Source organism: Nylanderia fulva, unplaced genomic scaffold, assembly GCF_048542155.1.
Source record: "Nylanderia fulva isolate GAGA-0341 unplaced genomic scaffold, ASM4854215v1 Scaffold11, whole genome shotgun sequence".
NCBI classification, from domain to species: Eukaryota; Metazoa; Arthropoda; class Insecta; order Hymenoptera; family Formicidae; genus Nylanderia; species Nylanderia fulva.
Genome location: NW_028189302.1, coordinates 3,608,114 through 3,742,035, shown reverse-complemented (window position 1 = coordinate 3,742,035; position 133,922 = coordinate 3,608,114). Strand labels below are relative to the sequence as shown.

General features: G+C 35.2%; 12 protein-coding genes and 2 long non-coding RNA genes across 16 annotated transcripts; 8 read left to right on the top strand and 6 right to left on the bottom strand.

The window, feature by feature from the left end:
- Positions 1-12,273: 12,273 nt before the first annotated feature.
- LOC114943152 (uncharacterized) lies at positions 12,274-15,306 on the bottom strand. Of its 2 annotated transcripts, none has more exons than XM_029318728.2 (6): positions 14,523-15,306; positions 14,303-14,368; positions 13,758-13,989; positions 13,381-13,632; positions 13,084-13,238; positions 12,274-12,968 (listed from the first exon to the last, which is right to left on the bottom strand). In XM_029318728.2, exons 1-6 carry the CDS (start codon positions 14,718-14,720, stop codon positions 12,936-12,938), a joined length of 936 nt encoding a protein of 311 aa, XP_029174561.1. In that variant the 5' UTR covers positions 14,721-15,306; the 3' UTR covers positions 12,274-12,935. The 2 variants fall into 2 exon arrangements, with proteins under 2 accessions (XP_029174561.1, XP_029174560.1); XM_029318727.2 differs by having other exon boundaries at positions 13,381-13,638; positions 14,523-15,300.
- Positions 15,307-16,169: 863 nt separating this feature from the next.
- On the top strand, positions 16,170-29,653 carry LOC114943151 (uncharacterized). The gene is given in 4 exon segments (XM_029318726.2): positions 16,170-17,803; positions 17,884-17,960; positions 18,048-26,527; positions 26,529-29,653. Coding segments are annotated over 4 exon segments (9,435 nt in total). The 5' UTR covers positions 16,170-17,627; the 3' UTR covers positions 27,231-29,653.
- Positions 28,282-34,045, bottom strand: Pi3K59F (phosphatidylinositol 3-kinase 59F). 2 transcript variants are annotated; one of them, XM_029318705.2, is made up of 11 exons: positions 33,938-34,045; positions 33,689-33,835; positions 33,219-33,413; positions 32,719-33,148; positions 32,546-32,641; positions 31,823-32,428; positions 31,267-31,739; positions 31,002-31,190; positions 30,750-30,925; positions 30,605-30,679; positions 28,282-30,528 (listed from the first exon to the last, which is right to left on the bottom strand). In XM_029318705.2, the coding sequence occupies exons 2-11, from the start codon at positions 33,787-33,789 to the stop codon at positions 30,128-30,130; spliced, it is 2,742 nt and encodes a 913-aa protein (XP_029174538.1). In that variant the 5' UTR covers positions 33,790-33,835; positions 33,938-34,045; the 3' UTR covers positions 28,282-30,127. The 2 variants fall into 2 exon arrangements, with proteins under 2 accessions (XP_029174538.1, XP_029174537.1); XM_029318704.2 differs by having other exon boundaries at positions 33,689-34,045.
- Positions 34,046-34,729: 684 nt separating this feature from the next.
- On the top strand, positions 34,730-37,337 carry CCT3 (chaperonin containing TCP1 subunit 3). Its single transcript, XM_029318708.2, has 4 exons — positions 34,730-34,926; positions 35,087-35,148; positions 35,544-36,681; positions 36,776-37,337. The coding sequence occupies exons 1-4, from the start codon at positions 34,890-34,892 to the stop codon at positions 37,189-37,191; spliced, it is 1,653 nt and encodes a 550-aa protein (XP_029174541.1). The 5' UTR covers positions 34,730-34,889; the 3' UTR covers positions 37,192-37,337.
- Positions 37,328-40,283, bottom strand: Cog8 (conserved oligomeric Golgi complex subunit 8). Its single transcript, XM_029318707.2, has 10 exons — positions 39,927-40,283; positions 39,750-39,821; positions 39,512-39,636; positions 39,154-39,429; positions 38,851-39,064; positions 38,598-38,758; positions 38,259-38,534; positions 37,996-38,184; positions 37,773-37,928; positions 37,328-37,705 (listed from the first exon to the last, which is right to left on the bottom strand). Exons 1-10 carry the CDS (start codon positions 39,979-39,981, stop codon positions 37,418-37,420), a joined length of 1,812 nt encoding a protein of 603 aa, XP_029174540.1. The 5' UTR covers positions 39,982-40,283; the 3' UTR covers positions 37,328-37,417.
- mRpL48 (mitochondrial ribosomal protein L48) lies at positions 40,265-41,330 on the top strand. Its single transcript, XM_029318710.2, has 4 exons — positions 40,265-40,447; positions 40,566-40,655; positions 40,733-40,866; positions 40,931-41,330. Exons 1-4 carry the CDS (start codon positions 40,424-40,426, stop codon positions 41,214-41,216), a joined length of 534 nt encoding a protein of 177 aa, XP_029174543.1. The 5' UTR covers positions 40,265-40,423; the 3' UTR covers positions 41,217-41,330.
- Positions 40,868-47,911, bottom strand: frtz (WD repeat-containing and planar cell polarity effector protein fritz). The gene is made up of 15 exons (XM_029318700.2): positions 47,677-47,911; positions 47,444-47,573; positions 47,192-47,369; positions 46,899-47,092; positions 46,711-46,811; positions 45,714-45,828; positions 45,387-45,596; positions 45,154-45,317; positions 44,966-45,070; positions 44,681-44,889; positions 44,477-44,600; positions 44,228-44,397; positions 42,460-44,153; positions 42,183-42,312; positions 40,868-42,071 (listed from the first exon to the last, which is right to left on the bottom strand). Exons 1-15 carry the CDS (start codon positions 47,757-47,759, stop codon positions 41,986-41,988), a joined length of 3,693 nt encoding a protein of 1,230 aa, XP_029174533.2. The 5' UTR covers positions 47,760-47,911; the 3' UTR covers positions 40,868-41,985.
- Positions 45,899-46,673, top strand: LOC146724953 (protein Flattop-like). The gene is made up of 2 exons (XM_085487830.1): positions 45,899-46,240; positions 46,428-46,673. Exons 1-2 carry the CDS (start codon positions 46,046-46,048, stop codon positions 46,671-46,673), a joined length of 441 nt encoding a protein of 146 aa, XP_085343956.1. The 5' UTR covers positions 45,899-46,045.
- An 89-nt stretch (positions 47,912-48,000) lies between the features above and the next one.
- On the top strand, positions 48,001-49,705 carry LOC114943131 (uncharacterized). Its single transcript, XM_029318703.2, has 2 exons — positions 48,001-49,217; positions 49,301-49,705. Exons 1-2 carry the CDS (start codon positions 48,165-48,167, stop codon positions 49,598-49,600), a joined length of 1,353 nt encoding a protein of 450 aa, XP_029174536.1. The 5' UTR covers positions 48,001-48,164; the 3' UTR covers positions 49,601-49,705.
- LOC114943130 (coiled-coil domain-containing protein 22 homolog) lies at positions 49,692-53,027 on the bottom strand. Its single transcript, XM_029318702.2, has 8 exons — positions 52,829-53,027; positions 52,312-52,483; positions 51,917-52,217; positions 51,565-51,809; positions 51,065-51,481; positions 50,551-50,991; positions 50,279-50,467; positions 49,692-50,181 (listed from the first exon to the last, which is right to left on the bottom strand). The coding sequence occupies exons 1-7, from the start codon at positions 52,876-52,878 to the stop codon at positions 50,348-50,350; spliced, it is 1,746 nt and encodes a 581-aa protein (XP_029174535.2). The 5' UTR covers positions 52,879-53,027; the 3' UTR covers positions 49,692-50,181; positions 50,279-50,347.
- A 912-nt stretch (positions 53,028-53,939) lies between these two features.
- Positions 53,940-75,901, top strand: pns (DENN domain containing pinstripe). The gene is given in 20 exon segments (XM_085486420.1): positions 53,940-54,317; positions 62,905-63,014; positions 63,632-63,852; positions 64,591-64,785; positions 65,709-65,958; positions 65,960-66,181; positions 66,619-66,755; positions 66,840-67,027; positions 67,117-67,286; positions 67,386-67,597; positions 67,725-67,931; positions 68,300-68,474; positions 68,625-68,889; positions 69,448-69,555; positions 70,091-70,355; positions 70,696-70,963; positions 71,140-71,452; positions 71,746-71,922; positions 72,216-72,426; positions 72,549-75,901. Coding segments are annotated over 20 exon segments (4,002 nt in total). The 5' UTR covers positions 53,940-54,199; the 3' UTR covers positions 72,739-75,901.
- Positions 75,085-114,567, bottom strand: CycD (cyclin D). The gene is made up of 5 exons (XM_029318720.2): positions 113,281-114,567; positions 105,704-105,919; positions 85,744-85,906; positions 81,225-81,370; positions 75,085-80,286 (listed from the first exon to the last, which is right to left on the bottom strand). The coding sequence occupies exons 1-5, from the start codon at positions 113,476-113,478 to the stop codon at positions 80,062-80,064; spliced, it is 948 nt and encodes a 315-aa protein (XP_029174553.1). The 5' UTR covers positions 113,479-114,567; the 3' UTR covers positions 75,085-80,061.
- Positions 114,541-115,637, top strand: LOC114943144 (uncharacterized). Its single transcript, XR_003821957.2, has 2 exons — positions 114,541-114,785; positions 115,339-115,637. It is a non-coding gene; the product is annotated as an uncharacterized LOC114943144 (long non-coding RNA).
- A 4,076-nt stretch (positions 115,638-119,713) lies between these two features.
- Positions 119,714-128,705, top strand: LOC146724952 (uncharacterized). Its single transcript, XR_014925579.1, has 3 exons — positions 119,714-119,885; positions 125,317-125,947; positions 128,476-128,705. It is a non-coding gene; the product is annotated as an uncharacterized LOC146724952 (long non-coding RNA).
- The last annotated feature ends 5,217 nt before the right edge of the window (positions 128,706-133,922 follow it).

Genomic DNA, 133,922 nt, shown 5'->3' with positions numbered 1-133,922 from the left:
AAGGTACATGTAAAACCGGAAGCCATCCTAAGCCGAAAGGCAAGAATTATTATAATAAATAAAATATATATACTATTTTATACTAACTTATTCTTTTATACAAAATTTGACATATATTCAATTTTAATTGATTCATTTCTTCATTCAGTTTGCGCTTTCGATTCAGTCCTAATTTAACCATTATTTTGACGAGCAATTTATAAGCGAATAATGAGAGAGGGAGAGAGACGAACTTCGCGGTTGGGTCGGGGTGATTCGAAATTCGTTGTTCCTAAGAGAGAGAGAAGGAGAAACCGAAAATTTAAGCGAAGAAGAGAGTGCATTTCAAAGAGAGACGACCGTGAAGGACTCGCGTCCTTCGCGAGCTTGCACCCTAAATTTCAATCGACGATTCGACGGTACCAAGAGTCCTCTTCTCCGCAGAGACTCCGAGAAGACCGAAGAGATAGGGTTGAGGGAGAGGGAAACAATTTACCCGAAATTCGCCTCGTCGCGTTCGGCGACTGGATACACTCTTATTTGTCCCCGCGGCAATCTGTCGACTGCAACCCTTCTCCGACGTCGCTTTCTCTCCGTCACCACCACCACCACCACCACCACCCCATCACCGACACCCCCCTCCCCCACTTGTCACCCCGCGTTCCCTAACGTCGGCCGCCTTCTTCTTCCTCGCGATGAAGAGAACGCAAAACCGCGAAGCCTCATGGGAATTTTAAACACCGACTCGTCGTCGTCAGTGCTCTTTCCTCGGCATTCTCCCTCCACCCCCTAGCCACCCCCTAGTCGACCGGATGCCTTCCTATCGCGTTCCTCTTCATCCCTCTTTCTCTCGAACCCCCTTGTTCTTCCTTCGATATAGGCGGAATTCGAGAGCGATATAGGATACTTGGTACAATGCGGTTACAGTTGGATCTCTTCAGCATCTCTGCACCCTCCTGCCTTCCTCGTCTCTCACAATGTGCGAAAATCGAGGACACTGTCGCTCGGTGCTATCGAATAATGCTGTCTTTCAAGGACGCGAAATCTGATTATTAATTCTGAACCCTCGTTAATTGATCCTTAGCGTATCACGACTGAGTTGCAGGGTGAAATGATAATAATAATGCATATTTAACGGACATTTCTTTCGTGAATTTTTTTATCTCGATCTGGAACACTTTCATTAAATTCTCACCTAAATTTCGACGCAATGCCTAATGTTCTTCATGAATTATTAATTCTGAAACTTGTGAATCAATCCTTAATGCATCACTAATGATAATAATAATAATAATGCACATTTAACAGACATTTCTTTCGTGAACTTTTTTGTCTCCACCTGGAACACCTTCATTAAATTCTCACCTAAATTTCGACGCAATGCCTAATGTTTTTCGTGAATTATTAATTCTGAAACTTGTTAATTAATCCTTAGTGCATCACTAATAATAATAATAATAATAATAATAAAGCACATTTAACAGACATTTCTTTCGTGAATTTTTTTATCTCTACCTGGAACACCTTCATTAAATTCTCACCTAAATTTCGACGCAATGCCTAATGTTCTTCGCGAAATCTGATTATTAATTCTGAACCTTGTGAATTAATCCTTAGTGCATCACTAATAATAATAATAATAATAATAATAATGCACATTTAACAGACATTTCTTTCGTGAACTTTTTTGTCTCCACCTGGAACACCTTCATTAAATTCTCACCTAAATTTCGACGCAATGCCTAATGTTTTTCGTGAATTATTAATTCTGAAACTTGTTAATTAATCCTTAGTGCATCACTAATAATAATAATAATAATAATAATAAAGCACATTTAACTGACATTTCTTTCGTGAATTTTTTTATCTCCACCTGGAACACCTTCATTAAATGCTCACCTAAATTTCGACGCAATGTCTAATGTTCTTCGCGAAATCTGATTATTAATTCTGAACCTTGTGAATTAATCCTTAGTGCATCACTAATGATAATAATAATAATAATGCACATTTAACAAACATTTCTTTCGTGAATTTTTTTATCTCCACCTGGAACACCTTCATTAAATTCTCACCTAAATTTCGACGCAATGTCTAATGTTCTTCGCGAAATCTGATTATTAATTCTGAAACTTGTGAATTAATCCTTAGTGCATCACTAATAATAATAATAATAATAATGCATTTAACAGACATTTCTTTCGTGAATTTTTTTATCTCCACCTGGAACACCTTCATTAAATCCTCACCTAAATTTCGACGCAATGCCTAATGTTCTTCGCGACCGAAAGGTATATAAATAACCGAAGAGTATAAGAATGAGCTTAAAATAATTAGCCCAGTTAGAAATTAAAAAACCTCCCCATAAATTCTCCATAATAAATTCGTTCCGCGAATCTGACAGTCGTGGTGTCGCGATCTCAGTTTGAACGGCGAAGTCTTGGAGCACGCGCGCTTAATCGAGATTTATCCCCCGTTGTTGCGCATCTGTCGTTCCACGCGCGCGAAAGAGGCGCGATGAAGGGGGTGGATAAGGGTAGGAGGCGAGGCGGGCGGTTTAAGAGAAAAGGGCGAGAGATGAGGAATCACTCGAGTCGCGCGCTCGCAGCGAGAGCTCGCGCGGCGGGGTGCGTAATATTCCCGGGAAGTAAAGCTCCCGAGAATTTCAAACCCACCCACCCTCCGTCTATATCTGCTACTCGTCATTCTCTCCCTCTCTCTCTCTCTCTCACATCGGAGAACGACGGAGAGAGAGAGCGTCGGCCGCCCCACCGACTACGAAGGGATGCAAATAACTGGTGATAACAACAGATAGCTCTGCTATGCTGTATATACGTTGTACGTCGCTGCCTGTCGCGGCGTGTGGGTGACTATACGATGATGGTGATGGTGGTCGTCGATGGTTTGGGTTTTCACGAGGAGTGAGAGAGGCAGGGGGTGGTATAAGAGAAGCGGGCGAAAACGGGGGCAGCAAACGGGAGAGAGATGGGTGGATGAGTAGCGGGAGAATCAGACTTGAAGAGAGTAGGCCAGGGGGTGGGTTGAGGGACAGGCATACAGAGGCAGGAGAATCGTATAGAGGGTGAGAAGGGGGTGACAACAGAGAGACCGGATGGAAGGCAGAGTGGATGGAAGAGTAGTAGTCTCTCTCTTGCCTGCCGTCTCTGTCGGTTCCAATCCCAGATTCTCTTCCTTCTCCGTCCGACTGTATCCGAGTCTGGGGAGGAGACAGAAGGGTGCAAATCGGAGCGACGAGGAAGAGGACTGCTGAATCGTCGCGCGAGAGAGAAAGGAAAACGAGACGGGCAGCGAAGGTACGGGGGTGGCCGGACCCGTGGGCTCGACAAGGGTGAGGCAGAGGGTGCTGGGGGACGTCACTCGCTGTCGCATCGAGCGCGAGCGATGAGTGGCGCGCGCTCGCTCGTCTTTTGTTTGCGATACGATGCGACTGCCAGCCTGGTGACAGCGACGACGTGGCGCGACGTCGGGGGAACCGACACGGGGGCGGTTTAGGGTGGACCCGGGGGAGGGGGGATGAACGCGCGCGCGAGAGAGGAAGGGGATGAAGCACCCCTCGCGAAGGGGGTTGGAAAGTGGGTGGATGGAACGAGGCGAGAATCATAGAGCTACGCTACGCTTAACGCGACCCACGCGCACGCACGCACGCACATTCACGTACACATACATACGTACGCGTATTCGCTCGCGGGCGTAAGCTTTCTCCGGCCACGCCGCGCGTTTCCCGTATTGGGTCCTTGTTGTCGGCAGGTTGCCGGATACGATATCCTGCGGATCCGCTTTGCCCTCCGGGGCGAGAGACGCTCGATGAGTTTAAACCCGTCTGGATTCTTAAGAGTCGAAATGTGTGTATATGATTGTGTTTATTGAGTTTATCTTGTTTTTTTTATAGGAAAAAAAAAAGACAGCAACCCTCTCTTGCACTCCCTATACTATACTGTTGTACCTCGAATTATTGTCGAGGTGACGAAATTTTCAAGCTTTTGGAATCTGTTCATTTAGAAATGAGCGATAAGACTCTTATCGCAATTTCGAATAAAGAAATACAGATATACAAATAAAATTCAATATAAATTTAAATGATAGCATATTATACGCGCGGAACAAACAGTGATTTTCTGTCATCTCGTATATCGTTTATTATTGACAAATTCGATATTATTATAAAACTGATACTTCAACGTTGTAGTATTATTATAAAATCGTTTACACCTCGTCGTTTAAAAAAGAACGCACATTTTTTTTTTTTTTTTTTTTTTTTTTTTTTAATATCCAGTGAATCGAATTTGCGACTAGCGACAAGTATCGAGTTCCAAATGGTTACATGCAGACAAGCGTGTAAAAAACTCATTATTATACTGTTAATAAGAGGGATAAATATTTTTCGAGAGTATAATTTTTTTTATATATCATTTTAATAGGCAGTTCGCGTTTTAATCGACGAAATAACGCGATAATCCGGCGCGTCGCAATGCTGTTATATAAGCTTTCACAGATCTTCGCGCGATCCAACGAGCGCGGGCAACATCGTAAAACCGAGCAGAAGCTTTGTGGAGCTTTCGAGAGTGCAAAATGTTCGCTGCATGCATGCACTTGCACCCGGAGTATGCGACTGAGATTTTAAAGTGCGTCGTGTCGGAGAATATATTTTTATTTTTTTTTTTTTTTTTGCAGAAATATAAAGCACAATCGCTCGAGTGATGGATAGATAGACGCGTGAATATGTACACGATTACTAATATCATAAAGTACTCCAAATACCACGTACCTATACATGTATATGCATATATCGAGGGAAAAAAAATTGATAATGGCTCAATAAAGATCCACGAGCGTATTTGCGATTTAAATTAGATGATTCTTGAAATGTATTATCAAAATTGAACACCCCTTCCCTCCGACGATTTTTTTTTTTGTCAAATTTTCTTCTCGCGCGAATTGAAATCAGAGGATATTCGAACATGAATTTAATTTACATATACGGCGTATCGGAATAAAAATCCATACCGCTCTCCCACGGCGTATACATTCGATAATATAATTCGTGCCATTTTATGCACGGCGAGGAAAAAATAGCGACGGAATATTCGAGGGAAAGGGTGCGGGATATCATCGCGTATGAAATAACAGCCCCACGATCCCGGGCTGAAAGGAGACGAAAGGAGGTAAGTTCGAGATGACAGAGTGGGGTCACAGAGGATAACTCGGGTCTCGACCGGAGCTGCTTTTGACACGAATACGTTTACGGGATCTCGCGTGGCCTCTCGGTTCTCAGAACGCCACCCCGATCTTTTATCTCGTTCCCCGAATCCGCGATGACCCTCTCCCTCTTTGAAAAAAAAAAAAAAAAAAAAAAAAGAAACCTTTTTCCCTCGAAAAGTTTCTCCTTCCCGCGAAGCGAAAGAAGATTACTTCCAGCATCCCAGATGCGAGTGACAATAGTGTTACGAGCAATTATTATTTGCGAAACTCGGGGATGAATTTCATCCGATTCCCGTGAAAAAAAAAAAAAAAAAAAAAAGGAAAGGAGAAAAAGAAGACCGCCGAAATTGGGGAAAAATGGAATATTATATTATATTATATTTATCCCGTAATGATCTCCCGTTCGCCATTCGGGCGAAAAACGGGGAAAATTAATTGGACGACGGCATTAATAAATTTCACGTCGCCCCACGCGGTGATGCATGCGGCCCGATTGCGAGTTCCGGTGACACGATGACGAGCATAACTCAAAGGACGCATTTAATGCTGGGACAATTAAATGCGATTCCCTCCCCACGGGGGATGCGCTGCTTCCCGGACGGTAAGTTATCCCCCAAAGTTTCCAAACTTGGTCGCGCAAACAACTTTAATTAAATATCTACCCCGTCGCGGGGCGGTGCGTGTCTGTGTACGTGTGTGTATGTGTGTGTGTGAAGAGAGGGCGAATTCGCGGACCGATGGTATAATTCCCATTTGATTGTCTTTTCGGGGAGTGCGCAATGCCGCCGTCGCCGTGGCGAATATATAAACGAAAATGAATAATGAAGGGTGCGCGTTAATCGTACCGTATCGATGGGAGCGATAGAGGGCAGGAATCTGCGCTGTGTACCATTTTCTAATTGTGTCCATCGTTAAAGGCATTCGGTCCTTGTTAATTATGATTCTCCGGGACGAATTCGGCAAGCCCGCGGATCGCAACCCCCTCCCCTTCTACCCCCTCCCTACACCTATGCCCGAAACGCGCAAAAAGATCTTCGTAACGAGCGGATTTTTTTTCTAAATGATACCCGTCGAGTTTCAATAGAGAAAAACGGAACGCGAGAATCGGAGTGTGAGATCGATATTAAATTTCTCGCGTGACACTTGATGTAAAATTAACATAAATGTGTAAAGGGGTCTTTCCGCGACAGTTCCAGTCTTCTTTATAAATAATGCAAAGTTGTAGAAAAAACGATTTACGTACCTATTATACATATATTTTGTCTTTTCAAAATATTGATAAAAACAGAGTTTTGTTCCTCTCTTAAAATTCATTTTAATCAATCAATGCAAGAGTGAGTCCCTTTTCATTTGAGATTCCGAAATGTTGGAAATCGTGGCCTCGCTGGCTTCTTTATAAATAATATATCATATATATTTCGTCTTGTCAAAATCAATAGAAACAGAGTTTTGTTCTTCTCTTAAAATTATTCTTAAATTCTTTGGCTCGGCAGTAATGTGGATATTTTTCTTTTAAACAGGGTGTTTCTCTAAATAAGTTGCAAAAAATTTTAGATGCTTCTTTGTCGAAAATTAAGGGTGGTTTCTTTATATATCAACAGAAGAGTTACACTTTTCTAAATCACAAGTTTTTATTTTTTTTCCTCAAATTTTACACTGAAAAAATGACTAAATTGATCAATCTTAAAATCCATTTGAGCAATCAATGCGAAAGTCCCTTTTCAGTTGAGATTCCGAAATGTCTGAAATTGTGGCCCTGCTACATCTCTCTCTCTCTTTTTCCAGTTTTCATAGGGGAGGAAAGATCCGTAGGAGAGCGATCGCGTTCATACGGAAGGCCCGGATCAATTACATAATGGCGCGGTTGAAACGGATGCTCTCTCCAACCGCGAACGACCCCTTCGCGGCGAGAGGCAGCGCGTCGGTCCCCCTTTCCAGTAAAATGACTATAGAACAAAGGGTTGAGCCTCTCTCTTCTCCACGGGCCCGCAGTAATTATTATGCTCTTTGACGATCCCTCTGTCTGTCAACGCTAACGCCGTGGTAGAATCGATACTTCTAAAACTTTAATCGTTTCGCGTGCGCGTACATGCATACATCGAACGTCCGCGACGCGTCAGCATCGGCCCTCGGGAGGGTGTAAAAAAAAAAAAAAAAAAAATACCACCCCGATTCTCGAATTCGTGCGGTAATCTAAGTCCTCGGCGACCCAATGCGTCGCGACGCGGTCTATTTTCCACATGACGTTTTACCCGTTCCTTTACATCTTTTTTTTCTCCTCTTCTATCTCTCGCGACCTTTTTTAGTTTTTACGACACGCGGGCTTTCGTTTTATAACGAGGCGGAATCGTAAAGGCAAAAAAGTTTCCGCGCGAAATAGGCGACGCCGCGATTTTAACGCACATCATTATGATGTATAAAAGCGACACAGAGCTATATATATATATATGTATGTATACTCGTGGGATGTCGCATGATTCGAGTACTCGCTCTTTATAAAGCGAATGATGGCGACGTGAGATTAGATTTTCCGTCGGCATACGCTCGCGAAGGGGATCGGAAGCTTATGATAATAAGGTTTCACCCAATGGACCAGGGCGGAGATGTATCTAGTCTTAAGCGGCAATTTGCCGAACGGTGTACTGAATATGGATGCGATTTGATCGTGTGATACATTGTGCGAGATCTACTTGCGAAATCTTGGCGATATAATCTGACTCTGATGACATATTACAGGTATTCAAAGGTCTCTAGTATATAGTAGCCGCGACCATTATTTAACGAGATCATTATTCGTGTGACACAGTGTCCTATAATGTCGAAATATCACAGGGTGTGTCTACTAAATAAGTGCGAAAGATCAGATGATTCTTTGTCGAAAATTAAAGAGGCTTTTTTTTAGATAAACATATACTCTTATATTCCTCCCTGAGGAGTTACACTTTTCTAAGTTTTTTTTTCTCAAATTTTAGACAAATTAAAAAAATGAAACGGAAAATATCCACCAAGTTTTATTTTTAATTTGTGTGCTACTGAAAAAAGACTTATTGAGTTTTTGAATAAGTATTTATTTCAATACTGCCGTCAATGAATCATTTATTTGAAATTAATAATATTGATATGAAAAATATTTATTTCAAATAAATGATTCATTTGGCAGTATTGAAATACATATTTATCAATTTAGTCATTTTTTCAGTGTAAAATTTGAGGAAAAAAAATAAAAACTTGTGATTTAGAAAAGTGTAACTCTTCTGTTGATATATAAGAAACCACCCTTAATTTTCGACAAAGAAGCATCTAAAATTTTTCGCACTTATTTAGAGAAACACCTTGTTTAAAAGAAAAATATCCACATTACTGCCGAGCCAAAGAATTTAAGAATAATTTCTTTCACGTAGCCGAATTTGAGTGTACAATTGAAATAACGATGTTGGTCTCTTCATCCCTCCCTCGTATTCCTTCCGCTTTTGCAAAACAGATCAGACATCGGTGTCGTAAACCCGAGATTCCCCGAGCGTCTTCCTGATTGTATCAAATTATACACAAATGCCGTTTGTCGATTTATCTCTCCGGATATTATTTCGATCGAACGAGGCTCAAAGATCGCGAATCGCGGCCGCGATCTCATTATCCTCTGCGAAGAACTCCTTTCTTCGGTAAGGATCCCCCTTTGTGCGACGCGAGGAATACTTTCCTCGTTAGTCTTAATTTCGTCTTCGCCTATCGACAATATATATATATATATATATATATATATATATATATATATATGCATATACAAAGACGACGCACTCGTATTCGAGCCGCTATAATCCGCGGGAGAGCGTTAATGATACCGCGAATACGCATCGCGGATGAATAACAACGTGACAACGAGAGCCCTTCGCCGATCCGGCTCCTTAATTTTCCTGCCTAATGTTCGAATTAATTTTCCGCTCGTCTTTTTCATCCCCCGCATTCCTCGCGTATCCGATAAATAATAACCATCCCTTCCTCGTGCGAGATTGTCTTTGGCGCTTTCGCATTAATTCATCGCGCACGAATATATAATATAGTTTACAATGAGAGAGAAATAAAAGCAATTGAAAGCTTTAAAGCTCGAGGGGGATATCTTTCTTTCCGCCCTTAATTCGATCCTTACAATTATTTTATCCTAATTTCGCGAAACTAAATTGTCCAAAAATTGCCTAAACAATTTTTTTAAATATCGAATTATCGATTTTTTTTCTCAACTTTTACACAAATTAAACAAATGAAACTTGGTTAATTACTATTTTCCGTTGCATTTTTTTAATTTGTCTAAAATTTGAGAAAAGAAATAAAAATTTAGAAATATGTAATTCCTCAGGGAGAAATAGAAGAATATATGTTTATGTAAGAAAGCCTCCTTAAATATTTTATGATTTTATTAACGGATGAAGACTGGAAAAGCGAATGGCAATTATTAAATAATATCGCTATTTTAAAATTAAAATTTTAAATTTGAGATTTATAAAAAAGAAGAATTTTTAGAAGCTTGGCGCATTCAACCACAAAGAGAGAATTTTCTCTTAGAATTTACCCTGAAAATCATGGCAATCGTGGGATAATACAATATATTGGAAGAATTTTATAAGAGTTTCTCTGATTAATATTTATCACAATAAAAAATATTAATATCCATTAAATATGTTTGATTAATTTTCCTATGTAAAATTTACTATGTACATATTAATATTTTTTATGGTGGTAAATATGAATTTATAAAATTCTTCCAATATCATATTGTCCCAGGATTACCATGATTTTCAGGGTAAATTCAAAGAAAAAATTCTCTCCGTGCAATATCAGGAAAACGTCGAATTCGTATCATCCGTGGGTGGTGAATTTAAAGACGAGAGAGAGAGAGAGGGAGAGCAATGTACATCATCGTACGTAAGAGGAAATGTAGTCCTCAACTTTTCAGCAAACATGTTTTTTTGAAGATATCGCATTTCGCCACACACATATACATCTATATAGAGAGCAGTAATGCCGCGGTACTCTTGGCCCAAGCAAAATCTCAGCCCGCAGGAATGACAATAGACTGTCAGATAATGAATCCCCACTGTCACCCCCTATACCGCTACGCGTCCTAAAACCCTCAATCTACCGTGTTCCCTTTCGACGCCCCCTTTCCTTTCTCCCCTCCACTCCCTAACCACCCACACCCCTATCTCTTTCACCCTTCCCTCCTATGCTCATCTTTCTCCCTCCGCAGCGATGGATTCGAGAAAGTCGCGTTTCATCCCCCCGAAGAAACAATTTTTATATTCGCAAAAATCAAAACGCAAACATCATTAAAATTCATCTCAGACCTTGCAAAAGATCTTGTTGTCTTTCGTCGCTATTTAAAGAATTTTTTATCTAATAAATTATTAGCATCTGATAACACACACATATATAGTAATGTAGAGAAAATACATTTTTTATCTAAATTGTATTGTAAAAGATACAAAAGATGTATTCTCGTGAAAAAAAAAAAACATAATATATCGTCTAAAAATTTACGTGTAACTTATTTGATTGAAAATTCGATATTGGCTGCCACATGCACAAATTCGGTGGCAGTAGTTGTATCTGTCGCTAAACGCGTCCCTCGCACTTTCCACCCTCTGCTCTCGAGTAGCAAACAGGACTATGACCGAGTAGGCGAGGCGTCCACTTAGCGCTAATGCCCCTTTTATTGGTCAAGATTTCAGTCAGAAGATGAGTACGCTCCTGTACCTAGGTCGCTATACCGTATATCAGTCTCCGGGTGAAATTAAACCATCGTATTAATCGCCATCTCTTCAACATAATTGTTGCGATTTTCAGCATGTAGGTCTATTAAAGGGGCGACTCGTACTTCAATAAAATCGCAGAACTTGACAGCGCGAATCGTTAATTTTTTTACCTTATATTTCTTATATTAAGAATGAAAGCCTTGAATTAAATATAAAATATCTAATTACATTTCATTGTATCATTAATATTCAATTTTACACACACACACACACACACCACACACACATATATATATATATGCGGTAATTGTTAATTCTTATCATCCGCTTAGGAACTATGTTTCTTTTTTCTCGTGTAAAATATAATTTATATTTAAAGTTAACACGGAACATGGAAACTTTTTTTACGCATGTTGGAGGGAACGAATGGAGCAAAGCCGTACAAAAAAAGGAAAAAAAGAAAGAAAGAAAATGTGTAACGTATCGAACTGTATGTTGAAGTCGCCGGGAGCGAGCTCAAAAAAAATTCACGCGGAATAACTCGAGGCAGAAAAAGCGAACAAAAAAATTTCCATAAAAATGCTGCAACCGCACGTATAATCCGGATGAAGCTTAGTATCGTGCGAATGGATGTAGCGCCCACTGGAATGGTTGAAAGGACTGGATATTGGCAGATATAGAGATGATGACAATCGCATAAAGCGAAACTAAAATCCTCGAATTTGGAAATCACACAGCATTAATTTCAAATCATATATCTGTTTAAATATAAGAATCGCATTTTTCCATATATTTTTTTTTCGTAAATTATATAAATAAAATTTATTTTTATTTACATTTTACTATAACTTATATAAATTTAAATTCACGTAAAGCAGAATATATTTAGCAATATATATAAAAATATATTTATAACAAAATTAATTTTAAGAAATTATAGAATTATATTTATACAAATAAATAAAACCCGAATAACAAAATAGTAACAATTACTGAAAGACAAGATTAACAATTACTATATATATATATATATAAAATCGAAGAAAATATCTCAATGTGATTCAATGAAATATTAATTAATCTTAATTATATAATTCGAGCTTTTCATTTTCAATATAAGTATAAAGCAAAAAAATTTACAATTCGCACTGTCAAGTTCTATGATTTTATTAAAGTTTATAATTACCCTTTAATTATTAAAGTAACATGGTTTTTTTCTTATTTATTAAATTGTGTTAAATTTATTGAAAACAAATTAAATAATTATATTCTGATTGGTCATATAAAAACATGAATAAATAGAATTGATTAATGATTAAAAGTAATGTTATGTAGAAGGTATTTATTACAAAATATTTTAAGTAATATATGTGTGTGTGTGCGTGTATTCACACACTTATGTTGGTACACAGTTCGGAAGATTATACATAATAAAATATTTATTCTGGAAGTCTTGCAGATTTCGTTTAAACGTTGTGAAAATATTTCACAACATTTAATATTGCTAAATAAAAAAAACTACTTACTAACTCCTTAGCTGCAATGCACTTTAAATAAATATCTGATATATGTGAGACGAATATTATCCTATTATGTATGACTTTCAAAACTGATCAATTTTCAAAAGCACACATATACGCTGTTTGGAAATGAAAAATTACTTTTTCAGAATACACAGCTAAAGTTAAAAAAAAAAAAAAAAAAAAGCGCATGTTGCAGTCTTTTAAATGGAGACAAAAATGAAAAGTTGTTAATATGTAGGCTGTAATCTTACTTTCATAGTATACATTCGTGAAACAATCAAGCTAACAAGAGCTGTTATCTAGTTGTATCTTAATCTTACATTTAACAAGTAAATATAAAATATATTATAAGAGATCGAAATTTTTCTTTTTCTAAACGTAATGTTTCTGCAGATTGCCACTTAACCAATATGTATCATCAATTAAAATTAGATCACAATGGTACAGTTTTTTCGCAAAAAGCGAATTAGGCATTTTCATTGGCCGGCCTTTTCTTGTTCTGAAATATAACAATGCAATATTGTGCAATAATGTATTTACAAGGAAATTAGTAAAACACTACCCATATCATGTAGTTTCATATATTGAATTACATGTTATTAAACTGATCTTACAGTTTGTTTAGACGTTTTCAAGTCTGCGCTGGATGTACGAGTTTTAGATCTTTCTTGCTCCAATTGGGCATGTAAAGAAGCTACTTCGGATGTTAATTCGTCCCGTATTTCTTGTAGTTTGGCTACTTCAGCTAATACGGATGCTTTATCTTTCACTAAAAGAAAAAAGTAATTGTAAATATATATTTTCTTAATGTCAACAACATTTAATAACTTATAAAAGTACAGTATCTATATTATACAGTATCATAAAAATATAGTAATAAAAATACAATATCATGAAAAAACTATACTCACTCTCGCCATGTGATAATATTTGATATAGTTTTTTATTTCTTTCCTTAACTTGTGTTAACTCTTCTTTCAATGTGTGTACTTCGGTTCTCAACTGGCCAATTATTTCATCACGTTTTTCAATCTCTACTCTTAACTGTGCGGACGTTATATCATCATCGATTTTACTTAATCTAGCTTTCAGCATATCTTTTTCTTTCCCCTTTGTTATTTCTTCTTTTGTTTCCTTTTCCACCCTCTCAAAAAACTCTGCATCTATTTCTACCAGAATTAGAATTATTATTTATAAATACTTTTTAATTTTATTTTTTCTAATATTATTTTTTCTATGTAATTTCCAAATTATTTAACTCCTTATTCCATTATATAAATCAAATTACCTTTTGATTTATTGTCTACAGGTTCACTCGTTATTACTGTCAACACTGTTGCATTTGTTCCCATACTATTAAATTCTTCTAGAGACATAGTTGCCTTCTTCGATTTTTTACCAGATTTTTTAGTTTCTTGTTCCTTTTCATTCTTTGCTGCACTAACTAATTGTTCTTCATATGCAAGTTTTGATAATAAAATTGCTTGGTGCAATTCCTGTTCAAATGTTTCCTCGACAGCCTTAAGGAAATCATTAGACGATTTATAAGACAAAATCGTAAGTAATTATAAAATATTTTAAGTAAAGTGAAATAAAATAGATTAAGATTTATACAATTTTTCAAGTGTAATCATTTTTAACAACTTGTAAAAAAACTGATATCAACAATTTATTATCTTATTAGATAAATAATAAAGATGCTTAAGAAAGATGTCTAAAACACGCTTCAAGCATCACATTCAAGCATCACAAATTTTTGCACAACAAAATTAAGAAGTAAATAATTTGATAAATAAAAATCTTACACGATATCGTCAAAAATTCATATTTTACCATCGTATCTTTTTGCTTCCACTGTTCCCATTGCTGATCATCATTATTCATTTTTTTCTTCTTTCCCTGAAATCGAAAAAAGGAGTATTAAATTTATTAAAAAAAAAAAAAAAAAAATATTTGAAATGTTTAGATTTCCCGCCGAGACGTCACATCCGGCTGACATTTCGCCGGCTAATCAAAAACAAAAATGCAATAACAATGGACGCACGATTCATACCTTGCTCTGTTTTTTTTTGTTCGGCTGCTGCTGCTGTTGCTGCTGCTGCGGCTGTTGTTGCTTCGGCTTGTCGCCTTTACTCTTCGCGTTATTATTATTAGTCTTGCTCGTCGGCGCGCTCTTCTGCGTCTTCTTCGGCTTGAAATCGTCGTCCTCGATGCTGAGGACGGCGAATCGCGACGGCACGGCGGTCGCCATTTTTCCGTCTGACAGCAAACGAAAATGCACGTCGCGGAGTCGGACGTACCGCGACGTCGGGTTCGCGCACTTCCGGTGTCAGGCCGGAGGTGCCCTGGGGAAAATTGACAGATCGACAGCGGCGATTTTCGGCAATGACGGGCGCGTAAAAACCGGCAACGCGACCGGAAAAACTGAACGCGCGCGCCGAGCAAAATTGAACGGCGCTGTCTGTTGTTGGCGGACGTCGATGACGTATATATATATGTATACACCGGGCCGGAAGCGAACGCCGCGACGCGACCTCCGCGCCACCTTGTGGCGAGCAGCGGCACTAATTCGCCCGGCGACACAGTATGGCCAACTGATGAAAAATGTCATGCGCGATTTCGCGCCATTTTGTCAAGAATTTTGAACTTTGACCTATGCTACATAAATATAGATCAGAAGTTGTGCCACGATATTTATCGTCAAAGATCGTCATTACAAATCAAGAAGAAACTGAGGAAAACTATTTTGTTTATTATTTTATATATAAAAAAATATATATATATATATATTAAAGAAGATACACGAAAAATATATTGATTTCATATCAAAAATTTGCGGCATAAAAAATCTGAATATATTTGATTAAATTCTTGCATAATAAAAAAGTGAGAAAAAATCTCGTATCATATAGTAGGCGTGAAAAATATATAATACGTAAGATAGGAGAAATGACCTAAGAGAAAAATGTGTGTCGAGTTATAATATATATATATTATATAAATATATATATATATATATAATATAGAAAATGATATAAATAATATGGATAGTAATAGAACTTATAATATATAAAATTTAAAAAATGACAAATATGTATATATATAATCAACGTCTTATATTTTACGAATATATATATATATATATATATATATATATGTAAATGTTTTCAAGCGTATCGTAATGTGAACTTCCTAACCAAATAAGTATATTTTTAACAAACTCACGTATATATTGTACTTTGCTGTCTGATCCCCAACGAAAGTTGAACGTTCTCCTTATCGAGGCAGGGTGTATACTTTTATTTCTTTGTCACAGAAATTATGCTAATTTAATTATTGTCGTGCCCGGTCAATATATATAAATATAACACAAATGGATCTTCCGTTCTATATACCTTTGCTCCGACATCTTCGGAATTTAAAATGATGCGACGTATTAACTTTATCTAGAAAGAGAAGAAAGAAAAATATAGGAAAGTGTAGAAAGTGTAGATGAGAAACCGAGCGCAAGAGTTCATTATCATATATATATATATACATAAAAATGCGTACATATTTTTCTTTCTTCTCTTTTATATATATATATATACATAGTGTGTATATATAAATATATATATAATGGAATATTATTAAAAAATATGTATAATTCGCGACTTACTTTCCACAGAAAACGAGATCTCGTTCCTAACCAGTGTTCGCATACTTCGCTCTGAAATTAATCAAGAATTGATATTCATCGAATTTTCCGGAAGGAAATTCAGGCCGGAGGAGACAAAAAAACGAGTCGAAACTCGAAACGCGCGCGCATTATTCGCGCGCAGTTGGCAGATCTGGGCAACATACAACACGTTCGCTCGAGACAGAGAAAGAGAAGGAGGTATTCGGTCTACACTACATTCAAGGCGTACGGTCGTGTGTCGCATCTATCCACCGTGCGGGGCCCCGTTGCAAGTCGGGTAACCGAACATATACGTATGTCGTGTTGCGCGAGCGACGTAGCGCGCCTTCCGAACGTTGTTGTCGTCGAATTCGGCCTAGCCCGGTTCCGCTCAGGCCCGCTTTCTCTCGTCGCGATTGCATGCGCGCGGAGTCGCGCGTCGACGTTTCTCTGGCGGCCTCCTGGTGCTGGGTTCCGAGGTGATCGGGAGAGACCGAGCGAGGTGCCGCGAGAACGAAGTGAGTGAGAGAGAGGGAGTGGGGGAGAGATAAAGACGGATAGGGAAACGGAGAGGAGAGAGAGAGAAAGAAGAAGAAGAGCGCGCGCGCGCGCGCCTTCCACCGTCGTTGCGTTCCTGGGGAACGACGCTCCTTGCGACTCCTTCGACGCATCGTGAACACACGAATGTGTCTGTTGCGTCGTTTAGGCGGGAACGGGTCTCTCAGCGAGAATTTGTCACGAATCGCAGCGAGGGGATCCGACATCGGCAGGCGGATCTCGTCACGCGACTCGTGAGCTAACAATAAGATGCCCGACGTAGTTGCTGCCGCCTGTAGCAACATCACCACCGAGGAAGCCGGAGCACGCAATCGAGGGTGTCTCTCGTTCTTCACCAGCGCGCCGTAAGATCTACTTCAGGGTATCTGGGTATTTCTTCACACAGTTGTAGAGGAGCATGCTGAGTGTTTCAGAAGATTTGTTTGAGAGACAGTTTCAGAGAGACAGTTTTAGAGAGACAGTGCTTTACCGATGCGAGGGAATCTTGTTTCCATGGATGTACAGTAATAGTTTCTGGTGATTGTATGTGTATTTTGAAATTGCACATTCATTGACCATCTATCTACGAGTGCTTAATATGTGCTTGTTTACCTAGAAATATAACTCGGTGAAAGAAAGATAGAGAAATAATTGTGAAGGAAATAAGATAAAAAGAAGAATTTTAAAGTGAAACTGTATATGTTTTATCGAGTGTTGTAATTTTGCATTTGCTTATGTATACATATTCATATGTAGCTGTAAAGGCAACTTGTTTTTTCTTTCCAAATAAGTTATATTTTAATCATATATTAAGATCACAATGTAATAGAAACTTATTTTGTCATGTAGCATACTGATCCTGGACAATATTGCTGGTATTCCTCTAAGAATAGATTTAAGAGATTTTTTGGTATTTTACCAATGTTGATTTTATGAGAGAACTTGATCAAATATTACGCCAAGATGTGTGAGCAAACGGAAATCAATTATTTGGATGGAGATGTCGTTTGGGTTAAACTGGGAGCATGCTGGTGGCCTGGTCAAGTCACCGGATTGGATAATTTGCCAGAAGATATACAAACTGAATTTAAAAAGAAGCCATTAATTGCTGCTGTGAAATTTTTTCAAGAAGATACCTAGTAAGTTACAGGAATCTCAACTTTATTGCATAATTATACAAATTATTGAAAGCAATTACTTAAATAATTTTTTTTTTTAGTGAATTTGTAAAGAACTATCAACAGATCTACAAGTACAATTGCACACTTAAAGATGAATTTATTAAAAAAGGCTTGGGTAAGTATTTTTTATATATTAACTTTCTAAATAAATAGTCTCGATAGTCTTTTTATATATTAAACCTCGTTCAATTTTATTTAATAGATAAATACAGGACCAAAAGTAAAGATGGTACTAGTTATATGGACAAGTTCCCAGGCGATGTGGAGACAGCGGAAAAGTTAACGGGAGGTAATCCTGACATATTGAATCAAGAAAAATTTTCTCCAGAAGAGAAGCCAGATATTTCTGCTCTGTTCGGCGAGAAGAAGATTCCGAAAAAGAAGCGCGATCGCGAAGATGGACACAGGCGGAGCGATGGCTCGGACAGCATGAGAAAGATTACACACCCACGCTTTTTGCGCGGGGAGAGCGACCATGAGGTTCGCATTCGTCAACAACCCAGTAGCTTACCATCGACTCCGACTAACACAGGTTCACCGGTATATCGTTGTCATGTCTGCAATTTTACTTCCTCGCGCGTCAATGTCATTATATGTCATATAAAATGTCATCGGTCCGGCGAGGAGACGCCACCACGATCGAAGGTAAAAACGTATTCTCAATCACGTACTAGAATTTCTGATACGAGTACACCGAAACGAAAATATGTAAAGAAAGATAAGAGCCAATCGAGCAAGAAGAAGAGTGAGAGTGGCTTGGAATCAGGTAAACGAAAGCATTCAAAACAGAGTGAGAAATCTAGTAAAAAGAAGAAGACCGATCCAGAATTGCGTGAAAAATTATTGGCCGATTGGGAGGATGAATCAGACGAAGAAATTATTAATGTAAATAATTCTCTGAATAGCAGTTCGCCTATGAAGAGTCAATCAAGCGTCGACGATAAAGAATACAATGAGGAGAGTGCTGTGGAGAATAATGAAATTATAGCAGAAACAGAGAAATTACTCAAAGATACCGAAGAATTATCGTCAATGCAGATGATACAACGATTGAGTAATTTTGATAAGAAATCCGAGTCTGAAGCAGAAATTAAGAAGAGCGGTGTATCCAACGAAACATCCAATAAGTCGTCAAAAAAGGACACTTCGAGTTCGGACAATGAAAGCAAGAATGACAAAGATGACAAGAAATCACGGCTATCATGTTTCGATTTTGACGAGGATGATTTAAGCGAACCTTCGATACCACCTGTACGAAAAATTCCCAGAGTATTTGGTGAGAAAAATTTATCCTTGAAAAAAGAGATTATCAAGGAATTTGCAATGAGTCAAGCTTTGAAAAATGAAATAAAGAAAGAAGCCGAAATGTCTGAATTAGGAAGAAACATGGAATTAAAAGCTGATGAAATCATGGAAATAATACAAGGTAGTGACAATCGACAAGAGAAGAAAGAAGCCAAAGCAAATAAAAAATTTGAGGAGAATGTGCAAGATAAAACAGAAGTGAAACAACCTGAAGATAAAGAAAAAAAGACTATTCAATCAAAAAAGTCCTCCGATACTAAACCGATTGTAGAAATAGTTGAAGAAAGAGAAGATGGTAATAAAGAAGAACATTCTTTAAATGTTACAAAGCATAGTGAAAAAAAATCGAAGATTACCACAGCGGATGTACCAACAAAAAACGATGAAGAAACATTGAAGAAAGAAAGCGAAACATCGTCAGATGTTAAACATAATGATAAAGTACTTCGATCCGAGAAAACTGACTTGGAGGATGTAATCGCGGAATCTAATGATAACATATCTATGAAAGAAGCGGACGATACTTTGTCAGAACGATTCACCACGGAAACAGAGGATGAAACCGTGTCTGAATCTGCAGAAACTATGCCTGAACAAAGCGAAAATTCAGACACTGATCTATTGGACCGAGTTAAAAGCGTTGACGATGATCTCTCAGGTAATCCTATTGACCAGCCATTTATCAAAAGGGGAAGAGGACGACCACGTAAAAACGCGAAAACAACTAATAAAAATGCTAATGCAGACAAAAGCCCGAAAGTAAAAACCGGTAGGGGCAGCAAGAGATTTCGCTTGAGCGAGAGAATCGAAATCGAACGGAAGACTTCGGATTCTGATACGGATCGATCGTACAGCGGTAGAAGACGTAAACCGAACAAGAAATACTTGGAATCCGATATATATGTTCAAGATCCTGACTACAAAGCATTCAAAACAGATGATAGTCAATCTGAAAGTGAAACTAAGGTTTCCGAAAGAAATGTAAGTAAAGGCAGAAAAGGTAAAAGAGGACGTCCGAAAAATGCTGACAAGAAGAGCAGTGAACTCGTCACCCAGATGAATAAGCAAGAAATAGAAGTGTCAGATCAAACATCAACTGTTGCTGAAAACAGCGTCTCATCCATCGATATGAAACATGAAGTTTTTGATAGTCACGTTTCTAAAAAGGAAATATTTTCCAAAGGAGAAGGAAAATCTGAAGAAATAAAACGCGATGTACTCGAAGAGCGAATAAAAACTATTGTGGATGAAACAACTGTTGCAAAAATTGATGTGGATGTATCTTTGCAAGATGTAGAAATGACTGCAGTCACAAGTAAAGCGGAGGAAATAAGAATTGATTTGGACAAAACTATCAAGAAGTCCTCAGATGAGAAAGAAAAGAAAAATTCATTAAAGTTAAGTAAAAATAAAAATTTTAAAGATCAGAAAAAGCTTTCAATTCTAGAACAAGCTGAAGATAAAGTTGAAACACAGCGAGATGTTCCAAAAACAAGTGTGGATATGTTACCGCCAAAAAAATCTCAGATGAAAAAATTTGAGTCATCGCAAATAGATGTTTTTGATACGGATGTGCAGACTAATAAAACTGTCGAGGGCGAACTTGAATCTGAATGTAAAGCTATTGAATCTGAATGTAAAGCTATTGAATCTAAGGTTGAACTTAAACATCAGTCCGTATCTCAAAATGATGTTAAAGAAAAAGTAAATAAAGAGGACGAAATAGTGATAAAAACGACAGTAAGTGAGATGACAGATGAAATCGCAAAAATTTTGGACACCAAGAAAGAACAACAGGAAATTCTGAAAAATTCTGAATTACAGGAAAAATTAAATAAATCAGATGAAAAAGAGCAAGAGACGCAATCGATAAAAGTATCGCAGAATACACAAGATGTTAATCAGCTTGAATTAAAACCGCTGGAAAAATCATCCGCAGTATCAGATGACGCAGGAAATACACCAGAGAGTCCAACCAAAACGATAACCGAGCAACAATCAACTCCCAAAAAATCTCCTATGCAGACGAGATATAAAGGTAAATTTACTCCAGAAACGGGCAAAGGAAAAAAAGACAAAGATTTGTTTGCGGAAGAAAAATCAACCAATACATTTCAGGAAGCTTTCCTGAAGACTCTACATATGGATAAGAAGAAGATTGAAGGTACCGACTCACCTAAGAGTAAGAAGGAGAAGAAGACTACCAAGAAGAAAGCTGAAGAAGTTGATGTAAATATTGCAGCTATACCTGTACAAAGTCCTACAAAAATCGACGATTCGAATAAAATTTTAGGCGTTTCCGAAAATATTCTTATTGAGGGAAACGTATCGGATGTTGTGAGCAATTTGGATAATATCGAAGTGGTTATCGAGGAGAAGATAGAGATCGATAATCAAATTAAAGACGAGACAGGTACTCAGCTTGAATCATCACCCAACGAAGTTGTTACGTCTAAATCATCCGTTTCCGAAAATAATGCTAAAACTATCTCTGATGTAAAAAAATTGGACGAAATCCCGAAAACTTCTGTGTCTACATCTCTATCGTCCGATATCAGTGTCCCGGTGAAGAAGCGCGAAATGCCGCGAATAATAGAAAATGTTGCGTTGACCGAACCGATGCAAATTCTGAAATCGAACAAACTGAAAGGCACAAAGCATAAATTGGAGATGGACGTCACGAAGAAAAGCGATCAAAAGGGTGGACCGAAGGCAAAGATAATGAAGATAGAAACCCTACCTTCAAATAGTAAGGTAAAAACTGTAAAATCCAGTCCTCATATGTCTCTAACTAAGAAGCTACAAGTTTTGAAGACAGAAGAGACGGATGCGCTTCTAGAGGCGCAAAACAAGGAACAAAGCGGAACGACCACGACGCAGACCATCGTGACTACCGTACCGGTGACAGAGAAATATATACAACAGAGCTCCCAGAGTTTGGCGGACATGGAGCTGGACATTAACTCAATGCCGTTCGTCCTCAGCGAAGACGTTCTAACACCCGAGAGTATCGAGCAGATGCCAGTCGTTATATCCTCCATCATACCAGCATCAAGCTCGATTCCAGCCACGCTCTCTTTCACTCCGACTACGGGAATAATATCGCCCACTAAGCAGACTCAATTTAAGATCGCGAACGAGACCACCACCGTCACCGAAACGACATCGCCAACGAAGAAGAAGAGCGGCATGCCGGCGATATTGAAGAAGGAAAGCAAAGTGAAACCGACCATCACGAGCGTCAAGACCCTGGTGCCACCGCTCACCGGCGGTGTAAAGGGTTTGAAATTTCAGAGTGCTCAACCAATAACCGCCAAGACAGCACCGCCCCTCTTGACGCAAAAAGGTAAATACGTTGTTGTACAAACGGCGGGCACACAGCAACTACGTTATAGCGTTCAAGGCAAACCCGGTACGCAACAGAAGATCACCATTCCAACCAGCGGCAAGGCGGCGGGCAACGCGCAAGTGATTCAGCAAGGTAACAAGGTCGTCATACTTACGTCAGGTCAGTCGAAAACGGTGCCGCTGAATATTTCCAAGTCTCTAAGCGGTAAGGTACAAAGAATCATGACGAGTAAGGGCCAGTTATTATGTCCGATCAGTCCGCAGAGTAGTATAATCACTTCAAAGATCATCGCGCCGAAGACTGACACTGCTACTGTTGCCGCTTCCACTGGTTCGCCCACCACGTCAAAATTAACCACCGGTGGTCATAAGATTATTAATACGCAGGGCATAATTACGTCCAAAGGTGTACTCACTCCGATTTCAGGTACTATAACCAAAACGGCGATATTAGGTACGATATCCCAGGGAATTCTCAAGGGTGGCCTGTATACTCCGATTAATGCCTCGGCTTTGAGCGGAAAAGCCATTATCGGCTCGAAGACTACAATTACGAAAGGCAGTGCTACTCTTTTATCTCAGCAACCTCAAAATCTAGGCGGCTCGAAAGCGATCTTGACACCAGTTCCTCAAACTCTCGCTGGTAAGACTCTATTAAACACACAGGCCATCGTCAGCAGCAAAGGTACCGTCTTGACGCCGATAAGCGGACAACAGATGAAGGCTATTGCTGCTAAAAGCCCGGTGAAGGGTGGCAAAATACAATATCAGGTGCAGCAAAAGGTACAGCTGCCTACATTGCAAAAATCGCCAAAAGTCCCGATATCGGCTGCGAGCACGCAAGCGAAACAACCGTCCGGAAAATCAAGTAGCACATTGATTATACCGAATACCATCATCGGGACAGGACCTCAGAAAAGCACGTCGCACAGTAAGAAGGGCGCCAAGCAACAAGTGATGCAACCAGGAGCTACCACCATCAACATCGCTTCACCGAGCGGCGCACAGCAGACGGTAACGATGGTTGCACAGCAAGTGCAGCCAAAAGGGAAGATCACAACCGTTCAAAAGGTCATTATTCCTAAAACTGGTCGTCAGACGAAGACTCAGCAGAAGTTTGTCGTTCAGAAAGGCCAGGAATCGGTTGTATCGACGGTGCAGAATGTCCAAGCGAAGCAGACGACCACGACAACATCAGCCAATGTACCTATGACTGCCAAGACGGTCGCTCAATCGAAACAGACATCCCCTTCGAAGTCCTCCACAAAGGCCTCTTCTGCCTCGAACAAAGCGCAGAAGAATCTGCTGAATATCGCTATGAATTCGATCAGCACTGTCACAACGAACGCGAATATCGTCACGACCATGCCGTTACCTCCACTGGATCCGATCGTGCCGGAGAAGAAGGTGAAGACGGATCTTCAGGTTGCGGATACCGTTCCGCAGAAAGAGGTAGGTAAAGTCGAGAAAACTCCGAGCGAGAAAAGCAGTGGTAATGCCGGAAAAGCGGAAGAGCCGAAAGTGCAGGCCGCGCAACCACAAATCATGGCCCTGCCGACAGAAAGCGGTGATGGTACGCAAACCTACGTACTGGTCACGATTGACGAACAAGGACAGATACAGCCACTCGATAATAACACTCTTATGTCATTGGAGGGAACTACGCAGAACCCAGACGGCACGAGAACCTTGTACATAGATCCTAGTTCTCTGGGAGAGGCCGGTACCTTGGATAACATCGTTCTCCAATTTGACAACGGTGTCTTGCCGAACATTCAGACCAACGTAACAGAGGCTAGTCAAACGGCAATTATAACTGAGAGTTTTCCTACGTCGGACGTGATACAGACGTCGAATCAAGACATCCTGGCAGCCGCTCTCGCTAATACGGACTTCCAGCAGGAGATCAGCTTGCCGGAGAATCAAGCATCCGGCAGCGTCATGACCCAAACTGGTCTGACTCAGACGAGTCTGATCAATCAGACGATACTGCAATCGACCATTATACCACCCAGGGAACCGATATCATCACCGTCGGTGCTGGAGACCTCGTTGACTCTGAATCAACCGATCATGACGCCGCTCGAAGTCCCGAGCAATCTGCCAATTCAGTCGACGGACTCGACTTCTACGTCGGTGGTGTCCACTATCCCGTCATCTCTCGAGTTGCCGATCGCCATTACGAATCCTAGCATCTACATAACTGCTACGGGTGAGTCGCAGATTCAAATCCCTGGGAACTCAATGCCGGACATTGGCGAGATAATTGAGAGTCCGGCAACAGCGAGCAGCGGAGATATCGATCATACAAAGATTCCCGCGAGTACTCAATATCTGGTGATCCCAAATCTGGAAAACAACATCGCGGTGGAGACGCAAAACGTGCAGGGCGCCGAGGTCGCGATCGCACCCTCGGCCTCGTACACGGTCACCATGCCGAGCAGCAGCATAGTCCTAGAGAGTCCACAGGTACAAACCACTCCATCGATGCCGATCATCGACGATACATATACGGACAATTCGCAATTCGCCACAACGATTGTCGCCGAGCAGACGTTCGTGGACGTGCCGGTGTCGGAGATGCTGGTCTCCAAAGTGCCGACAGTCTCCGTGAAACATATACCGTTGGATGACATCGCGGACACGTCGGAGTTGATCATCTCTACGCATCAAGTACCGGCGTCTCCGCAAAAACAGATTATATCGACCGAGAAGGAGCAGAAGCCCGCGCAGGAAGTCTATTCTTCCCAAGAAGTTCCTATCACATCCGAAGAGTTGATCTTACAGCAATCAGCCAAGGAAGGTAGCGTCTCGGAGAGGAAAGGCGACGATAAGGAGGGCGACGCACCGATGACCAGTTTACCGATAATAGATGAAGCCGCCTCCGAATCTAATTCTAGGACACAACGGATGAGCTTCGAAGTGACTGATTCCAGCGAGCTCAAAACCGCCGAATCGCAGGAGACGGACGCGGTGGACAAGCAACTGAAGCAGCTAACGTTTTCCGAAGGTAAAACTAATTTAACAGATCAGCAGGTAGCAGGTACGTCGAGTCAAGCGATGGAGACTGGAGGATCGGCAGCTTCGCAAGTTCTACCAGCCGAGTCGTTGAACGCCACGAATGACGCGACCATGGAGGTGGACGAAGCTGTGGTGGAATCGGAATTGTACGCCGGCAGCACGAGCGACAAGCGAGGTACGGAAGAGGGTCAGAAGGACGAGCCGTCGTCGCAAGAGGAATCCGACAGGCGTCGTTTGCGCCGGAGCATGGAGCTGCACTTCGAGGAGGAGGAAGAGGTGGTGGCGATCGCGGAAGCTAGTCAAGAGACGCCGTCGCAGTCTCAATACGAGCAATTCAACGTATCCCTCAGCAATGACTCCGCGGATCTACCTAGTCAGTCCGCCGGCAAGCTGGAGAGCTCGTCCGGCGAGGCCACGCAATCGATCGCATACGAGTCGATGGAGACGGACGAGGAGACAGTCGTGGCGGAGCCGCCGACCCAGTCCTTCGAGCATTCGAAGATCAACGAGGCGTCCCAGTCGTACGACGAGGTTTCGACGGAGGCCAACGTCAACGCACCGACGCAATCCTTCAACGAAGTACAGAGTCAGGTGGAACGACCAAGCGCGGACGAGACGATCGATGATCAGAGCTTTCCCACGCAGAGTTACGAAGTCGATAAGGGAGAGAATCTGACAGAGGACATGGAGACCGACGCCGAGATCAGTCAGGAAGGTAATATACCGTCGCAGTCCAACGACATCGGTGCCGATGGTATCGGCACGTCGTCCGTGTCGACCAACAATTCCGGATTGAACGAGGACGAGACGGCGAGCTCGTCCTACGTCCCAGAGACGCCCGAAAATCAGGAACGCGATCAGGATCAGGAAAGCGCGATAAGCACGTCGTCTTACGAGATTCCGCCGTGCGAGGAGCTCAACATCGCCTCGTCCAGCGTGATACCCGACACGTCTGTCAGCGCGGAACACGCTAGTATCCACGACAACGGTGTCCCGGAGATCCCGACCGTCCTCGTCGTACAACTTGAATCCCGATATCACGTCGACTCATCATGTAGATTCCGTGCCTACTTCCAGTTACGAAGACCAGGTGATAGTCGAGCAGAACGTGTCGACGTCGTACGAGGTGCCCATCTCGATGCCCGGCCTGGAGGAGACCTGTTCCCAGAATTTCGTTACGGAAAGCAGCGATCATCATCGGAACGAGCCGTCCAGCTATTACGCCCATCATCAGGAAGTGACGGCAAGTTACTACGAGTCCGTGGACCAGGACGCGAACTCCCGACTGGAGGAGGATCCTCACGAGGAGCACGTGACACCTGGCGGTTACTACGAGGGCAATCCCCAGGAGGTGAGTCAGAGCTATTTCACGCCGACCGAGGAGGAGACGCCGAATTACACCAGCCATGGTATCTCGCCCGGCTACTACGATCCCAGCAGACCCGAAAGCGAGGCGAGTCAGAGTTACTACTCCACGGACGAGCTAGACGGTAAGACGGAGCAGCAGTCGTCGTCCACGTCGCCAAACATCGAGGCGTCGCAGAGCTTTTATCAGGAACGATCGGGCGAACTGAGACTGAGGCAGCAGGGCGAGGCTACACCGACCTACACCGAGGGATACCCGGTGGATTACACCCTGGAGAACTCGCCGATCGAGAGGCACGATCTCGTGGAGAGTTCGGTGCCTGCCACCAGGCCTATGGAGAGGTAATATCCTGCGGGGGATGGTAGCGAGAAGAGCAAGAGTCCCCACTTGAAATAGACTATCGGTCGTCGCTGCTTCTGCAGATGCCCTTGAACATACAGACTTTTTAGTCTATTTTCAAATGTACATATGAAACAGATTTGATTGTTAAGATAAAATTATAGTAATGTGTTAAGTAAGCGCTCTGAAAACTCTTAAGGTAAAATTTAGCTTTAGGTTTTATTGTTAGGCCCCCTACGTACAAAGAGATGCGTGTTAAAATGAAAAACAAAAAAAAGTCGCGAATATGTGTAATTTGTTTTTAGAATCCGGTACGGAGGGATTATATATACATGGTTTCATATATAATTGCATTATAATTGCGTTATAATCTTGATTTTACTGTCCTCGACGTTTGAGAAGGAAATGTATATAATCACATAAAAATTAAATTGATTATTATTTATATAGGATGTATTGTCTACGTGTCACATTTTGGAACGATAATAATAAACATCTAGCTTAGCATGTTTTAAGTAGGAATATGTCAGACTGGATTTCGTTTATATTACCATCCGAGAAAGTGACAAACATCCTGTATATAAAGAATTATATATTATTCTTTGTTTAGAGTATCGTAAAGATTTATGTCAGAGATGAGCGGTTTTCGATTTCTCCGTCAATATTTCTGTGTGTTTTACGATGGAGTAGTAGTGAGAATTACGATGGGGATTGCAGGATAAAGATTTTATTTACAAGATGATGTGAGAAATATGTCTGCGACATGATAATCAAATATGAATAATAACCGAAATGAAATATTTGTAAAATCAAGAAGGAAAGAATCCCAAGATTTTCACTGCTATTCCGTAATGTCCAGTCGTAACGTAAGCAAGTTTCATTTATAACACACTTCTAAGAAATAAAAGAGAGAGAGAGAGAGGTCATGTAATTATATATAAGAAGTACAGAACCGTAACAAATCCAATGGTGCTTCTGGCAATACACCTGACTTTTTAGTCTTTTTAAACTATCAAAATTGGTATATTCTCGTTTGTTTTGTATCCTTTTTAGTACCTTATATTCTCTGCCTGGGTTTTCCCAGTTTGCTTACACCCCCAAGTAGCAAACTCACGTCATTAAATGTAAAAATGACGTATGCTTGCTATCTGGGATCAATACAAAGAAAACAATACGTCTTATCGTATATCCATTACAATAAAACATGTATACCTTGCAATTTGGCGAAGACGCGATAATAAATAAGAACTTTCTCGTTTGAAGACTTAACTTTTTTTCGTGGATAAGTTACGCCACGCCTCGCTTTGCTCAATTGTATATGTGAACAATGTAATAATTTTTTTAAATTGTACGCGACGTTAAAATGTGCAAGGCTTTGAGCGAAACGAGGATCGTTCTCTATTAGGCTTACGTTTTAGTTCGTAGGATGAAAAGTTTATAGACAACATATATGGAAAATAAATTAAAATGTTTATTATTTCACCTATATGATGTGTCTATCTTGAGTGTTAATGAGATGATTGATGTGTAAAAGAAAAGCGCGTAGAAATTTTGTTAATAGAAAATCTGTCGTGTTTGAGATGCCTAAATTAATTCGGAATCTGTCATGTATATCTTAAATAGATTTATCTCATCAGATATAAATCCTGAAAAAGATTTCACAGTAAGTATGTAAGTAGCAGAATGTGAAGATTTTAATTACATAGAGTGGATATAATGAATGAAGATTTCTTATGTGCAATCCTCAAGCAAGACAGATTTATCAGAAAATGGCATAAGAAATATTATACTATATTCTTTATAATCTCATGTTATTTCAAAAATAAATTTGTTTTTATTTCTCGTGGCGTTTTTTTTTTTAATTATAGCCACGTATGTACATATTATACGTCGATATCGAAAGATATGATTTTTTGTGAATTATATTACACTAAATAACAGATAAAAACTCGATATAATATCGTAGAACGTAAGAAGAACCTGAGAAATCTTCAAGGATGGACTGAATTGTTAATGTTCTATAATTTTTTGATATATGTATATGCATTATATATATCAAAGTTATATTAAAATTCATATATATCTACAGTTAGCATATACTATTGTAAGATGGGAAAACATATATATATACATAACTACATTTTCTATTAAAGAAAAAATTCTGATACAAATGAGATGTGTATGTATGCTAAATATATATATATATATATATAAATATATTGCTATGTTTTGACTTCTTAAATTCATAAATGACATAAAGTGATACAGAAGAATAAACATAGTTCTCATCTGCGTTTCACATATATAACAATCTAATATTTTCAACACTAACAATATGAATCTATTTACATTTATTTCTATTGTGTGCACCACATACACGATTGTAATTAAGAATAAAATAAATATACAAGTATTTACATAACAGATTACATGTACAATGAATAAATATTGTCGTTTCTCTGCGATTAATAACCTATTACCAATTAAATTATATTTTATGAAACAAAAAGTAATAATTACAATTAAGCATACTTTTGTTAAAATTTTGAAAATAAGATAAAATACAATATTTTGTAAGTTATTTGTCTAAAATTTAATTATTTTTGCACATATTTAGGATATAATAATTATATGTATTATAAAGGAATGTTCTCTCTCTCTCTCTCTCTCTCATTAATATATCGTTATCAAACTTGATTGAAATAGTATCAGGCAATAAAAGTGATAAATTTTATCAAAGATTTATTGCCTAAAATATTTCCAAAGTACAATAAATTATATTAATATATTATAAACACGCCATGGTCGTTTTATATATAATATAGAATAATAATTCTAGCGTTTCTATGAAAAGGAACACAGTTTGCACGATTTCACTGTACATTAATGTACGTTTCGTCTCATTACTTTCTCCAATATTGCGCAAATTTATGGAGTTGCTCAACTAACACAGCCATCACCGCAGTGACAGACAGATCCAGAAGATTATGCACGTAATGCACAGCCTCTTCATCGGTTAAATCCAATCGTAATTTATCCTGGACTTTCTTCACGGCTTTATCCGGCTCCAGAGCGATATCGGGAACACTGGCATCCACCATCAACGAGAATAGATTCAATATTAAATTGGCGTGTCTGCGTAAGTGAAGGAACGCTGTGTAACATTGCTTCCGGAATTCATGATAATGTTCGGAACCGACGCCACCCATAGCTTCAACCATCTCCTTGCTGAGTTTCATCGGAGGAGGTAAAGGTTTTGGATCTCTACCTAAGATATAGCCGAAATCAATGTGAAAAAGTGTGCCTGGAAAATAACAAAAAATATTGCATAAATCGTTTAATGCATTTATCGCAAAGTTTTTTTTATTTAAAGAATATACCTGATGCCGTGAGAAGTAAATTATCCAAGTGACGATCGCCAACACCCAGTACATATGTAATTATGCAATAGCCGGCTGAAATTTTGAAATAATAATTAAATTTATTTATTATCTATTTGTTCTTTTTTAGAGTTATAATATTCACCACAACTGCGAACATAAGTGTCCATAACTTCAGGTACTACTCCGTAAGGTCCAGTTTCAGAAGGATGATGTTTTCGAAAGAAATTCAATATTGATCCCTCGTTAGCTAAAACCTCTGCGACTGTTGTGGATTCAATAAATTGCACAAAACCGTGTTTAGTACTTGTCGCAAGTACCCTGAAATAATGATTAAAAATTATGAAACAACTATTGTAACACAATATATATTACTCTTTATATAAAATTTTTTTACCTATATGGAGTCAACTTTAAATCTAAATTCTCTCTCCTTAATAATTTATCCATAAGTGCTATTGTTTGTAAAATTAGTTGATCTTGTCGTAAATCATCTCCGTGTTTAAAGATAGCTATATATTCGGTATTATCTGTTGTCAAAAATGTAAGCTTTGATGGCATAAGTGCAGATTTGAAGAGACTTGCCCTAAATAAAATTAATAAAATTTAAGTATACATAAAATATGAACATGAATAATACACCAAATAATTTGAATATGTACTTTTCTGGAATAATTCCTTTAATACAAATCTCAGGATCCAATGGGAAAGGTATTGGCTCAAAATTTGAAAAATTGATCTTGAATGCTGGATCTGGATCTGTCAATAATGCTCTCAATCTATCAGTCTTTTTCTTACGATTTCCGCTTTCTCGCGCAACAGCTTTTACCAAAGACACCAATTGATCTATAAACACCTTCTGTCGTAAGAGAAACGCTCTTCTCTTTTGCCAAATGGTGTTTCCCTGCGCTAACGTCATGGAAAACATTTTCATTACGGTGACGTACATTTCTCTAACTCGAGTATCTTGTTTGGCGCTTATCGCGGGATCAATTTGATCCTCGCACTCGATAGAAAGATACCAATAAAAATAATTAGCTAACATTGAGTTCTGACAAGCACGTGTAATTAAAAACGATGCTAAGTCCATAAGCGATTCTTGACTCGTTGATAATTGACTCTCTGATTCACTAGACTGTAAAAAAATATAATGAGAAATATGCTTTATATGAGATATGACATAAAATACATATATATTAATAGAGAAGTTTAACTCACAGTTGTAACTGGAGTAGATGTAGAATCACTACTTCTTATATCTTTATCTAATTTATCAGTTTTTTCTAATCTTTCGCTTTTTTCCAGTTTATCGGTATTCCAACTTTTTGACTCCAATTTCTCTTCCTTTTCCTTTAGCATTGCTTGATAAGCAGCCTTAATACTTTCAAAGTCTTCATATTTCAAGGCTTGCACCAATTGCAGCAAATACAACATTAAATCATCATCTGGAGCTTGATTGAGTCTGCTAATCGCGTATCTTCTAATGGCCGGATGAGTGAACGCAGGCCCTAATAGCTCTAAGGCATCCTCAGAATCAGGCGGTGCCCATAAAGCTAACATCTCCAAGGCTTGACGTTCTTCACCAGCGACTTTCCAATTTACGCATTTTACGAACTTGGTTAGTGCTTTCTTCTGGCTAGACAAATAAAATCTGTACTTCCAAATCAAATCCTGCTCTTCAGTGGAAAGTACAGTTGTCGATGGATATCCCAATATCGTATTTAAGGCGTCCCGCACAGTCGAAGTGGGTTTTAATTCACGAGTATTACCTCCGCTACGTAAACTACGTGCTAATTTATGATGTTTTGCCTCGACAAGATTCTCCTAAAAGAAAAATACATAAACTTGATCTTTTTTCTTTATTTGACGATAACTTAAAACATATATTATATGTTTCGTGTACATTACTTTATTTATATATTTTCTTTTGTAAAACCTTACTTGTAAAATCTCATAATCCGGAAGTGTTACGACATCTGGTTGTAATCTATGTTGAAAAACTTCGTCACCATCCTTTTCGTAATATACAATTGAATACTATAAAAAAAAGAAAATATAATTATATACTATTCTTTTATATATAAAAAGCATTTTTAGTTAATTATACTACATACTGGTACACCATCCATTGTTACTTCTGGAAATTCTATCATCAAATACAAATACTCTGATGCTCTTTTCTCCCTTTCATTGATTAATTCGATCTCTCTGAAAGTTAATCTATCCAGCCAATCAATTTTGTTTATTTGCCCATTTCTGTGCTTCTTAACGAGTTTTGCGAGCCTTTGCATTTGTTCTTTCCCATGATCTCTAGCTTTTCCTGGTGTAGTGGTCAAAACATTACCATCGGCTTCTACCCCGGGCCATACTCTAAGATCCAGCATGCCTTGTCGATACACTCCATGCTTGCCAAACAGTGATATAGTTGTACCACCCACTGGAAGCTGTCTGCCAGGTCCTGCACAGTCGTACAGAGTTATGCATAGCTGCGCATCACGTGGCAGATCCGTGTAGGAAATTGGTAGGTACACCCACTGGTTCCAGCTAAAGATATCATGATATAATTTAATAATAACAATAAATCATCTAAAATAAAATTAAAAATGCAACATACTTCCAGCGAGAGGTAAAGTGTTTGTAGGCTGTATGTACAGGCAGAGCCAAAGGTCTACCACCGGCCCATACTTGCAGAGACGCAGCTAGATCACCACGAATCCCACATGTCTCGTACAAACCTGAGTACTTCAGTAGAGGATCGAGAAGTAGCTCATCGTATTCAGGTCTGTGTCTCTTGCCTTCTAAGGTACCTCTATAAAATAATACAGCAATTACATGTCTGATAGACAAGTTAAACCCAAAGACGTCACATTCTGTAAAGTTACATATATAATTGGTATCAACGACGACGAGCAGATGGTCGAATACATACACATATTGTCGCCAAGTTAATTATTCTCTGATCCGATTATTTTACGCTGTGTATAATTAATCTTTGCATCACACGAAAGGAATGTTAAAGTACTTTTATCATATGATAACCTGAGGTCGGATCGAACAGTGACGTAAACAACGTCGAAAACTTACATCTTAATTTGTATCCTGGTGTCTAATGAAGAACTGTACACGTAAAAAAACTTATCGCTCGTATTCTCCATCGCGGTGACGTTAATTAAAAGACTCAACATAAATCTTCCCCATCCATCACTGTGCACCACATCCGCAGCACTGTCGCTATTTGTATTGGCATAAATGCAAGTGTGTAGATATAAATACACGCAAATGCATGCTACGTATATGTCATTCATTGAAGAGATCGCGTGTAGGACAACTTACTGAAACTGAAAATTATTTTCCAATATCGTACGAAGCTGACAATTAGTCAGCTGTTAATCGTTGACAGAACATTGCGTCCCGTGAAAATAATTATTTTAATTTCAGACGATATGCGATCTAAGGGGGGGAAGCACAATTATATTGATATTTCAACTTGCATATATTATTATTGTTTGCAATAAAATGTTTACCTATATATATATATATATATAACTCATCTGTTCTTAATTTTTTAAAACTATAAACAAAAGAAAATTAATAACTCTTTCCATGTCGAAATAATAAAATTGCTGATTATATTAATCGAAATTTAGTCAGAGTGAGTATGATTTCAAATTTTTTTATATGATATGCAAATATTTTATATATATATACATAAGATTCTTTCCATTCGAGATTCCGACAAAGATATTTTATTATCTTTAGATCTTGTTAAATATAAAATTTAAAGAATTATAATACTGATCAGATACATATTATATTTCTTTCGATGCTATAATAATAATATAATATTTTTATATATAATTTTACATGTGACACTTTTGTACTACGCGTGCCTATAGAAAAATGATTTATTACGCATAATTGGAATATTTTAGCACATGCAATTACAGAAATCGGCCAAAAATATACAGAATAAAGCTTTTTTCTTATTAGGGCGGATTCACACATTGGCAGAAAAGCAGAAGCCAATCAGAACTCGTGTTGACAGTAAGTTTACTAGCATTTTATATAAAAGTTATCCACTGCAACTTTCGCGAAATCGCAACTCTGTTCCCTCTCTACATGAAGTATATTATTCGTGATTTGTGGCCTCGCTGTGCCTTTCGTGCTTCTATTCGGAAGATACACAGTGTTTATTTCTTCCTCTTTTTTTACGAAATTACGGCTGTGTACGGCCAATAATTCCGTAGGGAAGGTCATAACAACAAAGTAAAAAGCTGCAAATACGATGTTTGGACCCGGAGCGGCGCCGATTGTGGTTCTGAGTATGTTAAAGGTTACCTTTCGTCGAACTCGCGAGCACGCATGCGTTGAAAAAAAAAATCGCACGATCTGAAATTATTCTATCGTTGTTTATATTTATTATTTGACAATTCTTGTATTCTACAAATCGCCCGATCATGTCAAATATTCTGATTATTGCAGGCCAGAACACGAAGCGGGACACTGGCAGGAAAGTGCAAAGGGAGAACATTCAGGCAGGCAAGGTGAGCGTTCAACTTTGTGAGTCAGCCAAGTATCGCCTTATAAGGCATGATTTTATTGCCGGCACATCTACAGTTCTCCAAAGTGACAAGAATCTGATCACTCGTCAATCGAGTACTAATTTATGATTATTAATCGAAATATATTTACATCGCATATTATCATTTTTAACTTGTAGGATTTTGTAATAGTAATATGCAGTTGATTCAGTGTAAATGATTTCTTTCTCTGTACACAATTTGTAACAATCATAGCTTCATTTTTAAATTCGACGAAAATAATAGTGTCATGATCTGGGCTTATTTGTCAAGATAACATTTTTTTTAAGTATGTTGCAAAAGTACAATGCAGAATATTTATATACAGTTTTTAATTTAATAAATCTTTGATTTTGAAGGCAATTGCTGATGTTATAAGAACATGTCTGGGTCCACAAGCTATGTTGAAGATGTTGATGGATCCAATGGGCGGCATTGTAATGACAAACGATGGAAATGCCATTCTACGTGAGATCACTGTGCAGCATCCTGCTGGAAAATCCATGATAGAAATTGCCAGGACTCAGGATGAGGAGGTAGGAGATGGCACTACATCAGTCATTGTTCTGTCGGGTGAGATCTTGGCCACTGCCGAACCATTTTTGGAACAGAATATGCATCCCACTGTCATCATAAGAGCATATCGTCAAGCCTTGGAAGATATAGTCACAATACTTAACGAGCAAATCAGTATTGATTTAGATTGCAATGACAAAAATAAATTAGTCCAGGTAATCAACTCCTGTATAGGCACTAAATTTATCCGACGTTGGTCCGAATTGGCGTGTCAGATTGCCTTGGATGCCGTTAATATAGTAATGCTTGAGGAAAACGGTAGAAGAGAAATTGACATTAAACGTTATGCAAAGGTAGAGAAAATACCAGGTGGTACAATAGAGGACAGTGCTGTCTTGAAGGGTGTAATGATCAATAAGGATGTGACACATCCAAAAATGAAACGTTACATAAAAAATCCGAGAATAGTGCTGCTGGATTGTCCGTTGGAATATAAGAAGGGCGAGTCTCAGACGAATATTGAGATAATGAAGGATACCGATTTCACGAAGATCTTAGAATTAGAAGAGGAACATGTAAAGAAGATCTGCGAAGATGTTATCTCTGTGAAGCCGGATGTCGTGATAACGGAGAAGGGTGTATCCGATCTCGCTCAGCATTATCTTGTCAAAGCCGGCATATCCGCGATACGTAGACTACGAAAGAGCGACATTAACAGAATCGCTCGTGCCTGCGGTGCCACTGTCGTGAATCGTACAGAAGAATTGAAAGAAGAGGACGTCGGCACGGGAGCTGGCCTTTTCGAGATCAAGAAACTCGGCGACGATTATTTCTGTTTCATCACAGAATGCAAGGATCCCAAAGCTTGTACCATCATTCTGAGAGGAGCCAGTAAGGACGTCTTGAATGAAACTGAAAGGAATTTACAGGATGCGCTGCACGTCGCGAGAAATCTTCTCATCGATCCGAAACTTGTACCAGGTACGTGTGTCATGTGCTAATATTTAATAATAAGATTGCTAATATTTTATTTTCATTAAAATTGTGTTAAATATTTTATTTTCTGTTTACCCAGGTGGTGGAGCAGTGGAGATGGCTGTATCGCGGCTGTTAACGGAGAAAGCAGCGGGTCTTGCCGGTGTGGAACAGTGGCCGTACAAAGCGATCGCACAGGCTCTAGAAATCATCCCCAGGACTCTGGCGCAGAATTGCGGTGCGAATACGATTAGAACGCTGACGGCATTACGCGCAAAACACGCGACGGAGGGAACCACCTGGGGCATTGATGGAGAAACGGGTAAATTGGTCGACATGAAGGAATATGGTATATGGGAGCCGTTGTCTGTAAAGTTACAGACGTACAAAACTGCGATCGAGACCGCTATTCTGTTACTAAGAATCGACGATATCGTCTCCGGTAGCAAAAAGAAGAAGAACGAGAACGAAACCGCGCAGCCGAGTCAAGTCACGGAGGAATCTATGAAGGAATAAATATTTTCATATCTGTCTCCGTGTTGAAGCCTAATTGCTGCTTTTCTACTTTAAGATTCAAGTATTTTGCAATCTCGCAGGTTCGTCTATTGAATTTTTATCTTCTCTGTATGCATTTTCACACATTAAAAATAAGTTGTCCGAAATTGTCAAAATTTTTTATTTACACTACAAATATATATATATATATATAGAATAGCAAGCAATTGTGTTAAAAAATGAACAATTAAATACTTTGATTTATATTGTCAACAAAATTTTGCAAATTTTGTACATTTTGCTTCGCCCCTTTTTGAATAATATCTTTCTTCTTTGCTTCTTCCATTTCAATAGTTTTTGAGGTAGAATCCACAGTTTTTGTTGGCAAAGAAAATAGTGATGCAAGGGAAGATTTCGTCTCATGTGATGTTAATGTCTGTATATTAGACACGGATAATTTTAAAGAATCTTTTCTAATAGGCAATAGTATAACCACAGGTTCTAATATACTCTTCTTATTTAAATATGTAATTTCCTACAAAATAATTTTACATTATTATATGTATCTATTTTGTACACACATATAATTTACTGATATATACCTCTTTTTGGAGTACATTGACCGATATTCCTAAATGCATCGCAATTTGGACAGGTGGAAAGGTCAAGTGTATACAATGCTGTATATAAGGAATCAATTGTTCGCTCAAACATTCCGTGAATTTGATCATATTTTCCCGTTCCGCTGCTGCAAAGGCCTGTAAGACACATTTTTCAAGAATACGTAATTTATTTGTAGTAAACAAAAATTATAAGACAACTCACTTGCTGTTCTTGCTTGTAAAATATCAACATAGCTCTCGCCACACTATGCAATGATTCCTGGAGCAATTTTGTGCATAAGGTAGAGAGTGCCACTGGTGCACAGAGTCTCAGTTCATTGAACGCTGTTATTATTCCATTGCAATATTCGGCCAGAGGATAAAATTCAACCAATTGTTCAGGCGGATTTTCCTGGTAAAAGATAGAATTGTAATTGTAGATAAATATAAATTTTTGGAAAGAGGTATGCACAATTTTACACTTACAGAGATAATGGTAGTCTCCGTTTTGATATCGAGTCGTTGTGTTTTATTGATCAATGTAAACGTTTCCATGTCTTTCTCAAACTTTCTAGTTGTTCTACGAATATCTTGTTCAAACCTTTCACCAATGACTCGCACAAATATATCCGATATTCTGCCAGTAAAATCCACACCTACTCGACCAAATGATAATCCAAAATACGTACATTGGCCTAGAATGGAATCTATGGACGTTACACCAGGTAAGTCTTGCTCCAATGTAGCGAGAAATTGCGATATCTAGAAAAAAACGATCCTAAATAACATATTTCTGTTTTTTTTTTTAATTTTTGACATATCTACCTTTTCCTCTAGCCAATGATAAAATATCGCGGATTCATTTAGCGTCAAATCACGGCCAGGGATTACTAATTCGTCATCGTTAAACATAGCTTTGTACTGAGTTATTATATTGAACAAGTGTATCCTAGATAATTCTATCGTTTTGGCTATATGAACATTAGCTGGAAGCATGAAAAAAAAATCAATGATTTTTCCAAGTATAAGTTGATAGTTCTCTGAATCGTAATTTATAATTGTAGTAAAACACTCTTACGATCTTCCTTCGGTATCGCATTTAACAAGCCTTGTAGCCAACTATCTCTTGCTTGAAGAAACTTTATGCGAAGTTCTGGTTCCGTAAATGCATCCATTGATCGTAGCAAACCTACAAGCTGAAGACATCTTGGAAGCGGCAAATCTCCTCTTAAAGATCCGACTACTTGTCCTACCATTCCTGACCAGCTGCTTTCAATCTCCGCTACTATAGACTGAAATTGATAAAAAATTAAGTCAAAGATATGCGCGACTATTAAGAAATTTTAAATTGTTATATTGAATTTTAAATTATAAGTTATACCGAAATAATAGGAATATCTCCGTGTTTTACTCCTAATTGACGAGCATATTGAGACAATTCCAATGCTTCATTATATTGATTGCTCCTCAAGCATGATTCCATTAATTGGGGCATTTCAAGAATTTCGAGCAGTTCTGCATTTCGTGTCAGCGTTAAGCTATTTAATCTTCGATGCACATTAATATCCTTTGAAGTGTCACAAAATGATTGACACTTTTCTACAAATTTCGGGATTTTTTCTACAAGTTTGTCAAGACGGTTCTCAGTCTCATTGAACTAAAAGTAAAATAATGCAATTTGCAATTAATATTATTTTAAAAATTGATGCATTCTTTAAACTTATATTTCTTGAGATTACATGATTAAGTATTTCTCGGGAACTCTCTGCTGTCTGGATAAAAGTTTTATAGTTTGCAAAAACCAATTCCTGTGTAGTTTGAAGCACTGCATTTTTCTCATCGGACAAGTGATCAGGTTCTTTACCTGCAAAATTAAAATAGAATAAAATAATCTTATACAGTGCTTGAAATAGAATAAAATTATCTTATACGGTTGCAAAGTTAAAGTTCAAAACAAACTAATAAAAGTATCCTTACTCAGCTGATCTACATCAAAGCCACCAAGTTTTGAGAGGTATTGATAAAATTCAGGATTTTCTTTCCACGATTCTAAAATGATAATTATATAAAATATAATTGAAATATAATGAAACTTATATACAATATTGAGCAAACATATCAACAATTAATTTCCAAGGAGCAAATTAGTTCTACCTGGAATATTTTCTGGAAATACCAGATTTATTACATTTTCCGTCTCGATGTCCATGATTTTCTTAGGAAGCTATTTAATATCAATATTAACATTTGTTGCAGAGTATTATTAGCACAAGTGAAACATTGACAGGTGTCAGGGTCCTTTCGACATGCTACATAATTTTAACACGGTTCTCTTTTTATAACATCATCTATTATCTTAAAGAATTATTTTTATCAATTAAGATTAAATAATCTTCTTTTACCGCAATAATATAAATTATACACGTATACAAATTTGGCAAACGCTACGTTAACTTATTTAGGACAGGATTTTCATGAAACGACACGTCACAGACAACGTCATTTAGAAACAGAGACGTAAGCGATCAGCTGATCAGCTGAAGAAAATTTACACTTTTATCAGAGAGAAACTTCTCTGCTTTTATCAAACTTTTTTGAAGATTTTTGAATTAAAAGTTTTTGAAAATTGATTTTGTTATTTTTCACAAAAAATGGTTTTAAATCTAATCAAACAGGTATATTGTTTTCTCGTGATAATTTAGTTATCTAATTTTTACTGAAAAAAACCTGTGTAAAAATGCAATTTTTATGTTATTTATGTATTACAATTGTATTTGATTGCTTTTATTTCAGATTATACCACTTAAACGACATCCTTTCATAAGGAAAACCTTAGCTGCAAAATTTTATACTGGAAGCTTGTACGAGCCTGATTATTTACAGGTTAGATTATGAATCGTAAATACTAAAATATATGTATAATATTTTGTGTCGTTTTTAATATTATTCTTTTTTTATAGACAGGAAAATCGAAAATTCCACTTCTACCTACGATAAATATACAAATTAAGGGTTACGACTATTCGGTGCTCGAATGTTACCAAGCTTTCATGAATAAATTGGCAGATATCATGCAAATTGATGTAGACAACAGGTAAATTTCCATTAATTTATTTAAATGTTGTTTCTTCAATTTTTCTAACGTCATGTTCTTTCAGTTGGGCATTACCACCTCAGGAATTCAAAATTCAGAGATATAAAACTGGAACAACGGCAATTATATCTGAATATAATCTTAAGATTTATGAAAGACATATACAATTGTCAGAGGTATCTAGTACCAAATGTTCAATATTAATTAGAGCATTGGAGGCATCCCTTCCACAAGGTGTTACTCTTAATGTAGACGTTTATGATTCTGCGTTAGAGTTGAAGCGATATGTACCAGACAAAGAATTACTTGATTTGAAATCTTCATTACATACATTAAAGACTAAAACTTAAGTATAAATTATTGATACAGAAATTTAAATGCAATAAAATGCTTTTATGTATATTAATGTATAAAGATCTTTTCTCAGCATATATAAATTTTTGCAAAAAACTATTATAAAATTAGTCGAAAAACCTTTTTCTTATTTCCTAAGATATATATTTATATAAAAAAATTATAAAAATACAAGCAATAAATACAAACATAATAAATATAAAAATACAAGTATAATAAAGTAATATGAATAATATAAAATTAATATATATAAAAGATTAATATATCTGTATTAATATTTGTAATTCTCTTTTTCTATAGCTTGAAGAAAAGAAAACTATTTTACAAAAAACATAAAAGTTTAAAACAATAATATTGTGATGTGTATTGCTTTTGAAAAGAAGTAATGTTTTTTCTTTTGCTATAAATTTTGAATTAAAAATGTGTATCTGCATACAAAAATATATTATGATATATGTTAAATTCTTTTGACAATATATAATATAAAATAGGTGTATGCATACACGACGCACATCACAATATGTAATAAAAGACTATTTCCAACAAAGAAAACTTGTGAAAAAATTACAAGAGATTAGATTTAAAAAATGAATTAGGAGAGTACTTCCTGTGACTGGATTGTCCAATTGACAGTCTCTATCTTGTTTTTGTTACTGTTTAATCTCATAACAATACACATACACATAAAATGGTATGTGCAAATACGTAATAGATATTAAAAATATTAATTCTAATAAATTCTCTTAATACTTAATACTCGTAAATTTACAGTAAACCAAAATGCACAACTTTAATCTTTGTACTGTCATCAGATTTGGGAGGTTCCTTTATTTTCTTGTCTATGTCGTCTTCTGCAAAGTAAAAAAATGTTTAATGATATATATGCAAATAAAGTGTATATTTTTTTAAATTAATGCTTCTTAACACACAAAAAAACATATGTGCTAATATAAAATACTTACTAGATAATGGTTGAAAATCTTTAAGATAATCTTCATTACCCAGGCAGAGTGGAAGACTTTCAGCTAATTCACGTTTGGGATCTGTTACATGTACTTGCGTAGCAGGTCGTTTCTGTCTGTGTACTTGAACCTGTACAGAAACATATTTCTGTACATTGCTTTGTTATATATATATATATATATATATATATATATATATATATATATATATATATATAATAAAGAATACATATTAAACATTTTTTTTACAGATGTAAAATATATTTTGTATACTCACTGTACCAGGTACTAATATATGAGTGACAGTATCCGAGAACTTTACTTTTGGCTTTTCATTAGAACTTATTGGCGCGTCGATGAAGGACGGATATGTAGAGATTATCGGATTGGCAGTAGATGTATTAATTACAGGCAGAGGTGGTACATTGGAAAGTATTCTAGTTTCTTTACTCGCATTAACGTTTTGAAAAGGCTTCGACGAATATCTATTCTCGAATAATCTGTGTTGCGCGTTGTAGTTAGAATGAAAATTTTGCGAGGGAAAATTTTTCTTGCCAGCCATCTGTGAATGCTGCAAGTCCATATCATCGCGAGTATCGTGAAACGGTACATAATCTAGATCATAATTGTATCTATAAGTTTTGAAAGACGGGGACGGAAGTTTCTGACTTTGAGATACATTAGACGACATGGAATTCGGTTTTTGCAAAACGCGCGATGGCATATAAAACTTGTGAACCGATTCGTCGATGTCCGATAAACCTGGAGCGCTCTTGGACAGAGGATAATTTTTTCTCGGTAGACCGTGAAGATAATTAGCGAGAGAACTTGTCAGAGTGGGCGGTGGTGGAATATCGACGCTCGTTTCCTTTTCTTCCACTGTTGTTTCAAATTGTTGTAATTTAATAGCTTGATCGCTGCCACTAAATCTATTGGAGAACATAATTTCGCTATTTTCAAGAGCTATATTAGTTTCGGAATAGTTAAACGAGGTGGACATCAGATTGTTACAGATATTATTTGGAAGAAGGGACTGAGATGTCGAAGAACGAGCATCGGTATCAATGAGAATTCTACTTAATAATTTATCAGTTAGCTTTGAGGACTTTGCGCTATGTAACATGGAAGACGTTGTTTCGGAATTATTCGTGGTTGTTGCATTGAAAGCATTACTATGCGAAGTGGGAATGTTTCGAGTACTGAACGACGTTGACATAATGTTACTATCAACAACACTTAACGGACTTGCCAAATAATTAGATTCAATATCTTCGGATTCATACACCGGCTTATTAAAGGGAGTTGAGATGAAGCTATCGTCCTGTGTGCAAGTTGGCATTGCATTGATAACAAAACCGTTGAAAGAATATGGTATTTCGTTAAGTAATGACTTGTCGTATGACTTCGCGTCAAAATTATCGCCGGGTTGATCATCGACCATCACTTCCGGTTCGTTGAGAGAAACACTACCGAATGACGTAGTCATCAAATCGTCCGATGCGTTATTAAACGCTGGAGAGCTGTCGATGATGTTTGAGTTGGTTGACGTGAAATTCGACTGTGCATTGTATGATTTGTTGAAAGAAGTCGATGCTAGAAATGGACTCGAAATGTGCGAAGAGTGATTAAATGAAGTTGTTGTTAAAATACTGTTATCCAAGAGCGAAGGTATTAGAGTATAGTCAGTCTTATTAATGGACGGAATATTGTTGTAGGATGTAGAGAGTGAGTTCTTGATATCGTGATGAGGATGGACAACCGGTAAAGGTGGTATTTGACTGGAGGCTTTCCTATAATGGCGCTTTTTCGATTGCTTTAAATTGGCTCGTTCTTCCTTCCTAGAATCTTCGCTCTCTTCACTGTACGTTTCTTCCTCTTCTTCTCCTTCTTCTTCATCTTCTTCCTCTTCCTCGCCTTTCTCATTGCTTGAATCAGAGCATAAAGAACACGATGCTCTCGAACATGTCGAATCTATTAAAAAAATATCATGATATATCATGTTTTATAATATTCTTTTTTTGGAATATTTTTTAAACAATTCTTACGCGAGTCATTGCAACTGTTTGATCTACTCAGAATATTTTCAGCTTTCTCTTTGGCTGCAGTTGCCAGTTCCATGTCATTTAGAACCATAGCATAGAAATGTATGTCCATGAAGAGATCGTGATCGTTTAAATCAATAGCTAGTCTGAAGGCTTTCTCAAACATTCTGTATCTACAAAGTTTATCAAAGTTTGTTAAAATAAATTTATTCAATATACTATACTTTAAATACATTAAATAACGTGTATCACCTTAATAAGTGATAGAAGAATCGTCTCGTTAAATCCCTCACTTCATCTCCGTATTCCTCTTCGACAGCCTGACTTATTGGTTTAACAGGCACATGAAAGCTACCTAGTGCATTTTGTATCAGACCTGTTTCAAATTGATAAGACTGCCATTTTTTAGCCATTCGTAATTAATCAATAGATGACGGAAATGACGAAAAATTTTACCTTCGCGTTCTGCTGTTAATGGTAACTTGAATAAATAATTTAAGATTTGATTCAGGGACTGCATACATATATGTGAATGTGTGTCCCAATTCAATGACAATAGCAAAGCAGTTGCCTGTTCTACTCGAGACTCGGACAAATACCTTTTGACTAGTTCGTCTCCGGATAGATTATCGCCTTCGATCACTCTAATAACGCCAATCGGTCCTCTGTTAATACATAAAGAAATTCTTATGTCATCCATTTATATATTGAACATATTATGAAATGATGCGTGAAACTTACCGTTCAAAAAGTAACAAGAACAAAGCATTGCTATTATTATAATAGCAAATTTGATTTGTGTCGCTTTTCCTGTTCCATTCCATATGTAACAAAGTATGCTGATTCCTGTTTCATATAATTATTTTATGAATTAAATCTTTTTTATTGCCAATACATATATTTATTATTAATTATTTTATTGTTCGTACTTGAAATATGGTGACAAGTCGAGAATATTCGCTGGTGTCGCTTCGTCGTTCAATGTCTGGCTTTTGATACATGTTAAAGTGATATCAAAATGTTGAAATTGACCTCTGTCATTACCTACGATGAATATTATACCGTCGCTATGCCAAGCAGCTAAAGTAGGTATCTGAAGAAAGAAAAATATATCAGTTTCTTTTTTTTAAATGTATGCGTTATTTAATAACATATGACTTACAAACGCAGCCTTTACATTGATAGTTGTCGATTTCGTTTGATCGTATATCATAATAGTGCCATCAATGCAACATAACAGCAGTAATTCCTGTTGAGGTGAAAATCTCACACAACTTGTATGCGTAGGCAATGGTACAGAGATCACGGCAATTCTTTTCAATTTATTCTGCCGAGAAATTTCATAGGTACGCCATTCCACAGTGACTTCTCCCTTTAAATTACATTTATATATTTGTATGTTTTAATATAGCATATGATTAAATCTGAATTAAATTAAAAGAAGAAATTATGAAAAAAATGAAAATTATGAACTATACACAACAATTACCTTCCTTGAAACTTTTTGTTCTACAGAATGAATAATATTGTCATCACATATATCAAATGTAATACACAAAGGATCAAACTCAGTACGTATGTAACACAGCAATTCTAATTTTGTTCTGAAAATATCAATCATTAGATCTACATGCATATAGTGTTTTGCATACATATACACAAGCATAACAGATTTACATGACCATAGCAACTAGCATCAAGCATAATAACATGCATAACTAACCACATGATTTGACATCTCAGAAGGAATTGTAATATTTAAGTAACAGTTCTATAAAATTGGTGTTTATTAATATTATAAAAGAAACGAATTGTATAGAAATGTCTCAATTTTGGCATGGACATTGGACAGATAATGCATTTGCACCAAAAAGATTGCGAAATTGGGAAGTTCCTAAATGGTACCCGAGTTTGCAAAGTAGACACTGTGTCACTACAAAATTTATCACAGATGACAATGGACATATATTAGATGATGTTAAAAAAGACAAGCATTCGCCGTGGGGAATATATAAAGTTTGTATAAATAGAGAAAATTACAAATGCATTAAACATTCATATATAAATATAAATTATTTTTATTTTTTGTATATTATTATTTTTATTATTTTATACTTGCATAAAAATGATGTTATCTTTCCAAGTTTTACATACTTATATAAACATGCTCATATAAAAATTGTAAATAAAAAAATGTTGTAAGGGTACATGGGAATTACCGAAAAAGATCACCAGAAGCATTGCCAAGGAATTATCAGTAACTCCTCAGTACAAGAAAGATTCATGGGAATTGTACATAAAGAAACATCAGAATTTATGTAAGAAAATAGAGGAAATAAAGAAGAAGGAAAAAGAGACAATTCTAGAATCATATAAAGATGCATCAAAAAGAGATCAAACAGACGAGCAATCTTATGTATTTGTTGAAAAGGATGAAGAAGATGATTAAAAAAGCATGACATAAAACTATATTTCTCAATTCATACCCTGTAAGCCGAAACAGATGCATGTTTGCACGATGATATTGTTTCATAGCAGGACTCCATGGATAAACTTCGTTCATTGTAGATTTCCGCCAAATTAATATCTATAAAGGTACATAATTTCCTGTAGATTAATTACCAAATATATTTTTTAATTTACAATTTTTAGAAATTGTACAGAAATTATTTACCAAGTCAGCAGATTTGTTTACTTGAATTTTCTTATCCAATCTACGTCCATTAGGTACAAATAAATCTGTCGTGATTAATTTAGGTTCTAACTTATTGATTTTATCAAAGACATGTAATTTAGGTTTTGTAAAATACACCAGTGTCACTAGATTATCATTGTATATACAAACTAAATGATTCTTGGTAATAATAACTGTGAACAGAAAAAAGTTTACAATATTATCTTTTATGTAAATAACAAATAATCTTGTTTTTTTTTTTTTTTTTTTTATATGAATAAAATAATGCTTACCATCGGACACATGTTCTGATAATTTTCCTATGAGATACTTGTCAAAATAAATTTCTTGTATGTCACCACTGAGGAGACAAACTTGTATTTGTATCAACAAACCATTGCTAAGCATTAATTGTACAATAGAATCACTATACCATTGACAATAAATTACAGAATTATCTCTGAGTTGATCCTGTATATAATGATAAAAATTCTATAGTGTATAATCTCTATAAACTTTATACTTATGACACTCAATTATTATACCTCCAAATATTTAATAGAATGTTTTAACTTGTTCCCCTTTTTGTTTTCTGGAACGTAAGTCATACCACGCTCTTGACAGTAAGATCTTTTACCTTCTTCATATGTGCCATCAATTCGTTTGTCATGGTACCTGTCAAAAAATTACAATCAAATTATTGCAATAACACGCACTTATAGCACAGGGTGAGAAATTTAAAAATAATTATTATTAATAATATGTGATGCTCCTTTACTTGAATGCGCCAAAATCCGTGTCTTCTATGCTTATGTTGTCGTCAAAGCTCCAGAAATTCACTTCTCTCAATAACGCAAACATTATAAAGTGTCTTAAGTACAGAAAATACCATGAAATGTGAACATATTCGTGTATATTCTATAAAAATATAAACAATTACAGTATAAAGTAGGTTATGTTGATACTCCAAAATTCATAGCAGAGAGAGAAACCTGTAAACGTCTACAAAAAGCATAAAATGCCAGCATCTCTCTCTCTCTCCGATTTTTCTGCGCTCGAATCATCCATCTAACTATTCATAGTTTATGCCTGGACAAAATGACGATGTTGAGGTTAGATTAGGCGTGAAATTCTACATAACCTCAATCGGTCAAAATAAAATCTAACCCTGGAAGCACGCACCTCCTAATAGGAAGTGGTAGAAAAATAAATAAAATATAATGTTATGTTATGAATAAAATATAAGAGATAATAAGAAGTGACGAGATGTTGAAGACGCTCAGATTCAGTCGCAGACTCTGCCGCGGACCTAAAATCGCGACGCAAAGGAGGTCGTTCCTCTCGGAGGCGTATCGCTGCGAGGAGGCGTGGAATCGCAGACTGGAGTCGCCGTTGTTGCGGAAGATCGAGCCGATGACGATGTTCGCCGAGCTGGAGCAGAGGTACGGGAACGTGGGGAAGGTGAGCGCCGTCGACGTCGATATCTTCGTCAACAGCCTCACCGACAACTCGTACGTCGACGAACTGATGAAGATGCTGCACAATCTCAGACAGTCCACAGAAACGTCAAACACCCTCGAGTCCACGCATCACGCCGCGATAAGGTATTTCTTGGAGCACAATTTTATTCAGGAACTGCACGAGGTGCTGAACGACAGACTCAACTACGGCATCTTCCCCGATTGCTTCGACTACAACATGCTGATGGACCAATTTGTGAAGAGGAAGGATTACGCCTCCGCCGCGAAGATAGCGAGCCTGGTGATGTTGCAGGAAGAAACTGGGCATCCCATTACAAACGCGTTCTGCATTTACGTTTGTCACAAGTATCTGGAGAATCCTGACGATTGGAAGAGACCTGAGGTGCCGCAGGATACGTCCAAGGAGGAGGTGAAGGTACGTGTGGGATACTTGAGGAATCCTTACTTCGACGATCATTTTGATCTCGTGGAGCCGAGAGATCTCGTGGGAAAGACTCTGAGTTTTCAAGGAAAGCACAGGATGGATGCCCTGGGAAGAACCTGTCAACTGAGGGGTTTAATATTATATAAGAAATATGACGATGCATTGAATTTGATAAAGGAATGGCTGGAGACCATGCAGGAGAAAATAGTTTACGAAGAAATATTTGAATTGATATCGAAGGACAACAGCAATTTGCAAGATCAAGATGTTGAGAGATTCAAACTTATGGAAGCTTCATTATCCCTCTTGAAGGAGAAACAAAATCTTAAGGAAAGTTTAATTGAAACAATGGAGAATCTTATTACAGCCAGTGTAAAGGAGGAGACTGAGAAGGATATCTCTAAGCAATGTCAGGTAATGAATATTAATGAAGAAAACTTTTTTTCAGTCTGATCAATTATTCGCTATTTAGCAAATTAATTTCAACTTTTTTTTAGACTTATTCTGACTGGGAACATGTAAGGACTTCGATATTAGAAACACAAATAAAAGCAATAGAAAGAGAAAAGAAGATAGCTAACATAGAGAAAATGAAGAAGGACTTGAAAGAGAGAGAACAACTTTTGACCTTCTTTGATAATGAGGAAGCTCATGAATTACGAATAGAGCGAATACAGGAAAAAGAACGTAAAGAGGACGAACGTATACGTTCCATGTACAATAGTGCAAAGAAATTAAGAGACTTGGTTGCCTCAGAGTCTTACATACCACCAGATATTAAAAATAGAAAAAAATAAAAATATAGAAAAAGAAAACAGAACACAATATGTACAGAGACTTTAAACATATAATGTATAAAGGATTAAAATAAAAAAACCAACAGAACTATTATCTTTCAACAATATTAATATTGCAATATTATATATGTGTGACACATATCACTTACTTTAGAAAAATAAGTTGCAAAGAGAGTATGTATAAAGTATTAAAAATTAATTTTACGATTATTTGTACATATTTTATATTTGTACATGTTCTTATTCAAAGTAATGTTTCAGTATTTATTTTACTTACAACTGAAATCAGATCTTTTATCAAGCTGCATGAAATACGAAAGTCGAACTCGATGCTAAAAAATTATTAGGCTTTGTAAGAAATGTTGACGTTCCTTTGAGCATTGATGTTCACACGTCATTATACACTTGACCTGAGGCTACAGAAGCCCAGCGCCTGACTGTTCCAGGCCAAGGCACGTTTTTCAGCAGCCAACTCAGTAGATTCGCAAAGTTCTCGCGGGCAATGTCGCATTATGTTTTGCCAGCTGTATGACTAAAAAAATGTTTGGTCTTCGATGCATTTGATCGTATTCGTTTATATTCTGTAAAAGAGCAAAATAATATCTATTTAAATTGGGCAATGTTATAGAGAAAAAATCAAATTATTTATATGAGTCTAATATCTGTGAACTTTCGTACCTGCACTAGATATATTCTTATCTGGTCCTGAATATTGCAACATGTAAAATGACACTTTATACATAACAATCACGAAGCTTTGCTCTGTAATTGTGCCGTTAACGCAGCGGTTTCTTGTTTCATCTGTTTTAAATCGGCAGTTATCCTCTCCAAATTAGCGCCAACATTCTTAGCGGATTCGGAGTCGATCTGAGTAATTGTTACAGAATATAAAGAATATAGAATTTTCACGCTACATAAATCTAGTTTTGACTTTGCTATTGTCATCTTACCTGTTCTTCTAAATCTCTGATTTCTCGTATTGTCGCACCTGTTTCCTCGACTAAACTTACGAGTTCATTGCAATCCGAGTGTAACGTCGCTAATAGTTTGTACGCTTTTCTCGAAGCTTCGTTCGTTCTCGCGTCTCTGAATATCAGTTCATCTACAACGGTGAAGGATCTCTCCAATCTGCCAGTGAGCGTATTTATTTCCTTCTGAATCTCACGAGTGTCCGCCAGTACTTTGCTTATCTCGTCCCTCTGCTTTCTAACATTATTTATTATTTCTAAAATTCGTTGAGTGTATGCAGATCTATTTACTTCCTTTGGAAGTTTTTGAACTTCCGCAACTAGCTGTGAATGCTGTTGATCCTTATTCCGACATTCCTCCTGAAGTTCTTTCTCCTTTTCTTTCAATAATTTTATTTCATCTAACTTCTTTTGGCTGGCATTCTATGAAAAATCTACGCGTTTATAAAATATATAAACGATATTTTTATTACCTTGTTAATTTTGTGTTACTTACAGCTTTTGTAGAATGCTTTTCCCTTTCTTGTCTATACTTCATGATTAAGGGTACTCTATGCTTCTCCCATTGATTTGCTAAATTAATCAATTTGTCTGTACTAATTTCGATTGCATTTTCCAATTTCTTTATGTTCTCTGGTCCATCTTGAAGTAATTCATACGCTCTTGCTTTGATCTTTTTTTGTTCCTCATTAATTTTTAATTCCTTTTCTTCATTTTGACCAGTGATCGACGCATGTGCTAATTTAGTAGTTAATTTTTTAATCTCGTTTTGCATTTCCTCTATATTTATCCTAAGATTTTCGCACTCTGCTTTCATGTTTTCTATTTCAACTTCCTGTTTTGCTTTGTTTTTTAACATTTCCTGCTCTGGAAGCACTGAATGTGTTGCAAGTTCTGCTTCTACCTGAGACTTCTGAAAATTAAAAAAAAAATCATATTGAATATGCATATTTTGCTCTGTATAATAAATGGCTATATAACAAAAGCTATACTTACTGCTGAAGCTTGTTTCTTGTTTTCTAATGAGAACTTGCTAAGCTCATTGGCAATATTATGTGCACTAGAATAAGCAATTTTTTCAGATTGTTGACTGTTAGGCCAACTTATGCGCTCCATAATATCCATTGAAGAAGCATTAAGCGCTTTTGCATTATAGGATATCATAGAAGGTAAAAAGCATGAAATATTTTGCATTTGATCAGGCACTGGTTGTAAATAGCGCAAGTAATAGTCTTTGTAATCTGCAATTAGTGATAGTAATTTATTCGTATATCAGTTATTATTTCTTGACATGCTAGCAAAAAAAAAAAAAAAAAAAAAAAAACTAATCAATTTATATTGATATTACCATCCCCCATATTTGATACTGGTACTTCAATATGTACAGATACATAAGGGGTACTCGCTCTTCCTCTGTTCCTAATTCCCTTTTTATGACAATAATGTGGTAACCATGGTATAGATAGTCCTTGTGATATCGCAGATGCTACTGATTTTTCTAGTAAAGCAACCTTACTGACAGATTCGTTTACAGTTTTCTCACTTTCCTTTGGCAGTTTTTCGATGAGAAACATGAAAACTCTTCGTAAATCTGCTTCCGAATTATATAGGAATGTTTGATAACCAATGTCACCTCTGTATCCAAGTTCCTAAAATTTTAATTAATTGATGACAAATTAATAAAATCATAACTGATCGTGCTACATCCAAATTGAGAATCTATTAAAATATATACATATTTACCGTGCATGTTTGTGCAAGAGTAGCACCCAGACGAAAACGTGCTGCCATGTTTACAGGTAGTACAGTGGACAATCCTAAACCTGGCCTTATTGCTTCCAAGCATCTCACTGTCGCTTCGACAACTAGTTCTGTGTTAAAGCCACTTAGGTTTGTTACATTCTCTTCAATGTCACTAAAAACAAGAATTATATATTATTAGTGAAAGAAAAGTGAAAATTACATAGAATTTGTAATCAGACAAATCTTGTGAAATTGTTCAGAGGCATTGACGAGAAAACAAAACATACATTTATCTCATTCTTAAGGGAAGAGATTTTTATAAAACTTTTTGCCACAATAATCCTTTTGTGCATTATGTTGGAAAATTCTTCGTTGCTGATAATATGCGGTTTGACAAATTCTAGATGAGCTCTCACGTGTACGACGTTCGATTACGAGGAACATTACAAAACACCGCCCATCGGGGAAGGACGACGTGCAACGTCCTGTCTTATGGGATCGCGAATCGGACACTCACCAGCCTATTTGTCGCAACGAATGAATTATTATATTGTCGATCTCCTCCATCCTATGTAAAAAGATGAAAATCTGTGGAGCCGCTACCGCCTCGCTGCTATCGCGTGTTTATGAGGTTCGGCTCGATTTGATCATCGAGATCTAACCTTCCGTAGCGTGACAAATACTGACAAATACCCACAAACACTTGCTTGGAATCTACTCCGCATATATATGTATATATACAAACGACTTTACTGTCAATTGTGAGATTCAAAGAATTTCTAATCAAATTTAAATAATATAATAATATAATTATGTATAATAATATAATAATTACTATTAAATTGCTAGCAGAATTATATATGATTTTTTGTGCTTTTATATTTAATAATCAGTATCTAAATATCAAAGTTTCTGCGCAAGATTTATATATACAGTACCCTCCATAAGTTTGGAAACATGTTACATTTTACAGTTAAACAATCGTATGGTAGCGATCTGTGTAGATTTTTTGTATCAATAAATCGTAAAATATTTAAGTAACATTTTTATTTATGACAGATCGCTGCCATGCGATTGCTTAACTATTAAATGTAAAGTGTTTCTAAACTTGTGAAAAGTATACTGTATGCAATAAATAACAATATGTCCATTTATAAGGCTGTTTTTTCTTATCACAATTAATAATATTTCAAATAATATACTGATAAAAAAGTTTATATTCTTGCATGTTACAAATATCTAATTAAAGAATATTTCTTTAGAGAATTTTTCTCTTAAATTAAGAGGATTCTTTTGACAGATCTGTGTAGGATTTTTTGTATAAATAAATCATAAAATAAACGTAAAATATTTAAATGACATTTTTATTTATAATAGATCGCTGCCGCATGCAATTCTTTAACTGTAAAATGTGAGGTGTTTCCAAACTTAAATTATGAAGGGTACTGTATATATCAGCATGAAAAATATATTTCTCGATCGTATACGATTTGCACGAGACGCGAAAAAATCCACGAGTGTGCCAAAATGAATTCAAATAATCGCGCCGCGCGGACGCGCGTGCGCAGTGACTCTCGGCCAACTTCAAGCGGCGCGGTAAAAGATCAATTATTCGCGGGAGACCCGCGCTCACTCTGCGCTGTACAGCGCTCGGTAGTGCATTCGCCCTGTCTCTCGTGCGCGTCGCGTGCGCTCGCTCAGCTGTTGTCTCGGCGTGACGACGACGACGACGACGACGACATGAAATGACAGTCTCGCGTCGGTGGTGCGCGATGTGGAAGTCAAGTTCGTGAAGACGACCGGGGTGTAAGGGTGCGAAGTGACGAGCTGTCGCGGGGTCGCGCAGCAGCGGCGTCGTCGCAACTTGTCGTTGCGCGTCGAAGGAAAGATGAACGGGAGCTTGGGAATCACGCGCGGCTCGGAGCAACATCCGCAACGATTCGCGGATTACTTCGTCATATGCGGCCTGGACAAGGACTCCGGCCTGGAACCCGACAAGTACTTCGGTAAGTGTCTCTCATTTGCCTTGCGCACACTGATATTCCTTTTATTTCTCGCTATATCTCGCGATTCTTTATTTTCGGTGGGCAATAAAACGCGAGAGATGGAGAGGGGTTATGTATATGTATGTGCATTTATATGTATACTTGTATATTTTATATTGAGGTAAAGTTCAATTGTTAGAAAAAACAAGCTTCTGGTAATAATAGGGAAAACATTATTTAAATAATAATAGTTTAACCATAAATATAATAAAATAACTTAGACGAGAAAAATATTAACTGTAAATTTGTAAGATAAAATCTGTAATATCCGTATACAAAGTGAAGGGCGCGACTATATTCCTACATAATAAAATAATTTAATTTTAATAAATTTTAATATTAATAATAATTAAGTCTTTCCCAATGTGATAGCATTAAGCTTTACACGATGTGAGAGCATTTAACATAAAAGTTTTAATTATTATTAAAGATCTTCATGGAATTCTCACTCGCAATTTAATTAGACGGTATTATTATTATACATGAATTAATTGCCCTACCAAATGTTATTTTCGAGCGAATTAAAGTGGATTAAAGATACGAGATATTGCGCCGAGTCGAACTCTTTATTTAAATTTTGTGAATTAATATTTTTTTTTGCAAATCATCGTAAAATTAATATTAACGAAACGGAAAGTAAGTTTCGAAAATAGAGTACATAAAATGAAAAAAAAAAAAAATAAAAAAATAAAATAAAAGTTTATTCGCGGTTTAGTTCTACTTTCTCATACTTTCTGCATTCGAAATGAAATAAAGTTGAGTTTTCGGGAAGGAAAAAGTACAGAACACAATGAATAGAGAAAGTCCAGCTTTCCTACTGTAAATAAAGAGAAGGTTTATTATTTGATTTCTTCTCGCGAGGAATAGCTGAATTCGTAGTACGCGAAATGGACCGCGCGGTCGATCCCGTTGGCTCTCTTTGTCGTTTTTATGCTACCGTATGTACGCATCGTCCGTAGTAGGGGAGCCTTACACAATGTGCGGGTGTAGCATCCTCCTGAGAGAACGTCGTCTTTCTCTCCCGTGCGCGACGGTTTTCCGCGAAAAGATCGTTTTACTGAAAAAGGTTCCCTCGAGAATCCCCACGACTAAAGGCACTTATATCTCGTGACGATGAGTTACTTGTTTTGCTGTCAGCTGTTGGCCAACATCGTCCTTAGAATTTCGGGATCCCAGCGTGAACAAATATATTATTTGCGACCTGCTTTTGGAGGTTTCAAAATCAATTAATCTTGAAAATTATTATTAGATAAATAAGAATATAAAAGAACGTTATATAATTTATTTAAAACTATTACGAAATTTTCATTGAAATCCGAGGAAATTGTTATTTTTAATACGATGTGTAACAATATGTATATAATATAATTTGATTATCTTATTTGATAATGATAAGATTGATCTTTGCATTGACAATAAGTTCTTTGCAAGATTAGTAGTCTCCAAGATCAGGAGTGTAAAAATACCCATAAAAAGAGATATAGCGTGTCCCTGAGAATAAGGTCAAAGTTTACATGTATGGGGAACAATGTTTCAATTTTATTATAGGATATTTCCGTAAAAGAATTTCCTAGAAGCGAATAATATAACAATGAATTAATTAGAAAAAATAACAGAAATTCTCTTTCGGATTTAATGAAAAATTGTCATTATACACTACATTACATATGATTGTTCACGCGAATAGAAATTTAAATCTGAAAATTTGTATTCGCGAAAAACGTTATTTTTTATGACTTCAACAAACAAACAAAAAATAAATCTAATTCTTACAATTTAAATAATAGCTTTTATTAATAGAAATCTGTTAAATTAATAAATCTATTTAATATGTGTACTATCGTTTTAGCACAATATATGATTACAGAATACATTATTTTCTCTTCCTGTTTTTTTTTAAATTAATCTACCATCTTTAATTAATCTATATGGCTGATTTCTCTTTTGACTAACTATATAAAACTTGCCGAGTTGCACATTTTCAAATATTAATATCTAGCAATTCTCAAGCATAATACTTCACCCAGTTTCTCATTTTCATTTTAAAAGGAATACAATAACTCGGTTGTCTAAGCGACTCTTTGTTAGAAGTATTATTCATCGGACGTACATAAATCGATAAACATTTCTTTGAGTTTTTTTTCTTATTTGCAACAAGTCTATTACTTGCTGCAAGATGAAATACATAAATGTAAATTTTCTGATACCGATAAGAAAAAAAGTATAGATATAATTGTTAAAATATTTAAATGTGTCGTATATTTCTGAACTGCTTTTTTTCATTATTTTAATCAATTTACTGTAATTCTTAATTATTTATTTTTATAGTTCTTAATAATAATATTTTTTTATTTATAAGCTTCTATGAACTTTTTGTCTTTTATTTTATAGAAACTAGTTTTTCACAATTTCCTTTTTTACAAAAATATAATATTAACCGTCGATATTTTTCTCATATTTAATTTCTTTCATTTAGGGCCTCACCCTTCTTTGCATATGTCCAATGATCTGTATTAGAAATTACATATAATTTACACATAATCCCTTAAATATGTAATCTATTGTAGTTGAGATATTTTAGGTACGAAATATTAAATTTAACAAACTATAAAATAATTATACAATATTTATATATTATATCGATAATTTTGATCAGTTATCGATACATTTATCGTTATAAAGTTGTAGAAATACTTCATTAAATATCACTTTATTCACGAAACGTACAATATAATAATAATTTGTGTAAATTGTGTGTGAATAAAATTGCAAGAAAAAAATAATACTTAAATAAGAAATTTTATATTTGAAAAATTTTGATTTTTGAAATATAAATATATTTAACATTTACTATACTCTTAAGATTTTGCATTTAAAATAATTTTTTTTTTGTAAAGATTGATTACTTAGGCATGAAATGAATTTTTTCTTTCTAATTATTATGAAACAGAAAGGTTTATTGTGCTTATGTGCATGTGCGACTTGGTCCTATATAATCACGTTTCCGCCTTTTAAACGCATACTTAAGTGCCAGTAGCCCCTTCATGTACAAATGACCCCACATGCGATGACATCATATATGCTCACAAGAAGGGGAGAGGCGACTTATTCGAGCAGGACGACGGGGAAGTTTCTAGATAGAACATGGGAGCAAAACCAAAAACATACAATTTGCTCTATTCTTAGATTTTTAATTAATTGCCAAAATCTAATTTGCTTTTAAAATTATATAAAATTTAGAAATACTTTTTCAATTTTGTGCGGTAAAATATTTTTGAAAGAATTGTGAAATATATCAATTGAATATCATATAATACATAAATTTAATGTAAATCACATAGGTACATGTTTGTGTGTTTTATTAATAATTAACACAAGGGAATTTAATTAAAGCCTGTTCTTTTTTAATTACATAATATAATAAAATAATTTCTATTTTATCGTGGAAATTTCGTTGGTCAGTAATAAAAATTAAAAATACATAATTTTTGTTGGATGAGAGAAATTCAAGATTGTTTTAATAAATATTCCTAAATCTTTTTTTCTTTCTATATTTTATTTAATTAATAATTTTTAAATTTGATATATTTATTCAATTATGTTTTCGCAAAAAAGAAATTTTGTATTAAAATTTCTTTGTTAAATCAAAATTTCATATACAATGTAGTTATACTGATAAGTTATACTATATGTGCAAGGGTCAATGATAATTTTTTATGACTGCAGATAAGATTCATTCAAGAATGATGCTCTTAAATATAAGCCATGAAACTTCATATAGTGCAAGTTATATATCTTTTAATATTATTAATACTTTATGAAAATTTCCTAATCTTTTAATTTTTATTTAATTTTCTATTTTACATTAAGTGTAACTTCCAAATTTCTTCACCGCGTGTTACGAATTATTTAAAGAAATTATTTTTAAAAACCTTTAAATCTTGATATTCTCAATAACTCAATAATTAAGTTGAATTGCTAATTAATTGCTAATTAATTATAAATTTTTGTTAAATATGTAAATTCTTTTATGTATAGTTCTTTTTTATTTTTATTTTCATATAGTATAACTTTTATGTATGGTTCTTTTACATTTTTACTTTATATTGAGTATACATATACAACTTCACAAAAAAGTCTGCTTCGCTTCTTTTTAACTGTCGCGTGACATCAATGCAGTTGATATATACATTTATAAGTATGCGTGGGCGAATGTGCACGTGTACGTGCCATAAGCGGATTCATAGAAAATATTCGTTTGTCCGTAGCCTCATGTGTGCACCATGCTCTCGAATCAATACTTTCCATGATGCAGAAGCATATCGTCATTTATTGCTCGTTTTGTCCCTTCTCCCTTTCTTGTTCGGACATACTCTTCTTTTTCTCTTGTCGCGCCTGGTTTGTTTCTCTTGCATCTTATATAACTACTTCGTATATGCATAATATTTGTCGTTCGTTTATTGTTTATCTTTGGGAAGCAAGTACGCGAGCTGTTCACAAACAAGATCACTAGATTTGTGAAAGAAAATTTTCACAAAAGAATTTTAATATAATTATTATAATACGATTATTATTATAATACAATTATAATTATTATGGAATAAATAAATCCATATATAAGAAAATTTTCCAACTATATTTCTGTGCAAAAAGAATTTCAAGTTATGAAATTATATTTTTGATGACAAAATGACTTTCCAAATACTTTGATACGACTCAAATAATATAAAAGAAAAAAAGTATTTGATATAAAACTTGAATAAGTTATCATAATATATTACAAGAATTTGAAAGGAGAATTTTGAACACTTTTAATAAATCTTTTGTTATAATAATAGATTTTTTATAAATTATTATTTTTGTAAAAGAGAACTTATGTTAGAGACAATTAAGAACAGCGCGTGTCTTTAGATTTCCCGTTTTATTACCGTTAGTAATCGCACACATTGTTGCACGTAAGAATATAATTACAACTATATTCGTAATAAGAAATCATCTTGGCAACGAAGCGTATACGAGAGTAGAAAGTATGAATAACCATGTGTATCCTGGATTTTTAACAAAATATTGACGTAATGAGGAGATATAGCAAAAGAATTTGTAAGTACAAATTTTACGAACGATGTAATTGCAATATATATATATATATAATATTCGTACGATAATTAAATATCTGTTGAAAGTAAGTTTTGTGTTAAGTTTTTCTCAGGTACATATACACGTGAACTTCACAAGTTTACACTACGAAATTATAAACAGATCTAAAACCTACGAGTGTTTAACTGAAGGACTGGCTAACAATTTTCTACGCTCACTTAAACACGATAACAATGGATTTGCAGACTCATTTTCAGAAGGAACATGAAATGATTTTAAAATAGATCGTAGATGAGCAGATCATAGATTTTCGTCAATTTTGAAGATTATTTAAATCTTTTTATTCTCTCAATATATAAATTTCGATTTCGATTTCTACATACAAATAAATAAAAACTAGTCTGCATCACCTGGAAAGAGCAGATATGAAAAATCTTTAATATTGACAAATTTCACTATTGACCATTTTTTTAAACAATTGCAAATTTAAACCCGTGTAACTGTATACAAACGAAACGAAAATCACTACACACAACTATACAAACGATTGTAAAAAAGACTGCACATGCAAATTTGAAATATCTCAAAGTGGATTGAGTTTTAAATTTTTTCTCTTTACAATCGATATCGATCTATCTTCGCTTAAAAACGCTCGAAATTCGAAGTTTAAAATTTCGTAATTTCGATTGCGCAGTCTTTCTTAGAATCGGTTGTAGATGTAAGAATAGGAAGCAAAAGTCTCATCTGAACTAATTTTTTAACATTTATAGTGCTACAATCACAGAAAAATATAGCTACGAATATTAATGCTAAAATTCACGTAATTTATTTAAGTTCTCACATCTCCATGCAGATAAGAGATTCTTTTATTAATATTGTAATGTCTTATTTGTAAAAAAATTAATGAGAATATTAATTGCTTGAATTATAGAATTATTAATTGCGTTATTTGCAAGTTAATATACGAAAAATTATTGAAAATAACAAATTATTTATACACTGAAAGAAAAATTTGTTAACATGACTAAACTTTTCAACTAAATTACTATTTTATTGTGAATTGAACACATAAAAATGGTTGCGAAAAATTATCTACTTCTGTTTAAATTTATTATTAATTTTTTATTGTAAATTAAAATATTTTATTAATAAATAGTAAAACGGTATGCCATAAAATTCTGGAAAATTTTCTGCATTAACATAATAATAGATAATTAAATATATATAATAATACAGGCAAATAAAAACATTAAGTTTTATATTTATAATCATAAATCAAATATTCAATATATTATATATGTATCATATACTGAAATTTATTATAGCAACAAATATCTTGTTTTAATATTTTAAAAACTTGCAGCGCAAATATATATATATATATAAAGTGAAAATATTCGCATGATTGCACTGTGCAGTTTTCTAAAAATACACAAAATAGTGGACACAAAAGACTAAAACTGGCTGAAACATTTGTGAACAGCGGTTTATTCGGAGACTTTATGTGTATAGATGGGAAATGAAAATATCGGGAAAAGGATATCGGCCTGTTAATGGAAACTGGTGATTTCGGCGATGAGACCGACTCAATCGTCCTCTACTCGATTATCACCATCGTTACTCTGTGAATGTTATTTCCAACCGGAGATTGACTGTTGATATTTACATGCTGGTTGATAACGTTTATTAAAAGATCACAGATTAAAATAAAAATTCTATATACGTATATACATATATTTATTCAGATGTATATACATATAATATACTTCATAAAGTTTATATTTTATCTCTTACACTGTCTCATGCTTTGTGTACAAAGTATTTAAAATGTTTATTAAAAATTATATAAACTAAGATTTTTGTCAGATATTTTCCATTTTCTGCAAATAATTTGTTGATATATGAAAGAACGTAATAAAATATGTTTAGACAGAATATGTGATTACTGTATTTATTAATATTTATATTAATTTATATTTAAATTAGAAATATATTACAGATATTATAGATATATTTTAATATTCATAAAATTTAAATATTTATTAATATACAAAAAATGCTAATAAAGTAATATACTTAATGTTTTATGAATTATATTATTCTTTTAACGAGCTTTAGAAAGTATAGCAAATTCAATCAGGAAACAAAAAAGATAGAACACAACTGTATTTGTTTAAAGTAAGATTCAATTACTGTAGACGGCATACGGCAAGAATTATTCTGTAGAATGGATTCTCAAATGCACATAAATTAACTCGGAATATGAACTTCAAATGTTCTATCCAGCTTTAATCCGAAGAAAGTTAGACGTTGGTATATAAAGCTTTACAATAGACTTTCACATACAAAGTAATACTTCGAATTTAATTTTCCCTAGTTCTGATTATTATTATTTTGATTATGATCTATCTTGATAGTTGAAATAAAATTTTAAACTTTAGGTATCTCTCTCTTTATCTTAAGTATCTCTCTCTATCTCTCTTAAATAGTATAAAGTTAAATAGTATCAAATCTTTAATATATAATACAGTTATTTTTCCCAAAAGAAATATATATAAAATAATATATAAATATACAACTAGTATTATATTATCTATATTATTACAATATATATAATCCGTTTAGATGAGTAATTTAAAATACGCATTTATATTATACATATTATAAATATAGATTTTTTTATAAATTATAATTACGTATTATATTTTTAGATATATTATTTAACTTATACTTTTTATATAATATCTATATTGTTTTTATTTCTCTAAATTTTATAATATAAAATTGATTCATAAAGCTCTATACTTTTTGTCGAGAATAGACTTTTCTATCTTTACTATTAAAAAAAACGAGCGCTCATTCTGGGATTTATTTAATAAAATAATTTATTCTTCATTTTTAGTTTATTCGCATCTTGCTATAGAGTAGATTCATCATTCGCCATTCTTGGGGGGCTCTTTGATCACAAACGATTAACCTTATACAATACAGAAGTACTCCTGTATTTCGAAGTAGTTGGATTGGTGCCAAGGTCTCTACGACCGTGTCTTATTTAAGTCTGGTCCGAGAGGATCGCACAGGCGTATTTGATAACAGTTTGCTGATTCTGTTGTAAGATAGTTCTCGCGAGAGAGAATTTCCAAGCGGAATTTCGCTTCACAAAGATTGAGCTCTATGTTACATTTTCTTTTCTCTCCATCACAAATCTTTTCACTACGTGTTTACGAAGAAAACTGTGTTCCAGAGAAGTTTAGCTATAATTTTTATGTCAGATTTTTATGGAGAACGAGTGCAGTTCTTCAGTCACTTCGCGTTTAAATGAGATCCAGGAAAATGATGGAAAAATATCGTTATTTGCTACATAGACTCATGTTCTTTTCGTAAGCTGCTACAAATAATACTTAATATTCAGGATCGAAGTAATATTAATATAGATCTATCGTTTTCGCAGGTGATTCATTGCAGTGCACACCTCTGGATCGAGCATACAAGAGCAAAGTATTGGGACATTATCCAGACTCGGTACCATGGAATCTCTTCGACGAACATGCTGTTTGCATGGTGCGTATATTTATTCTGGTAACTATTAACTAGCTAATTGTAATTTCATTTCGAATTTTATATATTAATATTATATATTAAATTTTATACATATATTATTCGCTATCTGGCTATTGAAATGTGCGAGGAATTTAATAGCTGAATAGACATTTTTATATTTATTAATATCTAAGTATTTGTTTATTCGACTGATTTGTTTATTCGACTTGATAAAATTAATTATTCTGTTAAAACATACATTTTATTCTATACCACATGGAGAGATATTGTAGATTCATGAGCGTCCGCAGGGGAAGGTCTCCTTGGAATCAATAAAAAAATTAAGCATTGCTCTCCTTTTGAATAAACATTGGATTTTATTTGCACTGGAATTTATTTGCAATTTAATAATTAAAAAAAAATAAAAATAAAAAAATTAAATTTAAAAAATTAAGAAAGAAGAAAAAAATAAGAAACAAAAAAATGTTAATATCATGTCCTCTCCTGGAAAATCCTGCGGATGTTCATGTGTAAATTCGAAGTGTTTTTAGCGATATTCTCTGCTGTTAATTAGAATCAGAGAACATTCGCGTCGCGCAGTCACAAGGGGAGTAACTTATCGATTACATTGATAATAGCTCTGTCTGCCAAGCGGTTTGCGCTTTCGTACTCAAAAGCATTCGGTGGAGCCGACCTTCCACTCCTTCGTCCTGACGAAAGAAGACGGTCATAGAACGTATGGGTTCAGCCTCGTTTTCTACGAGGAGTGCCGCAATCGCAAAATATGCGCCGCAATGCAAACGTTACAGGCGATGCACATCACGGAGCTCAGCAGCGGTCAGAACGGCACGCCTCCTACGTACGTTTATTTTCCGTATATATAAGTATATTTTGTAATTTTTTTCATACAAAAATCAACGCTTTCTTAACGTTCTAGAGTTCTCGATATGTTGAAAACATTTCTATTTTCTTTTTTTCCTAGATAAACATTTCAATTTTTCTCGTTTTAAATTCTAAATATATCTACAGAGAGAATTTTCTCTTAGAATTTATAATCTCTTAGAATTGATAATCGTGGGCCAATATGATAGTGGAAGAATGTTATAAGAGTTTCTCTGATTAATATTTATCACAACAAAAAATATTAATATCTACCGCACAATAAAATATAAAATATGTTTGATTAATTTTACTAGAATATATAGTAAAGTTTCAATAATTTCAAAATATATTAAAAACTATATTAAAAATTCGATTCTTTAAATGTTTTAAATAGAAATGTTAAAAAAGTGATAAACATATAAAATATTTATATAAGTTTTACAATGTAGCATAGTAATTTTCGACTTATTACCAAACATGCTAAAATTTGTAATAATTTTGCGGTAAAATGTTATAAAAAATTCTCTCCTCTTCTAATTCTCTTAGTGTAATTTTTATTGAGAGAAATTTTAAATGTGAAAATTCTGCAATTCGTGAAAGGTATAATACGTCTATTTTTCGTACATACATATATTAATTATCTATTTATTTTCTCTCAGTTACTCTTTAAATTATTGTCGGTATTGACATTTCTAAAACATGTTCGATTTTTCAGCATGAGGAGGGGCCAGGATGGACATAACACAAGATCGTTACCACGTCACTTTAAATTGTCAGCTCATTCACCTGGTGCTGCATTAGGATACTATGATTCTATCAAAGACAAGCTGCTAGTGACCAAATCAATATCCTTACTATGCCAACAGCCTTATCTCTTCGCGGCAAAGACGTTCCTTACTAATCTTTATAAGTAAGAAATCTTTTACAAATCTTTATAAATTTCTAAAACGAATAACACAGCCTTTTTGCTTTATGCAATTACGTTTTTATGCCATATATAGTGTAAAATTATTGATATGCAGTAAAAATAAATATTTAACACTGCATATCAGATTTAAAATGTTATTTTAACAATTTTAATTTAATTTACATTTTAATTAAAATTTATAATTTATAATTATTAACTTATAAATATAAGAAAACATTTCAAAAAATATTTTAAAAAATATACAATAATATGATGAAGTCTTATACAATATTAATTATATAGTTATAAAACACACATGTTAAAATAATAATTTTATATATTAAATTATCTAAATTTTGTCAACTGATGAACATAAGAATTGGATTTTTAAAGAGCATTTATTTTAAAAAAGTTATATAATTTATTTCTTTCGTTTATTTATTTATTTATTTCTTATTATCAATTTTTTAATGTCTTTTTTTGGATATTGTTTTCATATTTTCAATAATGGAAATATGAATAGCACTAACTATAATTTATCTTAACAGTCATAACACCTTCCACAAGTATTCTACAAATATTTTGTGCTGTATATCTATTATTGTTCTATGGCCATATTAAAATTCATATAGCGCGTAACGCTTTATATGGACCGCATTACTGTCGTTCTAAATGCTTATACGATTTCTTCGAAATATTTCGAGACTAACTTACAGACTAGCGAGGATATCTTGAGTTATTCTTCTTATTGTTGCTGTGTAGTTATATTTTAAAATCTGAGAATTTCTTAGAAGCGATAAAATCATTATTATATCATTGAAAAATCACGATCAACCAACAAAATGTATATGCAACAATATAATATATATTATATCATACATAACAATAATATAATATTAAGGATTAATAATCAACGAAATTTTCAGATGTGTTCCTAGACATCCTGGACCTGGTCTTAGCTTAGAATCTTACGTCTACAACCTTCTGTACAACGTACCGGTACCATTGCCCGGCAAATCGTTGAAGTTTTACGTACCTAACGATGAACCAGCGAAATCACCTTTGGAACTGGTTATTTATCAACCATCTTCGTTGCTGGAGCTACCGATGTTGGACTATCCCATCAAGGAGGTATTCACGTGGCTAGGCGCAGACTGCCTGCTCCAGTTATTCACAGTGCGTGTTGTTGGAGAATCAAGTTCTCTTGAGGAGTACTGATTTTCACAAGCTGATGGTGGTATCCGAATGCATAACGGCGCTCTTATTTCCGTTCTCCTGGCAACACGTCTACGTGCCAATATTACCCGCCAGTCTGCATCACTTCTTGGATGCACCGGTGCCCTTCATAATGGGTCTACATGCGCAAAGCGAAGGCGGCGTATTGAAGATTGCTAGCGAAGTAGGTTTTTGTAGAATTCTTTTCTGCATTTTGTTCTCGTTTATTGTATTCGAGAGAAAATAATTGTATCTAAGTAAATAATAATACATAATATTAAATTCCTTCGTGTATCATGCAATCTGCATAATTATATATTTGACAATTTTTGTTTTGACATCTTTTTTTTTATTCTAATAATAATATAGATTCAAATGTGCAGTACTTTAAATCTATAATGATTTATTCATACATTTAAAAATTGAAAAACAATTTGAATTTTTCTTACTTCCCATATCGCTTAATTAAAATATATTTTGAATAAAAAAAAGGATGTAACTCTTTTTCATTTAATAATTAATATTTTATTGATACTGAATTATATGTAGTCTGTTAATGTGAAAAATCAAGGTAATTGTTTACTGTTAACAAAGTGTAATATTAATCGTGTTTGTTCACAGGCGAACCTTTGTTATGTAGATATAGATAAGCAAAGTAGTCAATTTCCGGAAGAGTTACCTGTATTTCCTCATAAAGTGCAGTTTATTGCTGAGATTAGAGCGCTTCTGAACAAGTACAAAGTACCACATTCAGAAAAGTGAGTTATATATAATTTCTGTTTTTAATTAAAATAAAAATCAAAATATTACTTTATATTTAAACTGAATAAAAACTTTACTAGGACTGATAACATGGTCATAAATTATTACAACGGTGACATCATGACCAGTAGTCTGACGCTTCCTGGTTCTGGTTTTCATCTTCCTCGGAGAAAACATTCTCTGCACGACGTCTTAGATTGGGATCGGCCGGAATCGGAATCGCAATCGGATAATCTGCAAAGAATAGTAGATATCGTTAAGAGATCAGGTAACGCTCAAAATATTTTTGATATTTAATGTTTAGTAGATATGTTATAATAAACATTCTTTTTAAATTCTCGATTTTTCTGATTACAGTAAATGTAGATGATATTGATTCTACAGAGGATACCACGGAAAAAATACTCACGCCACAGGAGGAATATCGAGAGACTCTCATTTTCAATAATGCTATTAGAAAGATTTTTTTGAATCGTTTTGTACAAATGTTTTCTAGTTATGAACATTTTGTTATCCAACCAAGTCAGGTACGGAAAAATATGTTTCTGAAAAATAAAAAATTAAGATGTGCATATGTATAAGTAAAAAAAATTAACTTCTAATATATAAATTATTTTACGTTGAAGGACAAAGATGAATGGATAAATAATAGGGATAGTATGCACGTTTTTGACAAAGCCACGTTTTTATCTGATCAGCCTACGCAGCATCTGCCGTTTTTGTCGAGATTCCTGGAAACGCAGATGTTTGCCTCTCTCGTTGACAGCAAAGTGATGTCCACGTGGAGCGAACTCGATTGTAATATTAAAGTTTTCGACCAAAGAATCTCTGCTCTGAAGTAAGTCTTAACGAATTAATATATAATGTTTTCTATTTGAGATTTTAACGATTTTTATCTATTATATGAATAAATAGAACATCATAGATATAGAAAACTCTTTAAGTTCATCTTTTCTGTATTTCAGAAAGAAAGTCGGAGAAAGCATCATACGCTCAATGCGATATGAACCTTGCACAAATATCGCAGATACCCAACAAATACTCGAACAGAGATTAACCAATGTAGACTTTGAGACGAATCCACCTACGGAGATTCTTCCCCATAGAGCCGCGTATTTTCGTAGTTTTCCTTTACTAGATAACGTCGCACTAAATAAAGAGCCAGCTCAAAGGTTTGTATGATTATTCGCGCAATATATTTTATAATTGAATATAATATATAATCTCTTCCACTTTTAAATTTATTAATGTTTGCATCCCTATTTTATGCTTCCTGTGTAGTATACTTCGGTAAGAAACAAGTTTTACTACAAATAAAATAGAATGATGAAGCTTTTTAAGGTTCTTATAATTTGTGATTAATTTATCTAATTAACAAATTCGAGTTTTTATATTTTGAAAAAATCTTTCGAATTATATACTCGATTTATTTTTACTTCAAATCTTTTAGAAATGTACTTTAGCAAGTATTTATAAATTGTGATGCAGATTAATAATGATAAAACTAGATTTTTTCTCAATCAATATTTTTCGCCTACAGTAGCAGAAGAGGACAGACACAATGGAAATACAAGATGAAATCCATAGAAACTAATGGAAAGCCTGTAACTCCCCAAGAATCTCAGTCACCTCGACCTCAAACTAAACTCTCGGCGGACATGAGTCCCGCTTTAATAGCGCAAGCTAATTGGACATTCGTAGAAAAATTGCTCAAGGTATTCGCTCTTACAAACACAATTATTGAATATTTTTTATCTCAGTTCTTTTTATTAATTAAATATAGTAATCATATTTTTTATATATTATATATAAAATTAAACTATTAAAATTGCAAAATCGCTACAAGAACGTTATTTTTCGATAAGGATTGTAAATCCAAGACAAAGAGGATGTTGGTGGAGAAAATGGGATCAGAAGCTGTCGCACTTGGTCACGGAGGTGAGTCTCTGTCCGATGTCGAGGAGAATACTCTAGTCGCTAGTCTCTGTGATCTATTGGAACGAGTGTGGAGTCACGGGCTGCAAAACAAGCAGGGCAAAAGCGCTCTTTGGTCGCATTTAACCATGTACCAAGAATCGGAGGAATGTAACGATACGACCAAGTCTATAGACGCCAACTTTCTTTCCCCTGGTAAGATATGCATGTGTCTTAATCGTCGCAAAAAAAAAAAATATATATATATATATATATATATATATGATTTAATATATTTTCAAGTATTTTATACATATTTCTCTTGTGTAAATATAAATATATAAATACGTATAAACAACACACAGAGAATAGTAATTCATCGATCGCAAATTAAATATCACTATTTTGCGGAAATGCAGCGCTAGCATGGTCCGTGCTCCGGAAGCGACTCGATTGTACGTGTCTTCATTTTATAATAAAAAGTGTTATATAAAAAGTAGAGATTAGTTCTTCGTACGTAGATATCCTGCACTATTAGTTTTGTAAGTGATCCACCAAAGAATATAGTCCATATTATCGTATTTACGCTGCGCCGCACGTGTTACTTTTGAGTACAGAGATATTTTAGCGCATAATATAAAGTTAAGTTAACAATATATCGTAAACGCAAGATTTTATTATTTTTTTATTCTTATTAAGTTTATTGTTTTTTTATCTTTAAGTTTAATTTTAATTTTTCTTTCTTTCTTTTATTTCTTTTTATGTTATAATTAGCGAAGAAATCGCCGAATAAGTTTTTCGGAATACCGGACCGTTTGGTTTCATCTTTGAGAGGCAAAAGTATTAGTGAAATTGCTTCTTACATCAAGGAAAATTGGAATGGTAAGCCTTGATATTGGCTTGCCATAAAAAAGGAAAATATTCGCGAACTAAACTTAGTGTTAATAATGATTTTTTTTCTTTGCATCTTTGCATCTTCTTGAATTGTATTGTGAAGCTCGTAAATGTGCTCGATTAATAAACACTTCAATAATATAAATTAATTTATAGGGATATTTTTTTATTTTATATTATTGTAATATTCCTGCTTAAAGGAATATATTTGTGATATCTTTTATGGAACAAATGCATGTTAAATTATTATAACATTTATATGTATATGAGATATTTTTTATAAATTATATGAAGATTTTGTGTGTGTACGTGTGTACATATGTATTTTTGACAGTTTATATAAAGCATGATATCGGATTTGCATGTGCATATTATTATACCTGCAAAAGTATGTACTGAATACAATCAAACGAATGACTATTTAGCCAAAAAAATATTGTTTTTGTTCTTGTTTTGTTCGTATCTTTTGCTTGACTCGAAGGAGAAATGTCTGTTAGCTAAAATATTTTATATATTGCGACAGATTTATCCAATTTGCAATTGGAAACGGACGTTTCGCCCACGAGAGGTGCGGACAAACATAAATCTCCTGGTGAAAGAAAAACCATCGGTCCAGAACACTTAAGGCCTCTTCCGGACTCCCTAATCTTCGACATTCGAAACGTACAAGCTATGACTGATATTAAAACACACATTGGATATGCGAGAGCGTGGGTGCGATTGGCACTTGAGAAAAAATTGCTGTCACGTCATTTGAAAACATTATTATCGGATAGTGCTTTATTGAGGTATGTTTCGGAAATGATTATAATATGATTATTTTCACGTGTGATAGTACTAGCGATATATAATATCCGATAGTTTATTAAATAAAGCTAAATAATAATCACGTATAAAAATAAATAATATACAAAATAATATATTTTTTTATTTACCAATGATTATGAAGTGATACAAGAGAGTATAAAAAAATATTTAAAAAATATGATGTCAATTGCATATTTTTTTAGATTACTTTCATAATCATGGTGGGTAATTAATAATAAATTTGATTTTTTCTGAGTTTTATTAAAATAATTATTAACATATTTATTAAAATAATTAATTAATCTTTTGATGGCTTATTAGGAGTCAGTATAAACGATCAGCATTTTTACGCTGTGAGGAAGAGAAAGAGCAATTCCTGTATCATCTTTTGACCCTCAACGCGGTCGATTATTTCTGCTTTACGAACAATTATCCAACGACCAAGTTACCGTATCGAGTTGTGATATTTCCCAGCCGAAAGGCAAGTGCTGCTACTACTTCGGCTAATAGTTGGATCGCTATTTCCGGTACACTTTGTGAAACCAATCCCGTACCCATACCGAAAGGAGCATTAGAATTTGTATTTCATGTAAGTTTATTTTGTATCACTATCACTTAATGCTCTATTAAGTAGAATTATTAACTTTTCTTTAAAAAAAATTGATTAAATTAAAAATTCTATTTAAATTCATTAAACTAGTTTTATTTTTAGAATAAATAAATTTTATTATAATTATCTTTATACATATTTTTCATTCTTCTTAGCATAAAAATTTAGGCGTATTGTCGACGTTAAGAATTGGACACGACAATACTGGATTATCGCCAAAGTGGATGGTGGAACATGTTGTAGTGAGAAACGAAGTAACCGGACACACGTTTAAATTTCCCTGCGGTCGTTGGCTTGGTAGAGGAATAGACGACGGATCCACCGAACGTTTACTAGTGGGTGCTTTAGTACCGCGAAGCATAGACAGCGAGGAATTGGTGGAATCGTGCTCCACGCCTCCGAGATGTAGATCTCCGAGTATACCCAGACGGCCCATACTATCACAAGTCGAACTGCAACACATGCTCGGTAAATTAATAATATAATTGGTGACTCTGTCTCTAGTCTCTATATATTGTACTCATCTGATATACCTTCGTTGTTCATTAGTAAAATTAAAATAGTTATTAATTAAAATTATATTTAACATTATATGCAAAATATTATAATTATTTTTAAAAAAGTCTTGTTGAATTATAATGATATTGAAAAATGACAAAAAGTTTATATGATATTGATAAGATAAAATATAATTTTTTTTATTATAATTAATTAAAAATTTTAAATTATATAAAAAAATTAAGTGGAATAATATTATGTAGGCGAAGCTGTAAATGCCATAGTCAAATACCACTACAGAAGAGAGTGTCAAGACGGTTCTTTGACAGCATTATTGTGCGGAGAGGGTGGTCTCGTGCCGTCTTTAGAACAAATATTTTTATTTGGTTTTAAAAATCAGAGAATATTCGGAAGAAATTTCTACGTATGGGACTATCTCTGTAAGTCTATCATATTGTTTATCATATTAGGAAAAAATATATTGGAATATACACACGTTGCTTTGTCTCTATATATTGTATTCGTCTGTGTATACATTCGTTATTTTTATTAGTTAAAATAGATATTAATTCAAATTATAATCTAATGCGTGGTTAAACCACAATATGTATTTTATTTTCAAATTTTATTTTATATGTTAATATTTAGGGTTACTTATACCTATGTAAAATATTATATTTATATATATATATTTTTTTTTCAACATCATAATTGAAAATTGAATCTATTGCAGTGCGCGTGAAAGAGAATTTTGAGATTTCTTTGTTGGAGGAAATGGACGAATATTCTCAAAGACTTAATCGAGATAGAAGAGGATATACGCAAAGCAGCCAAAGATTTACAATTTTAAGATGTTACTGTCACCTCATTGATCAAATTAATATGTTTAGTCAGACTTTAGGGAAAGATGGAAAATTCCAATTATTTATCTGTTTAGCAGCGAGGTAAATTTACGAAATATCTTCGACGAAATATATATATATATACCTATATATATTTTCATATCTAGATTATCTACTTTGATTCGTGTTTTATTTAAATTTTTAATCATTAATGTAATTTTCAGGGAGCAGCTTTTACATCCAATGTTGCGTCCGATGAGCGATGCGCGTTCCACAACAGATATGTATGAGGAAAATTCTTTTTTAAGAAATCCTACGTTATTGACTTTCCTCGTTCATATTCTCGAGCCGTTGAGCGAATTCCATATTGTCCTCGAGAAGAGCCTGACTCACGGAATCTCTAGTATATGTTAGTATTTGCCAAACGGTATCGATTGCATATAGTCTCCGTGTTCCTTCAATAAGTGTTCCGAATTATGAAATATTTATAATCGTAAGAATGTCATGTCAAGCTTTCCAATGTTATATATTAAGAATGTATTTGTTACCGTAGAGTTTTTAATTATTGACGAAATTAAAATGATTAAAAGAGCTCTTTGTAAATAGGAACACAGGAACATACCTTTAATTGATAGAAAAGCCAATTAATTCTAAACAGTGACACGTGAGGAACTCAATTGTTATTACATATGACGATAAAAGATTCGACAAATTTTATCATTAAGAAAAATTGAAAGAGATTTAATATTAAAACTAAAGACTGTTATGGAGATGTAGCTATATGATATGTATCTATGACAACAAATTAATGATGAGAGATAATGCGAGATTTAGATATTAAATAAGATCTCGTCCTATTTCTGAAACTTACGATAATATCTTGTCGGTGATAAAAATTAATTATATAATTAAAATATATTTGGTCCTATCTTGCCATAATTATATTAATGCGATAAAGATGGAGTTTGTTAAAATATTTAAACTAGTGACGAATCATATACCAAAGATGTGATCCCATTTATCCAGTAGCATTATGTATTAATTTTTGTTATTAGTTATTAAGTTTCTTTAATATTATACATTGTCATTATTTTGCATGCAGATTTTTTTGAGATCACTTATATATACATGCGGATTAATGACAATTTTTTATTGCGATAAGAAATTGTTTAAAATCTTATGAAAATTATCACAAGTTATTTATGTACATATATGATCTGATAAGTAATCTTAAGTAATGATTACTAGATAGGAATACTTTTTTTTAATGGCTGTGCTTCGATATTTGCATGCTATGAGATTACACAGTCTATCCCAAAGATTTGCAACTATTCAAAAAGTGAATAGAATATATATTGATGAAGATCAATATAAATTTACCTCATGAATTAGAATTATGTAATAACAAGGAGCTAAGAATCTAATATCAGAGCCAAGTTTAAAAAATATATTTTTAAGATATAAAAGAGTATATTTCTTTTCTTTCTTTCTCATTATTATTATAAATGTAATTATACATATTTGATGTTATATCGTCAAGGACTAGCATGTGCATTTTATAAGTAATGATGCAGTTATATTATAATTTGCACTATATTTAAAAAGAGAAAACTTTATTTTACTAATAGATCTTTTCTTTCAAATCATTATTGAATCAAGTTACATCATTGTAGCAGCCAGTCATTGACATGTTGCCTAAGAGAAATCGTCTCAAATCTCAAAATCTAACAATGGAATATTTATAATCGGTTCTTGATGAATAAGAATTTCTTAATTTTATATGTATGTATATATATCTAATATAAATAAGAAATTCTTACTCATCGAGAGACGATTATGAACGCCGATTCTTAGATCTCCTTTAGCAAATAATGAAACCTTTCTTCGTCTCTTACAATTAGTCTTACGATACTTTAAGTTAAGTCTTTTAGATCGGTATGTTATCTTTATGTAAAATAATTTTTCCCTCGATCGAGTTAGAGTAACATGCAAGCATTATTTGTAAAGAACTCTCTTGCGTCTTGTAGCTGATATTATGTGATCATTTTAGATTATAAGTAATAATTAATTAGCGCATTATTTGCATAAATGTCTAAATCATATCTACTTCGTATCCAGATTTATTTCGCGTCTCGTTGATAGAGTCGTAATCCTACATGCGATCAGAAAATTCATGACAAATTTTTATACATATACTTCGAATTATGTATCTTTTCGTCATTAGTGATATATGCATTTTATAATAAACTCGAGGAGTACAAAATTGTAAAAATATGAAGTGCTTTTCAGCAGTGTCAATATACAAGGACACACGGCAGCGATACTTCCTGAACTCAATAATTAAAACACCGATTTAATACTCATTGCAGTAATTTCGTAGCTTCATTATTGTAAGATCGTTGCCGTATTGTATATATATACATATACATGTATGAATTATATTAAAATTTCGTGTATAAGAAGTTTTACAAAGCATGCATTATTTAAGATGTATATATTGTAAGGTATATTATTATGTACACACACAGAGTAGAATATAAACTATTATCCAAAGAATTAAAAAAAAAAATTTTACATTTCTTTCTTAATTTTTTTAAATTTAATTAATTTTAATTTTTAAAATTTTAAATATGCAAATTAATTCCAGTGTTTTCGTTTCACTTCAAGAAAGATGAAGACATGTAAATTAATAAAAAGATCGATAAATTGATTAATACAAAGGAGAGACGGTAAGATGATTAAGTAATGAGACACATGGCATTTGTATAAAATACCGATAGTTTATTTTCAATCTTGCGTTGCCGCGAGGACGCGTAAGATATGTACACAGACGTCGGATTACTTTACGTAGTACAATTCTCATCTATGCATTAAAAGAAGTAATTTACGTGCTAGCTTTAAAAATAACGCATTATAAATGTTCATTTTCCTCTGACTCGGTAAAATCTACGGTAATGATTGGATACATCAGACATTTGATGAATATCTCGGCGAAGTGTGATTTGAGGTATATCAGTGGTATTCTATTGCGCACTATTTAAAAAAAAAACAAGTAAGAGACAAAAAAAATAGTTGACCGGTCTTAATAGACCAGTGAAAACTTTCGTGAAAAATATACGTGACATATACACGTCTCATCGATTGTGTATATGTGTGTGTACATATACTTAACATAAAATGAATTGATAATCGGAGTACAGTTTCCGTTTATGCAGATCGCACGTAGGGAGATTATATTTTCCTTATTTAAGAGGCTCGATTTCAAATTTTCCGACGAAATTCTCTCGTCCTTATAAAAAAAAAAAAAAAAAAAAGAAAACTTAGTTCGCTGATTTACTATCGCTCCTATTTACATCGAGCTCCAAGCTTAATTATTTCTCCTTTTTTTTCCTTCTAATGTTCTTTTCTTGTCGATCTTGATTCTCCAAACTCATAACTGATTCTTGTTAATTTTCCTCAAGATATTTCAAACAAAATTATTTTAAACGATATTTTGTTAAGTTAATATCTAGTTTTCCCGAATTGTTGAATATCAAAGAATCTTTTCTGAAGTTGATGAAAAGTTAATGAAATAAAATGATTTGAATTACTTACAATGACTTCTTATAGATCGATATTTTCTCTTCAACTATCGCTTCGCTATATACATTTCGCTGCTTAAATGCTAAACACGCGTCCCACAATCTCTCATTCGTTTTCAAACAACCTGTCTCTCCTTAGGAACCTGCGACGTTACGCGGGATTACATCTCAACTCAACGCGCAATAATAAATCATCGCACACACGGTGAGAGAATATTTTGTTTCTTTAAAAAAAAAAAAAAAAAGAAAAAAAAAGAAAGAAAAAACGCTCTTTGAATTATATTATATTAATTATATATATGTACATACGCGACCCCACAAGTGAATACAATCGCGTTCCTCCGTTGTTTCTTTAAATATAAAAATAGGGCGCAATTAATAATTCTCAAATACTTATTCCGCGATACTTAATAAAGGATTCTTTGATTTGAGAAAAGAAAATATTTAATTTTTTTGTAAAAATTTTATATACTAACGTAATTTTATCCGCTCTCTTTCTCCGTATGATTAAATAATTATATGTTTAAAAAAAAATTCTTATTGGAAACAATTTCTCGTTGCTTCTTCATCCTTTCTTTGCTCATCGTATATATTCGATTATCCTTCTTTAATTCAAAGTTTTAAACATACATTTCGCGACGGAGGCGGATCTCTTCTTGTCGAATCGATTAATTCATGTTCGCTAATGACGATACATCTCCCACGATTGCAAAGATAAGAAAAAAAACGAAGAAAACAAAATGAAAGAGATCTCACGCAGATCTCCCGCGTAATATCTTTGCGTATTATTCGACTCCGATTACATTGTACTAAGATTTGGTTAATTGACATTTCTTGTTACGTACTAACTAGTTTCCACTTTGTGGCACATTCGGGATTCTGTCGAATCCCCCAGTCCCGACTCGACATTCGCGCATAAACTCGAGCGATTCGCATAAGGATCTGCTTCTCTGCTCGAGCTGACTCGCGCGTGCTTAAATGATCCTTGAATATAATCACACAAGAGTTCGTGCACAGTGGTGCATTCCTTGTGCGATTCATTCTTCCGATATATATACATTTATTCTTCGCGTCTTCGCTCGAATCAACTCGCGACACGAGAGTTCTCGGAGCCTCCAGGACGCCGATTTTGATTTGACACATTTGATTCTATCCACGCGAATTCGTGGTGATTTTGAAAGTCGATCAACGACGGCCTTCGTTATTCATAAAACTTGTCGCGAGACGACAAAGCTCCCCGTTCGAGACCGGTTTTTATTTTGAGACTCTCATTAAGTACTAGCAATTCCATTATTTTTTGGATATCAGTATTCCTTCTCGCACACACGATGAATGTTCACTTCGCCACGTTACTTCGGGTATTGTCTAGAATCACAGAAAGTATCGCCGTTGACACGATCAGGATCAATAATCTCGCAGGTAGCAAGTGTATGTCATTTTTAATGACTTCAATTTGCTACTCGTACTATATTTTGGGATGATCTATATCTTATGCAACAATCCCGCATGAAATATGTTTGAGAGTTAAACATGAATTCATCCGAGCGAGATATCTTTTTTACAGCAGCACTTAAAAGATACGAAAATATTCTTCTAGACAATACATTACTTGACGTAGCGAAGAAACCATCAGATTTCGATTTCCTTTCATTGTGATTTCGTACAAAATACTTTCGATACACGATCATCAAGTCGTGTCTTCTCGTTTCTCGATACATCGTATTCAATATTTTGCATTCATTGTCGCTTTCTTTTTTCCCTTAAATTTACTACGCGTTACCTTATTTAATCGTACTCTCTACCTATCTACCTACACGTATATACAGTCGTCTATGTGAACGTCCTTGATATAATCTATATATCGTGAATTATTATATATCGACGACATTCGAAAGGAGGGAGAAGTCAATTTTTCTTTTCTTTTTTTGGTTTTTCGTTCGATTTTTCTTCTCCCAACGCCTTCTTTCTCTTTTGCTTGCCTTCACTATCTCTCTCTCTCTTTCTTTCTCTTTCTCTCTCTCTCGTCCACTCGTTTTCGTACACACGAAGCTGTAGTAAAAGCTGTACACGCATACATTTCATTCTTTTCACGCTCGCATTACAATATTACGTACACGCGGGAAGGGGTTGACACAACCCTTCTTAGGAACCGAGCGGGATAAGCGAACATAAGGCGGATCGCGCCATAATCTTTCGATATATATAAAGACTTGCGTCGCTCATCATTTGGATAAACCTTAGTGAAACTTTACAAAATTAGAAATAATTTGGATCATTTTATCGCATGATAAAAAAAATTGCAAGAGACAACACACTATTTCGCATTGTAGATCACAGACACGGTTCGGTTTATTAGTATCTTTACGAAGAAACGAATACCTTTGCGTCTTAAAAATATCTGCATGTATTCATTCTTGAAATATTCTATATAATGTACATGGTTATTCGAAATTATTCTTTCCAATTTCAAACTATTATTTTTCAAGTTTATAATTACTTTTTAATTGATACATTACTAATTGTTACATATTTATAAACTTAAAAAAATATAATCATTTGAAATCGACCGAATCGTTTTGAACCTTATGTTTAGGCATCTTTAGAAATTAAAAGAAATAAAGCAATCTTGGCTATTTTGATTGTCAAGCAATTTTTTCTACATTCCATTTAAGTAAATCACATATTAATCAAATTCTTAAATTATTTCATTATTGTGTGTAAACGTTCTCTAATTTAATATTGTAAGCAACACGGTCTAATATCTCTTTTCTACACCGATTGTTATCTCTCACTTTTTCGTTTTTATCATGCATTTAATTTGTGACGACCCTTGGTACTATCTTCTTTATCTCTCTTTCATCAGATTACATCTATATCTATGTATATATATAGATATACTTTTTTCGATATAATATATATATATATATTCATTTATTCGTACGCTTATTATATATGTACAAAATGCTAAATGACTCTGGATATGACTAAGTGAAATTTTTTTTCGTTTTAATGCTTACGCAGACAAATACCCTCTTATTTACGTTGTCGTATTTTTCGTTAGTTCTCGGTTTTTCGGTAATTTCTTATCTCATCTAAAAATTATATATATATATTTATGTATAAACATATATACATGTACATATATACACGTATACATACATATACATATGTGTGTGTATATATATATATATCTTAGTTATAATATATATACATTCCTATTATAAAATTACAAATGCGTAAAGCGTATTGCATTGCCTTCCCCCAAACGCCTTTCTGATTTCTGTATTATTTTTTTCATCTTTCACGGGCAACACACGTCGGAACAGTGTAAAGACACAAATAAATCGCCCGGTGATTCTCAGCCCCCTCAAATAATTTTTGCATCATCTCGAGCATTACAATTTTCAATCGTTCGTCTTTGTTAATTTTTATTTGCTTTTCAGTACTTTGATTTTTACTTTTTCAATTTAAAATCAATAAACTAACCATGTTCCCTGTCACAGTTTGCAAATCTTGAAGCGATTTAAAAAAAGAAAATAAACTTTTAAAGTACTATTAAAATTTATCATCGACGATGATGAACGTATTATATAAATGTATCATAATTGAATAATTGATATATTAGTTTGGACTACTGTTTGGACTATGCTTGTGGGGGAAAAAAAAAGTTCTTTAATCCATCTAGGACATGTACGTACACAACTGCACACACCTTCGCAAAATATGTATAAATTCAAGAACATAAAAAATTCTCTCTCGCATAAGTACGTTCCGTCAATCACATATCGAAATAAACTTCATATTTATTCAAAATGCATCCCCTACTCGCTTAAAATGCGTCCTATCTGTTTTTGGTTTATATAAACGATAATAATTCGTGTCGCAGTTTCCATTCAACCAAACGCGCGATTAGCGAGCGATCAGGTTCGATCTCGAGATTCTTCGGGAGAAGTTTTTCTTTTCAAAGGACAATCAGCTACCTCGTCACGCTTCTCTTCCGGCGTGTCCTGTTGCTCTTCTGGAATCATCTTTCGTTTCTTCGCCGGCTGTCCATCATCATCGTTGTCGTCCTCTTCGCTGGAGGGCAACTTCTCCTCTTCGGCTGTGAGACTCACCGGTGTGTCGGCTCCTACGGAGTGTCCCCCTGCTGCGGTTTTCAAAAATGTACGTCCCTGACATCGGTCGGCGTGCCCGCTTTCTCGTGCTCCAATATCTTCTCCTGACTCGTATTGTTTTGGTCCCCCAGCGGCCTCTGCGGCGCGCTTGTGACACCGGTGCTCATTGTCTGGTGTCCGCTTCCGCTTCCGGAGCTCTCGGTGCTCGCGTGGGCGGCCTGTGCGATCATCTCCTCGATCTGCTGTAGGCAGCCATGCAGATAATCCTGCAAGAAATAATAATTTGTCAAATAATAATATCGTGCTTATGTATGAAAAAGAATTTTTCTTATTTATTTGACCGTCAGATAGATGAATCAAGTTAAAACTCTCGAACTTGACTAATCATCCAAGACTAATATATTTCGTAGGCTACAGCTGTAATCTGAAGTCATGAATGAAAATCCACAGGGAGACCGGATGCCGTCTTGAGGACGATATCATCAGATAGATGAATCAAGTTAAAACTGTCGAACTTGACTAATCATCAAAGACTAATATATTTCGTAGGCTACAGCTGTAATCTGAAGTCATGAATGAAAATCCACAGGGAGACCGGATGCCGTCTTGAGGACGATATCTTCCTGTTCTGGAGCCCAAATACACACAGACGAGAGAGCGGACCGCTTAAAAATATTGCGCTGTACGGGTCACGGACCCCATGCCGCGCCATTCATTCGCGCGGTTTATTTGCACTAGGAGATAGATGGAGAAAGAAAGGAAAGAAGAGAGAAAGTGAGCGAAGCGAGGAGACGAAACGGCGACTGCTCGGCTCGGCTCGTCGTCATCATTCGATGTGCATACGGGGCCCGCACCAGCAGCAACAGACCCGAGTTCCTTTTTTTTCCTTCTAACATGTGCCCGGCACCTGCTCTCTGCCGTCTCCTTCCCGTCGTGCTTTTTGCGAACCTGGCGAGTCTGTCTTTCCACTTGCGAAGGGCAAAAGTTCTATCCTTTCTTGCCGATTTCGTGTCTCCCCACCGGAACATTGGCGGCGCATCATCGTCACCTCTGGATGATCTTTCGGGCGGCCGCGAGGAATTTTTTTGACATTTTAAAGGTCTTTTTTAATTGTCTAATTATGAAGAGATGATAGAATGGAAATGATACCTCTGGATGGATGGCGGGACTTTTTTTCGTGATACGTGATACGTACGATACTAACCTGTTCAATGGCCGTGATGCGGGTGAGCTCGTCCAGGAGTCCGGCTAGTCCGTAGCCGCTCTTCCCGGTCCAGTCCAGTCCGTGTAACGCCGCCGCGACGCTCGCCGCCGCTATCATGCTCGGCGTGTACATGGAGAACTTGTATTCTGCACACAAATATAAAGATTAATGTATAAAATATAAAGATAAATGAAGAATTCAATATAAAATAAAATATGAAATATGACGTGCATTATACTTTTCATGTCACGAATTTATATATGAACTTTATTACAAATTCATATCACGTTAAATCCCGTTTATATATTGTATACTATCGGGCATCTTAATAGAGGATTTTAATACAAGAAAATTATCAGGCAAAAGTACAAAGTCAAATTGCGGAAGAATGTTAGAAGTGCATTATATTAACCTTCCGTCTCAATTATTATTTTTTTTTTATTAACGTCAGCAAGCGAAGTCTTTTAAGAGTTTCTTCGTATTATTTTTATATTCTAGACTTTCAAAAAATCCAAAAAATTCTGAATTATATATTTGTTAATATCTCTATTATAATATCCAATAGCTTTTAAAACCAAATATTAAATCCAATTGTTTATACAGAGCGAAATTTGAACAGCAATTTGGAAATTTGCTTGTGCCTTAAAAGACCCAGATTGCTGACGGGTTATTATAATTGCTAATAATTTATATGTGCAATAGAGTTTTTTTTAAATTATATTTAAACAATTAATAAGAGAGGAAGCAATATTGAGTTTCCTGTCGATCATTCATCTATTTATGATTCACGCGCGATACAGTTTCCTTAAGGATAATCTGTTCTCGGGTTTATCTTATTTTACGGATATCCGTTTCATTATTTATCAGGTTACACGTTGAGGATTAGTAAACAATCCTCCGACAAAGGATCTAATCTTTTTATAAATATTTCTAAAATACAAGTCGAAATCGCAACAGATTTACGAGAGGTTGGAATGGGACGGAAGCTGAGCATGTGGTGCTCCTTTATCCTGCTAAAATGTCACTCCTGCCGTTTCCTTAAAAAGATTCTTCTAACGTTACAATCATAAACCAGAGCAGTCTCTGTTCTCGAACGGTCCAGGATGTGGACATAAATCTGCTCGCTCGAATCACATCTCGGTCATTGTTTTTCAATATGGTACCATGATTTTTCATCTGGTGTGTGTCATAAAAAATCATTGCCTTTTTTTTCCTACTATTTGTAAAGTCAGAGCGAGATGAGAATTATACCATCTATTTCAGTGTTTCTCAGACCGGAATATTTCAAAGATTTGCATATTTAAATCACAGATAAAATCAGAGATTAAAATATGATGTTAATTAATTAACATAATAAATTTTACGTAATTAAATTAAGATTCAAAGTTGTTTGAAAATATTTCGAAAATTTTAACTCTAATCTAACAATACCGTATAATTTTTAAATCGTTAAGTTTAACTTGGTAAATCATATGTATTAATTATTTATATAAAGTTTCATAAATTTTTACGGATTATCTATTAATTTAATACAATAAAATAATTTTTTTATAATTCAAAGAAAAGTTTGAGTAACACCGAGCTAAAAGACACATTGTTTTCCGCAAGCTCAGTGATTATAATTAGCAAAACTTTATCCTGTCACTGTTTCGAAACGGTATTCCAAGTGTGAGTTTTTAATTTCACAACCGAGTCCCTACAGAATAGTAGCTGTATGAAACACCAAGAGAGAAATTTGTCGACAAGTTGTTGAAAGCGCACAACACACGAAGAAAGAAGTTCAATGGTAATAATATACATTCAATGTATAACGCGTGGAAAAAAATTGTACACCGGACACGCGATAAGCTCTACACTGAGCAAACTTATTATAAAAAAGTGCATTAATATAAAATACTTTAATAAAAATGCAAAAGGCGCGTCGCGTTACGCTTCGAAAGCCATCGGCTGGCGATCATCGGCGGCTAAATCGCTCGGAGAGAAAAAGAGAGAGAGAGTCCCTCGGTTATTAACCGGCGAAAATTAAGATCGTGCACAGCGTGTAGATACGTAAAACCAGTTTAAGGGAGAGAATAGACGGCGGGTAGATAGCCGTGGAATGTGAACATCAGACGAAATTATCGCGTGTTTGTGCATCAGAGGTACTTGCGCGTACCGAAATTCAATCCTGCCTGAGAATTTTTAGCTCGTGTGCATATAATCAAAGCTGCATCAGTTCATCTCACTTCCCGTCTGCTCTAGAATCTCTCTCTCTCTCTCTCTCTCTTTTGTCTCCACGTAAACAAAAATAATTATAATAGAAAAATCAAGAGGAATCCTAAATTCTAGTCCTAGGCTTGAAGATACACGTAGATGCGGTTCCAGGTTTTATAAAATCGCGTAATTCGGATTAAATAAGTATGAAAAGAGCTGGTAAGAGCCATGCATAGATATATTAGGTCTAATAAAATTATTCTTAAATATGAACCTAGTTCTCCCCAGTTCTTTTCATACTTGAATTTGTCCCGTCATTTGTCAGAGTTTTTTTAATTTATCGATATTAATATGCAATCTAGTTCATTTCCGACTATTTACTCTAGCTGTTGATTTGGCGGAAAATTCGAGACGATCGATTGATCGAATCGCGTTTTCCTCTACTCTCGCCTTGATTCCGAAAAAAAACGCGACATTGCCTAGTTTGGTCCGTGAGAAACGATCCGCGATCTTCGTTCTGTCTTGTGTTTTCCTCTCTTTCTCTCTGTTGGGACCGTCGAGACTGGTCCAACACAAGTATCAGGACCAATGACGAAGGACGAAGGTCCTCTCCGTTCTTTTTGCCATCGCGGTTGTAATAACAACCGACCAGACCGATGCTGCAGACTTCGGGACGAAAAATCGAGAGAGGAAAGAATGAAGAAGAGTAATCGCATTCGTAGGAGGAAAAGAAAGGCAAGAGAGACACGCAAGACGTGTCTGCGGCCGCGGAGACACATATCTAGGCATTTAAACTCGTTCTCTCGCGATCCTTTTTAGCCTCGCGCTATCTTAGTCTGCCTATCTGCTCGCGTACTTCCCCAGTTGATTTTCTCTGTTTTCGTGACGTGTCTGAGTCACATCTCGAAGGATCTACTTATGATAATTTTTGAAAAATACATCTCTTTTTATATAACCAGGAGACTATTTCATTATCTTACTGCTACATTATCTAGATAGATCAGTAATAACTTTTATTTTTTTTAATACTTTTGAGGGTAAATGAAATAATTAGTTTATTTTTGAAAAAAATATTAATTCAACAAACTCATTTTCGTTCATGAGAAGAATAATTATATAGATTGTTAGATTAAAAGTTGTAGATTTATTGAAAATAGGGTTAAGTTTACTTTCTACTTTTATAAATTTATAAATATTGTTTGCAAGTTTTTTTAAAGTTAATTTGTGCTTTAATTAATTCAGCAACACACAAAGCTAATTCGCAAAGATTGTGATTGCAAGGAGACAACGTTGTGGAAAATGCAAAGAAATTCCACGACGGATTCCAAAGAAACCAAAGTCCACCTAACGTGACCGGGCATTTAAACGGACATTTAAAGCCTTCTTAAGCGACGCAGAAAATCGTGTCTAGAAAAATTGAGACACCAAAATATTCTCAACATTCGCTTGAACGTGGCTTTTAAATTTTGAAGAAACTATATATTAAAATGGATATCTTTTTGCGCAAAAATTAGTACTTATTCGTGACATTTTAGTATCTATTTTGTTATTGTATCACTACTATTATATCTTCTGTTATTTAACGCAGACGAATATTGTAAAAGCAGATCCTAATAATAACATAAAAATAATTAACAAAAATAATGTGTAAAACAATATACCACTTCATTTTTATGTGATGTAGGACAGGATTTTTCTATTCTCTGTCGAAATGCGTTAATGAGCGCGAATGATAATGGAAAATATGTAATACCGTGCATAATAAACGGATATTATTACTTCTAAAAAATTGCGTTTCAAGCTGGTCATGTTACCGATGACCTCGTCTATATGTATATGCGTGACCTACTTCAAAAAAAAGCAAAGAATAGAGACGATTCGTACTGACAATTGCTTGACGGTTTCCGCCGTGGAACATTTCACGATGCAGTAGCAGTATATTATTCATTAATGCATACGTTAACTATGCACGTCCTAGGTTGTTTACCGCATATACATATATGTGCGTATCATGATTATGACACATGCAAAGTGTGAAGAAGTGCATTTCAAATGACGCTCGTCGACCCATTTAGAAATGTTTATGCGCCTCTATATTCAGAAGACCGAAGGTTACTCGGAGTTCCTCGGATTCGATAAAAAAAAGTCATGATACGAATACACCTCTTTTCGTCACACTGAGATACTTGTTAACGATAACATGACGAGTAGATAACAAAGAGAAGGTGCGTCGGATTTTAATAATTAATTCCTTCGCGATAGCTCGTCTAATAATACTAATCTTTATTAATTCCTAGATTGTTCGCGTTAATTAATGAATTCTTACCTCGGGCGCTGAGAGCGATAAAGGTCTGTGCGTGCTTTCGGACCATCACGGTGTCCCAAGTGCGTGGCATCGGCAATCTGTTGAGGATGTGCATCAAAAAGTCGCCGGGTGTCACCGCGGACAGCTCCCATTTTAGCTTAGAGACGACCAGCTGTTCCCACCTCTGCAACAAATCGGAACAGATGCTCGATTAACTTCGCGATAGACTCGTTGTATTCTCACTCTAAGGGTTACGGAAAGAAGAAGGTGACATTCACCAGTTGCATTCGTAACAATTCTGGTTAGCATAGAAGAAAAAAGTGACGGTAAATCATTAAAAAATAGAACCAATACTCGGTTAATATTTTTGACAGCTATCAGCTGATTTCTGTCAAAAAATATTAATCGAGTTTAAACAAACTTCATATTTTTTAAAAATATTCTTTAGATCTTTTATTTCCATTTAAAAAAAGAGAACAATCTCGTAGATTAATGAGAAACAATTCCCTTTAAAAACGCGGAAATACGTATCTTTAATTAAACGCAGGTGGCGACGGCGAATCGCGGCGGTCGAAAATCGCGCAGCCTTGATCTCTCTTCGTTCCAAATGTTGAACACGAGAGAGAAAAAGACAAGAGAGTGGGAGGGAAAGAGAGAAGTTTGCCCTTTCTCCGACGACGAGGTTACTACGTCCGTTCTCTGGAGTACGTCGTAGTATACCCCCGTTCTCTTTCGACCGTGAAATTACACGGCGGGAGTTACGCGCGACGAGTACTACGTGTCCTTCGTCTTGATTAAAAGTCCATTGAATTCGACGAGGCTTCCCATCGCTCAGCTGTGACGAAACCGGGCAACGTGGTTCCGTTCCAAGCGTGAAAGCAGAATCTTGAACGATTAATAATACACGCGCGCGCACACAAACTTATATATACTACTATAATGTATATCAAAGAGAATAATTAAATAGCTATAAATGTATAGATATACATCACATGGTTATTAATTCAGGCATTTTTATGCAATTCTCTGTGAAAAAATATTTATTTGATGTACAGAAATCTTTTCCAAGATAAATAGTTATTTGTTTCAAGTAAATGATTTATAAAGCAGTATTGAAATAAATATTTATTAATTTAATAATTTGTTTCAATGTATTTATTTAACATTATTTACTAGAACAACATATAAGTGTGCGCCATTCTTTGATTTTATATTGAAGAATATTTTTTAAAAAATATGAAGTTTGTTTAAACTCAATTAATTTTTTTTGACAGAAATCAGCTGATAGCTGTGAAAAATATTAACCGAGTATTTAAAGTATTATAAGACTCGTGCCTTTTTTAAAAAAGAGATTGGTTCTCGACATCGTATTTATTTTTCTAAATTTTGTTATATTTTATATAATATGCATTACGTGTAATTACTGGATAAGTTATTTCTATATAGAATTTATACTGCAAACGGAAATTGCTAAATGTCTAATTTTAAAAAATATGTACAGTGTTAAGAATATCAGTCATGGTACGTAGCATTTGAAACCATACAATGAATATTTCATGTAATTTTTCGTTTAAGTCATCTTAGATAATCTGTAATTTACGATAGAGAATTCAGGATAGAATTTTAAATATAAATATAAATTTTATATGTGCCGTATTTTTTTAATATTATCCATATATATTATATCTTAATATGTATCTTATATACACGTGTAATTCCTCAAATTTTTCCATATCTTGCACACAGAATTATAGATAGAATACTTGCACATTATTTTCTTAAAAAATCAATCATTTCTTAAAGTACTAATAAAAAAAATATCACAGCCATAAAGTGTGACTAATCTCTTCTTCTCCCTCTCTGTCTCGTTTAAAAAATTCTATAATTGAAATAAAATTGACAAAAAATTTATTTTAGAATTATAATTGTATGCGAATGATAATAAAATGTAATAAACTGCAAGATGTTCGTGTTAAAACCGACCCGAGAATGCGATTCGTTCATAGTCATCGCGTACGAGCCAAATTAAAGTCCTCGCCAAATGAAAGAGGATGTGCGCTCGAGGGAAGATAAACCGAGGGAGTTTCTCTCTCTTTCTTTCTGTTCCTCCTCTTCTCCTCCGAGAACTTATTCTCATCCTTGAAGGGGTTCCGCGCTCGAGTGCGTGCGTGCGTGCGTACGCTCGTCTCATTCTCTCTAGTCTCTACACATCTCTCGTACGTCGGAAACCAGTGAATGAAACAAAGGCTCGTACACATCGAAGAGTAGGGAGAGCGAAACAACTGTGTAATGACAGCGCTACATGTTCTACTAGGCAGAATGTATCGTTGTAATGTGTCCTACTTTCATTTACTGTTGTAATTTTTTCCCTTTTTGATCAAACAACTTGATTAACTGATTACTGCTATTGTCTATTATGAAGGTAAATTCCTTTGATACCGTTACTACTCTCTTATATCATTATATCATTACACTTTTATATATTTGCTCTTTTTTTTATTACTTATTTATTTAATAAAAAATTACAATTATAATATAAATCTAAAATATTTTAAGATTATAATTACTGGTAATCATGTAGCTTTTTCCAAATAAAACAAATAATAAAAATAAAAATGAACTCTTACTCTTACTCTAGAACTCGAAGAAGCCGTATGCTCGTAAAATCCAGAATTCATGAGACATGAATTCATGTAAGTATATATTTATTATACGAGATATGTTTTACGGTTTTGATCTGCCTGTGGCACAGGTACTTACATATGTAAAAGAAAAAAAATGCTCTGAGCAACGATGCGCATCCCGTCATCGCTCGTCAGAGTATCCACGATGCACTGACGGCGCGTGTACGCACGATATGCTCGTACGTAACGTAATGACACGTAATGATTCACGAGGGGGACAACGATTCACCTCAGGGATAGCCTGTTGAATCGACGATCGTGACGATAAGCGTGCCTCGCGTCGCGTCACTTTAATGATAAAGTACGTTCACTCTCGTGTTCACCCTCTGTGATGCGTCACCCACCTAATTTCTACATTGCATTAAAGTGCATTACATTACGTTACATTACCCACATTACATTACGCGCATTAAGATTCAAGGATAATATGATTTACAATATCTATTAATTATTAAAAATTACAAAATACACCTCTCTGTTTTCGTTTGTTCAAAATTTAGAGATTATTTATATTAATATTTGTATTTTTAAATCATTTATTAAATTATTATTATTGTGTAACATATAATCTGAGGATTTCTGTTCTGATAGTATCATAGATTGCATCGATATTCGATTAGATTAAAAAGGAAAAAGGGATGTAAGAGTTAAAGGGATAGAGATTTAAAAGGATGTTGAAGCATGCTGAGATGAAAAAGCAGGTTCTAGCTATCCGTTTTCACTTTTCCTATGCACTTTAGGCATCTAAAATACCTCGGGAACCTCGATATACATTTGATTAATGTGTGCGTATTCAATCTGTTGCGCATCTTCAGTTTTATACCGATTAATTAAATTAATTAATTCATCATCGTATCTCTATTTTTAGCTTGCAGTTTTGAACATAATATGTTTGTTTCAAAGTCAACGCTCTCTTTTATAAAAATGTTTACCACCAGATTTCCCTCATTAATTTATCATTCGTTATTTGTTTAGCACATTACGTGTTGCTCTGAAATAAACTGAGGACTCTGAATAATGCAACGGAAGATTAACTTTATTAACGCGTGTGCACACGATTGGCGAAGACACGTAGGAGTGCGGGTATAGGATTCACGCGAAGCACGCAAGCGTGCACGCGTAGTGGAACACGCACAATTTAATCGCGTGTACGCGATAAAGGTCGATTCATATTATATGACGTGTGCACCGGCAACGACGCGGCAGAATATTATGCAGCCCTGGAATAATGAAGCAGCGGGCCATTTATTATACGCGTTCGAGATACAGCGACAGTCGGAATAAAAAAAAAAGTTAATGAGGCCAGAAGCTTCACCGCGGATAATACTCCAAGAGTTGCAAATCACGAGCAATAAATTCATTAGTATATCTCGTTCAAGTCTACGAGCTTCAGCCAATCTTCTGTTTTATTTATCACGTGCACTGCTTGATAGAGAATACATTTTTCATTTCTTATTTATTTTCTATTTTTATTATTTTTATTATCCAGTCGCTCATTTAAGATTCTTACACAAAAAAGATTTGATCCACAATATTTCAGTTATAGTCAATTTTTGAAAATAAATTATTGCCTTTTAAACAAACTATAATTACCTTTTTTTTAATATTAAGATTGCACAAAGAGAATTTATTCTTAAAATCGTGGTAGAACAATATGATATTGAAAGAATTTTATAAGTTTCTCTGATTAATATTTACCACAATAAAAAATATTAATGTCACAATAAGATATAAAATGTTCGATGAATTTTACTATGTACATATTAATATTATTTGTTGTCCCACGATTATCATGATTTTCAAGGTAAATTCTAAGAGAAAATTCTCTCCGTTTAGATTGTTAAAAATAATAAAATACGGTTCATTTATTTATTTCCAGCGATCTAATTATACTTACATAATTAACAGAGCTTATTATACATATAACCCTGAGAATTATATACAGAAAAATCATGTTGTGAAATTCTATATACAGGTGCTGCGATTATACTTTAGAGTTGACAAATTTCCACGGTACTTATGTTTGCATTTCCGGTGCACAATTTATAGTCGTCCTCGATTTCCGCCGCAACTCGCTATCGGCGGCTAGGTCAATAACTATCGAACGATCGACGTGACGAGGGGGAGGAGAATGCACGGTGCATTTATGCGTTTCATTCATGCGCTCGCAAGCGATCGCGTTCGCACGGTTTGAATCGCGCACCTCGGGCCTCCCGTTTTTTCCCGAGCGTGAGAAAGATAATCCCGACCGAACACATGTGACTCTCTCTCTCTCTTTTCTTTTCACTGTTAGGTATACACCGAATATATCGTGACAGCGGAAAAAAAAGATAGTACGTCGCGATAGTGCGGATGAAAACGCGTAATTATGATCATTAATCGTAATTACCGCGTGTAACACGTGGTTCCGCCGTACCGATGATGTGTCCTCTTTTCTTTCTTTCCTTTTTTTCGTTTAGTTTGCGCTGGGCGACGCACAGATGCCGGTTTCGGGCTTGTGGGTGGTGAAATCGCCGCGACAGGTGGTCGGCGGATATATACGAGGGAAACAAAAGGGATGGGGAAGGAGAAGCGAGGGAAAATCGTTCTGTTATCCCCCGTCAAGAGACTGACGCTTCCTTTAAATCCTCTCGCGGGAGATAAATAAAAAAAAATAGCTTTGCATTGATGCGTAAATTTTTTACACATTTTAATTGTAATCCCTTTACTTAAACCTACGCAATTTAATCGAAAAAGAGAATTTTAGTCAGCCGAAAATATGACTAAAGTAATCCGCTAGACGAACGTCGACGTGAGAACAATGGAGCACAATATCAAACGGGAGTAGGAAAAGATCAAGGTGTAGGGCCGCGCTACCTGATCGATTCCGAGAAGCCGGGATTTATCTGATTCGCAATAAGAGATCGATACGAGGCGAAGCGTACTTCTGTAGCCACAAAGGGGCATAATTAAGTATTATATTTCAACATGAGTCGAGGAATTATATAATGAGAATTTTAACATCAAAATATTGTAATTAAGTCGTCATTTCTTGCGTATTGATTTAATAGAGTAAAATTGAAATTAAATAATAAATTTGTCATTTTGTATTGACACATGCTCATTTTCTACGAATTATTATGCGTTCTAAATATTAATAAAAAATTAAACATGACTAATGAGAGAAAGAAATAAATGACGTTACATCACGTTTAAGATGATTTTTTTCGACGAAAAAAATGCAATTACGCGATTTCGAAATCTATCTTTGAAAAATTCTATTAGCTCGGAATCTCACAGGTGGTTACATTTAAGAAGAAGCAAGACAGAAGAGAAATCGAAAGGAAAGAACAGGACGGTACAGGATCGAAGGGCGGCGCCTGTGAGCAAGGTGTTTACCATTCTGGCCAAAAATAAAGTACAAAGGCCAGACTCTCTCCCTCTCGGCCCGGCATAACTGGCAACAAAAACCAGAATCACCGTCCATGCATTCCACATTCGCCATTGGCGTGGCTCGGCTTAGACTTTGCGATTAGGCAAAAGCCAAGTGATATATTTCTACCTGCTACGAGTTTACTATGAGTGGAACAAAACAATAGATCGATGAATAGATAAGATAACTTTTCTTTCGGTAGGAATCATCTATCAAACAATATATTCGCGGTAACCAGATATAAGAAAAAATATTATATATATATATATGACACTTTTTGACAGAAAAGTTTAAATATATGCAAGTAGAGAGAAAAGGAATATAAAATATATGTGAGATTAATTAATGTCAGCATAGAAGGAAAAAATAAATAAATCTTTAGAAACAACATCACATATATCTAACTATATCTTGATACATTTTATATGATTTTAATTTAAAGTTTTATATACAATTGAACTCCTTACATAGGGTGCAATTTTAACGCCGACTTTGTTTAACAGCTTTTAACCTAATCATGTGTCTCGCGGTTAATCGCAAATCAGTGGTTGCCGAAACACAAAGCTAATTATGGAGTCGAAATTTCAACGTCGCGAAAGAGGAAGAAGCGAGTCCTTTACGGGCCCCCTCGAAGGACCCCAGGGAGATTCGATTTAATTGACGTCGGCTACGCCAATGAAGCCGGGCCTCTTCTCGAGGTTACTTCTAGGAACCGCCTTTTGCGGGACACATCTGCTCCGGTTACCGGAGCATACCCCGGGTCCTTTTTCGCACATAAGAAACCTCTTCTTCCTTTCCTCGCTTCGACCGGGACCGGAACACTACTCTATGACCGGCTTCAGGCCTCTTTTATTTCTCCTGTGACCGGCGGGATTTTAATGTTCACAGAAGTTATGAGCCCGCCGAGGATTTTAATGAATTCGCAATTAATCCAGGAACCGAATACTAAACCGCGCGGGGCAATAAAAAATTAAATCAGGTATGTCCACAAAACCTGTAGATAGCTCAATCCGGGTTTTTGGGACTCGGCACGGTTTAGATTTCAGGTTCTGAATTATGACCGCTATTATGACCGTGCAAAGCTTTCCTTTCTGTTATCAATAACATGTTTGATTTCTATCCACCTTTTAATTTTTCATAGGAACCATAAATTCACTGGCGACTTCATATCTGAGCAGTAAAACCGCGTGATCATCGAGTTTTGTTTCCTGTTGTTAGAGAAAGAGATATAAAAATTTTTACTTTTTATTTTAAAAAGATGAATATTGTAAAATAAAAAAAAATTGTATTTACGATAAGAAGGCAAATAGTCGATTAAAATAAAGCGCTCTTGTATCTCGATGATAAGTCGCTACTTTTGCAAGGCTCGGTATCTTCGATTTGCTTTCGGCGCGTCTGACGTAGCGCCGGATGTAACTACTGACTCTCCATTCAGGGGACTGCGCACAAGTTCTCAGAACATATCACGGCGCACAAGGGATATCTCTTATTTTTATTCGTTCATAGAAATATTTTTATTATGCAGACACAAAAATCAGATTATGTGTAGCATCTGATGTAAGATTATCGCAAAAAAAATGCATATCGTTATTTTTTACGAGAAAAACACGCTGTATTACAATAAAAAATGGAATAAATTAACAAATTGATTGCCGGAAATTACCTATCACCGGAAGGAAGCTATAGGATCCGTTCTTAACTCGAAGGATGACATACGACTGGCCAAGTTAGTTGATGTCAAATATGATTTACGACGTCATCACAAATCTCCATTTGCTCCGTGACAGTCGCTTAATAATATGATTCAAACAGGCTTAATTAAGGCCCACCAGAAACTTTCCGGGAAAATATCGATACGTATGTACCTGGAGTACGGGTACCCGCATAACGGATCACAAAAAAAAAAAAAAAAAAATGTCTCGTCACAACGAAATTAAAAACGATCCAAACGTACTCGCAATAGAATATGGCGAAATACAGTTATAATTTATAGTAAATAACGGGCGGACGAGAACGTCGTAGTAACAGAAAATAAAAAATCTTCGAGTCATTCATCTATAGATCTCAACTATTAATTTCGCACGCAAGAGAGTTTTCTAAGAGATTCTAATCAATATATCCTTGAAATTTATCTTAATAATTTTTTTTTTAAATCTAAATATTTTTAACACAAAAGCAGCTTTTTAAATAACACGTGTCAAAAAAAAAAAATGTGATGCAAAATAACTAATTCGATAAAATTGTAGGACAATCGCGAGCTTGTCGAGCAGTTGAAAGCACGATTGGTTCATTCTAACTTTTTCACGTCGCACACATGCTTGGGGATTTGGTTATGCTACCGATACTACGTCACATCCGCACTCGAGGCCAGCACGACGCGACAACGAAAGAATCGACCGCCTGTTGGTTTAGAAGTTAGAAAGGCGACTCGTGACATATCGCGTGGCCTCGACTCGGCCAATATTTACGCAGATTCAGCGAGAGGAAACGAATATATTTCGATATAACGTTATTCATGGGTCCACACGTGCTCTCTCTTATTATATAATAATTATTACTGTTACTTATTAATTTGCCACTCTATTAGTTAATTGTTCATAACAGAAATGTTAGTTAAGCGCATGCGATCGATTGGCGATTATCGAATCAGGGGTGAATATGTTAGGGGATGAAAGGGAAGATTGTCTATCTAATCTAATACATCGCGCTATTCGTATTGCATTCGTACTTAAAAGTGATGAAAGAACGGAACGGACTATTATTAGCTTGCAAAGTTAGAAAGCCAGTTCGCAGCGAGTCGCTCGTCCTCGAATGTCTGCAATCGAGCAACATTCCACAGCCGCGCGTTTATTCTTTGAATTAGAAGGTGCCGAAATAAATAAAAGCATAGATATACTGTGCCGCAATTGTATCTAATCCCGTCTACATCTGTCAAAGCACAATACACCAATGAAATTCCATACAATTAGAAGTATGAAGAAATATTCAAGTTTCTCGCTCGTCAATCCGCTGCTATTAATCTAACAATAAGTAAAATCATGTAACTGCCTTAAGCAATTTTTTATAAAATATTTCTATATAGGTACTATGATTTTCTCCTCACTCATATAGTCGAGATACGAGGACATTTCGCGGATCGGATATCCTTCCGCAGAATCGAACACGTGTGCAGGTACTTAGGTGCTCTCCTCTCGAATTCGACACTCATCACTCGATCTATTGTGTCGCATCGTCATGACGGCGATACTTGGTCCGCATGCGAGCATTAGACATAGTTTCTCCGTGAGGGCATCATAAGCGGGGGCGGTGACCGATTCGAGGCCGTTTTAACCATCGCTTCTCGCAAGGCCAGCTCTCTAACTCTAACTAGAAACCATCGGGACTGTCGTGCAAAAATTCGGCGAGGTTTCTCTTTCCAAGTTACTTCTTAAACCCTTCTCTCTCCCCATCATTTTTGGGAGTGAAATAATAAACAGGGTGTCCAGCAGACTCAATGAAAAAAATTCCCTGACTTTTTAGTATTATTTTTTTCAAATATATAATTTACACGAAATAAAAATAAAATAAGCGTGCTGGGAGTCGAGGAAAAGTTTATATTGATTTAATAAAAAATCCCTCGCTATATCAATCGTCACGGCCAATACTTGAAGTTTAGCTCGTCGGTACATAAGATAATCTACGTCAGCTACATCAAGATTTATCTTCCTCCACTCGATCAAGGGACGAGAGCTCGAAATTACTTGACCGCACCATTTCGCCGAAGGGTCTCGTATGCGCGACTCCTGTCTGTGCTGTCTGGCATTGGCGTTTCACACTACTTTGCATAACCGCCTGCGGAACGTTCTCACGACATCGCAACTACGTCGTTAAGAGATAATTCGCTGTGTATCTGGTATGTTAGCACTATCGCGGTTCCTTTCGGCGCATCGATGATAACTAGACGAGTTTCAAGCCCATTTTTATTCGGCATTCGTTTTTAGCCAAAAAATTTATAATATTAAGAATCTAACAAATAAAAACAATCGACTCAGTATATATATAATTTAATAATATTTAATCAATATATTATTGGGGAAATAATTATATATATATTGTATAATAGATTTCAAAGAAATTTAATTCAAATAATAATAATATGAAGCATCACAAGAGCGAGAATATCGATCAATGCTAAATTATTGGAACGAAAAAACATATTTTTAAAGCATCGACTAAATGTCGTATTCGTCTCGTGAAAAAATAGCTGAGGTCAAGTCGCTAATTTACGGATACAAAAGGCAGCGTTTCCTTTGCATCACGGAGGAAGGAAAACAAAAAGAGAAGAATACTGTCCACAATCCGGAAAGGTGTTTTTTGTCCGCGAGTTTCGTCAGAAAAAGAAATTTTAGGAACGACAGAACGAACGCACCTGTCGCTCAACAACCAACTTAAGATGGAGCACGCGACGATTTGATCGGGGATCATGCAAGATGTATGCGAGCAGCATAAAGATAACGTAATAAAGGTAGATGCTTAATAAGCTCTTCTTATGTATAGTTATATCTTGCTCGTAAATAAACTTATCGCGTGTTTAATCGTTCAACTATTCGCTTATTTATTGTTGTCACGCTATTTATCGAAGTCATCTAATGCATTTGCAACATCGATAATATTGAATTATACAATCAAATATCCTTTCATCAGAAAAAAAGATATAATAAACTAGAAGAAAAATAATAAATTTTCATTTTAAAGGTATAACAAAAAGAACAAATGTACAGGTAACATTGGAAATTTCGTATTCCAGTAGAATTTAAAATTCATTGTAATAGATTGATAATAAAATATTTCTGAATAAATTTGTCAGCTATATTTAATCTTTTGACAAATGTCTCATTTGTAAAAAGTTGAGTGTGTCGGAGAATACTGCACGATACAAGAAATATTTCTTACCGTCTGTCCTAATTTTGTTCGAAACGGAAGTAATTCTGCGGAAAAAGCGACGCACCTGTCGTCCGTCCATCTTAAGGTAGGACATATTGAGAAAGGGTTGTTTGATGGATTAAGTAAGGACCGCAAGGTGCACACGCTAAGGAAGCAACAGGTTACGGTAACATGTGGCCGTAACATTTTAAAGCGATATCCTAAATTATAATAATTTTCGATATTACTTTTACAAAGAGAGAACGAAAGATGTAAAGTGCTTGTTTTTAACGTGTCTCATTTTTATTGTACAAAATACACGGAGAGAATTTTCTCTTAGAATTTCCTGAAAATCATGATAAAATTCTCTCAATATACCATATTGTCCCACGAGTACCATTATTTTCAGGATAAATTCTAAGAGAAAAAATTCTCTTTGCGTAAAAATTATAACACACCATTTCAAGTTCTCAACACATTTAATCTGACATTGATTTTGTAGGTACGCATATATATATGCTGTTTTCTCCCAGATTTGTTAAAAAAAATGTTTAGCAATCGATAAATGAAATTTAATATATTTTATGAATATATATAATTTTGATATCATATAAATAATCATATATATTTTTCATTTATATCAATGAAATTATTTTAATGTTTTAGAACACTAAATTGATATTATCGCATATATAATGTATATACATACTTGTTATTTTTTCATAATGTTGATGATAAATATATTTTCTTTCTCGATCGCGTTCCTTAGCATAGGCTGAACAACCGGTGAATAGCAGCGAGACGCGTGTGCACTTAAGTCGCGTGCTGGCTTAATTACTTTAGGGGCAGGTGGGCAGCTGTGCAACCCGATGCAGCCATCCCCGGGAGCCCTGAGTTTTCGGCCTAGCAAAACGTTGCGTGAAAAACAAGCTGGCAGCCGTCGTGTGTATCGCGCTGCTTTTCGACATTATGCTTGCGCAAGACAGAGCGGAACGTCAGATCGAATAATTTGGCCGATCGCCTGTTGCGTCTAATCGGCAGGTGCGCAATTCCTCTCTCTTTTTCTTTTTCGCGAGATCGTTTCGTGCAAGACCGAAACAAAGATCGGTATAACGGTAGGCCACGTTTTCATTTGCTCGTCTTCTTATTAATCGCGCTTATCGCGAGTATACGCGACGATACGATCGTTTTTTTTGATAATGATGGCATGTGCAGATGCAGATAAAGATACAAATTAATCCGCTCGTGCAATTCTCAACTTATCTGTGTAACCCAAATTGCCACAGGTTTGTTTTTTTATTATATTACTGTTACTCAATAAATTTTGATAAGATAGAAATTTAGAAATATTATTACATAAAGCTCTCTCCAGAGATTTACAAAATTTAAAAAATCTTAAGACATTTAATAAATTGAATCGCAGTCCACAGAATCTAACACGAGGAATTTGATTAAATTTTATAAATTTCGTGCACTTTTTAAATTTTAAAGAGATCAATCTTTTTATTTTCTCGACAACAGTACAAATATTATTTTTGGTCTTATTATTTTATTTGTTTAAGAATCAATATTTTGCAATATCAGAAAATAGAAATTGATCTGTCAATAATAATATAAGAGTTAAGAATTAATACAATTAACATTGTATCGTAAGAGCAAAATAAATGTCTCAGCATTATCATTAAGCCATTATCAACGCCTTTATTGAGAGCGCTGATATACCGTCCCATTTCTATCAAACTTAAAGTATCGATTCCAGAAAGCTAAGAAATCGAAGAATTTCGAAGGTGACATTCGAGTCACCTCCAAGAGTATCATACGCGTTTCTTGGAGGGAGACATTCGCGTGATCCAGACGAAAGAGGGCGCTCCTCTCTCTCTCTCTCTCAACACAAAAGCTCGAAAAAGAGGAAGGGGTCAAAGGCACCAGCTGCTGCACCAGGGTGCTCCCTCCCTCCGTGCGCGTGCACTTCCGATGCGCGCATACAAATTCGCACGTGTTGCGCGCGCCCGTTACAACGCGACGGAAGAAACGGGCCCCGGCACTTTTCTTCCACGGGGTTTCCTGACTTCGCGGGGAGGGCGGGAGAGAGTCTCTCTCTCTCTCTCTCTCACTCGGGCAAGGGGTGCATATTCACCGGTTCGCACGGCAGATGCAGCTGCCGCAGGGCGTCGCGTCGGGCACGGGCCCGGTGCACCCCTCGAAAGAACTATACTCCTGCGGCACGCACCTGGCCCTCACCTGCTCCCCCCCATCCTCCCCCTTTGCCCCTTTTCAATACTCGCCGCGGACACACATCGCCATCCACCCGGCTCCGGAATACGAGACTCCCCATATGAGATCTGTATAGGTATGCGTGTGCACATATGCGTTCTACGTATATATTGTATCGCTGGATCTATAATATTGCATTGTACACGATACGGTCGGTATGTGATTTCCACGTCGAGTTGACTTTCCGCCCTTTGCGCAATCGAGAATGCTTTTGTATCGCGCGCAAAAGCATTTTTTTTTATATTTAATAGCGAATTGTATTGTATTTTTAAGCTGTGAAATTAATATCGATGCAGTAGTAAAAAAAAAATAAGATCAGAGTGTCCAATAGACTCGATGAGAAAAAATTCCCTGATTTTTTTAGATTTTCCAAGACCAGAAATTAATGTTTCCCCTGACTTTTTAGTATTATTTTTTCCAAATATATAATTTGCGTATATCTATATGATCATTGAAATAAAATAACACGACGATGAAAATATAAATTAACGAACACGCTGTAGATGAATCGATTTTTAACATAGAAAATTAGCGTGCTGGGAGTCAAGAAAAAGTTTATATTTATTTAATAAAAAAAAAACTTCAAATTATTGAGACAAATGTAGAATAAGTAAAAAAAATCCAGATAAAAAGAAAAATTTCCTAACTTTTGTATATCAGTGTGAGTCATCGTTACTTGTATTAATATTATTGATAGTATGAAATTCAAAGATTATGTCTAGCCCTATCTAAAGATTTCTCTAAACAAATAGGGAAAGAACCAAGGGATAATGCTGATTCATTACCTTGGCTTCATCTAATATTTGTTCTTTTCATTTCTTTTCTTTATTTTTAATAACAATATCTTTATTTTCCCTAAAAATTATTCATTTTTTTATTCTGAATCATCTGATATTATTGTATGTTGCATAGATAAGGATGATTTATATTGACTATATAATTTTGAATCATTATTATTGTGTGTTTATAGATAAGGAGATAAAACATTAATCGAAGATTATTAATGCAATTATTACTGCGATTATATAGAAATTGTCGCGTTTTCGGTCGCATTGGAAATTCATAATTGCGACAGAATGCGAACAAGCGTGCGTTTTCGAATTCTCCCTACCTGTGGATTCGATAAAAATTTATTCATTCCAACAGTGTTTTGACCGCGTGTGCACAGCACCGTGATGCAGGTGTGTCACGCCCTTACCTAGCACCTTCCTGTTTATTTATCGATGATTAGTCACTTTTTTCACGTGTTGCGCGATTCGGAAAGTACTGAGCGTGAAACGTCAGCAGTGTTTCCCGCGAGAGGTTTACGGCTCCGCTAAATTGCCTTCAAAAGAGAAACAGCAATTATTCCCTCGACTGTTTTAACTGTTTTACGCGCCGATTATCTCCCACCTGCAGCTGCATTCTATATCCGAAACACATCGTTCCACTCCCTTTAACATCTTGTTAATAATTCAACCGCAATCGCACGCGACAGACCAATACAACTTTGTAAATTATGTAATTGGTACCATTTCTCCTAATTTTGAATTTACCCTTTGCATTTAATTAATTAAACTTATCAAGTTCGATTATATTACTTTTTATATATAAATGAAAAGAAAATCGCACGAGATTGGATTTTTATATATTTTGGTGTATGTATGTTGGAACAAATATATTTTTTTTTACGATAAACATAAAATTAAAAAGTATTATTCGTTTCGTAGTCACACGTATAGTTATTTTTATTCGTCTTAAACAAATAAATTTTTGCAAGAAGTGTGGGCTGTTCTCGTCAAAACTTTATTCTCTTACACTCTTGTTTATCGTTTATCGAAACGAACGTGAACATATTTTAACCGGTAACGAAACGAAGGTGCAACTTGAGAAGATTGACGAGAGTTTAAAAGCCAGTAGTAGGCGAGGCAAGAATTTCGTGTAACCTTGACGGCGGTTTAAACGAGAATCGAGCGTTCACACATACAAATGACGACAAATCGAGCCGTACAAAAGAGAGAGAGAAAGAGAAAGAAAGTCACTGAAAATTAAATAACCGTTTCCCATATCAGCTGTTATCTATTTAGGCTTGCTCAGGCTATCGCATGTTTGCCCGGGAGCACGAAGAGTCGTTGCCTCTCTCTCTCATATTCCTCGAGAGAGACGAAATTCGTCGCCGTGCATATACATACATACACACACACTCACACAAAGATAGCAGATACCTCACAGACCATCGTCATGTGTCGGTCGAACGACGAGCATTTAAATTCACGAAGTCTATTCTCTTCACGTGGACAACAGCGTGTCGGTCGACCAGGTCTGTTTGTATAACTTGTAGGAACTATCTAATTTACGGAAGAAAAAACCGTCGCCGACGTTACAAATGAGACGATGTATCGGCCCTTTTCGACAAGGGCGCAAACTAATGAATGGAATTTTTTCGAGGCAGCAGGCAAGAAAATTCATTGTTTCCCTATGACGGTCCGCAAGTTGTACTGAATGACTCAGAAGTGTCTACCATTCAAGGATTCTTCTACAAAAAATAGGAGGATTCCTCAGTACGATGGTGACATAGAAGCCGCACCTTTTTAAGAATTTGGGAAAATTCATTTCAACAGAATGTCCAGCAGACTCGATGAAAAAAATTCCCCTGACCTTTTCAAATTTTCCAAGAGCAGAAATTAATTTTTTCCTGACTTTTTAGTATTATTTTTCCAAATACGATAAAAATATAAATTAACGCACACGCTGTAGATAAATCGATTTTTAACAATACAGAAAATGTAGAATAATGTAAAAAAATTGAGATAAATAGTAAAATTTCCTAACAATTTCAGATTTATAAAATTCCCTGACAATACCCGGTTTTCCAGATTTTTCTGATCGGTAGACACCCTGTTTGACTTTCAGAGAAGAAATGGAGTAAATTTTTTATTCAAAAAATTTAATGAAATTTTACCGAGGTTGTGCGCGATCGTAGAGCGACGTTTGCACAACGACGGCTAGATTCTACGTAGTTTGATATCCGATACACGGCGTGATTATCATCTTGGATTTCACGTCGCGCGGTAACCCGCAGAAGTCGCGATATATTATAATTTCTGCAAAAGAAATCGGTCCGTTGCGTTCGCAACGAGAATGCAACTGCACAAGTTGCATATATATCAATAGGAAGCAAAACGTAATCAAAATCATTGCTAAAAATTGCGAAAACTTTTTAGTTAAACGACTGGTAATTTTGAGAACTTGTCTCAATATTATAATATCTAAAACTGTTTACTAGTGAAAAAAAAAAACATGAGTAACATCTTTCATTATAGTAAATAATTTTTTGTCCCCCTTTTGAGAAGCATTGTGTGTTACAAGGTCAATAATACTACAACATTGCTTTTTCAAGGAGTGTTTAGAAGCAAAATGTTGCATGATACGTCAATATTGCGCCGAATTTTTTGTGACTATAGAAGCCATGACAGCTAACAAAAAAATGACGTCGATGATTCATAGAAATAACGATCGGGATCGTGTCGGTAGATACGCTACTGACGCTAGGTATGATGACGAGTTATCTGGCACCCGACCAATAGGAACGTTTAAACAAGATATCCTTGTCCTCTTGTAAAACGGAGGAGCAAACGCTGATGTAATTCTCACGTTTTGTTGAGAATTGCTCGATCAGAGTGAATCCGAGGAACGATCAGTAGAATAATTCTGTGTTGTGTGACATGATAAATCATTCAAAAGCCTTTTTAAATGACAATTTTCGAAAGTTGTGGGAAAATCGCGAGCAGCTTTGACGTTTAAAGGGACAATAGAGCAAGAGTGAGTTATTTAAAACAAGAAAGTGTAATTTGCAAAATGTAAAAAATAAAAAAGTAAAACTTAATTATAGATTTAATTCCTCTAATAATATCGTGGTATTAAAGATCGACTTTAAATAATTAAATCGCGAATTTTGTAAAAATTATTAACATTATATATTTATATTATATATAATTATTAATTCAATTAAATTTATTAACTTCAATACTCGTTCTTCTGTGTCTTGTCTAGCTAAACATACCTATATAAATTCTGCGCATATTTCTAAAACTTGAATCAACGCCTCTTTCATTCTGACCCAAACGGATAAAACCCATTCACACACAAGTTTCCACAAGACTGTTTTTTAATCCTTTTGAAGCTATATATGCAATGGCGCATGGAAATGTCGCGAACGACTTTGTCATCGTCAATACAATTAACGATCGCTAAAGAAACCATAGATTGTATTTAAACGGTTATTCCAATGAGGGAGTATCAATGCACGATTAATTGCTCCGTCTGTCTGGCGGATGGCGATAAGGATTCAACCGGCAGTGCCTGATCACGGCGCGAATATCTTCGCGAAAATGTACGAGACGGAAGGTATTTAACTTTCGAGGCCGTAAAAAAAGTCGCACGACGTCAGAGAAAAAAAAAGAAAAAAAGAGAGAGAGATGATCGCTATCCCATTATAGCCGAAGACCGCCTGGCATAGCCCGAAATAGTCCACATGAAGCCACGTCACTATCTCGAATCGAAAATTGTACTCTTGGACAAGCTTCGTCTAACGAACGTGATCCGACGAAATTCGAGTCGATTGCATAAATTTCGTCTCGTGAACAATCTCGGAACAATTGATACGCAATTAATTCTTTCGCTACGGTGATGTAGCCTACTTGAGATTATTGTGGGAGCAAGATATTATTGCGAGAGAGAGATGCGCATATTTAATAAAATTCGCGTCTTCTTCTTTCCTGTGTTCCAAGACCGGTTTACGAGACCACGTCCAGTTTTTTTGAAGGATAAAAGAACCTCTCGAATTTTCTTCGAGATCTTCGTTAGAGATATTATATTCGAAAAAATTATAAAGGATTATTTTTTTATGGCCTACGAAAGAATTGCCTCTTTGTTTCATCTCCTAAGCTATAAAAGAAACGATAATCTTTTTCACTACTATTTCGATATTTTTTTGACAAAGATATCTAAAAAAATTAAATATTATTCTTATAGAAATTAAATCTTTAGATTAACTTTTTCAGTTTTTGAAAATAATTGAATAATTATGCGTTTAGTTTAATCTAATTCATATATTTTGTTGGATTTAAAAATTTATCGAATTTGTGAACATCGATTTATATTTCGTTTGAAAATCTTATATGAGATAAATTCGTGAAAAATTCAAACACGTGCCAGGTTATATATATCAAGCAACCAATTGCCCTTTTCGAGGAGAAATGTTAGTTTAAGTATGTTTATATGTACACACTAAATATACATATACAATGGATCAATGATCATGAAAACAAACAATAGCTCTCTCTCTCTTTCTCTTCTTAAATCCGCAAAATGAAATTAAAGAAATCCAAATATTGTGATTTTGCTATTTCAGGACAGCCCGCATAAAAAATAGAAATTGAGCGAATTCCACGTTTAAATTTGAACAACAAAGTCAATTATATGTGCCTTAAATTTCTCCCATAAAAGTTTCATAGTAAATATAAAGGAGATATAAAGCGATTGATCGAGCCAGATGATAGAGAGAAAGCTGATATCGTTTAGACGAACCGTAAAATTAAATAAGTTTCTTTTACAAAACATTTATCACTTAAAATCCTGATGGTCTAGCGATAATTAATTTCTAAGAATTAAAAAATTGTTTATATATAAATTACAAGAAAAATTCAATTTCTTTTAATTAAAATGATGTAAGCAAATCTATTTGAAATATAAAAAGCAATACTGAAAACACAGAATCAGGTATATCTTAATTCCAACTTATACTTCTGACAACTAATTTGTAGAAAGCTGGCGCTCGAAATATTTTTCTATCTCATCGATCTCTACGCGGCAGAAATACTTTAGCATTTGTATCTACATCTAATAGCTTTTTAAATCTACGAAAAAAATTCGTCGTATATTTGCAATCCAGTGTTAGCCCAGATACATATATGGATCTGGCGATAAGCGATCGCACAAGCGCGATTTTCTATTTGCGCCGATTGTCAACTTTGGAAGGATCTACACGCACGGAAGAACAATAAAATCGATATCGATCGTTTTCGTAGAAATGACGGTAATGGAAACTGGATCGCCAGAATCGCTTCCTCGATCCCTGGCCTTCGCGAGACGCCTACTTAAAAGAATTATACAACGAGCTGGCAACGAGTACGCACGACTATAGCGGTATCGCGCGTGTACTTTATTTGTTTACACGTGTCAAAAAGTCGTCCGATTTTGCCTGTAACCAGGTACACACATCACCGTGTTAAGTAGAACGAGAAACTAGAATTCGAAACGGCAGACGAGAACGTATATGATGGAAAAATTTTCGCGACAGTGACAAAACGTATAAAAAGAAAACATTTCGTGTTCATTCTGTCGCGAAATTGATCTTTCTCTCGTATGTATATGCATAAATACTATTTAGAAAAAAATTGTTATTAAATGGATATTGAAAAATTGTACATTTGTTATTTTGCGCGGCGGTCCTCTCTCGCACGTATAGATAATTCGCTTGTTGCAAAGAGACCTTTTGACGGTTTCGCGAGATAAGATAAAGTCGCGATTTGTGTCTATATGGGTCAAAAAGTTGATATGCAATTTTGTAACCGCTAAGTCGTCGCATAAAATATCGATCGCCAAATATATCAAACGTATCTAGCCGATTCAACCGGCATTAAAATCTGTTTGGTGCATGCCCACTTACCCATAGATCGTCGAGAGTGATGGAGTTATCGGTGTAGAAAACCAGAACGTCGGCCGTGAGCGGTGACGTTTCACGTAGCTTCGATGCCAGGAGAAGACAGGCGGTGCCGAGTAGTTGCAACTGCGACTTTTTGATCGGACAGATCGACAGGAACCTGTCAACGTAGTTCATCGACAGCGGGAAGACCTCGTCCTGGCACTTCTGTTCATCGCATACCTGCAACATTAAAGATCCACAAAAATAATGAAGAGCCGGTGTGACGTATATATTTTCGTGATAAGGCAATGATGAAATCGTTTCAAGGTTTCGAATACGATCGGAGAGTCGTCGTCGTTGCGATAACGTCTCTGAATATGCGCGATGCAAATTTAGCTCGACGAATCGTTCTAAAAAGTTACGCTGCAAGACGTAATACGTATCTCGTAAAAAATGTCAAATGTAAAAAAAGAAGGTATGTGCGTGAAACGCAAAAGATTACAAGTGGATGGGATCAATAACGACCGAAGTATCTGTCTTTGTATTTTTGTGGAAGTGACTCAGCTGAAGTAATTTGTATGTCTCGTGTCTGTCCTTATTTATTCTTCCTTCTCTTTCATTTGTTAGCATTTAAAGAATTTACGAGACAGACGTATTGTGTTTGCATGTCGCAGTAAGAAAAAACCAATTTTCACGCAATAATCGCTCGCACTAATATTAGACGTAGGATACAGATATCTCACCGGATTTCCTTCCTTTGATCGTATTTTAACAAGCGTGGTCGCAACATGACTGCATATCGATCGTCGTGTAGGTCGAAAGATTATTCGAAATTCTTTGAAATTCTTTTGTCGTATAAACTTGCCGTAAAATTTAAAAACCACGCTAAGAAAGAACTGATGAAAAAAGGACTTACAAAAAGGACTTAGAGTTGGAATATCTTTTATTATGAAAAAGAAAAATCGACCACCTCTGAGAGAGATAATCATTTCTATGTTTCTAAAACCAAACTTTCATGGTTATACATTTTTTGCGACTTATTCATAGTCTTCCTCTATATATATATATCGAATCTATATAAGAATAAAAACATTTTCTATAATATATTTTATCGCAAATAATTTATTGCATGCAACAGCAATGATACATTGAATATACAGAGAGAACTTTTAAACTTCTTCTAGTACCATTATTGTCCTACAATTACAATAATTTTCAGGGTAAATTCTCTCCGTGCAATCTCTGAATTATTTATAAAAATTGTAATTAATTTAAAACTTCAGATTTTTTCTATAAATTAAAAAAACCAGCTGTTAAATTAAAATATCCCTATAAGCGATTATGAAAGAAAAGTAATAAATAAAAATCGCGGATATTTTTGAAGATCGAGAAACAGTAGAAACGCGTAGCGTTTTCTTTTTCGTTATCGCATTTATTACCGCACGTTTATTGTTGCGTGTTTACATAAAACGCGCAATGGTCGGAGCGACTCTTTGAAGTTTCGGGGAGCATTGAATTGCGGTAGAATCGCGAATTAACTTCGCTTCGGACGTCTCGGGGTGCAAGGCCGAGAGCGGCTACGTGTGATCGTGCGCGTCGTCGAGGCGCGAGAGAGGAATTTATTGAGCGTGACCAATGATTGCCGGCCAGCCCTCGGCGGCCTCGCATATGCACATATGCGTGTGCACCCTCTCGTAATTACTCCGCCGTCGCCGCCACCACCAATTAGCAACAGCACCGGCCTAACGAAATAATCGCGCTAACCTAATCATCGAAAATCGTACGCGAGATTAGTTCTGTCCGTAGAGAGAACAAAGAAAATATGTGGGTTTTTTCTTTCTCCATGCAGCTTATGAGATTATGCAGGTAGAAGAGCAACGCTCAAAAGCTTTTTTATTCAATCCTTCGGCAAATGGTCAATATTAATGATCCATCGAGAGAGGCAGAAACAAAGAGAAAACGTACTTTTTCACGAAATCGCTTCGAAAGATTATCGTGCATCTGTTCAAACATTGCCATGAAAGTTGAGTGAGGCGAAGTTTGAACCGGAGAAGGATCCTTAAAATGCAGAAGCGGAATGGAGCCGCAAAACATTAAAAAAAAAAAATAAAAAATTCTGGTAACTTTTCGCTAAATTATTATGCACACAATATTCTTTAATAATAAAGAATCGTTATATACGATCATATTTCTTTTCACGTAATATATATTATATAAACTTATTTGAAACACTATAAAAAATCAAGTCGTATTTGCATCAAAGAAGCAGAGATTCGCAGAAAGATACGATTTTCGTTATACGAACGATATATTTGAAATCCAGCTACCAAAGTTGCTGCACCGAAACGTGGCATTATATTTATATTCGCAATCCGCCTTTAATTGGCAACCGATAACGAATGTCTCGAATCTCTTTTTTTCGAAATGTGATTTGCCTCGGAACTTTGTTACTCTTATCTGCATGACTTTATCGAGCTCGCTGATCTTTCTTATAAGTTCGGCGCCAATTAAGCAAACCTGCCGCCGATAAAAGCCGATAGCGACTTCGTATGTGTTATGCATCGATAATAATCGAACGAGACTCGTTCGAAAAAAAATGTCGTCTTAAGAAATTCACGATACTCAACGAAGAAGGAAGTTTGCGAAACCGGTATAAATTCGACCCCCAATTGTCGGTTTCGCGATCCGGAAATTCAACGCTTTCGCTATCAGCAGCACTTACGCGAATTATATACAGAGTGAGACAAGCGAGAAGTGCAAAATGGCTTTGATCTCTTCCTTTCGTAAAAGATCGTAACGCATTTAGCGTATTGAATAGCTGATTGCGTATAAATGTACGAAATTAAATTCTCGTATTTAAAATCAATTTAAAAAGTTCAAAAAGCCTAACGATACACGCTTTTTTAGAAAATTACATGATTTATTTTGTAAATTACTTTATATAATTTTATCACATAAATATACAAAACCAAGCTATTAAATTATATCTCTTTCTTGATGAGAATGTTTGATAGGAATGTCTAATAAATTCTTTAATTTCTAGTATATTCTGCTTTAACAGAAATTTGATTTTAATTTTAATCACTGTCCAATGTTGAAATGCATAAATCATCGAAAAATGATTGTTTCGAATTTGAAACAATTTGCTCAGTAAACACCCGATATAATTACGATTAATGCTACTTTTGCAGCATTTAAAAGCCGAGTACATTCCATCGACGTACGCATACAACGACCTGTCATTCGCGCCGGCTGGATCGACGAGGAGCCGGCGTAATGTCGAAGAATTCGAAGCGCGATGCATGTGACACGCACGCACGCACACGCGCACGCACTTGTAAGAGACCCAGGCAACTCGCTTTCGTCGTACGGAACACGCCGTCGAGGTCATCGCGTGAATTCGGTTGTTGCGATTAAATGTCTGGGACGCGAGAGCAATTAAATGCTCGAGAAAAAGAGCGATATCGATACAACAAAAGTGCAGAGAAGTCTGCCAGCTGTGATGTAACGAGGTTACATACCGAATTCTATCGCTTTATGCGATTTAAGGTCCGATTCACATTGCAATTCCGTTCAATCAAAGAAATTATTATATTACGATACATATTATTTCTGCAAAACGAGTAATAAGAGCAAGACATCGATAAATATTTTCTTTGCAACATTAATGATTGATAACTTTTCGATCAAAATTTGATTATATTTAATTACTACTACGCAGAGAAAATTTTCTCTTTGAAATTACTCTAAAAATCATGGTAAATTAATCGGACATATTTTATCTTATTGTAGAAATTAATTGTTTTATTGTGGTAAATATTAATCAGAGAAACTCTTGTAAAATTTTTGCAATACCATATTGTCTCACGTTTACCAGAATTTTCAAGCTAAATTCTACGAGAAAATTCTCTGTGTATCGATAAATGAAAATGATAATTTTAGTTATAAATTATTATGAATAATAGCGAATAATTGGTCGATAGGTATCGTATGTCCAGTCGAAAACAATGGACGGAGCTTTTTGTGAGCTTCAATGATAAAGGTATGCGACTTTGACGGCGCCGAAACAACCGGCTTATCGAATGCTCGTCATCGTCATCGTTCTCATCACATCGGAGTTTTTTGACACTCGCAAAGAAAAATAATTTGAGCCTCTCCGTGTCAGGGCAAAAAGAGCGAGGCGCACGCTATCGGAGCGTGAGTCGAAACGATATACGCCCGTATCGTTTCGGCTCTAATTTAAACAAGACCGAGGTAAAACGACGCCCGAAGGAGCACAACGACACGAGAATCCGGTCCGGAAACGGAGAAATTCATTACCATATCCGATGAAGGAGGAAGTCTAGGCGGGGAATTAATTCGTCGACGCGACTAATCGTCTCTCTCTCTCTCTTTCCGTTCGATGAAATTTAGCTGTCACCGAGAATTTTATTTATTATCAGATAAGAAATATCTTTATCGGCTCTCAGTATTAATAATAAATATAAATATAATATTTTAAATCGGCCAATAGAGCCGAAAAATTAATTTTTCGCGCTTGGGCTCTATTGGCCGATTTAAAATATTATATTTTTATTTATTATGCTGATAAGTTCTACGAGTTTAATTATTTCGTGAATTTCGGGCATTTAATCCGCTGTTAATTGGTGCAAGGCATAAATTGTGAAATTATTATCACGCCTGTGGGTCTGTCTAATCTGAACCGTTTCTAAGTATACATATATGGTCAATTCTCTCTGCCAAATGTAATTAAACTAGACACAAATGACCCGCGATAACTCGCGGACTGTGCAATATCGTTATCGTAAAGGATAAATTGAGAATAAAACAAACGAGAATATAATCTTGCTGTTGTGAGTACTAAATACCTCTGCTTAATAGTTGTATTATGTATGCCTGTCTTTAAATCGTCGTCATTAGATGAGGAATTCGATAATCGCGCGATAACACGTAACGATACTTGGTCGATCAGCTGCCGATTCTGCTCTTTAATCAGCGAAAATATATTGTTGGATGATGTCAATCGCGACGAATACAATTCCGTTATCGGCAGCTTCGGAAACGATGACGTAAGTTAGAGGATGGGACGGGAGAGAGGAAGGATTTATCGTCGACTTTCGCCCGAATTTCCTACTCAATGACAGCAAATATCAAAAACGTTGTGTTTGCATCGCAGAAATCGCGAAGAAATTTATTTTCTCAAAATTACGAAGAATTTAATATGTATATAATCTATTTTGATCAGTCAAAATATAGATGAGGAATTCAATAATAATTTTGTTCCATTTGATGTTTTGTATCTAGCCCTTCAATTTGTATTTATATATTAGAACCTTTTCGATTTATTATTTTAATTTAAAATATATATGTAATGTATGAAAAACTTATAAAAAATTGTTAATGTTATTCACGCGAATCGTAATATTACATGTATTAAAATCAATCATTTCTATTTTCAATTTTTGCATGACATCTAAATATTTGACAGTTAAAAATTTGTCATTCGTTGCACATCGATATCGAATATTAAAAAAAAATAAATAAATGCATTTTTCAATCTGTTATGTTTTCAAAAATATTTCACATTTAACAGAATGAAAGTGATGTTGCATAACAACACAAAGAATATTTACTTTACTTCCTTTTATGCACCGATAGTTTTATAAAAATATATGAACTTGGGATCAGAAGGCTCTCTCGTGACAAAAGAAGCCGCGGTCGGCGACAGGTTCTTAAAACGCTGCCGAAACATTCGACAGCCGTCTGAGATGTTTAATCTTAAATAATTTCTGTTCCTCTTCGCGCGTCAACTCGTTTAAAACGCTTTTCTTTTTAATTAAAATCAAGATAACAATGTCATTTGAGATAAAAATTTTCAAGATATTAATTTGGGAATTGAAAAAGAAACCATCGCGTCTGCGAGAAGAGGCCGACAAATAAGAGATATTTAAATATGCAAATATCTACGAGGTTTATGCCACAAACATCTGTGTGCACATCTATGTACATTAATTTTTAATATAATCATCAGCAAAGACCTGCCAAATCCAGCGACTAACAGGCTCTGTAATTATTAATTTAGAAAATTCGACTTACTTATTAATTTACGATCGCGTGTAATATAAAAGAGACCAATGTTTAATTTATGGATTACAAAAAAAGACAAACATCGAGTCGCGATCCGAAAGAACCGAAATTCACGTCTCGCAAATCTGACCTTCATCCATCCCCGGGATATGTATATTTGGATCTAAATCAGTTCAATTTATTCTTTAAAAGCACCGATCAGCCGTGTTATTTTTTGTTGCGTTTTTAAATCGACGAATAATAAATTAAAACTGTTTGCACGTGTTGTCTAAGAATAAGATTCCGACATGACAACCACAACATTCGAGACCTTTAACTTTGTACAATGGAAACATAATTTAAAATACCGCGACATAAGTAAACAGACATGTATGTTTATGTATGTATTATTAGATAATTCTTTTCTCCCTTTTAAACAAAAATTTTTCTGCGTAATAAAAAAGAAAAAATAATTACTCACTTGTCTATATACAAAAAAGACTGACGTCAGTCTATCAGATCATAGGTCATCGGTATAAACTTTATTTTTAGACTACCTTTACAGGGAAAAAAGAGTCACTAAAATTGTAATTGACATTTGTCAAAATATAATTTTGAATTAATTTTAATCACGATTCAATTGTCTTACTCTGTCACAGATTTTATTTTTAAAGAGATAGAAAAAGACAGTTGAAGAGTATAGTTGGTCGAAATATTCAATTTCATTCTACTAACTTCTTCAGATAACACTAATTACGTATAATTAATAATACTCAATTATATCATAATTAAGAATTATCTTAGTATTTATTATCCTGCAGGAAGTATTTTTTCTTAGAATTTATCATAAAAATTATGGTAATCATAAGACGATATGATATCGGGAGGATTTTAAAAGAATTTCTTTAATTAATATTTACACTAAAATAAAAAATATATTAATGTGTCCATAATAAAATTATCGAATATATCTTATTGTAGGACTATTAATTTTTTATTATGCTAAATATTAATCAGAGAAACTTATGACATTCTTCCAATACTACATTATTTCTCTTACCATGATTTTCATGATAAATTCTAAGAGAAAGTTCTCTTCGTGTTATTTTATAAAGTAAGAGTAGAGTGCTCGCATTTTACATATCATTACTTATGTTCTTAGAGACAAAAATACGTACTCGAAGAACAAAAAAACAATGACAATCACTTCAATACAAAAAAGTTAAATACAATATTTAATCTTTTTTTTCCAAGGGCACCCATGACTGAAATTAGATGTTAGTATCGCATATGATGATATCCCGAGTAAATTCTAGGAGAAAATTCTGTGTAAATACTACGATTAAAAAAAAAAAATATATATATATATAGAATTAAAGAAACTGATTAATCTTTATAACCCGTCGACTCGACAAGCAAAGTTCCCTCGCCGGTTATATTTCGCGGAATAAATTAAATTCGAGCGGTCGCGATCGCGACATCCATATGTATGCTAAGCAAAGAATTTCCACGTGGAGCGAGAAACGATCGCTTACCTCGAACATCCATTCGGCGACGATCTGGCGCATGAGCGGCGAAATGTCCCTCTGAACGCACTCGAAGTAGGAACTGCTTGGCGCATAGCGCTCTTCGGTCTGCAGGAGGTTTTGCAGAACCCGGTCGTCGCCGAGGAGGGCCGGATCCGCGTAAGCCCGGCATTCGTTCTCCGTGGTTTCGCAGCACAGGAGATCCATCGCGATGGATTTTCACCGGAAATCGAACCGATCGATCGATTCTCCCTCTCTCTCTCTCTCTCGCGTTCCTCGGAACCGTGTTTTCTGTCCTCGACGAAGATTCCGAGACCAAAAAGAGAGAGAAAGAACAAAAGAGAGAGAGGGGCACGAAAAGACACTCAACTCACTTTTTCACTGCGGACGAGGCAGAGAGACGACTGATCACTCGCGACGAATCGCGAAACGACGACGACGACGATGACGATGACGAACGAGTATATACGTGCGTGTACCACGGAATTATACACGCGTGTATATATGTGTATATGCGTGCACGACCAACGGGCGACTGCGACAGGCTCGTATAAATTCCGTTCGTTCGATCAGTTTCTCGCGTACTTACACATTTTTCTTGGCCTTTCCGAGAAGAGAGGTTTTATTCTTCTTTCCCTGTCTCTTCGGTCGGGCGATGAGAATCGTGCGATTGATGTACTCTTCGTTTTCTTCGCTACTTGTTCCTCTTCTCACACGTATTATATTCCGCGAATCGAAGCACAAAAAGAGATAATAAATATATAATGCGTCGCGGGACGCTTTGAGGATCCTAATAAATAAGCGTAGTGTTGTGTGTGTGTGCGGAAGGTTTTTCGGCCGGTGCCACTGTTAAATCGTCGCGCGATTCGTGATTGTTGAAAGTCCACGAGCGACTAGTTCGTTTATTTTCTCGAGAGAATCATGAGGAGAGGAGAGAGAAAGAGAGAGAGAGAGGCGATTTCCTTCTTTTTTTTTCCGGAGTCGGCCTCTCAGATCGTCGGTCCGTCTACCTGCGGTCGATTTAAATGTCCTGCGAGGTGCGAAGGAGCGCGAGAATCCCTCTCCACTTTCTCACGATCCGACACTGGCGACTTATCAGCTCAGAATGCCGGCGAGTCTGGTCGTACGAACGTCTCGCGGCCGGTCCTCCTCCCACCAGCGCGGCGCCAGCTGATCACGTGACCGCTGCCGGTTCCCCCCACCAGTACGGCGCCAGCGTGTCAACGTGAAACGTAAATGTTCCCCCACTCCTCCGCCGTCTATCGCGCGGCGAAGACGAAAGCGGTCGTGGCGCCGGTTTAGTCGGCGAGCGACAGTGCAGCGGGGTGGATGGGGGCTGCTCGCCTCGCGTAAAATTAAGGACCGAGCTTATACATGCCGAAAATGTTTGTTTCTACACAAATATGCGATACGATCTAATTTAAATCATGGGCGACGTAGAAAAAAAACGATTTAACTTTTCTCTATTGAAGTGATTGTAATTAGTTTTTGTTCGAGTATGTCTCTAAGTAATGGTATGTAAAAAGAGTATTCTTATACTTTTACTTTATAAATAATACAGAGAGTATTTTCTCTTAGAATTTACCCTGAAAGTCACGGTATTGGAAGAATTTTATGAAAGTTTCTCTGGTTAATATTTATCGTAATAAAAATATTAATATCTATCACAATAAGATATAAAATATGTTCAATTAATTTTACTATGTACATATTAATATTCTTCGTTGTGCTAAATATTAACCAGAGAAGGTCTTATAAAATTTTTCCAATACCATATTGTTCCACGATTATTACGATTTTCAGGATAAATTCTAAGGAAAAACGCTCTTCGTGTATAATATTAAAGTAAGATAACAAAACCGTAATAAAAAATAGAAATATACATATAGAAAGAATAAATGAGACGAAATAGAAAAAAATAATACGAAAAAGAAATAAAGACATGATGATCGATTTTAAAGTGCAATATATAGAAGCAGTTTATAATTAGAAAAAGTTATAAATCTAAAACAATTTTTAATTTTAGTTTTTAGATCTTTAAACTCTTTCTATTTGTCTTAAATTCAGATCGACAAAAAGGGAAAGTTCTACGTGGTGTGGTATGTGCCGTTCGTATGTGGCAACCTGTTGCTGATGCTAGCAATAGTGAGCAACAGGTTCAACAGTTTAAGCAGGCTCTCACAAAAGAAACCATAGATTTTATATTAATTTTTAATTATAGTTTACGCATTTTTTTGTATACTTGCACCAAATATTGAAGAAAGAAAAGATATCATGTTGTAACAAAATAATTTTTTAAATATTATAAATGTGCTTTCAAATATCAAATCACAACTCTATACATATTAAAATTTGTTTAATTGTCATTTATCTGTCTCGATAATTTTGAAAAGTTCGTTTTCTTTCTCAATAATCGACTTATGATCAGCTTTTGCACTTCATACATAATGTTCCTGAGCGTATAACAGAAATATTCGCAAAGTTGCATGTTTTCTTTGTGAGAAAGTTAAATATCGGATTTTTAAGTACTCTCTTGCTCGATTCTACTGGCCTTGGAGCTCCGTTTGAATACTGTCCGACACTGAAAGAACGAAGTAGCTCGGTCAACTTCGGTCCTATTCGCTTTCGTTCGTTCATCCGAGACATCGGAGCTCCTCCACGTTGCTCTTCGTCAACGTGCCTCTCTCCAGGCCCAGCTCTTTGCGAGTTCGTTTCTCATAGCTTTATCGTGAGAACCAGAATAATCAAGGACGGAGACTTCTAAGGATAGATGCAGATTCCTAAACGGCTAAAATGTTTCCCAATATAAAAAGAGACTAATTAAATATCGTCGTAGACAAAAACAGAATTGTATTTTGACCTTTATTATCCTCCTTCAAAAGAAATTTGCTTGATAAGCAAAATTCCTTCTTCTCAAGTTACCATACAGAATCGGCATACTGAAACTTCCAAGTAATCTATTTGGATACATTTGCAGTTTTTCATAAATAAAAATAAAAGCATAAAGAGACATTATTTATATATATATCTTAAAAATATAATTTTTGTCAATACTCATTTTAAGCAAGTTTAAAGTTCATTCTTTTTTTTAATAAAATCTATGTATTAATTTTAAATTCTAACACTGTCTCTCTCTCTCGCAATATTATTGCTCAATATAAAATATTTTGATAATTAGAAAATAAAATCCAAGACATTACATTATCTGTTGTTTTCAATTAATTATAATTAAAAAATTATTAGTACTTTTATATTCTCATTGAGAAAATATTCAATAAATCTGGCGAGAAGAGAGGCAATGTTTGAGTCATCTTTATGATGTGTCAACTTTTTATTAAAATTTTCAAAAAAATTCCTATATTTTTACATTATTCTTCAATTTTCAAAATTCTTCGTATATGCATATAAAAGAGCAAAGATGGATATTCGCTTTCGATGAATAATTTGGGTCGGTTGTAAGACGAGCAGAAATAGGAGAGCAGAAAGCAAAAGAGAGTGGGAGTGGAGCCACGTAAGAGCTAGAATGCCCTTGATGCGTGGAGTTTCGCCTCGTTTACGCGTACTACGTTTTTACTACACAATGCGTACGTAACGATACGCGCGTTTGTTACGGGACCACGGTCGGTTGCGACTCCGCGACCGGATGTGCCGTGCGTATAACTTAGGGTATGACAAACGACACGGTGCGAGTGCATCGTATGCACGAGACGATCGTATCACCGTCACGACTATCAGTAATCGCCGCGAAATGCATGAGGTTCTCTGAAATAAGACTCCCTAGCACATGTAACGACGCTTTAACGCTGTAATCATCGTCAGACATGTCTCTTTCAATGAACTTATTTCAAGAGAAAACTTCACGTAATAATATAACATTATATAATTCAATATGTGATCAATTTGATTTTGTTTAATATATATGTATTAGTTTAACATTTTTCTAATTGTGCACGTATATTAGTGAAAAAATTGTGCATTTAATTTTTGTATTGCTATGCGAGTTCTGCTACTATTTGACATTTATAATATCTTCTCGTATTGTAATTAGTGTAATATAGAAAATGTTATAAAATGAAAAGCATATAGTATAGAAATTAATTAAATCTGATGAAATTACACTTGTGCTAATACTGAGAGTGTCATAACAGTAGATTGGTTAAAATTTAAAAACAAATTACGCTTAATGTTAAATAAATGTATAAGTAAAATATTGTTTGCGCTTAATTATATAGTTGACATCAACATAAATCGATATCTTAGAAACTATTCTAAAAAAAAAAAAACTCCGAGCAAATCGTAGAACTTTTTACTGAAATATGGGAACTGGATCTTTATTGGAAACATATTTCTTTCGTGTTCAATGGGATTCCCTATGGCGTTCGTATCCGTTTGTAGAAAAATTTGGAGAATCGAACTGGTTATATTATATAAAAGCAGCGTCATTGGCGTAGCAAGTTTCGAGTGAGAGTAGATTTCTTTGGTCGTAGATATTGTTTTCGAAGATAGCTTATGTTAAAATAAAATAGTAAATTTTGCTAATGTTAGAAATTCCACATTCTCGATATATTTCGACATATCATTAGAGCAACTTTGAACTGTAAAAGATTAATTGTTTTTCAACTTTTACTAGTTTTAGCTTTTATTTTAACGAAGAAGTAAAATAATAAAAATAAATAATTAATAATAAAATAAAAATGCTGCGTGTTTGTAGATATTTCCAAGTACATTTAATTTTAAATGTAAAGACGAGACATATCGAGAGATAATTGATTCGCGATTAAAACTGCAATCTTCGCAACTATCAAACTTTTTTCGCACTGCACGATTATCTACGTGAAACTATGGTTCAATCGTTAAACCACTATTCACCCAACATATAGCAGTAAATAACTCGCTTTGTCGAAAAAAGGGGAATCGTCTGACTGGCGCGGCCAAACCTTCAATTACGTAATCGTTCGATTTTTCGCCATCGTATCTCGCTATCATCAGCCGCCTTCATTCATTGTAAACAATTCCTCGTATCGAGTCAGAGTGAGAATTTACGATACACGTCAAGTTTTAACTTCCTAAGCCATGTTCGAGTTTTAATTTCAACGTTTCATTTATCAATAAAATATCAACAGATGTTTTTAACACATTTAAATTACTCAGGCAATTAAGAGATAAACGCGGATACGCGATAATGTTCCTTTTTATTTTCTAAAGTTACTTTTACATCGTAAATATTTTTCGAGAAATGAAGCATTGCAAAAGAAAATATCGAAATTCCTAATTATTTTTGGAGATAATTTTTTATTCAAGGTCCAGACATAAAAATCTGTGTAAAGTGCCTCTAGATTCCGCGAACGTTTCGCGTGGCTCTAGTAGACTGTATTTTTTCGTCTCGTTGCCTATCTGTTCGGAACGCGATTTCGCGATAGGATATCGACATCGTACGAGGTGTACATACGCACGCGGTCGCGAGATTTATGCTGTCGAGAGACGAACAGAGTCGCCTCCGAACGGTTTAAATAGCCGCGAGGCATCGTACTTTCTCGCTAGTATTTAATTTCACTAGAGCATGAATATGTTCCGGCCGGTGCTTACCCACCTTTTACGATACGGCCTGACGAGCCCGGCCTCCTTTTCTTCTCCCGCTACTTCGCCATCTCCTTCCTTTAAACGAGGGAAGTCTCTACGTTCTGCCTGCGTGAGCCTATACAACGCGTACGAAACCGAATGGATATAACGATCGAGTGACGAGGCGAACTTTCGCCCGAAATCATTTGTCTGCAGAGATAGACGTGAGAAAAAGTAGCGCGCGAGAGGAAGCTTAATTGCGAACAATCAAATCGCAGAAATCTAATTAACAGCTCGCATTAGCGAACAATTCGTTTCAATTTTCAAGGCAATTTAGAATGTTGTCGCTTAACTTGGGTTTTAACGCGCAATTTTCGTTACACTGCTACGATCTCTCATTGGAATCAAGTCTTTGACCACCTAATTCGTCCGCTTGTTTATCGGCGTCTCGTTACAGCTCAGTAAATGCACATTGCATTTGCATACATGCACGCACGGATGCGGGCGCGTGCATATATGCAGAACACAAAGTTCCTCTCTCGATAAATATTATAAAAGAATTTTGTCGGAGAATTTTGTTAACGAAAAAAAATCAGGCAAAATAAAAATAAAATTTCAGGAAGAAACAAAGCTTTCTGGAAAAAGTATAGAAAAAGAAATTTGTGAGAGCGCAAATCAAGAGATTAGCCGTATAATTTTTTTGAAATTTTTTGATCAAAATTTTGCATTCGAAGTTTGATTATGTCAGCGATCGAAGTATCGAAAGAATATGTAGCTCGTAAGTTTTTACGACGGCACACCCAGTTTTATGATAACGTGAATCACACGACGCGGTGAAAAAGCAAGGCATTTTTATTGACGCGCACAAATCATCGTACTTCATCGATGCAACATTGTGCGATGACATTCTATCACGCTCTGTCACCTAATGACACTACTCGGTCACAAGAGAGTGCGAATTTGCAATGTTACGTCCCAACACGTGAAAGATATACGGCGCCGTATATTGATACTAAGTTAATTATCGTTTCTGTGAATGCAACTTGAGCAATCTCGTGAGTATATTGTTTGCATCGCCTGTGAATATTGATTTTATTAATATCTTTATGAATAACTTGCTTATATAGCTATAATTTCATTCATTTTATCGGTGTTATCCAACCTCTTCTGAGCGAATAAAAATACTAAAGAATTGATAGTAAACCGATATATATTTTCTTGCATCAACATTATTAATAAATTTCTATATTATAACTAAAAATCTGAGATTGCGAAAACTAAAATTATATAGAAACAGTTTCCAAGAACAATATTCTATTTTTGCTAAATCGTTCTTTTACTTTCTTTCTACCAGTTGCATATTTCTTTCTATTATTAATAAAAAATAATTGCTTGAAAAAAGTGTAGTTAAATATTAAGTAAGAAAATAAATAAGTAAATAATATTACGAAAGAAAAATAAATATTAAATATATTATATGAATGCAAATAACTGTTGACATTTTGGAGCATTAAATGTGTCTATCATTTTCATTGAATAAATTTTGTCGTAATTGAATCGTTAAAAATTAAGTATTTTTCATTTAATTAAATGCAAAGTATTAGAATGTATTACAAGCATTACATTTCACTCATATCATGTTACGGCTAAAGAATTTATTCGAGCGTACTTTAATAATCTCCGATTCTTGAAGTTTGTCGCGTAATCCTTATCGCGAAATACATATAATTAGTTTTATATCTGACAGTGGCGCCTTCGAGACGAGCTTCGCATATATTTATATTATAAGTTGCACATTGCTTATAATATTTATATAAGTTCCTAAAACAACAATTTCTTTTGTATTTTCTAACTAATTTAGAGAATAAGTATTTTTTTATAGAAAAAAATCATCAAAAAGTTGTGGTATCAATCATTTCCAATATTAATCAACGAAAATTTTCGGATAATTATTTAATTATTTCATTAAATTAATGATCATATTGTCGGGTATAACGATTTCACTGTCTGACAATAATAAAATTGCAAGGATTTATCTGCTTGTAACTATGTGACCGAAGTTATCTCAAAATACGATCTAAGATGATACAATTATATAATGATAAAATCCGCTTTTGCGCAAATCTGACCGTATATAAAATGGCTATGCTTCGTTTCTTAAAGTTGCTGCAAAATGCTTAAAATATTCGTACACGTTTACAACAAACTCAACACGATAGCGCAAAATAAGAAACAAATTAATGGAATCCTTCATGGTTGAACTGCATTTTACAACTTGTAAATTATAATCGGCGAAGAAAATTTAATAATTTCTGATATTGATTTTTTTTTAATTTTCAAAAACTCTATTTTTGATTAGTTGAAAGTTTTATTAAAAATTTAGAATTTTTAAAAAATTCTTGGAATGTACTTGGTCCATTTATCGTATTTATATATATGATTTATACCTAAAATGTTTTCCGAAAGCAAAGGCATTAATCTCAGCCTAGTCTTTCTCCGATAATGATGCGATAAAGAAAAGAAATGAACGTTGACGAGTCCTCGAGAAGGTGACGTCATTATCAACGTGTAGCCTCTGACCTCGTGCATGCTCGTTTCCGTTCGTTCAAGACCCATTTCCAATGTTATTGAGTGCAACGTATCGGCGACACACATTTGCAATATAATTACACACATTATCAATAATACTTCTCATACACGAGTTTACTAAACAAATATCAGCTGATACACAATTTTGGAGAAATTTCTGGGAAAGCAATGAAAATCATCTAACAAATGTGTAAGCATATCTACAAGAAAAAAAATGAATCGAGGATGCGTGACAAAAAAATTTGCATTCTACATTTATAATAAAAATTAACAAAATAATTGAGATATTTTATGAATTGAAATTCTTTAAGGTTACTATTAGCGTATAACAAAACTGATAATTGCATGTGTCATCGAACGCTATTTCGTACATAATAAAAGGTCTGTTCTCACACTTGCTAAATATAACACATTACCACTAGGTGTTCATAAACACGGTCGGAAGAAAAAGCGAAGACACTATTAACGACTGCTTTAACGCGATAGTTACATGGGAATAATTGGCGATAAGTTTGAAGGTTCTACGTCCTACTAGAAGATTATTAATTGCCGGTACATGAATATGAGCGAGAAAGGGGAGAGTTAAGGCACAAGATCAATTCGGCAAATCAACGTTCCACGATGCCTTTACTTCATCCATTATGATTAAGATCGCCGGCGGTAAAGTGAACTGCCGCTTCGGTCTAATTAGTGTTTAACTAACGCGAAATAATCCTTTTATTCTTTTTATTGACCGTCGCCCCTCATGATGCCTCCTTATGAAATCCGGTCACGCACCGCAAGACTTTTAATTCGCATTACTCGAATCGAGCTTCTTTATTTCGAAGAGAGAGAGAGAGAGAGAGAGACGGAAATGTTCTTTTCTTCGTATTATTGTTATACGGAAGAAATCATTGGACAAGAATTTAATCGTTTATTTTAACAAGACTCTCCCCGCGATAAATCTAGATAAGACGAAAAATGTCGAGAATGGGTTTTCACTGTACACGTCCTTTCATTATAATTCCTTTTCTCTTCGTGCCGCGGCACTGCTTTTCCATTAGAGTATATATATCCTCAAACTAAACGTTATCTCCGTGGGATTTCTTTAGTTATCGAAAACGGACATTCAGGGTGTCTAGCAGAATCAATGAAAAAAATTCCCTGACTTTTTCAGATTTTTTAAGAGTAGAAATTAATTTTTATATGATAAAGCAATTCCATGTTAAATCATGAAATCCTTCAATTATACCAATCTGCACTATGTACGATAACCGATGTCATTATAAACTATTTAAGTAATCACCTTCTTTATTTATATATCATATCAAATTTTTTAGTTTTGTCTCTATCAAACACATTAAAATAAAATAAAACGACGATGAAAATATAAATGAACGAACACGCTGTAGATGAATCGATTTTTAACAACACAGAAAATTAGCGTTATGAGAGTCAAGGAAAAGTTTATATTTTTTAAATAAAAACTTTCAAATGATTGAGACAAATGTAGAATAATGTGAAAAAATGCAGATAAAAATAGTAAAATTTCCTGACTATTCGAGATTTCTAAAATTCCCTGACAATGCCCAGTTTTCCAGATTTCCCTGACCGCTAAACATCCTGGACCCATCTGAAGATATTTATCCGCAGAACTTCATCTATTGTTCTCTCGTAAAACATACGTATATATATATATATATATATATATATATATATATATATATATGTAGGTGGGGCAGTATTATTAGCCGAAACCGGAGGGATGGAAAGACGAATGTTATGAGACAGGGATTGCTTGGAATTGGACTGTGGTCTAGACTAAAGAACCGACAGCCTCTCTTGAGGATGATGGGTGCCCGCACCGAGATCGTTTCTTCGGTTTGTTGCGCCGGCGCCGTGACGCTTTGCCGATCCTCGTCGGCGCCGAAATTCGGAATGTGTGTGGGGAGGCCCTTATAGGGCCCTGTGGAAATACGATCGCCGCCGCTTAATGGAATATCACGAAAATTAGCGTGTGCGTACAAAACTACCTCTCGGTTGGCCGACCCCTGACATGAGAATCGTAAAGAGAAATTTAAAGTTGCCGTAAAGGAGAAAACGTTGCCTGAAATTAAGTTGTTCGAAGGAACATAAGGAGAGGAGAAATTATATCGGATTATCACTCTATTTAATTGAATTGAGAGTTATAATTCACTCTTTTTTTCACTTCGCTCTAGCAATAAGTATATTTATAGAATGATCGAAATATAAAATGAAGAAATATTGAAAATATTATAGATATATATATTGTGGATTGTTGATTTGTCGTTCTGAGTAACGCATTTATAACAGATTATTTTTATCAAGGATTTTATCGTCGATTACTCGGATCGGATCGAAGTATTACAAAATCGAAACTGCTATATCAAATATCGCGCGCCGAGGCCACCCATTTGCAGCCGATCCTTTATATTAAATAGAGTTCCCCGAAAATTATCGCCGACGAAAGTTTTGCACCGGTTAACCCTTGACACGAAAGAACAGGTATATTTGGCAGGAACGCACATCCGATGAAGTATGTGCCAGCCTTATACCAAAGATAATTTGCTACTATCCTTACACGTTCTTCGAAACACTTACATAAGAATTTATTTGAAAAATTATCTTAATATTGATATCGACATTTTTAAGAATTTTTAGATTTATCTTCATATATATATATATATATATATAAATTTTTATTTATCTTAATTAAGTATTAGAGTAATGTATTTGGTACTTTTATTTATCAAATAATACTATGCAGTAAAATATATGAATTAAAGTTATCATTCTAGCGTATAATATAAATGAGAATATTAAAAAAATATTCTTAAAAATTCCATTAAATCTGGTTCCAAATCTCTTCAATGTAAATCCGAATAGAATTTGCTTAATTCTTGCGATAAGTATGCTGATTTCGCGCTAGCCCGCAAAATTGTGAAACGAACGCATAATGAAAGGTGAATGAAACGAATCCATGCGATAAATCGAGAATTAAATGAATAATTTAAACCTGAAACGAGCTCCAGTTCTCTGTCATTTTGGCTTGCTTGGTTTGCTGAAAAGTTCGTTGGAAATATCCGTTAAGGGAAGAGTCGCATTCCTTTCCACGGACACATTGTCAGTTTGTATTCGTACGCGAGTTTGCCTCCTCGCATTGAAAAAGAAAAAGAAGAATGAGAAAAAGGAAACGATTGATCAAAAATATATATCGAATAATCTACCGGATGTTATGACAAACTTTACTGATTTGGAAAAAACTTTCGACTTTAAAATTGAAAAATTTGACGTTATCTTCACACGTATATCTTCATTAATTAAGTTTAAATAAATATCAAAGAAAAATGACAGTAAACTTAGCTATCTTATCATTAAATAAATTTCCTCTAAGTATAAAATATCTTATCATAATAAATTCTTATAGATGTATACATGTTTTTGACTAAAAATAATTTTTTGCCAAAAAATATACTTGGAAATGCATTATTTGCTAAAATTGTACAAAGATGTGTTTTTAATTTTCTTCCTACGACAATACGTGCGTAGGAATTATTTAATACTTCGTCACTTCCTCTCTCTTTTCCATTGTCACGTGAGTGAACTACCGTGAAACATTGTCCCCCAAATCAAATTCAAGTTCATGATCTTGAAGCATATCGATTGTCGAGATGATAGTTGCTTGCTATATAATTTATAAATATTCTCATAACGTTGCCGCGTGCGCATTTTACGTTCGATGAGTCTTTCCGATTGCATAAGTGACTAGAAGGTCAATGTTGCGCCTTTGAAAGCGTTGTGGCGCCAACCTCCCAGAATGTTCGTATTGTATAAACCGTGTCATTGTCTACGCGCACAATGCGCTTAAAAAATACGGGAATGTTATTTCTGTTTCAGGATGCTATGTCACACAGCAGCTTCACTCACGCTGTAAGAAAGAACCGGAAGAAGAGTGCTTGAACTCCCCCTCATTTCAACGAGTTCAAGTGTTACACGATATATTGTCTCGTTGTTTCATTGCCACTTGGCAGAATTCTCTCTATTCGCTACATTGTATACCGATATCTTCGATTATTTTTCTCCGATTTTTACAAAGTAGAGATTCACAGATTTCATTGTGTTTTTAATTGTACAAGATAGAGGTAGTGAGAAATATATAGTTCACTAATAAAATTAAATTATTTACAAAAAATATTTTGCTAAATATCACTTTCTCCAATATATTTAAAACCATAATGGAAGATTTTTATAATTTAATAATAAATAAAAAATTAATGAATGAAAGAAAGACAGAGAAAGATTAATGAAAGGATAAGAACAAAATGATATACATCACTGAAGTTTCTAAAGTTTCTGAAGCGGAAAATCAATGGATCAATTATCCAGTCGGCGAGATTGGTACGATGACTGATTCACGAGGCGTCAAAACTAATCTTCGTAATTTCGGAGCATCTCGTTTTGAAGCGCGGGATAAACAGAAAAGGAAACCGATGGGAGGCCCGAGGGTATATCCCACGGATGCAAAAAGGTGATTTAACGGCACGGTAATGACGAGCAATGGCGTGAGTCGGATAAGAGACCGACTACTACCGTAGTTGTAGTCGTCGTCGGTCTGGCGAAAGGGCGTACTTACGATCTACTTTGTGCCGCGCAAGTGAATTACACGAGGAAGTTTAAAGCGCTGTAATAAATACCTTGGGCACTCCTCGGCTCTCAGCTGGTCTGGTCTCGTTCTTACCGCGGCTTCTTGTCTCTCTTTCTCGTCCGTTCGCGCAAAAATAATCGGCCCATTCGCGTTCCCCGTAGTCCCTTTTTTGCTACATTATTTTTGCAATGCGGTCTCGTTGTAACACGGTTTCAATTTCGGCAAAGAAAAATGTCGCCATCAATTTAATTTTAATTTTTCAAATAAATAATTTAATTATTAATTATTTAATTTCACGTTGAAATAAATTAAATTGCATTTTCATCAGAATTGGGATTTAAAACGCTCTCGTGGCAAAACGCTAATTTAATTTTTCAAAAAAATAATTTAATTATTAATGATTGAATTTCACGTCAAAATAAATTAAATTGCATTTTCATCGCAGGATTGGGATTTAAAAACGCTCTCTCGCTGAATCGAAAGCCAGTTTCGCGATGGATCGTAGAAATTGTCGTGTAATAAAGAAACGGATATCATCAAACACGCTCCCTTTTACACGGTACTCCGTATTTGGCCACACGCTGGATCGATACGGACGGATCTTTGGATCTTTGTCGAGGGTGGGAACTAACTGGCTTTGCACGATTGCACGGATAATTACGCGCTTTCTTCGGCGAATGCCTCTCGGCGCACGCGAAAGACCGAATCGTTGTGCCGAATACTACGTGCCACGAATCCGATCCGCGGATAAACGATACCCGATATTATTTGGAAGCATTCCTCGTTCATACCGCACCGCATAACAATAACACGAAACGCTCTTTTGTGCCCGAGCTACCTACCGCAGTATTTCATTCGTATCTCGCTCTCTTTCGTAGTTATATTCTATATTAAAATTATTTTTATTTTGAAACTTTATTTCGAAATTTTAGATACTTCAAACTTTGACACAATATTTTTTTCTACTGTTTTTTTTCTAAGCATTTCCCCCCTTTTTTTGTTATTTCAAAAACGTAATAAATGATTTTCTTCTTTTTTTTTTTTAATTTTTCGTTGAATTAAACGAAATTTTTTTACGGACCTGTGAATTTATATACCGATAGCTTTTGTTTATGTTGCAATATTTATATGCATAAACCGTGCATTCACAATAAGCCAAAGGCGACTCGTCATTGTAGGTGGTATATTCGTTTAGAGCACTAGGCGGACCCAGAGAGGTTCGGAATGCTTTAAGAATTGGGTGTACCTGCCGAAGAGCCGTTAATGATCGAGGTATCAGGATGGATCAGATACCTGTTTCGGTTACCCTCGAAGAGGAACCGCTCGTCACCGCTGTTTCTTCGCCCGAGAAAATACCTCAAACCGAAAACCGAAAAAATACCTACGCTTTTTGAACTGAAGTTCGTCTGAACTTTATAAGAGAACGCCGACGAAGTGTACAATACTTTAAATCGTCTATTCATCTGGTAACTGAAGAGTCGGGGATTTACTGCTGAATTTCAAATTTGCAAAAATTCCAACCGTCACCGGTCGATTTTCATTTATGTTTTGAAATAAAATGCGCCCTGCTGTCACAAGGCTATCTGACCCCGCGACTCCAAAAGGAATTTCAGAGAAATAAAAGAGAGAGAGAGAATAAAATAAAATTTATACCATTCATAAAACACTGGAGTCGCTCTGTTAAAATTTATTCCAGAATTGTATGATTAAAAATCAATATACGATTGTATACGATTAGATAGTAAAAAAAAGATATAAAATGTGTGAAGAAAATTGTATGAATTGATGATAAAAAAATAACTAAAATTTAACATCTTTTTAAACTCTCTGTTTCTTTTTATATTTTCTCCAAAATGTATAGAATTTTTTTCAATTTATTCTAAAAATACTCGATGTTCATAATTGCCTCATAGAGTTGCAGTTGCCTATCTTTAAACAAATCATTTTAACTGATTGTAAATATTGTGTAATTTTCTTTCGAGAGATAGACGGAAGCTTCTTGTTTCTGCCTTTAAACTGATCAGCATTTCATTGCAACGCTTGAGAAAAGAGAACAGAAGATGAAAGCGTCGAAAAACGCGCATTCTGAGTAATATATGGTTAAGGATTTTTAATTGATTTTGTGAATCGCAAGGAAAGAAATGATCCACCGATCGACAACCGCATTTGGTACGAGACCGGAATGCTGTTGCGAATTAAATAATTGTTTACGTGTCAGTATATATAGTATACTTGTTCGCAATTTAGTAGTAAACACTGTTTGCGTATAGCAAATAATAATTTTTCTGTCTATCGGAGACGATTATATAAGGGGAAGCCGCGATCACGATATAGCGTTTATTAAATGGTCACACCCTTTCTAATGAATCTCGTAACTAGGTCTATCAAATACTATATGTTTTTATCTGCAGCAAGGCGATAACGGCTTCCGCTCCTCCCCGATAAAGGAATGCTCGAATACGAAGATACATTCATGGACTTATAAACGTGGGGAGGGATTCCAGATTATCAACGAACATATGACAGGACACCGTTTATCGCGCACGACATCGCTCCCTCCTCGTACAACAAATATTAATATTTTTATTTCATAACTTGCGACGATAAAGTCGACAAAAAGCCTGAACGATACACGTGATAAAATATTAGCCATGTTTAAATATAAAATGACGATTTTACAAATATTCATTTTATAAATAAGAATAAATTATATGTTCAATCTAACAATGATAATATTATATGAGATTATAATTACGTAAAATAATTAGTAAATACTTAATTGGCAGATTAAAAAAATTAATTTTATTATAACAAAATTAGAATTTTTAAATAACATGTGCTTGTTTTTATTATTAAGATATTATCATAATTTTCATTTAAATTGTTGAAAAGTTTTGTTGATTTTGTTATTTTTTACACGCATGTGTTATATGAATACAAATCGATTCAACTTTCTCTCGAGTATATAATTATCGCGCTGAGTTAGTTTAATTAGTTTTGAGATATATGTTCATCAAAAACACATAATTTTTATTGCATAGAAATATGTCATGACAGTGCATCATATTTATAATGATAATGACCAGGCGCCGGCGCCAATCATCACTTGCTATCGTCGGTCATAAATCGTTGTCTCGTTCTCACATATGTTTTCCATTTTCTTCAGATTTTTCTCTTTTCATCATTTCATCACATAGATTCTACTCGACTATGCACATCTTTGTATTTGTTGATTGATATTTTTCGAGATTTTACAGATATATATATATATATATATATATATATATATTTCTTTGCATATTCTTTTTTTCGATATGTAACAAGTTTATTTAAAATATACATTACGGAATTGTTTATGTGGCTTTATTTTTGAAATAAAATCTATGAAAATTATTCTCACAATTGTTGCGTAGAATTGTCAGATATATTCTAGAGTATAAATCAATAACTGCTATCAATAATAAATATAATAATAGTAATAATAAAAACTTTGTTTTAATTTTTTAATACTTATGATATTCTCAACTTTTGTTATAATAAAAAAAGTAGCTGTAAACAATCAACTCAATAGATATTTCTAAAAATATTTCTATGCAAGTAGTAATATTACTTTTATTGAAGTATTTTCCAAAGAAATGCATAAAATGTATTTTTAATGCGCGATTAATTGTTTTTCCCAGAAAACAATTTTATTTTATCATTAGTCAGGAAATATCTGATAGATAATTCCGACGGAAACACATATATAATGTTCCGATGTGACATTCTCAGTGGTTTATAGCGCCACGAATTTTTTATGTGCGACGTGTCTCGCACGTTAACACGATAGATCTACATATGTGCGTTTCTTCCATTCAAGAAAACAATCTAAATCAGCTGCTCATCTTTTATCAGGATACCTTTCTTATCCTCTAAGAGAAATCTTGATGTAATCCTGCATAAATGTATTGTACGAAATATTGTTTTAAACAGAAGAAAATTAAATAGATATTACCTGCGATTATTTAAATGTCAATTAATTAGTCTACTCGTTAAATCAAATTTTATACTCTGTATATACTGTATAAATTTAAAAATATCAATTATATTTAGTAATCTCAGTATTGGCTCGTTCAGATAAAAATTAAATCCCCGGTCTATACTATATATATACTGTAGAGATTTAAAAATATCAGTCATATTTAGTATTCACAGAAAAAGTCAATCGCGGAGTATTGGCTCGTTCCGATAAAACTTAAATCCCCGGTTCTGTCAGGATTAGAATGGATAAGGATGAAAGTTCAGAGTGTTATTAGCAATTTGGTGATACATAATACCACCATCGAAGATTTTCCACGGGAGATAATGTCCCGCGCTCGCCCTACATTAAAGTCAGACAGCAACCCGGCACGATAACGCGAGAGCAAACATAACACGCACATTTTCATACCCGCATAAGTTAAAGCGCGCAGACTCCTTCCTTCACGTCGCGTCGTGACGTTTCCTATTTACTACACCACTACTATATACAAACGCGAGAGTGCGAGAGAACGGATAAGGAAAGAGAGAGAGTAGTGGGCAGGAAAATGCGAGAGAGAGAGAGAGAGAGAGACAAGAGAAGGGACTTTGATGCGGGCAGGTTAAAAGGGAGCCCAAGCCTAGCCCAACCTAGAAAGGCAGCGGGCGCATCATCCCGTGGGTCCTCTCGTTGGATAGCACGAAGGGCCAACCGTGGAAACGATCTATCCTAACATGGCCCCCACAAGCGTGGTCCACGGTCACTTGAGCACTTCACGAAAGAGCGAGCCGACGGTCGCGCCTTCCCAGAATCCATTCACGCACAGGAACACGCACAACTAGCCCGCAGTGGAGAGAGAGAATAATCTTAGATCGCTCGACGCCGTGCTTTATCTCGCCTGCCGTCTTCCTCTATCCCGCCTGTCGTGTCTGACGAATTAGATTTAAGCGCCGTCTCTCCCTCCGAACGCACGCACGCACATACACACACACACACACACACACATGGAATTGATTGACTAATTAATTTGAACGAAGGGTGCGAGAGAGACTGACAGTCCCTCGAAATAACCTTTCCGCAATGCTCCTGTAGGAGATATCTATAAAAGATATTCGAGATGAATGTATCTTACACATCATATAATCTTGGTGCTCGATATACAATATTCGTGGAAATGCGATACTTTTTGGAATTAAATAGAGAGACCACCGTCTAATTATATTTATCCTGATCAATGATAAAGCAATTCAATGTTGAATCATGAAATCCTTCAATTATTTTTTTTTCCCTGACAATTCGAGATTTATAAAATCCCCTAACAATGCCCGGTTTTCAAGATTTCCCTAACCGCTAGACATCCTGCTACAATAATAATAATAATAATAATAGAAAAAAATACTATCAAGTCAATTAAATGTTTTTAAAAAAGCATGGTAATTATATCTCGGCAAAGGTGTCCATAAAGATCGTGACAAATTAAATGTCCGCTTCACGCTGTCACGTACAAGCGCGCGTAGCTTGGGATTCCCTTTTCCGTTTCGGGAAATGGGTATACATCTTCACTTGGCCTGTGTGGGATCTTAGGCTGGAATTCCTTTGCCGAGACGCGGTCGCATTAGAAGCTAGCGAGAGTGGGAGCCCCCCTGACTTAATCTAACTAGATTTAAGGCCCGATGTGTGTGCGCGGGCGCGCGGCCTCGAAGCTGGTTCCAAACCTATCCCAATCGAGCCTTTCTTAGTCCCCTGGCTTTCAATCTCGAAAACCCAGTTTTCCGAAGCTCCGTTCCAGCTCTGACCGTTCCCGCCGACAGAAATCGCGTCCATCTTACGTACTAACATTCTGGCATGGTATTACATCACGTATTACGCGTGTAACTCTAAATCAGCTGATTAAAACCGGTATAATCTCCGGTCGGTCTGACTTTCCTTTTTTGGGTGTCGCGGATACAGGAAAATGTACTTTAGCTCGTTAATAGCAAAATCGAGTCTTACACGAAAAAAGCTCTCTCGGAGATTGGAACCTTTACACCTGTAACACTGTGACCGATGTTAATATTGTGTGTGTATGTGTGTGTAACATTTAATTCTTATAATATGACATAATTTTATTTTAGCAAATGAACTCCTTAATTTTGGATTCTTCTCAAGAATTTCCCTCGCACTGCTTTGATACAAATTTGAGAGCTTGATAAATCAGTCGTTACTTGAAATGTCATTATTTATATATGAAAATGTTAAACGAAAGATTAGGTGCATCGAATGTTTTTTAGCGTCATATCATAGGGTGGTCCCCTCGAGATCTCGAGTGGCCCGTAAAAAGTCAAAATATTTAAAGGCTAAACAGAGATTCGGAAACATATGTTCGTCGCGTAAATTTTTTTATATCCGTCCTTCACATCTTGAAACATGTGCTGACGATTACATTAATTGGAGGGAGGCCACTGAAAAATATATATAATATATACTATATATCAGTGGTCTATAGTTTTAATCTTTCACTGATTAACACGACGTGACGGTTGTATCGGGGGAAATGTTAATCATACGCGCTATCTACCGCAAAAGCACATAGATAATTATACGATAAGTATCAGTGAATGACCTGAACGCATAAATTTCAACGTGGAATTCCAATGGGAAGTGATAATTAAATTTTACTGTGTGCATATATTTTGCTTTCTCGTATTCTTTTATACCTATAATAAAATATAATACGCGTGCATTTATTGTTTTATATATACTTAACGATAAAAATATTTCAAGAATTAAATATCTTATTATATATCTTTATCAATTTGCGTGCGTGTAAATAAAATAATCAAATGCAAACTCTCTCAGATCGCGTAACGTAATACACGAGTTTTGTGAATGAAACCAGTTGCGGTGTACGTGACCGTTATCGATATATACGTATAACTGGGTTATTTAGGTTTTGGATACCATAAGCACGCATTGTTGTCGCCAGCAACGAGATACAGCGGATATCAAAATGTATGCAGCCTGAGCGTGCAACGCAAATGTGCTTCGAAATTACTCTTCAATTCTTTCCTAAACAAATATGAATTTTATTTCCATTGAGGAAGACAATGCTTTAAATTTTTGTAAATCTTTATAAGATGCTGCTTGAACTCTTTCAAGAAAAAAATTAGTTTGTCAAATATTTAAAAGGGGCAAAATTGAATGTAAAAAATATAATTTTATCGAGAAAATATTATTGTTCAACGTCAGTTATATATTTCTGTAACGAATCGTCGCACAACTCGGCGTTTGATGCAACGACGACTTCAACGTCTCCTCGATAGTACAAACGATAACAAACGATAACGATAATGGTAATTAACGTTCTAGGAAGTGGTTACCCTATGCAAAGTCGAGGAATCAACAATCTTGATTATATGCGCAAGACTTGCATTATTCAACTTACGAGTAGTGCGACAACGAGTTGGTTTAGAACATAATGATGTAAATCTGCTACCGACTTAATTCAAGCGCTGTCAAATAAGATCATGGAAATACTTCATCTTTCTCTTTATCTACGCCGGTATGCTAAACGAAACACAATGCATAATTAAATTAAATCTCAGAGATATGTCTTAGTATCCACACAGGAATGAAATATAATGCAGATATAATTAAGAAGAGAAACGCATCGTCTATCATCGCGCGAGAGAAGATTTGTACACACATTTGACGTTAAATACATTGTAAGAGAGAAGCATTCGGATACTGTGTCTACATACTTGTATTCAGATACTTAACAACGCCGTCTGTGAGTTGCAGGCTTATAGTTGCACACGTGGGTGCAGGATATCGCGTTCGCTCCCACATTACGACCGGTATATACGACTCGCCCGAAGAAGT

Coding starts and splice junctions, on each gene's coding strand:
- LOC114943152 (XM_029318727.2), bottom strand. CDS start 14,720: ATGGCGACCGCCGTGCCGTCGCGATTCGCCGTCCTCAGCATCGAGGAC. Junction 13,239..13,380: donor AATATTATCACATGGCGAGA/GTGAGTATAGTT, acceptor TTTTTCTTTTAG/TGAAAGATAAAGCATCCGTA. Junction 12,969..13,083: donor TGAAAACGTCTAAACAAACT/GTAAGATCAGTT, acceptor GTTATATTTCAG/AACAAGAAAAGGCCGGCCAA.
- Pi3K59F (XM_029318704.2), bottom strand. CDS start 33,909: ATGAATGACATATACGTAGCATGCATTTGCGTGTATTTATATCTACAC. Junction 31,191..31,266: donor AAAGGAATTATTCCAGAAAA/GTACATATTCAA, acceptor AATTTTATTTAG/GGCAAGTCTCTTCAAATCTG. Junction 30,680..30,749: donor CACTTATGTTCGCAGTTGTG/GTGAATATTATA, acceptor TCAAAATTTCAG/CCGGCTATTGCATAATTACA.
- CCT3 (XM_029318708.2), top strand. CDS start 34,890: ATGTTTGGACCCGGAGCGGCGCCGATTGTGGTTCTGA. Junction 34,927..35,086: donor GGCGCCGATTGTGGTTCTGA/GTATGTTAAAGG, acceptor TGATTATTGCAG/GCCAGAACACGAAGCGGGAC. Junction 36,682..36,775: donor CGATCCGAAACTTGTACCAG/GTACGTGTGTCA, acceptor CTGTTTACCCAG/GTGGTGGAGCAGTGGAGATG.
- Cog8 (XM_029318707.2), bottom strand. CDS start 39,981: ATGGACATCGAGACGGAAAATGTAATAAATCTGGTATTTCCAGAAAAT. Junction 39,637..39,749: donor CTTTGATGTAGATCAGCTGA/GTAAGGATACTT, acceptor TTAATTTTGCAG/GTAAAGAACCTGATCACTTG. Junction 39,065..39,153: donor GAGATATTCCTATTATTTCG/GTATAACTTATA, acceptor TATCAATTTCAG/TCTATAGTAGCGGAGATTGA.
- mRpL48 (XM_029318710.2), top strand. CDS start 40,424: ATGGTTTTAAATCTAATCAAACAG. Junction 40,656..40,732: donor ACGAGCCTGATTATTTACAG/GTTAGATTATGA, acceptor CTTTTTTTATAG/ACAGGAAAATCGAAAATTCC. Junction 40,867..40,930: donor CAAATTGATGTAGACAACAG/GTAAATTTCCAT, acceptor ATGTTCTTTCAG/TTGGGCATTACCACCTCAGG.
- LOC146724953 (XM_085487830.1), top strand. CDS start 46,046: ATGTCTCAATTTTGGCATGGACATTGGACAGATAATGCATTTGCACCA. Junction 46,241..46,427: donor CGCCGTGGGGAATATATAAA/GTTTGTATAAAT, acceptor AAATGTTGTAAG/GGTACATGGGAATTACCGAA.
- frtz (XM_029318700.2), bottom strand. CDS start 47,759: ATGTTTGCGTTATTGAGAGAAGTGAATTTCTGGAGCTTTGACGACAAC. Junction 46,812..46,898: donor TAAACAAATCTGCTGACTTG/GTAAATAATTTC, acceptor GTACCTTTATAG/ATATTAATTTGGCGGAAATC. Junction 44,398..44,476: donor TTCTTCTATCACTTATTAAG/GTGATACACGTT, acceptor TAAACTTTGTAG/ATACAGAATGTTTGAGAAAG.
- LOC114943131 (XM_029318703.2), top strand. CDS start 48,165: ATGTTGAAGACGCTCAGATTCAGTCGCAGACTCTGCCGCGGACCTAAA. Junction 49,218..49,300: donor ATATCTCTAAGCAATGTCAG/GTAATGAATATT, acceptor ACTTTTTTTTAG/ACTTATTCTGACTGGGAACA.
- LOC114943130 (XM_029318702.2), bottom strand. CDS start 52,878: ATGGAGGAGATCGACAATATAATAATTCATTCGTTGCGACAAATAGGC. Junction 52,484..52,828: donor TCGTTGCGACAAATAGGCTG/GTGAGTGTCCGA, acceptor TCTTGTTTTTAG/TGACATTGAAGAGAATGTAA. Junction 50,992..51,064: donor AAAAGCATTCTACAAAAGCT/GTAAGTAACACA, acceptor GATTTTTCATAG/AATGCCAGCCAAAAGAAGTT.
- CycD (XM_029318720.2), bottom strand. CDS start 113,478: ATGGATCTCCTGTGCTGCGAAACCACGGAGAACGAATGCCGGGCTTAC. Junction 105,920..113,280: donor TCGCCGAATGGATGTTCGAG/GTAAGCGATCGT, acceptor TTAATGTTGCAG/GTATGCGATGAACAGAAGTG. Junction 81,371..85,743: donor TATCGCTCTCAGCGCCCGAG/GTAAGAATTCAT, acceptor ATTTGTGTGCAG/AATACAAGTTCTCCATGTAC.